The sequence below is a fragment of the Peromyscus maniculatus genome, chromosome 11 (genome assembly GCF_049852395.1).
Source record: "Peromyscus maniculatus bairdii isolate BWxNUB_F1_BW_parent chromosome 11, HU_Pman_BW_mat_3.1, whole genome shotgun sequence".
Lineage (NCBI taxonomy): Eukaryota > Metazoa > Chordata > Mammalia > Rodentia > Cricetidae > Peromyscus > Peromyscus maniculatus.
In genome coordinates, this window is record NC_134862.1 from 14,722,893 (window position 1) to 14,867,071 (window position 144,179).

The following is a 144,179-nucleotide window of genomic DNA, read 5'->3' on the forward strand; positions in this document are numbered from 1 at the left end:
TATCCATTTATTTTATCATACTTTCAGTGCCTGAGATTTTACTTCTCTCATATCTTATGTTGGTGAATTTTCCCTCTGTAGTTCCTGACCAAATTCTTAATATTTTCATTTCCAGATTTCCCTTTGTTTATGTTTTCTTGAGTGATTCTATTTCCAAATTCAGGTCTCGAACAGTTTTATTTGTTTCCTTTTACTCTTTGCTTGTTTTTTTCTTTTATTTTTTTTAAAGGGGTTTATTCATTTCCTCCTGTTTTTACTTGTTTGCTTGTGTTTCTCTGGTTTTCTTTAAGGGTTTTATTAATTTTCTCTTTAAGGACTTATATCATCTTCATATAGTTGTTTTTAAGGTCTTTTTCTTGTGCTTCAGCTATGTTGGAATGTTCAGGAGATGCTGTGGCAGGATAGTTGGGCTCAAGTGGAGACATATTGCCTTAACTGTTATGATTGTATTTTCATACTGGCATCTAGGCATCTGGAATTGGGGTGATTGATTATAAGTCTAAGTGCTGATTCCTGGATTTGTCTCTATTGAGTATGTGTTTTGTTCCTTAGTTTCTTTTTTCTCCCTGGTTATTTAGAGAGTGTGATGGCTCTGTGTTACATGTTTTCCTGGATGGCAGCTAGTGTGTTCACAGGGAATGCCTGCTGGGTTGGAAGGATGGATACTGGGATGAATTTGGAGAAGAAAGTTTGAAAGAGGAAATATTTGTGATACCTTAAGGATGAGGTCACAGAGATAAAGGAGACCACACAGGTTACCTGTCACATAGATGGGGATGAACCTGTGGGGTGGGGAGTAGATCTCAGGATTTCTAGGAGAGGTGTGGGTCTGCCTAAAGCCCATTTGTTGCATTGCCTGATAGCAGAGGTCCTTTGGTTAGCAGGGGCTTCCTGCTGGGGTTGGCATCAGGGACAATGTAGCAAGTGCAACAGGGAAGATTCAAAGTGAAAGAAGAACTGTCAGATGGAAGTGGGGGTGGGGGCTGGAAAGATAGCCAAGGGTGTTCTGCTACAGTGCTGGGGTAAAACTGGGGCGTTGGAACTGAGGGAACAGAGAGAAGAGAAGGTCTGCAGGCAGCCTATCTGGTTTCCTGGCAGACATGACCTTTGGATAGCAGAGAGTTGGTTATTTTAAACCCACCTTCCTTGTGAGGTGTAGCAGAGAAAGGAAAAGAACTGGTCAGCTTGAGGTCAATGCAGGTAGTTCTGTGAGGAAGGACAGGATCAAAGCAAAATACTTCCCTGCAATGAAGATGGACCAGTTTTTCCTTCTCTGCTACATATTACAACTACCCACCTTTGTCTTCCAAATCCAAAGAATGAAATTTACAGACCACAGTTTTAGAAAGAAATTGATTACAGATGCAGAGGCAGGAGCTTGGGAAAAAGCAAAAACTTACCAAGCCTCAGATGTTGACTTTGCAAAGGGCTATGGCAGAACTGGGGTGAGCTGTGGGAGGGGGATGAGCTCCTTAGTCATGTTGGCCAGTGAGTCCAGGTGTGTCCTCTCACTATCAGTCACAGTCACCTGAACCTTCAGCAGAGGAGCTCCTTTAGGACACAACAAAGAAACAAGGATCAGAGCCCTCCCCTGGCCCTTCTGTCCTCCGGGGAGTCCCTGTCCTACTTGACTTGTCTCTGTCTCCTGCTATTATCACAAAGGGATGCTTTCTTTCTTCTGTTTAGAAAACAAAATAGGATGTGTGTCCATGTGCACATGCATGTTCATATGTGTGTGTACATGTGTGCATCCACAACACACATGTAGAGGTGCCAGGAGAATCTTGGTGCTTGCACTTTCCTTCTACCTCATTTGAGGTGGGTCTATAGTTCACTACTGTGTATAACAGACTAGCAGGCTGCAAGCCTCTGGGGATTCTCCTGTCCATGTCTCTCTTCATAATGTAGAGCCACTGGATTATAGATGCTGGTCACCATGCCTGGCTTTTTTAAATTTTTTTTAAAACAAATATTATTTATGATATTTCATGTGGGCAGGTGTTTTGCCTGCATGTATATACACCATGTCCATGCACTCAGTACTTGTGGAGACCAGGAGAGGGTGGGCATTAAATCTCTTAGAAATGGACTTAGTGATAGTTGAGAACTGCCATGTGGGTGCTGAGAATTCAACCTGAGTCCTCTGGAAGAGCAACCAGTGCTTTGAACCTCTGAGCCATCTCTCCAGTCCCTATACCATGAATTCTATGGATTCAAGTTCAGGTTCTCAGGCTTGCACAGCAAGCATTTTGCCCACTGAGCCATCTCCCCAGCTCTTTCTTTCTCCCTTTTCGTCTGCACTGTCCTCTGTCTATTCTCTGGCCCTGATGTACTTGACATGTACTTGTTCATTTGTTTGTTTGTGGTGCATACCTCTCTTTATGTCAGGTGGGTCCTGGGAACAGAGCTCAATTTCTCAGGCTGACTGGCAAGCTCTCTTACCTACTGAACTGTCTGGGAGGCTCCAAATGTTCTTTTATGTTCAGCCAAGGTCATACTTTGCCACTTTGGAAAGCTGTCAATGCAAAATCAGTGAAAATTCCCCAGCCCCTCCACACGGCAGTTCCATTTTTGTCATTCTAGAATCATTGTGGTACTCGCTAATCCAACAGTAACTCCTCTAGGATACCACTCTCAAGTCCACATTAAATTTCTGAAACATCTCTATCTCTACACTAGTAAATATGACAAGTTTTCTCAGTGTAATTATTAGAGAAATAAAAGACACTATCTGCTTTGGTGATTTCTATGAAGGAAAGTATTTCTAGTTGTTAGTTACATATTCTCAAAGGTAATCAGTTTTTTTTTCCTTTTGTCTACTTCATGGTAATGCTCTGTTTACTAATGTTTGCCTTACCCCTATCCCACCATTCTCTAGCAAACTACTATAAATCACAGCTTTAGTCAAAAAGCCTCATCAGGAGCCTAGAAAAATGGTTCAGTGTGTAAGAATGCTTGGTAGGCAAGAACAAGGTTCTAAATTCATATCTCAACACCAATGGAAAAATCTGAATATAGGCCTTATGCAAAACTAGAACCTCGGGCCATGGAGACCAGAGGATTGATTGGGTTTACTGTCTACCAGCCTAGCTTCAGGTGCAGAGAAAGACCTTGTCTCAAAATAGACAAGATACTGGATATTCTCTGGTCTCTAAGCATGTAAAATGTTACTTTACCTCCATACATGAGAGAGAGAGAGAGAGAGAGAGAGAGAGAGAGAGAGAGAGATTCTTACAAAAATAAGTAAATAAATAAATAAATGAATAGATACCTAACCAGGTAAAGAACTAACTTCTTACATCAGTAAGAAAGAATGGTAAGTGTGATACCTCAGTAAAATCCCCCACTCTATCCCCTACAGACAAAGAGAGGTTTAAACCAGGATTCCTAAGTGTAGATAAGAACTTAGACCCCTTTTCCCCAGGTGGCTGTATCTGCTACAGTGACTTTGGAAAACAGTCAGGATATTCAACCAAAAGACTAAAAAGGGAGGCGGGTTAAAATAAATTATATGGTCTGTGCCTTTAAGAACTAGCCTCACAAAGAAAGGGGAGGCTCCTTCCAACCTCCCTGCTGTGAGTGAGAGGTTTGGAAGAGCCCCCCTGGAGACTTGTAAACTTAGAAAACACCTTACTTTTGCATTCTGTACCTAAAAGTCTCCAGTGGCGGCTTTGGGGACTGTGATCTAGGCCAGGCCAGTTTCAAGTCCCCAGAAATGATGGCGCCAGCCCCAGGAACAAAAGAACAGAGTCAGGATGTCTGATGGTAACCAATTAACCACGAGATGCCCCCCTCCAGAGATAACAAGACCTGACCCCAGGAGAGAAGTTGTAAAACTCCTGACAGGGCAAACAGATAAGATAAAATAAGATAAAGTCCAGGCTCGGGAAAAACTTGACCAATCAAGGATAGACCCATACTAACCCCCTCCCCTCTAAGAAATTTTATGGGTTTTGCCTATAAAAACTAACTTCCCCAAGAAAGAGGCACTCCTCCCTGCCTCACTGTATTGGGTGTAGGAATGAGTCCCTGTCTAGACTTGTATCTGCAGAATAAATCTTGCTGTTGCATTCTGGACATCCAAAGGTCTACGGTGGACTCTTTGGGGGGTCACAATCTGGGCATAACAGTAAGGAGGCAAGAAAGAAACTCTGTTACTGGTTCTATCATTCTGAAGAATTCTTCAGTACATGATCAGTAGCATTTAATTGTCATTATCTGGAAGAATTCTTTCATTTAAATATCTCCCTTATTTAAAATAAACACATCAATGCTCACATTCTTGCCCAGGACATTTTTATCATAAACTGCTGGTTGTCAATGGCAACCATCATATTTAATTGTTCATCCTGACATGCTCCAGCACTCTATTAAACACAGATTACTCTAGATTGAATAAATGAATAGCAAAGAAGCCAGCCAGGGTTTGTGAACTCAGTGGTGGAAAATCATGCCTGACACCATCCTATTGGGAAAATATAGGAAGGGGCATTGCAGGTCAAGAGCCTGTTACAGCGTCAGGTCATCTGTTCTTTCATAAACCTTCAAGAAGTAAGTGTAATTGTGGATTACAGCTGAGAGAAGAGAGGATAAAGGACAAATTTCTTGATTTGATGCTATGTGGTTACTTTTCTGTATTTCAACGTTGCAATTTAGGACAAGAATGAAATACGTCTTGTTCTTAGGTGAATTTTTAAAAGATACCAACCCATTTTATCTTATTCAGTGATTTTTTTAAGCTCAATTACCCTTTCACGTCAGTGTTATTTGTGTCAGAGATGGTACCAGAGCATGGCTGTGCTAGAAATAGAACTAAAACACCCTAAGAAGAACATAATGCCCTTTCCATTCATGTACAGTTTAATAAAGATATCTTTCCTGAAAATTCTAGACAGAACTAACTATTGTGATCAGTGTCAATCATTGGTAGGTGGTAGTATGACTAGTTTTCTTTTAAGTGTGAAAGATGAAAATTTTGAATCATTTAATTAGAGATGCCACTTAGCTCGGGGTGTCCTTTGGCAGAGTAAGAAGCAGTTTCTACTAATGTGGTATAGATATATGTTCTAACATTAAGTTAAGCACTAATTGAAAAGTCATCATACAAATTGTTACTAGTGTTTTGCAACAAATATCAACATTGACAACATATTATTAATAGAAAATTCATTGCCTTTGGCACATGTCTTAAATATATTCTCCTTAAATAATAAGCATTTAAAAACTGCCTTCATTTATTATAGAATGTCATAGTCAATGACACTCTCTTATCAGTTTTATAATATTATTTCATGTGCTATTGCATTTTGTAGATGTGATGGTGAAATTTAATTGTCCACTTGACCAAATCTATACTCACCTGGAAAGTAAGTCTTCATAAAGAATTGTCTAGAAAAAATTAGTTTGTGGACATGTCTATGGATAATAGTACTGATTGTCTGATTTCATATGGAAAGACCTACCTAAAAGTGAGTGGCATCAAGTCCTGCTTCAATGTTTTAGACTGTATAAGACCAGAAAAAGCAAGTTGAGCACCAGGCATGAATATATTCACTTCTCTGTACTCTTATCTATGAATGAGATATATAACCCATGATTTCAAACTCCTGCCTCTGTGAACTCTGACCTGTAATTCTAAGCTAAAATAAACCCTTTCTCCCTTATATTGCTTTTTGTCAGAACATTTGATCACAGCAACAGAAACAAAGCTAGAGAATAGGTCTATTACACTGCAATGGTTTGATAAACATGACTGTGTCTCTAGGCTTGGGGAAAACAGAAAATGGATGTCTTAAAATTTTGAGAGAGATTTCCAATGCCCTTCAGAAATATTGTAACAATATATGTGATCTAGTTATAGACAAGGACATTTTTTTTCTTATGAGGAACTTGTGATATTTCTGCTACCTTTCTAAGGAATAGCACTATGATAGTTGTCCTCTCCTTCATATTGCCAGCCTGTCCTGACTCTTCTCACCCTGTTTCTATTAAAGATGTCATTTTAATAAACATTAAACATTTAGCTCTAAGTCATCCCTTCTAGTTTTATATGTAGAACATGAGATGTACATACTTAGTCCCCTGTTATTAGACATTTGAAAGTGTTTCTAAATTTACACATTATACCATGTTATCATAAACATCAATGTATTTAACTATGTATGTACAAAAACATTCTTTAGAATTCATATCTAGAAGTGAAAAATTTGAGCTGCAGTATATGTGAAGATACTATATCTCATTCTTGTCTTCTATCTTTATATTTCTCATTCCTGGCCCTACATAAAAACACTCACTTAAACATAATTGATTTTGTTGATGTGCTTTCTTGGCACCATTTGATTATTTGAAGTGTATAATCTACAAACTGCATGGAATATAAGAACAGAACTATTTTAGAAATAAAGAAAACAAAACTGAAGTAAAGAAAAACACATTTCTTTAATCACAGCAAGTAATTTTAACATACAATATTGGAATTCAAATGCCTAGATTACTTTTGAGTATATTTTTTTCTTATTTTGACAATGCTAGGTCTCACCTCAGGAATTTATGCATATCAAGTAGGTATCCTACTACCAAACTATACCCCCCAATAGCCTAACTGAACCCACAGATGCAATAAAAAGGTGAATCTAGAAGAAAGCTGTTTGAGAATATGGCATGTGTCTGTCTATGTTTTCTTGTGTGTAAATCTCACAAGGATCTCAGTCTCCCTCCCCATTCACTCCCTGGTATCAGTGATATGCATCAAAAAAATTCAGATTAGACACAGAATTTAGTAAACTGTTGGATTCATCCTCAATAAATGGAGTAGCCAATAGTCAGAGAAAACATTTTGTGATGAACCCTCTCAACAGAAGAGAAGAAAATGGCCAAAAAGACTGTTGTCATAAAAGACTGTCGGGGACAAGGACAGAATCTCTAGTTAGTGGAAAAATACAGACCCCCAATAAGACAGGGAGCTAGATCAGCTTACAGTCAGGTTGCCTAGCAACAGGACATTGAGTCAGAGCCCTTGACCCTCTCACCCTGTAAACATCCTATACAAACATCCTGTTAGCTTCCCCACCTTATGCAGATGGCAGCTTCTTTCTCCCCCCACCCTGTGGAACTATATAAACCTTTGTGGAAGAGAAATAAAGTGGCACCTTGATTAGAATCTAGACTTGGTGTCTTTTCCTTTGTATCTCCTGTCCCTACATTCCCTCCTTAGGGTGGTCGAGAACCCATTGTAGCCCTGCAGGTGGGGGGCAACTGGCCACCAACGTGGATGAAACCAACTCTTAAGGTTCAGAACGTAGTCTCCCGGAGGAAGACCAAGGCCTTGGTGAAGTTGTTGGATCCCCCTGAAATGGCCCGGTTCAGGACACGATCCCGGAGGAGAGCAGAGACGACACAGGTAAGAAAGTGACGAGCCATGGGACAGGCAACATTGTCACAGGATTATTCATTTCTAGCCTAAATGAGCCCCTCAAGATACAAGGAACTAGGGTAAAGAAAAAAGACCTTAAAGCCTTTTTTTTTTTTATTAATGACATTCTTAGGGTCTATAGACATTCCCCTGACATGCAAGAGGTTATTAATATAGTAAAAAAAATCTTCAAAGAAGCCTTTCACTCCCCCTCTACCTGCCCTAAGATCCCCCGAGCACTTTCTCAAGCACCTTCAGTCTGTCCCTAGGATCACGACCTGCGCTCTATCGAAGAGGGGACGCTCATGACTTTTAAACATAGGAATCCTCAGGAGTTTGCCCCTGCCCATCTTTATCCCTCTCTTAAAAATTTTGCCTCTAACTTCCCTCTAGACCCTGCCAAGGAGGCATTCCTAGAGGGCTGGTCTGAAGGTAGTGAGTTATCTCAATTGATTGATCACAACCAGTTGCAGATTTCTTTGTTCCTTCTCCACTCCCACTACTACACTTAAACAGCCGTCCTCAAAAACTTGGATGCTAAAGAAACTTCTGGGCAACTTCCCATATGATACAAATGCAGCACAGACAGGATTCCCTCCCAGCTGAGAGACTGTTCGGGCCGGACAAAAACAAAAGTACCTTCATTAAACACTTGGCCTTTGAAAACGCAAACCCTGCCTGCCAGGAACTAGGGCTTGGGGTAGATACTGGAGCTTTTGGGGTTTGTCGAGGCAACCATGAGTCCCCTGGGTGGCTATAGGGGACGGGGACATTTTGTCTCTGGATGGGCAGTCGCCTGGTGTGCAGGACTGGGTCTCTGAGATCCTGTTTCTGCTCCAACAGAGTAAGGCCGGTCTGGAGGGGGTGATGATAGAGGATCTCAAAGTGTAGGACACGTTGGCAATGGTTTGTCTTTATGGGGGACGGAGCTGGCCTTGGAGGTGGTTCCTGGGACTGGGGTGCTGATGGGACCGGATGCTTGCTGTTGTAGAGGGTGGGGTCTTAGTGGCACTGGGGGGGGAGGGGAGCTTGTGGGGCCTTGGAGGGGGGAGGGGAGAGCCTTTCCACCTTGGCTCCTGCCAGCTCCTTCATTCATGGGGGGAAAAAGTCACAGGAGCCGGCAGGGGGAGGGGGAGTGGGGGGGCGGGCAACAGCCTTCTGATTCTCATGATGTGAGGTAGGAGAACATTCAACATTAACACCATTGCTGATCATCACAGAAAGACTAAATCCTGTTAAGGGTGCCATAAAAGAGATACACTCTGCTCCCAGATGGTTGCCAGGGAAGGCCTGGTTAAAGCTGTAAATATACCTGATCTGCCCAGGAGAGATAGTCCCTCTCCTCAGGAATCTTTTTCTGTTTTAAATGCTGTCCCTCCAGCAAGCAATCCAGGCTATTGTCCTCATTCACAGCACCCCCCACCAGCCCTTTAGCTCTGTTATCACTCTGCTCAGAGTTCCTGTGGGGGGACAGCGGGGAACTTTACAGCAAACTGTGTTTGAGACCTTTCACACAGTATACAAGTCCCATAGTCAATCACATTCTGGGCTGAGCAGGGACACTGCTTGTCACAAATCCAGTCTGACAGCAGGGGTCATGTTTCCAAGGGCAGTGCTGAATTTTTCAATCCAAAGTGTCAGAAAGGCTTGTTGGACTTGCTGGCCTTGGTGTCACAGGGGGTCATATCCATGTTGGGCCAGCTTGACACATCCTGTGGCTGGCAGGTAGCCCAGCAAACAGGGTAGCACCAGAGATGCCACTCAGGGCATTTAGGTCCCTTCCACCCAGACTAACCTATTATTTCTCAGATCAATTCCTAAATCTTTAGGAAGAGAAGCCTTGCTGAGATGACTGCCTTGACGGGAGCCTGTTACTGCCATCACCTTAGCAGTCAGTCCTTCTGGGGGTTGGAGCAGCGAAAACAGGCACAGAAATTGCCTCTCTGGTCCTGTTCAACCAACATTACTCTGAGCTTAACTGTCCATAGATGAGGATATTGCCCAATTTAAACAGGGAATTTCTGCCCTCGAGTCATCCCTTTCCTCCCTAGCTGAGATAGTTTTACAGAATACGAGAGGCCTGGATCTCCTCTTTTTACAACAGGGTGGCCTTTGCACTGTGCTCAAAGAGAAATGTTGCTTCTTTACAGACCACATCGGGGTAGTCAGAGATAGTATAGTAAAGGTTAAAAAAGGACTTAAAAAGAGAGAGAGAGAGAGAGAAAAAGGAAAACAAGAGCTTGGGTGGTTCTAGAATTAGTTTTGCAAACTCCCCTTGGCTAATGACCTTTCTTACCTCCCTCCTAGGACCTGTTTGTAGGCCTGCTCCTGGTCCTTGCCTTGGGGCACTTTCCTGGCTCACTCGTTCATCCAAAGCCAAATAACAGACCTGCCAGCCAGGCAGATCCAGGTTCATTACCACTGCTTTGATATGCAGGACTCCAGGATTGAAATTTCCCCTGAGGAGAGATGCCCCACACAGACCCCTTCACTCAGGAGGCTGCACCTGTGTGTGGGAAAAGGGCTCACTCAAGGCATGATTGGAGTGCAGCTGGGACTGCACAGGCTGGGGACCATGGTACCCCAAAATCCTGAGAGCCTGGATTATATGCCCTGTTGCATAGCGGTTGTGCAGTAGCAGCCTTGCGCTTACCCATTTCCGCTCCCTAAAAAAAACTGCACGGTCCATTGATTCCTGCACTATGGGGATGCCTGTGGTGCTTGAGTCTGGAGAGATATTCCCTCTCGGACCTTTGCACAACCTTTAGAGGGATAGGGCCTCTGTAATCCTTCATGCAAAGCCTCCTTCAGAGCCCTCCTTTTAGACCATTCGAACCTGGTTTATGTTGGCCCTTACATTTATTACTAAGAAGGGGGAGATGTCAGGGACAAGGACAGAATCTCTAGTTAGTGGAAAAATACAGATCCCTGATAAGACAGGGAACTAGATCAGCTTACAGTCAGGTTGCCTAGCAATAGGACATTGAGTCAGAGCCCTTGACCCTCTCACCCTGTAAACATCCTATACAAACATCCTGTTAGCTTGCCCCACCTTATGCAGATGACAGCTTCTTGCTCCCCCCACCCTGTGGAACTATATAAACCTTTGTGGAAGAGAAATAAAGTGGCACCGTGATCAGAATCTAGACTTGGTGTCTTTTCCTTTGTATCTCCTGTCCCTACATTCCCTCCTTAGGGTGGTCGAGATCCCGTTGTAGCCCTGCAGGCAGGGCAAAAGACAATCTCACACACTAATAGCATACAAAATGGTGAGAGAGACAATTGTCTTGAAAGAGACCTAAAAGGATTAGAGTGGACAAGGACTGACGGAACCACATGCTGATGGATCCTGTAAGAAGGCTTTACACTATACTCCCTAGACCAAACGGCTTTCCTTGAGGCATGCTTTTATAAGTGGTAGACAGGCACATGAAGATGGTCTCTAAAAGAAGGGGCTATGATATGCTCTTCCTCTATACCATAATTTTTATACTTTTGCTAGGTAAAAATCTTATAAAATTTATATAATTATATATTACTTACACCTTTTGGGTAATTTTGGATATTATTTAGATCCCACTCTTTTGGCCAGTTATCAAATTACTATAGTTTGAATTCTTCATTTTATAAACTGCTAATTCTGAGGGGAATGGTCTATCCTCATTGACCTCTGAAATTGCTAATATCTATTTACTTAATATTCTTCCTTTTATAGTTGAGACTCTAAAATCATTTAACAGATGGGCATTTGATCAGTCTGAATATTTCCAGTCATGCTGACTTAGAACCCTCAAAAGATGATCAGGGGGATCCGAATATATGGAGTTAGATATTTTCAGGTGGCATCTGAAGATGGACTGACTACAAGTGGTTATAAAATTGACACAAAAGTTCAAGTGTGCAAGGTCCAAATGCTTCTTGTCATGGTGTTTTATCATTGCAATAGAGAAATAAATAATACATAGGGATAATAACTTAGACTCTGATCTGTTCATCCTTCAGTCTTTAGGATAGTAAGCTTCCTAGGGCTTTGGCTTGCCAAAGGGAGAACAAAGATTCTAAAGAGAATTCCCAATATTTGGGCAATTTATCTTTCAGTGTAAAGAGAGAGAAGAAACTGCATAAAGTTGTCCTCTGGCTTACATATGTGTGCCATGGCATGTGTAAACCCACACAAACACATCACCCCCCCCCACACACACACACACTAATAATTATAATGATAAAATAAGTTTTCATTTATAAAAAACATTAGAAATTTTGTTAGGTTTCTTGTTAATAGTTTTCAGATGTTGGTCATATCTTCCCCAATGTCTTACTTAAGTTTTCTGAGAATAGTGTTCACAAAAATATAGTTCTTTCACTTTACATTATTTGTGAAAGAAGCAAATAAAGTCAGCCTCTTGGGCTGTTAACCTCTTTCTTTTTAAGTGTTGGGGGATCAAGAATTTGTCTCTCTTTTAAAGGATACATCCAAGAAGTAAATCAATAAGAACTGAAGGAGAGTTATACTTCTGAAAACACAGACTACAAAGAGCACATGGAGAAGTCATCTCTTCTACTTGAGCCTTAACAAAAGCAACAGTGAACGATCAAAGTATTCCCCTTTTACTAAGGACTCCAATAAAAGAGTACAGAATGCTTTTCCTGGCCTCACAGTGACCTTGTGTTATGTGAACATTTTCTGGGAGAGAACGATACAAACAAATGTCTATTCCATGAGATAGGGCACCAAGGATGACTAAAGCACAATTTCATCAAAGTTCAACTGGGTAAGTCAGTGAGTTTTTCAATGGACAACATTCCACTGTTTCACAGATGGAGTCCATCAGTTAAAGTGCCATACTTTATATGCCTTACCACCTTCCAAGACCACAAGACCATATACCCATTGGGCATATGTGCATATGCTCACCAGCTGTATGAATGACTGCTTCAAACCTCTCCTTTTATAAAAGAATGTGAACAGTTAATAATTTCAACATTGAAAGTCTCTTGCAAATAGTCCGAGTTATTCTGATGAAGATGGCAGTGGTCACTGTGCTCAGAAGACAGCACCCCATAAAACACCTTGGCTAGAAAAACACAGGTTCCACAAGAGAGTGGTCCTTGCTAGTATGGGTCACATCCTACAACTAAAGCTTAGGAATCATGTAGCATGTCTATCCAATTCCAGAGTTCTTGGGAAATGAGGGCCAAGTTCCTAAGTTTCCTGATAATCAGGTTTGGAATATGTTCATTCACACTTTCTGTTTCTTTGATTAAAACCATGACCAAAAGCAACTTGTGAGGGAAAGATTATTTTTTTTTGGTTTTATTATTATTATTATTATTATTATTATTTTACAACACCATTCAGTTCAACATAATAGCCACAGAATCCCCTATTCTCCCCCTCTCGCCCACCCCTCCCCCCAGCCTACCCCCCATTCCCACCTCCTCCAGATCAAGGTCTCCCCCGAGGACCGGGGTTGACCTGGTAGACTCAGTCCAGGCAGGTCCATTCCCCCCTCCCAGACCGAGCCAAGTGTCCCTGCATAAGTCCCAGGATTCAAACAGCCAACTCATGCAACGAGCCCAGGACCTGGCACCAATGCACAGCTGCCCCCCAAATAGATCAAGCCAAATGACTGTCTCACCCGTTCAGGTGGCCTGATCCAGTTGGGGGCCCCTCAGCCTTTGGTTCATAGATCCTGTGCTTCCATTCATTTGGTTATTTGTCCCGGTGCTTTATCCAACCTTGGCTTCAACAATTCTCGCTCATATAAACCCTCTTCTTACTCACTAATTAGACTCCCAGTGCTCCACCAGGGGCCCAGCCGTGGATGTCTGCCTTCAGATTCCTCAGTCCTTGGATGGGGTTTATGGCACCACTGTCTGGGTGTCTGGCCATCCCATCACCAGAGTAGGTCAGTTCCTGCCGTCTCGCGACCATTGCCAGCAGTCTTTTGAGGGGGTATCTTTGTGGATCTCCGTGGGCCTCCCTAGCTCTCTGCTTCCTCCCCTTCTCACCTTCTCATGTGGTCTTCATTTACCATAGTCTCCTATTCCTTGTTCTCCCTCTCTTTTCTTGATCCAGCTAGGATCTCCCACTCTTTCCCTCGACTGTCGCCCTTCATTGTTCCCACTCATGACCAGGCTATTCATGTAGATCTCGTCCATTTCTCCGTGTCTTTTTTTGGGGTCCCATTTTCCAGGTAGCCTCACTGGTGATGTGAGTAGCAGTCTAGTCATCCTTGTTCCACATCTAGCATCTTCCTATGAGTGAGTACATACCATATTTGTCTTTCTGAGTCTGGGTTACCTCACTCAGGATGATTTTTTCTAGATCCATCCATTTGCCTGCAAACCGTGTGATGTCGTTGTTTTTCTCTGCTGAGTAGTATTCCATTGTGTATATGTGCCACAATTTATTTATCCATTCTTCAGTTGAAGGGCATCTAGGTTTTTTCCAGGTTTTGGCTATTACAAACAATGCTGATATGAACATAGCTGAGCAAGTGCTCTTGTGGTATGATTGAGCATTTCTTGGGTATATGCCCAGGAGTGGTATAGCTGGATCTTGGGGGAGATTGATTCCCAATTTTCTAAGAAAGCGCCATATTGATTTCCAAAGTGGTTGTACAAGCTTGCATTCCCACCAGCAGTGGAGGAGAGTTCCCCTAGTTCCACATCCTCTCCAGCATAAAGTGTCTTCAGTGTTTTTGATCTTAGCCACTCTGACAGGCGTAAGGTGGTATCTCAGAGTTGTCTTGATTTGCATTTCCCTGATGATTAGGGAAGTTGAGCAATTCCTTAAATGTCTTTCAGCCATTTGGGATTCCTCTGTTGAGAATTCTCTGTTTAGTTCTAAAGCCCATTTCTCAATTGGACTGTTGGTCCTTTTGATGTGTAATTTCTTGAGTTCCTTATATATTCTGGATATCAGTCCTCTGTCAGATGTGGGGTTGGTGAAGATCTTTTCCCATTCTGTAGGCTGTCGCTTTGCCTTGTTGACCGTATCCTTTGCTCTACAAAAGCTTCTCAGTTTCAAGAGGTCCCATTGATTGATTGTTTGTCTCAGTGTCTGCGCTACTGGTGTTATATTTAGGAAGTGATCTCCTATGCCAAGGCGTTCAAGACTATTTCCTACTTTTTCTTCTAGCAGGTTCAGAGTAGCTGGATTTATGTTGAGGTCTTTGATCCACTTGGACTTAAGTTTTGTGCACGGTGACAGATATGGATCTATTTGCAGCCTTCTACACGCTGATATCCAGTTATGCCAGCACCATTTGTTGAAGATGCTTTCTTTTTTCCATTGTACACTTTTGGCTTCTTTGTCAAAAATTATATGTCCATAGGTGTGTGGGTTAATGTCAGGGTCTTCAATTCGATTCCATTGGTCCACATGTCGGTTTTTATGCCAATACCAGGCTGTTTTTATTACTGTAGCTCTATAGTAGAGCTTGAAGTCGGGGATTGTGATGCCTCCAGAAGTTGTTTTATTGTACAGGTTTCTTTTACCTATCCTGGGTTTTTTGTTTTTCCATATGAAGTTGAGTATTGTTCTTTCCAGATCTGTGAAGAATTGTGTTGGTATTTTGATGGGGATTGCATTGAATCTGTAAATTGCTTTTGGTAAGATTGCCATTTTTACTATGTTAACCCTGCCTATCCATGAGCATGGGAGATCTTTCCATTTTCTGAGATCTTCTTCAATTTCTTTTTTCAGGGACTTAAAGTTCTTGTCATATAGGTCCTTCACTTGCTTGGTTAGTGTTACCCCAAGGTATTTTATGTCATTTTTGGCTATTGTAAAGGGTGATGTATCTCTAATTGCCTTCTCAGCTTCTTTGTCCATTGTATATAGGAGGGCTACTGATTTTTTTGAGTTGATCTTGTATCCTGCTATGTTGCTGAAGGTGTTTATAAGCTTTATCAATTCCTGGGTGGAATCTTTGGGGTCACTCAAGTATACTATCATGTCGTCTGCAAATAGGGAAAGCTTGACTTCTTCCTTTCCAATTTGAATCCCCTTAATCTCCTTATGTTGTCTTATTGCTCTGGCTAGAACTTCAAGTACTATATTGAATAAGTATGGGGAGAGTGGACAGCCTTGTCTCGTTCCTGATTTTAGTGGAATTGCTTTGAGTTTCTCTCCATTTAATTTGATGTTGGCTGTTGGTTTGCTATATATTGCCTTTATTATGTTTAGGTATGTTCCCTGTATTCCTGATCGCTCCAAGACTTTTATCATGAAGGGGTGTTGGATTTTGTCAAATGCCTTTTCTGCATCTAGTGAGATGATCATGTGGTTTTTTTCTTTGAGTTTGTTTATATGGTGTATTACATTGATGGACTTTCGTATGTTGAACCACCCTTGCATCCCTGGGATGAAGCCTACTTGATCATGGTGGATAATTGTTCTGATGTGTTCTTGGAGTCTGTTTGCCAGTATTTTATTGAGTATTTTTGCATCAATGTTCATGAGGGAGATCGGTCTGTAGTTCTCTTTCTTTGTTGCATCCTTGTTTGGTTTAGGAATCAGGGTAATTGTAGCCTCATAGAAGGAGTTTGGTAATGTTCCTTCTGTTTCTATTATGTGGAACAATTTAGAGAGTATTGGTATTAACTCTTCTTTGAAGATCTGGTAGAATTCTGCGCTGAAACCATCTGGTCCTGGGCTTTTTTTGGTTGGGAGACCTTTAATGACTGTTTCTATTTCCTTAGGGGTTATTGGACTATTTAAATAGTTTATCTGGTCTTGATTAAACTTAGGTATGTGGTATCTATCCAGAAAAATGTCCATTTCTTTTAGGTTTTCCAGTTTTGTGGAGTAGAGGTTTTTGAAATATGACCTTATAATTCTCTGGATTTCCTCAATGTCTGTTGTTATGTCCCCCATTTCATTTCTGATTTTGTTGATTTGTATTCTCTCTCTCTGTCTTTTGGTTAGTTTGGATAAGGGCTTGTCTATCTTGTTGATTTTCTCAAAGAACCAACTCTTTGTTTCATTAATTTTTTGTATTATTCTCTTAGTTTCTAATTTATTAATTTCACCTCTCACTTTGATAATTTCCTGGCATCTATTCTTCCTGGGAGACTTTGCTTCTTCTTGTTCTAGAGCTTTCAGATGTGCTGTTAATTCACTAGTGTGCAATTTCTCCAACTTCTTTATGTGGGCATTTAGTGCTATGAATTTCCCTCTTAACACTGCTTTCATAGTGTACCATAAGTTTGGGTATGTGGTGTCTTCATTTTCATTGATCTCTAGGAAGTCTTTAATTTCTTTCTTTATTTCTTCCTTAACCCATTGGTGATTCAGTTGAGCATTATTCAGTTTCCATGAGGTAGTAGGTTTTCTGTAGTTTTTGATGTTGAAATCTAGCTTTAAACCATGGTGATCTGATAGAACACAGGAGGTTATTCTGATTGTTTTGTATCTGTTGAGATTTGCTTTGTGGCCAAGTATGTGGTCGATTTTAGAGAAAGTTCCATGGGGTGCTGAGAAGAAAGTATATTCTTTCTTGTTAGGATGGAATGTTCTGTAGATATCTATTAGGTCCAATTGGGTCATGACATCGGTTAAGTCCTTTATTTCTCTGTTAAGTTTTGATTTGGGAGATCTGTCCAGTGGTGAAAGTGGGGTGTTGAGATCTCCCACTATTAATGTGTGGGGTTTTATATGTGGTTTAAGCTTTAGTAATGTTTCTTTTACATATGTGGGTGCCCTTGTGTTTGGGGCATATATGTTCAGAATTGAAACTTCATCTTGGTCGATCTTTCCTGTGACGAGGATGTAATGTCCTTCTTGATCTCTTTTGATTGATTTTAGTTTGAAGTCTATTTTGTTGGATATCAGGATGGCTACCCCTGCTTGTTTCTTAAGACCATTTGATTGAAAAGTCTTTTCCCAGCCTTTTATTCTTAGGTAGTGTCTGTCTTTGAATTTGAGATGTGTTTCTTGTATGCAGCAGAAAGATGGGTCCTGCTTTCGTATCCATTCTGTAAGTCTATGTCTTTTTATAGGTGAATTAAGTCCGTTGATATTAAGGGATATTAATGACCAGCGATTCTTCATCCCTGTTATTTTTGGTGGTAGTGTGTGTGTACTTCTCTTCTTTGGGGTTTACTGTTGTGGCTTTATCTATTGCCTGTGTTTTCAAGTGTGTATCTGACTTCCCTCGGTTGGAATTTTCCTTCTAGTGCTTTCTGTAGGGCTGGGTTTGTGGATAGGTATTGTTTAAATCTGGCTTTGTCTTCGAATGTCTTGTTCCTTCCGTCTATGATGATTGAAAGTTTTGCTGGGTATATTAGTCTGGGCTGACATCCATGGTCTCTTAGTGTCTGCATTACATCTGTCCAGGTCCTTCTGGCTTTCAAAGTCTCCATTGAGAAATCAGATGTTATTCTGATGGGTTTACCTTTATAGGTCACTTGGCCTTTTTCCTTGGCTGCTCTTAATATTCTTTCTTTATTCTGTACATTTAGTTGTTTAATTATTATGTGTCGAGGGGACTTTTTTTGGGGGTCTAGTCTGTTTGGTGTTCTATAGGCTTCTTGTATCTTCATAGGCATTTCCTTCTTTAAGTTGGGAAAGTTTTCTTCTATAATTTTGTTGAATATATTTTCTGTGCCTTTGAGTTGGTATTCTTCACCTTCTTCTATCCCTATAATTCGTAGGTTTGGTCTTTTTATGGTGTCCCAGATTTCTTGGACATTTTGGTTCATGACTTTGTTGGCTTTAGTGTTTCCTTCGACTGATGGAACTATTTCTTCCACTGTATCTTCAATGCCAGAAATACTCTCTTCCATCTCTTGCATTCTGTTGGTTATACTTGCATCCGAAGTTCCTGATCTTTTACTCAGGTTTTCTATTTCCAGCATTCCCTCTGTTTGTGTCTTTTTTATTTTTTCAATTTCCCTTTTCAGTTCTTGGACTGTTTCCTTTGTTTGTTTCATTGCTTTTTCATGATTTTCTTTCAGTGCTTTATTGTTTTCTTCTGGGACTTTAATGTTTTCTTCCAGGACTTTATTGTTTTCTTGGAGGGCTTTATTGTTTTCTTCTAATTTGTTTGCCCTTTCCTCTAGTTGTTTACAGCGTTCTTCCAATTTTCTTGTCTTTTCCTCTACACAAGCCTCTACCTTCTTCATGAAGTTACTCATAAGGCTACTTTCTTCTGCTTCTTCCAATTTTTGGTGTTGAGGTCTAGATGTTGGAGGCGAGCTAGGTTCTGGTGATGCTGTATTGCTCTTCATTTTGCTGTATGTACTTCTGCTTTGATGTCTGCCCATCTCCTTGTGGTTCCTTCTTGGTCTTATCAGTGGACTTGTTTCACAAAGAGCTGACAGACTCAGGAATACTCTCTCTCTTGTCCAAAAGGGAGTTCTCTTGTCCAACTCTTTGGTCCAGAAGGGAAGTCAGGGGCAAGCTCTGGTCCAGAATGGCAGTCAGGGACAGGCTGGGAGCTGGGGGCCGGTCTCTAAGTCTCAGGAAGTGGCTGGGGTCTTGGGCAGATGGGCGTGGGGGCAGGGCGCGGAGACTGCAGGGGCTGCCGGGGGCTTGGAAATGGGGATCCCTCCCGGTGGGGCTAGAAGGGGAGCTGCCCGGTGGCCAGAACCCGGCGCCAAGCTGGGCAGGTCCTCCCGGGGTGGCTGGTGCCTAGGGATGGGGTCCGGGTTGGACCCGGGTACTCACCTCTGGTCCAGAAGGGAAGTCGTCGGGGGCAGGCTGGGAGCTGGGGCTGGTCTCTAAGTCTCAGGAAGTGGCTGGGGTCTTGGGCAGATGGGCGTGGGGGCAGGGCGCGGAGACTGCAGGGGCTGCGGGGGGCTTGGAAATGGGGATCCCTCCCGGTGGGGCTAGAAGGGGAGCTGCCCGGTGGCCAGAACCTGGTGCCAAGTTGGGCAGGCCTCTCAGGAGTGGCTGGTGGCCAGGGATGGGGTCCGGGCTAGACCCAGGCACTCACCTCTGGTAGGGAAAGATTATTTTTTTCTGATTGTTTAGCTTATACTTCCAGGTCATACATAATCACTGAAGAAAATCAGAATAGGAGCTCAAGCTAGAACTTATGTAGAGACCACAAGAGAATGTTCATTACTGACTTGATTCCTCTGACTATGTCAAGTAGCTTTCACATAGAGTCCAGAACCACATGCCTAAGAATGGTTTCTCTCACATTGGGTTAGACCCTCCCACATCAAACATCAATCAAGACAATTTCCTGAAGACATGTATTCAGGCTAATCTGCTGGAACAAATTCTTCAATTTAGGTTTCCTCTTCCCAGAAGACTCTAGTTTATTTCAAGTTGACAAAAAAAAAAAAAAAAAAAAAAAAAAAAAAAAAAAAAAACAAAAAAAAAAAAAAAAAAAAACTAAGCAACCCAACACCCAACAGCCCTATTTGATTCCACAGTTGCCTTGGCTGGCAGGAGCCAACCTGTTTCTATCTTTGGCACATGGGAGAAGAATGATTACCCTTCTCAGATGCAGCATGTGTTTTCTCCCTGTAAGGATATAGAGAGACCTGGAAAGACTGAGCTATTTGTCTTAGTCACAATATATTAGAAGCTAACAGACACAGGGAAATCTCTTAAGTCACTTTAGGAAAAAGGTACATTATGCAAAATAAGTTCCTGCCAAATAGAGATAACCATGATTCAAGGGCTGAAATTGCCTCCTTGATCTTATATTAGAAGTGCAGTTACATTATCACAAAGCAATGGCATACCCAGAATGCAATACATGAGCAGAGACACCTATTTTAAATAAAGGTTCTTGAGTTATGTTGGCATGGTTGTAGAAAGAAACCAAAGTACATGTGCTGTGAATGTTGGTGACCTATAGTAAAAAAGGAAAGAACAGATCCCAAAGTCAGCTGTAGAAATGCATACACCAAGGAAATTGCAAGTACAATGATCTGGATATTCAATGGTTACAGCCCAATAGATAAGAGTCCACTCCTTGCCACAACAAAGGTGGAGAAAATCCAACCACAATCAGGTAGGAGCCCAAAACGATGCTAATTGAATCTCCTTCCAGACTCCCATCAGTTTTCAAGTCCTGTGATATCCTTTAAAATAACTCAGATGAGACACAAAGCAAAACAAAGAACAATGGGCGGATTTCATTATAGAATAAAGTACAGGTCTCTCAAATTTAAGGATGGACAATGGCCAAAAGGACCATTGTATAGGAAACTTAAGGGGTGAAATGGACAATGACCAAAGGGATCATTGTGTAGGGCATACTCCCAACGGTGAAAGCAGACAATGGTCAAAGACATGACTGTCATAAGATGCCCTGTTAAGGGTGAAAAATGGTTAGTGGCCAAAGGAACCATTCATTGTGTGTTGCGGAGTTCTGAGAGATGAAAGCAGACTGTGAACAAAGGTCCATTGTCATAAAACTTTCTTTCCAGGGATGAGAGTGGAGAATTCCAAAGGCACAATCATATCAACCAACATTTAATTTTTTTCCAATCAACATTTTAAATAGGCTTTATACTATTTTTAAACATCTAGAAGGCCTTTCTTGGGAAATGTTTTTTCCATCCAGGTGATTGACAGGCCCATTTGGACTGACTCTCAGAGCAGAGGACAATTATATGTTTTTATTCATTGCCAGAATCCTATAAAGTGTATTTAATTATATAATAACCTTCTAGGCACTTAAGAATGCCATGTCTCCATCCAGAAAAAGTGATAGGATGCAGTCTGTCCTTTTGTTTTTCTTCATAATCAAAGTCCTGTTGTTTCAGGTTTTAGTTTTGTGAGCTGTTTATTCTGTGGGAGGTGTTCATCTGCAGTGACCTCTAAACCTGCTAATACTTAAGTAGACACCAAGCATAAATACTGTGTTGCCCAGTACATAAACAAGTCAGCTTCAGATGCACTACATATGTATGTACATGTATTTAAATACACATAAACACACACAAACAAAACAACACACATAATAACAAAATTATTTACAAACTGTCTACCAGGTGCATCTACTTTTGACATTGTAACACAACATTGTCACTGGCAAAGTTCATTCTCCAGAATCCTGAAATCAATTTTTTTAATTGCAAATATATTTCATAACATTTTAAATAAGTTTATGTTATGTATTTTGCTACTTTTATAGCTATCCTTGGCCATGGGATGGACATAGCAGTGAGGTTATTGTAATTATTGTATTTAATAGTACACTCCTGGAGGCTTAGTTTTGAAGGAAGTCTCTAGTCAGAAATAATTTGAAGGATGCAGATGCAAATTCTTTCTTTCAAATTATTTCCTTTGCATACTTCCATAGTATCTGATATTGGGACTAGTAGTCATTGACATTCATTTGTTTTCACATGTTGAACTCTCCAAAAAGCCTACCTTTGAAATGTTATGGAACCAGTATACAGGATTTTTATAAGGCATCTATACCCACTTCTGAATAGGTGATGATGTGTATAACATGCCCTGAAGTTGAAATGTTCCAACAGGTAGTAAAGCAGCGTGGGAAGTAGGGCATGAGGCAAGGTCTAGAAGGATACAGCAAGGGAATATGAGGTTATAGAGAGGGACAGTGTACCTGGAAATGAAGGCAGGAAAATGTCATTGGTCACCTAGAATTACTCTTCTTTTGGACCCAGTATGGGGCACAAAGTGTGTCTACAGTCTGTGTTATCCACTAGTAGTACACACAGGGATTTTCAAGACTAATTAGACAGATCCCTTCCCTAGGAGGTCACTGCTATGGAAACAAGATGAATGACTGATTATATTTCCAGTAGAGTTACCTTGAACCTGGATTCCTTTGGACTCATGTGGAAAATGAAAAAAGAACAGCAGCCTCTTTCAAACTGAGTTCAAGTGCATTTTAGATCTCTGCAGTACTCAACAGTTGGGGATTTCCCAGCAGTACATCCAGAACATGCCATCCTCAGCAGTCATATACACTTACTGGATGTACACATTGGGTATTGTGTTAGAGTTTCTATTGTTGTGAAGAGACACCATGACCATGGCAACTTTTATCATGAAAATATTCAATTGAGAGGGGGTTCCTCACAGTTTCAGAGGTTCAGTCCATTATCATCATGGCAGGGAACATGGAAGCATGCAGGCAGATGTGGTTCTAGAGAAGTAGCTGACTGTCCTACAACAGAAAATAGTTTTAGACACTGATTCATATCTTGGGTATTGTAAACCTTAAAGTCCATCCCCACAGTGCCACACTTTCTCCAACAAAGCCACACCTCCTAATAATACCACTCCCTTTGGGGGGCGTTGTTTTTTTCAAAGCACCAAAGGTATTATTAGTGTTTCCTCATCTGTGAAAATAACAACCAAGAGATGTATTCTCCTTTTTGCATTCTCTACCTCAGAACCCTAGGAACTGAGTTTGAAGATATCAGAGAGAGGATGGAAAAACTATGTAACTATGACTTGAGAGCTCAAAAGGGTGCCTATAAAGGATATAAGATCTGTCAACACATATGGCATAGGATACTTAACTTGATTCTATTATTCTAGAGTAGACACATATATCCAGATATCATATTTCCCCTCATAAAATACAAACATCATCAATTGCAATTTTTCATCTCAAAAACATTCCACAAAAAGAAGACTTTTAGCAATTTAGGAAAAGAAAGTCTCTAAAAGTTTGCTTGAAATAGTTTGACATCCCTGAGCTCTATATAATAAGTATTATTTTATGAGAAAATAGAATTATTTTAATTTTAAATTTATTTCATGAATTTCAAAATTTATAAAATTATATTTTATTTTAAGTTTTCATTGCTCATTTCAATGATGTCCAAGAATCTAAGATCCATTAAACTTAGCATTTGAATTCTGCTCTTATCTTCTTATCCTCTGGAAGCTGTGAGCAGTCTCAAGACTGAATTTATGTCTTGATGTTTTCAATTAGCGTCTTCAGTGTGGATTTCTCAGCTTCATTATAATCTTAACAGCTATTCCATGTGTCCACTTACATGTCTAGCAGGCATCTTTCCACATCTATTAGCAAACTCTGAGAGCAAACCCTGGCATGAATTCTACATATGTCTATTTAAACCCAGGTATACAATAGATGGCCACTCAGAGCTTCAGAGATCATTATATATGTCCCCCTGATAACTGGTTGCAACATGAGCTCTCATTTTTATAATCAGTCTTGTGTTTTACAGTTAAACATTAGTTACCAATGGTGCCCTATGGCTGGTTATTAAAAGAATTGATGTTTTATTTGACACCTGGTGCCTCAAAGCTGTTTACTACTGAATTGTGGCCACAGTGTTACTTCCAAAAAGTACTGGCCTTAGCTTAATCTCCAAATCCTTGTAGGCAGATGTCCATGGGCATGAGACTGCTTGCTCACAGAGATTTGCCAACTGGAATGATGTAGGAAATCTGGAGAAAAAAGGCCCCATGATATGAATGGCTCACCCATCTTCACATTTTTTCCTATTCTACAAACACAAATGTAAAACTAATGAAATGTCCACTTTGTCTTTGTGAACTTATTCTTGGATAGTAGGGTAGAAAGGGTTGGTATGTTGAAGGTCTCTGTTTAGCAAAAACTTCCAGTGTTAAATTGCTCAGCAATTAAGAGCACATGCTGTTCTTACAGAAGACCAAAGTGAGGTCCTAGCACCCATAATGGGTGGCTCACAACAGCCTGTAATTCCAGCTTCAGAATTCAAATCCCAATGCACCCTTCTTGTCTTTGTCATTACCCAAAAGCATGAATGTATACCAGTGGACATTAATATAAATAAATAAATAAATACTTTAGAAATTATAAATATGAAAAATGTAGGTCTCATTTTTGAATTTTTTGTTTGAAATGAAAACCATAGGAAAATTATTTAATGAAAAATAATAAACACCACACAAATGAGTAAATTTTACAACAAAAGAGAAAGATTTTAATAGGATATAGATTTATCAAAACTCATCAAAATTTGACATGTCACCAGGTCTTAGAAAAGAACTTGAGGCTAGACCCCTAGATAATAATCCACTATAGTAGCACAATATGTAGACATTTGGCACATCCCCCCTACGCCCTGGTCTAGTCTTCAGAGTCTTGGTATATATCTCAGGGGTTCCTCGAACTTACAACTGTCTTGCCTCAGGCTGCCCTGTTCTAGAACCACAGGTCCACAGCACCATGCTGGACAGACTTGATTTGACTGTGCTTTACATGTTGGCTTTGCTGTACTCTTACCTTGTTCTCATTTCTTCTGGCTCAGGAGGTTGAGATGCATATTTTACTGCCAATAATTCTTTCCAATAACAGACTGAGTGGCATTTAGTCACCCTGCCTAATTCCTAGGAAGCTCAATGTGTTCCATTAAAATGCATATGTTATAACCATGCAATGTTCTCAGCCCAGTCCTAGTAAGGCAATGAGGCTTGTTACACAGATACCTTAAAAATTATTTAAATGCTATGTGAATTACAAATGTACTGGAGTTGTTAGAACAAGAGTCTGGATGAAGCCAGAATTAACCACCTAAGCTCAGTCATCTGACTTAAACAAGCCAATTAAACAAACAAGTAATAACCAAAAACAGAAAGCAAGGAGACTTATTCAATGTGACCATATTAGGAAGAGGAAAAATAGTGATGTTCAGTGAGCCCCTACTGGTCAGCATGGTCTGGTACTAAGAAGCTTAGATTTAAATAGAAGGCAAAGGTTATCCTTAGCTAAGCAGTCCTGACCAAGGTGTTGTCCTGACCATTATTGACCTGTTATTATTACAGCCATGGTTTCTCCTTCAGGATCTGATAATGTACCTTAAATTATTTTTTGGGTGATGAGCTCTTCCTCTGGCTGGCATGAGGCCTCACTGTTCTTTCTTCCAACATGAGATTCCTGGGGGAGGGGTTCCAGTTTCTTGGGATCTGTTATTTCATTAATCTAATAACCAAAAGGAGAAGCTTAACAGTCTCTTTAGAACACTTCCATTTCTGCCACCAGGGTGGTGTTCCCCAGTCTTCATTATACTGCAGTCTTGAACAAGAATATGGGTATAACTGAGACAAATACTTAAATAGATACAAAGAAGAGTCCAAGTTAGAATGGTTTCTCATGATGTTAAGTAGCCATGCATAAGAACCATTTCTCCATTACCTATTGGCTTCAGTTATTTCTCAATAGGCTGCCATACCTGACTCCATTTTCTACTGTTCACTTTGAAATGAACTGCTCAACCTTGTAATCTTCCTTCAGCTTCCCAACTCTGGCATCTAAGGAGTATACTATGTTCAGTGTGACAATGCTCCCTCTTGTTTGGGGACATTATTCCCTGAGAACACTATTGATTAACAATCCAGTGATTGTTTTTTTAATTATCCCTTAATACTGGAATGATCTCTGTCTCAGTGGGTCTGAACTGATCCCACATTAAGGTGTGTATGTGACAAATGTCTAGGAGTTATTGCCAATAATATCTCTCAAAGACAATTTAAAGCAACTAAGATGTACAGAAAGTGTCTCTTAGATCATCTTTATTCAGATTCCATCTTGTAGTTTACTTCTATTTGTCCCATGGATGGTGTCCTAGTGTCTGAAAACTATTTTGGAGTTCTGTTGTTAGGGATTATAATTTTTTTAAGAATATTCATAAACAGCAGTTAGTTACAAAGCTTTACAAAATACAGCCACCAAGAGAAAATATTTTTTTGAATGTTAGCAACACTTAAGCTTTACAAAAAAAAAAAATACAATCAACAGGGACAAACATTTATAGAAAAACTAGTTTGGAAACTATGTCTTTGTTTACAGATGTGCATGGAATACACTGTGTTAAGACATATCAAATATCTTTACTCATGTAAATAGTCATGATTCAGTTAGGAAAACACTAACACAAACCTGGGAAAAGTTAGCAACCACTGACAATTCTGGTTTGGAGGACACCAGCTTGGGAAAGTGTCTTCCTAAACCTTGCATTCTTGAAAGCTTATACAATGCCAGAGGCTGAATGCATATTAAAGAGATCAATAATTACCATTGTTACACAAATATATATAAAGATGTCTTTTATATATGAATTTGCTAATTATATTTAAAAATTAATAATCTAATTTTTAATAAAACCTTAAAGAATTAGGCTCGGTAAGATAATAACATAAAGCATTGAAAAAAACCAAAGTTTTGGACTTCTTGCAAATTTAGGGACTTGTGCTACTGCCCACAAGGAATTCTTTCACATATTCATTGTCTATTTCCTTATCTTCATTAGAGAAATGTCTTTTTAAGTCTTTGCATATGGTAAAATCCGGTTATTGTTCTTGTACAGTGTTGAATTGTGGGCTGGGGAGGTGGCTTAGTCAGAAAAGTGATTGTGCACAAGCATGAGGATATGGGCCGAGCTCTTCAGCACCACTGAGAAGTCAGATGTGGGGGGGGGCAGGTGGCTGCAACTCCAGCATTAGCAGGAGAGGGCAGCAGGACGGCAGACCCAAATGCTCGCTGGTCTCCAGCTCCAAGTCTAGTGAGAGACTCTGTCTCAAAAAATAAGGTGGAAAGAGCCAGAGGAAGATACCTAACATTGACCACTGTTCTTATCACACACACACACACACACACACACACACACACACACACACACACACACACACTCACACACACACACATACACACACATTCACACACAAATGCATACACATGTGCACATACAAACATACAGCACAGACACTTACATACATGCTCACATTCACAAAAAATGATAAGTTGTAGGGACCCCATAAACATTTTTGAGATTTGTTCCCTTAATTGTTTGCCTTTTCACTCTGCAGACTGCTTCCTCTGCTCTGGAGAGGTTAGCTGATGTTTAAGGCCACTCTACTTGTTTGGTTGTGCCCTACACATTGTGTCTGAGGTGCTGCCCTCATCATTGTATCAGCCATGGTAATGGACAGACTCTTGGCGTTTTCCTTCTCCATTATCCACTGGAGCCCTGCAGTTTCAAGTGTTACATTTATGTCTGTTTTATTTCTAATTATGATATGAGATGTGTTAACTACCCTTCTTTTACATGTAAATATAGTTTTCCTGTCATTGCTTATTTATTTATATGATAACAACAACTTTTATTTTTATTTGGGTATGGAGATAAAATACAGAAACTAAAAGGCAAAGATTTAAAAAGTAATTCATTAGACCATTCATTAAAAGTCAAATGCGAGCCGGATGGCGGCGGCACATGCCTTTAATCCCAGCACTCAGGAGGCAGAGCCAGGCGGATCTCTGTGAGTTCGAGGCCAGCCTGGGCTACCAAGTGAGTCCCAGGAAAGGCACAAAGCTACACAGAGAAACCCTGTCTCAAAAAACCAAAAAAAAAAAAAAAAAAAAAAGTCAAATGCATGTTAAGAGTTCTCATCTACAAAAATAATTTTAATTTACATGTCTAATGTAACAATAATATTTTACACAGCAGGGCTGGCCAGATGGCTCAGTGGGTAAAGATACTTGCTGTCAAGCCCAGTGACCTGAGTTTGATGCCTGGACCCCACATGTTGTAAGAAGAGAACATACTCAAGCAAGTTGTCCTCCTATTCCACATGTGTGCCTTAGAAGGCATTCATCCCCATACACAACACACAATAAAATAAATAAATCTAATACGAATTATTTTACAAACCAGGCATTGCAGTATGTGAGTATATGTATGTATTTTTGTATGTGTGTGTAGATATGCTTACCTTAGTGGGCCTGTGTGTAGGCAAGAGGTCAAAGTTGGGTGTCTTCTTTTATTGGTCTCAGTCTATATTTTTTGAGACCGTTGTCTCAGTGAATGTAGTGCTTACCAGTTTATTCTAGACAGGGGATCAGCAAGCACTGTGGATCTGCTTATCTTTATCTGCCTCAGCACTTGGGTTACAGGAATACACTGCATGCTGAACTTTCACATGATTGCTGGGGACCTAAACACAGGTCTTCATGTTTGCAAAGGAAGTGCTATGTCCACTGAGCCAACTATAACTCACAGACATTTGACATTTTAAGCTATTTATAAAAATCTTAAATGCACTATGGACAAATAAATATCAGTGTCACTTCAATTCACTTATTCAAGGCTTTCACTAAAGCCCCATCACACACCTAAAATTACTTGCAGCTTTTTAAATTAATATAGTTTAGTTGAAATAGAGTTACATCACTTCCCCCTCCTTCAATCCCTCCAGTCTCTCCCAAGTTTCTGCAATCTCAAGTTGATAGCCTCATTTTTAATATTATTATTATCAATAGTATTTCTAAACAAATGAAATAAAATTGAAGTTGAAATGATACATCTTACAGAGCAATCTGAAAACAAAAAATAAGGCAAGGAGTTACATTAATATAATAAATTATAAGTATCAATTGTTACTTTTTGTTGTAGTCATTCTATTAAAAATTATTCATTTCAAAAATAAAGATGAAAATCATTCAGTGCTACTGGAAACTCCTTATTTTGTGTGTGTGTGTGTGTGTGTGTGTGTGTGTGTGTGTGTGTGTGTGGTGGGAGTGTTCATATCTATGCACTCATGCAGAGACCAGGTATCCTGCTCTATTACTTTCTCACTTGACATAGGATTTGTCACTGAACTTGGAACTGTGCTGGCTGCCATCAGATGTTAGGATCCTCCTGTATTCTCCCTCCATAGTGCTGAGATTATATGATTTTTGTCTAGATTTTGAGTGGGTGTTGGGGATTTGAACTTAGGTCCTTTTGCTTGTGCAGCAAGCTCTCTGAACCCACCCAGCCTTCACAATCTTAATAGTACTCCTGAAAGGCAAAGCATGATTTTTTATTGAAATGATTATGACCATATGCTGAAGGTACAATCTTTTTTTTTTTTTTTTTTTTTTTTTGGTTTTTTCGAGACAGGGTTTCTCTGTGTAGCTTTGCGCCTTTCCTGGAGCTCACTTGGTAGCCCAGGCTGGCCTCGAACTCACAAAGATCCGCCTGGCTCTGCCTCCCGAGTGCTGGGATTAAAGGCGTGCGCCACCACGCCCGGCTCTGAAGGTACAATCTTGCCAAGTTTTTTTTTTAATCTGTCACCTTTATAAAAGTTAATCATGTGGATTTTTTACTGTGTTCTTTACCTTAGTCTGCCATTCTAAGTGACTGCTGGAAAGATGGAAGTTATGAGTACTGGCTGATTTTTCAGAGAACTTGGGTTCAGTTCCCAACACCTACTTGGTATCTCACTGCTCTCTATAATTGCAGTTGTAGGGGATCTGGCTCTCTGTTTTGACTTCCATATATACCAAGCAAGCACATGGTGTACTTGCATACATAGAGGCACTCACACATACACATATATGTTTTTTATAAACTTCAATGACTGTCATTATGTCAGTAACATACAGTTTGACTACCTGCCTTTGCAGTAAGTTTTGAATTTAGTGTGGGAGGTCTACCCATTTCTCTGTGGGAGGACTGCTCCCATTTTTGCTCTAGGGTACTCTTGAGGAGGGAGGAATGAGAAATATTTAGATAGAAAGATATAGAGGAGAGAAACAGATGGAAAAACAGGTTAGTCTCTGGAGGGCCTGGATCAATATCTACTGGCCCCTCTGTCTCTTTAAAAGAGCTTTTTATAGGAATGCCAAGGGGAGGAACAAAAGACCCCCCCCAGCACAGCTAAATGTAGATACTTCCAATGATCTGGTAACTACACATGTGGTCAAGCAATCTTCTAATGAAGCCATGCTGGGTAAAGCTATAAACTGTGCCTATAATAGGTCATCCTTATTGATTAATTTTAAATACAAACATTCAGAAAGCTATCAAGAAGAAATTTGCCCATCTTTGGCTGACAGCCTCTGGCAAGAGGGAGTACAGAGCCTAACTCAACTCTGACTCAGGTCTCTACTAAAAGCTTGCCAATAGTTGGAATATCCAGAGCAATCTGTAGGCTGTCATACCTCCCAGGAAAGGAGTAAAGGATAATAAGGATGGAATATCCTATCGAAGTGGGTCTAAGATGACTACAGAAATCTTAGCTGCACAAAGCCCTTTTCTAAATCAAAACTCCCTCCTAACAGATATTCCTCACAAAGGCAAGGCTTTCTACATGATTATATTCATTAAGAAATTGAGTAGAATAAAATCAGAATTAACCCTCATTAGTTTAAAAATAAGAGCAATTAAGTTTTTCATTGTCGATACCCAAAGTACCTAAGAGGATAATAATTAGTATCAATAAAATTTTTAAGAGACTGTTTTGATTCCCAGGAAAATCCACTTGTTTTAAAACACGTCAGAGTATCCACTCAAGTAAACAAACACCCATGATAATTTTAAAGACATTTTTATCTCTTTAAGTAGCTCATATATACATGTGTTCCTACCAGAGTAGTAAACTTTCTATACAAACTAACTCGATTGTGGGAGGCCTACCAATTTTTGAAGAGAAACAGAGGAGGATGGAAACTTCTAGGAAGAAGACCAAAAAGTTCCCCTAATTATGACGTCTAGAGGCCAATAAGACCATAAAAATTATATTTTAGGCTATCATAAAAAGTGTTCAAATGCATCTGAAGTTAAAGGGGACAAAAGCTTTGGGATAATTCTAATGTAATTGATTTGGTTTATAAATCATGTTATTTTAAAATTTAATGTTACCTAATTTATCCAGACTATAAAAATAATGATGGAGTAATAAAAACAATTCTAATATGAACATTACTGCATATTTACAACTAACATGAATATCACTATACATATTTATACTTTTTACAAACTTATTTTCAGAAGGAAACTCTAAAGAACTATTTTACTAACTTTAATGGTGCTCTAGAAGGGGTTTCTTAACAGAACTATTATCATAATACATATTTACACTTTTTACAAACTTACATTCAAAAGCAAATTTTATAGGACTACTTTACAAACTTTAGCAAACATCTAAAATAGATCTCTTAACTGAACTATTTACATTATCTTCCATCAAGACAGAGAGTTTGCAAATCATGAGTAATTATCATACTGAAATGCTATAGACTCTCAAAAAAAAAAAAAACCTTCCTGTGCAATTATTAGGCCTCTGGAGCAGTCATTGGAGCTGACATTCCTCTGTTCCACACTTCTCACAGAACTCAGACAGCCAACAAGCTTCTGAGGGTACAATGTCTTCCTTCCTAATTTTTTTGAAGCTGCATCTTAGGATTAACATGAGCTCTTTTAACGATGACAATGTTTCTGTCTTGCATTTCAAGCACAACCCAAGTTGTTTATTTGCCCATAAGTTTTTTCCACACCCAAAGCAATTTTCTGGTGTTTGGACAATTTCCCCTGCTTTCTAAAGGGTTTCAAAGTGGCTGGTTGACAATTTTAATTGTCTCTTGACAGGTAGGTTTTGTTCACCTGCTTCTCATTCCCGGGAGATAAGCTAAGCTTTCAAACAGCACTTGGGAAAAAGCAGCATTTTTAGGTGAAAAGACATACTTTTGGGGCAGTGCAAAAATTTTCCCTTGGGCATTTTTGCTGTTATATCTGAGCTTCCCTCTGTGCCTGCTTATACCACCATGCTGTTAAGAACTATGTTTCCCAAGCTGCCTTTTGGTTCCAGGAGAAAACTCAGCTACAGTTAATGATGGCTGCGCACTCCTGGTTCCATTTACATGGTCTGTGTCCATACTGAAATCAAAACCAAGCTTTTTTGCCATGGGAGGTTTCTGTTCTCCCTGAACTAGCATTGACATGTGTATTTACTTCACTTGACATTGTCCTTGTAGCAGGCTGCACCTGCCTGCATATGCTTATTGATTGGCACTTGGCTCCCCCCTTACTAGATCAATGAAAGTACTTGAAATAAAAGCTTTTTCAGAAAAATTACTTCCCTGATAAGTCTTTGTCTTGCTTGTCATTTTCCCCAAGATGCAGAGTCCCTGATGCTACTGCCATGGCTCAGGACCTTCACTAAGAGTACAATGCTCTTCTCTTGCTTCCAGGCCCAACAAAGCATCCCATAACAGCTGTGCCTCCTCTGTACCTCTGTGAATGCTCTGCCCCTAGCTACTTTTTTAATACCGGCTTGAAGGGGAAACAAGACTAGCAAAGATGGTTTTCAATGTTCCAAGAGGTGTTTATTTTAGGGCAATTACAGTTGACTTCTCTATTCTGATAGATGTTCTTCCCAGGTCAATCCAATTTTGCCCTTACAGAAAGAAAAGATCTGAGAAGGAAAGACCTGAAAAGCTTTCTGATTTTGAAAGAGAGATTACTAGGTTTTTCCCAAGACTTCTATTCCCTAACCTTGGCTTTTGCCAAGAAGAAACTGACTCTGATGGTACGATGTTATCAGCAAGCATTTTATCCAGCAACAATAGAGAGGAAGGTTTTGTTTCTTCCTTGTCTGCCTCAGGGAAAATTCTTCCCTGACACTCAGGGCTTAAATGTAAGATATCCAAAGGACAAAAGCTTCCACGGGAATCTTTTTCTGCCCATTTTCCCCATAGTATTTTTTCATGAGTCTGATTCTTCGCCAGGAGTCTGCATTCATAGTCCCAAGAACACAGCTCCTCTGTTTTGCTGCTTTTCTATCTTACCCTGAGTTTTTTCTACACTATATTCCTAAATTCTACCTTATCCTAATTTTTTTCCTTTACTATACTCCTATCTTATAGCTTTTCCTAGTTTTTACAGATAAAGATTAAGAGAAAGAGAAAAGAAAGAGACCAAGATAGGGAGACATATTTACTGCAGCCTCACTTTTCACTTTGGCATTCCTTTCAGCCACTTTACTTTCACTCCAGAAAATAAAATACCACTGCCTTAATTTTACTACAAAACCAGACATACTGAACTTCTACCTATGGGACTCTCCACCCCCCATTTAACCAAGTCCCTGTCCCTGTTAAGGTGCCATCTGTGGGAGGCCTACCCATTTCTCTGCAGAAGATCCACTCCCACCTTTTCCCCAGGTTACTCTTTAGGAGGGAGGAGTGAGAAATATTTAGATAGATAGAGGGGAGAAAAACAGATATACAGGACAGTATTTCACTGGATCAGTATCCACTGGCCCCTCCTGTGTCTTCTATAGGAACACCAAGGGAGGAGCAAAAGACATAGCCCTAGCATAACTAAGTGCAGACTCTTCCAATCACCTGGTAACCACACATGTGGTCAAATCATCTTCTAATGCAGCCCTGCTGGGTAAAGCAAGCTCAGATCTCACTAGGAAACCTCTGTGAGCCTCCACAATTTATAAAGTAGGAGACATACAACTTGGATTGTGTTTCCTCAGATTAACGAGGCTATCTGTAGTTTTTGTTGTTGCATTTCATTTTAGAATTCATATTTTTTATTATAATCTGTAAAATTTACCAATGGTATATTAACAGAGTGACATGCAGTAAAGATAGCAATCTTAGAGTACAGACAAAGCTTAGCACTGTACCCTGTTAGTTAACATGATCATGTCTTTTCATTTGCATGTGCCTTGTTTTCTTCCTTTCATCAGTATTTTATAACTTTGTTTTCACAACTTTCAGCTTTTTTTTTTAAGACAGAGTCCTACTTTGTTCCTTAGCCTAGCATTAAACTCACTGTGTAGCCCAGGGTGGCTTTGAACTCACTGTCTTTCTCCTGTCTCAGCCTTCTAAGAGCTAGGATTTTACATGTACACTACCATTCCCAGCTTACTGTTTTTTTGTTTGTTTCTTAAACAATAACTTGTCTTAATTGGTTTTATTTCACATGTGCAAGTATACAATGAAACATGATCATAGCTACCTTATTTCCTCCTTCTCACAAGTCCTCTCAACATGGTCTTTTCCAAAAATCATGTTCTCTCTCTTTTTTTCCTTCTTGATACTTGGCCCAACCATAGCCTAATTTCTTGTGTAGATAGTTCTACAGTATCTAGATTACAGATATGACATTTGTTTTTATTGATTTTATATCTTGAAAAATCACCAAATTATTTTATTTATTGGGCAGCATCTTTGAGCTCTTAGCATTTCCTGTCCATAAGATCCATGACATTTACAAACAAGGGAAGTTCTACTATTTCTACTTGGATACATTTTTTCTCTCCCTAATTGCTCTGGGTAGGACTTCTACCGCTTGGTTGAATAGAAGTAGCAAGAATGGGATTTAGAGGACAAGCTTCCTGCTTTCACCATTGAGTATGGTGTTACACTAGCCATGTCACTGTGTTTTGCTCCCTTCCTTCTAGTATCAGGCTGATAAAAATTACTCCAAAGAAGTATATTGCACTATGTCAAAAACTTTTAACTTAATTACATTTTTCATTGTACCTATTGAGAGTACCGTGTAAACTGTATACATTCTATTAATATGGTGTGTTATGTATTACATTAGTTAATTTCAAAACTTGTGTATCATCTTTGTGGCCCAGTGATAAACACCCCAGTAGTATATATGCTATTGTGGTTGTGCTATTAGATTTGCTTGTTCAAATTTTGTTCAGTATTTTTACATCTCCATTCATCAGACTCATTTTTAGTTGTCAAATCTTTTTATTTTAATTTGTAATTTTAAATAATAGTTTTTATTTAGTCTTTGCCTATATATACTGTTTCTTGATCATATCCACTGCCTACTTCTCCTAATTCCTATCTAGCCTCCCCTGTACATATCTACTTTCTATTTGTGCATGGAAGTGGAACCATGCACTAGAAACATGTGCCACCTATTATGAGTCATATCCCCAAATAAAAGTGTCTCTCCCTCGCAGAGGACCCACCAACTGTCAAAAGCTACTCAGCTCATGATGGTTTGAGATGCTTCTCTTCCATCCCTCCTCAAATTTTAAGTAGTTTGAATCGATATATTTCTCACCTTTTTTTAGCCTACCGTGCTTAGGTTATGTTGAAACTGAGTTCAGGGCATTTGATTAAATGTGACAAGTAACTTTTCTCATGTTCCTTTCATAATTGTGGTGGTTTGAATAGGAATGGTCCCCATAGGCTCATACATTTGAATGTTTGATTATTAGGAAGTGACATTACTTTAAGAGTTCTGTATTTAGAGACTTGGACATAGAAAGGGGTTATGGAATCTCATCACAGCTAAGGAAAGTCATAGGAGAGACTTGTATCAGGGGTGTTAATGCATGGAGGTTCAGAGAATTTTTCACATGAAGCTGTGAATGTGAACCCTGGATTGTTTTGGAGATGGACCTCAAGATGCCAGAACCACAAGATACCTGACAAGAAAAGCTTTAGACTGAGTGGAGAATTAGCCCAAGAGAGAAGTATGTTGTAATCAACAAAGCTGAAAAGAGTTGGAGATATGAAGATCCCTTTTACATCTGACATGGAGCTAGAGTTTAGAGTTTGCCCAGCTGGTTTACAGTCTTACTTTGGTTCAGTATTTCCTCACTATGTTCTATTTCCTCCCTTTTAGAATGATAATATATATCTTGTGACTTTGTATGTTGGAAGTACGTGATTTGCTTTTGCTTTTGATTTTTATAGCAGATTATAATTCAAAGGTTGCCATGAGTCTCCAAAGAGACTTTGAACTTGTAAGTAGTGTTGAGACTGTGATAGACTATGGGGACTTTTGAAGTTGGACTGAATGCATTTTGAATTATGATATGGCTATAAGCCCATGGGGGTCAGGGAGTAGAATGTGATTTGAATGGGAATGTCCCCAATAGGCTCATATGTTTGAATGCTAGGTCATTATGGAGTGGTGTTAACTGGAATGGGATTAGAAGGCATGGACTTATTGGAAGAAGTGTGTAACTGGGGGTGGGGTTTGGGGATTCAAATGCTCAAGCCAGTACTAGTGCTCTCTCTTCCTGCTACCTGAGGATCTGGGTGTAGAACTCATATATTTTTTTAAAAGTATTTTTTAAAAATTTTTTCCTTTTATTTTATTTTACAATATCATTCAGTTCTATATATCAGCCACAGGTTCCCCTGTTCTCCCCCCTCCCACCACTTCCCCTTCCCCCCAGCCTACCCCTATTCCCACCTCCTCCAGGGCAAAGCCTCCCCCAAGAACTTAGATCAACCTGGTAGACTCAGTCCAGGCAGGTGCAGTCCCTTCCTCCCAGACTGAGCCAAGCGTCTCTGCATAAGCCCCAGGTTTCAAACAGCCAACACATGCAATGAGCACAGGACTCAGTCCCACTGCCTAGATGCCTCCCAAACAGATCAAGCCAATCAACTGTCTCACCTATTCAGAGGGCATGATCTAGCTGGGGGCCGCTCAGCCTTTGATTCATAGTTCATGTGTTTCCATTTGTTTGGCTATTTTTTTTCAGTAATTGAGTAAAATTTATTTATTTACCAAAATTTATTATAAGCCACAGTCGTCCTAGGGATCTCCATGATATATATATATATATATATATATATATATATATATATATATATATATAACCTCCATGGTTCTATGGGTTGTGATCTGATTGTTCTTTATTTTATATCTAGAAACCACTTATGAGTGAGTACATACCATGACTGTCTTTCTTGGTTTGGGTTACATCACTCAGGATGATTTTTTCTAGTTCCAGCCATTTGCCTGCAAATTTCATGCTTTCATTGTTTTTCTCTGCTGAGGAGTACTCCATTGTGTATATGTACCACATTTTTTTCATCCATTCTTCTGTTGATTGGCATCTAGGTTGTTTCCAGGTTCTGGCTATTACAAATAGTGCTGCTATGAACATAGCTGAGCATGTATCTTTATGGTATGAATCAGCATTTTTTGGGTATATGCCCAAGACTGTGATGGCTGGGTCTTGAGGTAGTTCGATTCCTAATTTTCTGAGAAACCACCATACAGATTTCCACAGTGGTTGTACAAGCTTACATTCCCACCAACAGTGGGGGAGTGATCCCTTTGTTCCACATCCTCTCCAACATTGACTGTCATTGGTGTTTTTGATCATAGCCATTCTGACAGGTGTAAGGTGGTATCTCAGAGTCCTTTTGATTTGCATTTCTCTGATGATTAAGGATGTTGAGCATTTCTTTAAATGTCTTTCAACCATTTGTGATTCCTATTTTGTGAATTCTCTGTTTAGCTCTTTAGCCCATTTTTAATTGGACTGTTTATTATTTTGATGTCTAGTTTCTTTATAAACTGTGTAGATCAGTCCTCTGTCAGATGTGGGGTTGGTGAAGATATTTTCCCATTCTGTTGGCTGTCTTTTTGTCTTATTGACTGTGTCTTTTGCCCTGCAAAAGCTTCTCAGTTTTGAGAGATCCTATTTATTAATTGTTGTGCTCAGGGTCTGTGCTGTTGGTATTTTATTTAGGAAATCATCTCCGGTGCCAATGCATTCAAGAGTGCTTCCTACTTTCTTTTCTATTAAGTTAAGTATAACTGGATTCATGTTCAGGTCTTTGATCCAGTTGGACTTGAGTTTTGTGCATGGTGACAGATATGGATCTATTTGTAATCTTTTACATATTGACATCCAGTTATGCCAGCACCATTTGTTGAAGATACTTTCTTTTTTCCATTGTATAGTTTTGGCTTCTTTGTCAACAGTCAAGTGTTCATATGTGTGTGGATTAATGTCAGCATCTTCAATTCGATTCCATTGGTCCGTATGTTGGTTTTTATACCAGTACCAAGCTGTTTTTTTTATTACTATAGCTCTATAGTAGAGTTTGAGGTCAGGGATGGTGATGCCTACAAAGGTTGCTTTATCGTATAGGATTCTTTTAGCTATCCTGGGTCTTTTGTTTTTCCATATGAAGTTGAGTATTTTTCTTTCCAAGTCTGTGAAGAATTGTGTTGGGATTTTGATGGGGATTGCATTGAATCTGTAGATTGCTTTTGGTAAGATTGCTATTTTTGCTATGTTAATCCTACCTATCCATGAGCATGGGAGATTCTTCCATTTTCTGATATCTTTTTCAATTTCTTTCTTTACATATTTAAAGTTCTTATCAAAAAGGTCTTTCACTTGTTTAGTTAGTGTTATCCCAAGGTATTTTATATTATTTGTGGCTATTGTAAAGGGTGATGTTTCTCTGACTTCTTTCTCAGTCCTTTTATCATTTGTGTATAGGAGGGCTACTGATTTTTTTGAGTTGATCTTGTATCCTGCCACTTTCCTGAAGGAGTTTATCAGCTGTAGGAGTTCCCTGGTAGAGTTTTTTGGGTCACTTATGTATACTATTATATCATCTGCAAATAGTGAAAGTTTGACTTTTTCCTTTCCAATTTGTATCCCTTTGATCTCCTTTTGTTGTCTTATTGCTCTAGCTAGAACTTCTAGTACTATATTGAATAAATATGGGGAGAGTGGACAGCCTTGTCTTGTTCCTGAATTTAGTGGTATCATTTTGAGTTTCTCTCCTTTTAATTTGATGTTTGCTGTTGGCTTGCGATAAATTGCCTTTATTATGTTTAGAAATGTTCTTTGTATTCCTGATCTTTCTAAGACCTTTATCATGAAGGGGTGTTGGATTTTGTCAAAGGCTTTTTCAGCATCTAATGAGATGATCATGTGGTTTTTTCTTTCAGTATGTTTATATGGTGTATTACATTGACTGATTTTCGTATGTTGAACCATCCTTGCATCCCTGGGATGAATCCTACTTGGTCGTGATGGATAATTGTTTTGATGTATTCTTGGATTCGGTTTGCCAATATTTTGTTGAGAATTTTTGCATCAGTGTTCATGAGGGAGATTGATCTGTAGTTCTCTGTGTTGCATCTTTGTGTGGTTTGGGTATCAGGGTAATTGTAGCCTCATAAAAAGAGTTTGTTAGTGTTCCTTCTGTTTCTATTGTATGGAACACTTTGAAGAGTATTGGTATTAGTTCTTCTTTGAAAGTCTGGTAGAATTCTGCACTGAAACCATGTGGTCGTGGGCTTTTTCTGGTTGGGAGACTTTTGATTACTGTTTTTATTTCTTTAGGGGTTATTGGTTTATCTATTTAAATGGTTTATCTGGTCTTGATTTAATTTTGGTATGTGGTATTCATCCAGAAAATTATCCATTTCTTCCTGGTTTTCCATTTTTGTGGAGTACAGGTGTTTGAAGTATGATCTGATGATTCTCTGGATTTCCTCATTGTCTGTTGTTATGTCTCCCTTTTCATTTCTGATTTTGTTAATTTGGGTGCTCTCTCTTTGTCTTTTGGTTAATTTGGCTAGGGGTTTGCCTATCTTGCTGATTTTTTTTCAAAGAACCAACTCTTTGTTTCATTGATTTTTTTGTATTGTTCTCTTGTTTTTTATTTTGTTGATTTCAGCCCTTGATTTCATTATTTCTTGGCGTCTATTTCTCCTGGGTGAGTTTGTTTCTTTTTGTTCTAGAGCTTTCAGTTGTGCTGTTAATTCATTGGTATGGGATTGCTCCATCTTCTTTATGTGTGCATTTAGAGCTATGAATTTTCCTCTTAGCACTGCTTTCATAGTGTCCTATAAGTTTGGGTATGTTGTATTTTCATTTTCATTGAATTCTAGGAAATCTTTAATTTCTGTCTTTATTTCTTCCTTGACCCATTGATGTTTCAGGTGGGCATTATTCAGTTTCCATGAGTTTGTGGGTTTTCTATAATTTTTGCTGTTGTTGAGGTCTAACTTTAAGGCATGGTGGTCTAAAAAGATACAGGAGGTTATTCCAATTTTTTTGTATCTGTTGAGATTTGTTTTGTGGCCAAGCATGTGGCCATTTTTTGAGAAGGTTCCATGGGGTGCTGAGAAGAAGTTATATTCTTTTGTGTTAGGATGGAATGTTCTGTAGATATCTATTAGGTCCATTTGAGTCATAACATCTGTTAGGTCCTTTATTTCTTTGTTAAGTTTGAGTCTTGCAGATCTTTCTTTTGGTGAGAGTGGTGTGTTAAAATCTCCCACTACTAATGTGCGGGGTTTGATGTGCGTTTTAAACTTTAGTAGTGTTTCTTTAATAAATGTGCGTGCTTTTGTATTTGGAGTATAAATATTTAGAATCGAGACTTCATCTTGGTGGATTTTTCCTGTGATAAATTTGTAATGTCCATCCTGATCTCTTTTGATTGATTTTTTTAGTTTTAAGTCTATTTTATTAGATATTAGGATAGCTACACCAGCTTGTTTCTTAGGTCCATTTGCTTGGAAAGTCTTTTCCCAGCCCTTTCCTCAGAGGTAGTGTCTGTCTTTGAAGTTAAGGTGTGTTTCTTGTATGCAGCAGATGGATGGGTCCTGTTTTCTAATCCATTCTGTTAGCCTGTGTCTTTTTATAGGTGAGTTGAGACCATTGATATTGATGGATATTAATGACCAGTGATTGTTAATTCCTGTTATTTTTGTGGTTGTGTTGTGTTGTCCTTCTTTGGTGTATGTTGGTGTGGGATTATCTATTGCTTGATTTTTCATGGATGTGTTTAGCTTCTTTGGGTTGAATTTTCCCTTCTAGTGCTTTCTGTAGGGTTTGGTTTGTGGACAGGTATTGATTAAATCTGGTTTTATCCTGAAATATTTTGTTTACTCTGCCTATGGTGATTGAGAGTTTTGCTGGGTATAATAGTTGGTATCTGTGGTCTCTTTGTGTCTGCATAAGATTTGTCCATGATCTTCTAGCTTTCATAGTCTCTATTGAGAAGTCTGGTGTTATTCTGTTGGGTTTACCTTTATATGTTACTTGGTCTTTTTCCTTTGTGGCTCTTAATATTTTTTCTTTGTTCTGTGTGTTTAGTTTTGCTCTTTTCTTGCAAGTGGACCTCACCTATAGAGGTTGGAGGAAAGCTCTCCTGCATACCATTCCTTGGCATTGGGATAATATGGTGGTGATGGAGGGATCACAGGGTAAGGTATAAGTAAATTTTTCTTATACCATTATCATAGTTGTGAGGACCAGAGCCTGAGCATGGGCAGACCTAATAAACCAGGCTCTGTGACCAAGTCTCCACAGGTCAATTTAACAAACAATAGTGAAGGGCAGAGAAAGGAGATTTACTCAATATGCCCACATTAGGAAAACAAAGATGTCTGCTAAACTCCTAAGTTTATCTTTAGTGCCCTGGCATGAGGTTTGGGTTGAAGAAGAAGGCAAGCATTATGAATCACTAAGCAGTCCAGGTCAAGGTGTGGTCCCTCCCTGTATCATTGTCTCAGCTCCTGTTCCTCTTGCAAGGCCACTTATAATTTGTCAGAACCTTGGTTGGCAGCAGGCCTCATACTTAACCTTCTCTTCATGTGAAAGTGTGGGGAAATTTCAGTTCTCAGAGCCTGTTGTCTTGGTAGTCTGACAGCTAAAGAGAGGGGCACAAGGGTCTCTTTCCAATAACTGCAACTGGATAGGTGGCTCCGGGGTTAACACATTTGCACTGGGTTTGGTTCTCCAGAACACTCCTAAGAGCCAGACACGGCTGCACACACATCTAAGGTCCCAGTGTTCCCACGGGAAAATGGGAGGCAGAGAAGGGAGAATGCCCAGAAGCTCACAGGCCAAAGAGCTTCAAAGTATACAGTGAAGAACAAAAGACTCCACTTCAACCAAATGACACCCAAGGCTGTCCTCTAACCTCCATGGCTCCGCTATGACATGTGCTTATCTATACTCACACAGGAACATGCATACAAGCACACACACACACACACACACACACACACACACACACACACACACACACTTAAAAACACATAGAACGTCTATATTCCTTCCAGGATGGTTTGAGTACTGTGCATATATTCTCCCCAGAACACCAAAGACACTGAAAAAAAATCATTCTTTCTTTTTCTTTCTGTCCATCTTTCCTCAGCCATCCATTATATATCCTGGATTGACATGTTCTTCAGCAGTAAGAGATCATTCAGAAGTATTTCTGTCCATTTCTGTAAGCCTTTGGGAGCCTACATATTACCCCATTTGTTGATGGCTGCCTTTTGAATGTAGGCCTTAATTGCCAATGACAGCACAAATGGAAAAATTCCTTTCCACATATTATTACAGTAACTGTGATTACTACCAGCAGGAAAGGTAACTCCTTTGTTCACTTCAGACCAGCAGCCATCTGTTTTCCTCTTTCACAGCCATCATATAATGTGTACTTTCTGATGACCACATATTGAGGGATATATACCGTAACTTCCTCCTACATAGACATCCAGTAGGGCCTCCTTCAATCATTTTATACTTTTAAAAATAGTCCCATCCTTTCTTCAAGCTCTTGTTTTCTGTTTCAGAAAGAGTGATTGGTCTTCTTCATGGGGAGAAAAATAACATCCAAAGTACAGAAAAAAGCTGGGTTCCCAGTATTGAGGGAGGCCAAGGGAGGCATTGAAATCAGATGCATAACTTTGCTGTGCCTTGTGAACAGCTCTGGTTAGAGTCCATTTCTCAATGTTTTCTATATACTTCCCCCTGGAAATAAGAGAAAGGCTTTCTCTGTGTAGCTTTGTGCCTTTCCACTTTGGAGACAAGGCTGGCCTCGAATTCACAGAGATCCGCCTGCCTCTGCCTCCCGAGTGCTGGGATTAAAGGTGTGTGCCACCACCGCCCGGCTGGGAAATAAGTATCTTACAGAGGAATGCAGAAACAATAAAATCCAGGGAACAACTCCATTTTCAAATATTAATTTTGTGTCTCTATGTGTTCATGTACATGTGAGTGTGGGTAGCTGTGGAGGCCAGAAGAGAACCTCGTAGAGGATTTGAGTTTGGGTCTCAGCATCCTGATCAGGCAGCTTACAGCTACCTATAATTCCAACTCCTGTTGATCTGAAACTCTCTCCTGGCCTCTGTGAGTACTTGTACATAAGTGTGTACCATACAAATTAAGAATCTATGAAAGAGACACTTGTGCTTCTCCCTTCAGCTATAGGACAGTTGAGCAAATGTACCCCCAAGGAATTGGGGTTCCTCTAAGAGTCTCATGAGGTGGTACCAGAAGGAACAGGAACTTGTCTCTGGAAACTTTTGCAGGAGAGATAAGAGCCCTGGTGATGATGGGAGGGACCACACCGTGACCAGGACTGCTTAGCTATCCATACCTCTTGCCTTCCTTTTTAACCAGAACAGCATGCCATTGCTCTGAATGGGCTTGGATCTGTTTGCACCTCTTCTCAATGTGCCAATATTGAATGAATCCCTTCTTATGCTGCTCTTCACTATTCAGGCTCCTGTTGGCTTTTGGGGAACAGGAGGCCAAGCCTAGCTTGTCAAGACGGCCAGAAGCAGACCGTGATCTTCAACACTTCCAGCAACACTAGCAGTTTTTCAGAATCGCACACCTAAAACTACACCACAACAAAATCATAGGAACACTGTGCCCAGCTGAAGGTCCTGAAGGTGAGGGAGAGGAGATAAGTTTGTCTGACAGGACTTGGATCTTTGAATTATCCATCAGGCAGGTCTTCTATGCATTCCAGTCACACAGCCTCTGTGTTAATTCTTTGCTCTTCATTTCTGGTCTTGTGGCTTTAGATTATTTAGTTCAACAAGTGCTGCCCACCGATGAATGGGTGCAGGGTCATGCACTCCATATGAGAAACCTACCAGGGGATATCCCCGAAAAGAAGGCTCTTCCTCCCTGAGCAGCCATCACCTGTCTGCAGTTCTTCAGCAAGGTTGAGACCTCTGTAGTCTTTTCCTCATCTGTGCTGGAATTTTTAACTAGCTCATTCTTGTGCAGGTAACTATAGCTGCTATGAGATGATGTGTGTAACAGCTATGCCCTGTCCAGAAGACAGCATTTTATGACTCCTCCCCATCCTCCACCTCACATTCTTTCTGACCCTCTTCGGCAATGTTCTCTGAGCCTTGGGGAGCAGGTGTGGGTGTGTGTGGATGTGACAGCTGTGGTTGAGCACTCACCATCACTTGTTCTTAGCATTGTGAACAACTGAGTCTGTACTTTTTGATAACTTCTCTTTCTCTTCTTTCCACAAGTGTCTCAGTTTGTCTCTGAGAGCAAATTCACTTTACTTCAGTTTACCTTCTGCAATAAATTTCTTAAAAATCATTTTCAGGGGTAGCAAATGCTTTTGATTTTTGTGGATAAGGCTTTTTTTGTTTGTGCTCACTAAAAGAAAGATGATCTGGTTGCTAAGATTCTCCTGCTGCTGAAGGCTGTGGACTGTAACAAATGACAAATAATCCCTTCCTGTCCCATTCTAATATTTAGAATAAGGATCTGCTAAATGGTACACACAGAAATTGTATAATTTGCCATTTTTTTTCAGTTGTGTGCAGAAACCCATGTTAACTGGCATGGTTTTTCTAATTTGTCCCACATGTTTTAGCAGCTTTGTGGCCTGATGCCTTAAGCATGTGCCCACACGAGAAGTCCACTACTCTCTTCGAGCCACTCTGACCTTTTGCTCGAGCAAAAGATGACCACATCTGTTCATGTACACACAGTGCTTACAGGAGCAAAAGTGAGGTTGAAGCACTGCAGAGATTTTAGACCAACTAAGGGGAACAGTCTTTGCCTTGAGCCTTGCTGCAGTACACAAAGACATAACTTCTGGTTTTGTTTCCTAGTGCTGAGTTTATGTGACTTTGGTCTGGAGGTAATTCATTGGATTTCATCAGAGTTTGGCTGCCTGGTTTGGAGTCCCAGAACTTCCTAAGTCATCAGTATGGAACAATGCTCAAGTTTGTGAGTGCAGAGAAACTTGATTAGAATAATACAGTCTTGGGAATCATACATATGTCTTAGAATAGAAACTGAGCATACTGAAGTCTCAGTCTTCCCTTCAGTGAAATGGGTTAGGTCTTTTGCATGAGTATTTAACTAGAGAACAAATTAAATTGCTTTGCAGAGCATAAGATATGGGGCATTCTTCAAAATGGTTTATGTAATTATATTTTTTATCAGTTTTATTGTTGTATGTATAGCATCTTAATATTGTCCTTCCTAGAAATCCTCAAAATTTCTCCTCTTTGTAGCTTCACCTAGAAACTGGCCCTCTTGAGATCCCTTAGGACTCAACCTGGTTTATACATGTGTCTTGCCAATCTCTACCTTCATGTTTACATGACATTGTCTGTAAGGATCCATATTTAAGTTTCCTTCTTATAAAGGTGTAAGTCACTTTGGAATAGGGCGACTCTTTACTCTAGTCTTAAGTATGACATCGGCAACACCTATGTGGTTGAGACAGAGACATTTGACCTCATACAGGTATTCTCCATTCATTTTGCACACATAAAATATATCATATTTAAATGTATATAAACATGTCTTGTATTATACAAACTACAAATATTATGTATATTTATATGTAATATGTATGTGCATACATGCTTATCCTTGCTAACACTTGGTTTACTAGTCTAATTTCCTTAAGAGGGATGCTTCCACCTTATTTATAATATTCCTACTTTTATGGTTTGCAGTAGTAGATCTTGCACACACTATCAACAAGGTCAGTTTTATGATGTATACTCAAAATTCCATACAAGCTAAGAGGGAAGATAATGTATGTGGATAGATATGAGCTGCTATAAAGATAGTGGAGAAAATGGTAGATATCGAACACCTGTGTAGTTTAGACAATTACATCTAAGATACCAAGATTACTTTGGTATCTGTGGCTGACATCATGAGCCCCTGTCCAGGCAGTATCCACAAGTTATCAGAGAGGGTGACATCCTTCGAATTCCCTATGCCTTCTGCTGAACACTAAGCCCATGCCAGCACAGACTTCCTAATTTGGATAAGACTAGAGGTTGATTCTAACTGCAGTGTAGTGAGGTCATTTGGAAACAGCCCCTGGGTAGTATATAGTTGATGGCATGCCTGGAAAAGGCTGGCTGTGACCCACCTAACAGTTATCTGTAGACTATGCTGCCCTCTGACAAGGTAAATGGAAGTGTCAATTTACTGTGTTTCTTCACCTTCATTCAAGATTCAGGAAATATGTTGTAGGAATTATTAAATCTCTATTTTCAGAGTATTTATGCTACAGGTGTTTCCTACTTGTAATTCTGTAGTCAACCTATTTGTTCATGTGCTATGACATTGTGTGTGTGTGTGTGTGTGTGTGTGTGTGTGTGTGTGTGTGTGTGTGTGTTTATCCATCAAAAGAGCCATGCAGGGAAGTGCTGTCTGCTCCCAGCTTATAGAGCAAGAAAGTAAATGTCAGCCAAATCGAAGCACCATATGAATATAGGGGAATATAGTCATATGAATGTGGGGGAAAGAAGATAAATTCATAACTAAAGGGGAGGGAGATGGCTCAGTTGGTAAAGTGCTAGTGTCACAGTTATGAGGACCTGAGCTCTCTAGGATGCACACAAAAGCCAGGCACAGTGGCATATGTTTGCTATCCTAGTGCAGAAGAGGCAGAGCCAGGAGGCTTGCTGGCCAGCTCGTCTAGACAAATTGGTTAGTTCCAGGATCAGTGGGACACCCTATCTCATAAAAAATAAGGTGCAGCATGCTTAAGAAAACACACAGTGTCAATTTCTGACCTCTGTGCTCAGTCTCTTTCTGTTTCTCTCTGTCTCTGTCTGTCTCTTCCTCCTACCCACACACACATACATACACACAAGAACATGTTAATTTACAAATGTGCCTACACACAAACTCTTGTATACACACTCATTAAATTACTTCAGAATTTCAAAAAATACTCAGCTTCATGCTACTTATTTTCTATTAAATATACTCCAATAATCTTCCTTCTGTAAAATTCTATTTATTCCTTTATGCAGCAGAAGTACAGGACAAATCCCTGTTGAATTAGAAACATTGTGGTAATAGACCCAAGTCTCAATCTTTGTGGCACTGGCATAGATTTAGCATCAAAAAGGACTAAATGAAGTAACTATACTATTAAAAATCTACTGATTAATGTGGTTGATGATTAAAGTTCATACAGCTAAGTCTAAAGAGTTTCTGGATTCTCATTGATGACTTCACATATCTTCAGCAGCAAGAAGAGAACTGCTGTGTTTGGTCCCAGGACTTTGTAAGTCACTGTAGATATCATGAGATCATTTTAGAGTGGGAGAGGTGGCCTAACAGTCATGAGTGTGTACTGCTTTGTGGAGGATGTTAGTGGTCCCAGCACCCATATGAGTAGCCCACAACTGCATGTAACTCCAGCTCAAGAAGACCGCAAGGTTTCTTCCAGCTTCTATGAGTACCTGCACTCACATGCACACATCTACACACAGACATACACATTTACACATACTTAAAAATAAAGTTTTGAAAACAGATCATTTTAACTTCAGCATTTAATGGTGAACAGGACATTGCTAAGAATTTAGGTTGGATGGTTGTGTAGGCCTACACTAGGGAGGCAGAGAGAGGTGAATCTCTGATTTTGAGGCCACTCTGGTCTACAGAGTGAGTTCCAGGACAGTCAAAGCTACACAGAGAAACCCTGTCTCAAAAAATCAAAAACCAAATATAATCCAACTAAGCAAACAAAGATAATTCAGAAAAGAACATCTTACTGCAAATAAATGTAGGTTAAGATATGATGCTGTAGTTTTGACTTTTCTAGGACTGAGAGGAAGCCTGTACATTTGAGTTTGTTGAGCAAGTTGGAGATGAACAGGGATTGACCTGGAGTATTGGGAGAAGAGTTAGGCATTGCCAGTGACTGGGGATTTATTCCTGGGATATTGATGAATGGCTGGGCAGTATTCAAAGGTATAGATTATTTGAGAGTGTCCCAATAGACTGAAGATGTGAAGAGGAAAAGTCTAGCTCGATTGTACTTACATGCCTGAAGGGGATGATGGTTACATATGTAGGTGTATGAACTTGTGAAGGCCAGGTGCTGACATCAGATGTCTCATCATTCTCTTCCCTATTTTTTGAGACAGGGTCTCTCCCTGAACATGGAGCTCACTGATTTGGCTAAGCTAGCTAGTAAGCAGGTCTGACTACCTTTTCTCTGCCTTCTCCACACCAAGAATACAATAGCACCCCAATTTGCCCAGCAACTATTTTTTTAACATAGTCATGGAGGATCTGATATCTGATCCTCATCTGTGCAGTGCATAAACTTTGCCAACTGAGCCATTGGCTCCAGGGCTTTGGGTTTAGCCAATGGCTTCTACAGGGAAGACTGAAGAGGACTTTCCTTTTTTTTTTAGGACTTTCCTTTTCACAGTCACCTATAGAATCTAATTATTAGCTCATTCCCTTCCAGGATTTAAATTGGTTGACAGATTCTATAAATCTTCTGACAATGATTTTGTCTAAATTTTCATGTAAATGATGTCATGCCCCTGAGATAGATAAGAGGAAATATTCCATAGTCCCAGAATGCCTGGCTCAGGCCATCACATCATTATGATGAATCTTCCATTCTCACATCTTGTAGGATGGAGTACTTTTGGCTACTGCTAAGTTTGAATATGGGTAGCAATCTCTAGGGACATCCTAAAGACTCTGTCCTTCAAGAGATGCTTGCTGCTGGGTGTGCTCTTTATCCTTAGAAGGTGTGACCTCACAGGCAGTTCTTAGCTGAGTGAAGGTGTGCCCTTGTGAGTTCCATATGTATTCTCCCTCTACTTCCTGTGGTGAGTGGTTTGTTCTGAAACCACAAGAAACCCTGAGTGCCATTCATTCCTGCACCAGAGGACACAGCAATGGGGCCACCTAATTTTAAACCAAAATCTCTAGAGCCATAAGCTAAATAAAACTTTTTACTTCATAAATTGTCTAGGGTATTTCTTTATAGTGTCATGAAGGCTCATAATGTAGCCAACTAGGGAAAGTAAAATATTTGGTGAGATTAGAATAAATTCTGAGGCATAAAATTTGGAGCTGTTCCACAAAAATATGAGAGTGAGGGAATTAAGAGATGGTGAGATAGGCACAAACATCCACATGTGTGGCTGTGAAGGCAGACAAGGAAAGAATAACCTGATTAGGAAGTATGTTAGTGGTGTTGAATTCTATAGTACAGCAATGATGAGCAGGAGAATGAATTTTGGGTGCTTGCATTCTTGGGAGCTCGGTATTAAAAAAAAAAAAGTATGGGTTAGGAAATTACAACTCCCTTTCCCAGCTTTCAAGTGAAGTCATCATTCCTGGATTGTTCCATGTGTCCACAATCGCAGATGAAATTCTGAACACGGATGTCCTTTCACACTGAGATGATCCATATTCTAAACTAGTGGTTTTCAACCTTCCTAAGGCTATGACCCTTTAATACAGTTCCTCAAATTGTGGTGACTTCTAACCATAAAATTATTTCACTGCTACTTCATAATTATAATTTTGCTACAGTTGTGAACAACAATGTAAATATCTAATATGTGACCCTTGTGGGAGTCACTACCCACAGGTTGAGAACTAGTGTTTTAGATAGTTGAAAGGACAGCTAATGAAATCCTGTTGTAACAGAAGCATTGTAATAATTGGGGCTGGGAAGATTTAATACCATTGTAGCTAGAGTTTTTCCTGCCTTGCCCACAGTCAGGACAAATCTCTCTCATCTGTCAGTCCCACAGCCGCTCAGACCCAACCAAGTAAACACAGACTTATATTGCTTACAAACTGTATGGCCGTGGCAGGCTTCTTGCTAACTGTTCTTATAGCTTAAATTAATCCATTTCCATAAATCTATACCTTGCCATGTGGCTCGTGGCTTACCGGCATCTTCACATGTGGCTTGTCATGTTGGCGGCTGGCAGTGTCTCTTTTTGCCTTTCTCTTCTTTCTTTTTTCCTCTCTGTTAGTCCCGCCTATACTTCCTGCCTAGCCACTGGCCAATCAGTGTTTTATTTATTGACCAATCAGAGCAACAGATTTGACAAACAGACCGTCCCACAGCACTTCCCCTTTTCTTCTTCTTCTTTTTTTTTTTTTTTTAAAAAAAGGAAGGTTTTAACTTTTACACATCTCTAAAGCCAGCTTGGTATATTTGGGTATTTGGGTGTAGCTTTTCTTACTACTTCCTGCTGGAGGGGGGCACTGTATCTTATGGGGACACAAAGAAAATTTTAGGATTATGGAGTAGTCCATAAGGGTGTATCATCTGAGCCAGTTGCCTTGAAACAGTTCTGGATGTTGGATCATCTGGGCCTTGGTGTCATCAGAGACCTTTCTGGTGGTCTTGGTTGGTCAAACCTGTTGTATCTTAATCTGGAACAAATCCATAGCCTCTGGCTTTCTGTGGGAACAAAATCAGAGCCTCTTTTCCAAAGCAACATATCCTTACATCCAAATTTTGAAGTCAAGGTACCTTTAAAATATCCATATTGGTTTAACTCAACAGCTTTTATGATCAAATGTTTTTTGTCAGTTACGAATATCAAAGAGAACATAATCTAGATTCTCTGTGTGGTAGCCATCTTTACGTGGCTTATTTTTTCATTACCTTGAGCCTATTGCTTTAAACTGCAGCCTTCAAAGCCTGAAACAGTGGTGTGGCCCACTTCAGCTTCCCAATACAGCGGTGGTACATTTTCTGCCAGCTTTAGGAGCAATCAACTCTCAGAAATAGTGGGTCTATGCTTTTATCAAAGCAGCATGTAGCCCAGAAACCTCTTTTTTTGTTGTTGTTGTTTTTTTGTTTTGTACTAGCAAAGGCTAAATCCACCACGCAGCTTAATGTGCCACTTGCAGAGGCCTCATTCCTACCATACTGTAGGTCGAGCAAACACACCAGGAACCCGCCATAGTAGCTTAAACATGCAGGCTGCCGCTAGCTTGAAAGAGACAACTATGAACTGTTTTTAGCTCCGTTTTAGAATCTTTTTACTCAGGTTTTAGGTGGAAACTCTTGCCCCATTTTGGGCACCAGATACTGGCGAAATTATAATGGACACTCCACATAGTTAAAAGGAAGATTTATTTAGTGGGTAACTTACAAAAAAGGGAAAGGTAGGTTGTGGGGTCTGAGAAAGGTATATCGAAGTCCAGCAGTGTTCTCTGGAGCTCTGCTCGGTCAACCTCCACTGTCTAGGGTCCAGGAACAGAGAGAGCATGCTGGCCCATCCAGATCTCAGGTCCCCCGGCACCTCCCTTGGCCCCGCCTTGTAGGCGTGACAGTTAGGAAGCCTCAATGGGGGTTGGAATTTCCAGATCAAAGCTGGAATGGCTAACCACTACATACTGTTACTCAGATGAAGGAAATAATATCTTAATGAAAATAATGTGGTATGGGTTTTAATTGATAGACATATTTTCCTCATTCTCTGCATCTGTACAAGCTGAAGAGTTAATACTGACCTTTGCCCACAGTGAGGCAGGATGTATCCTTTGTTCTGGAAGACCAGGATATGGAGCTTCCTACAGTTTGGCATGCGCACAGGAGCTCAGAAGTGTGAACTGATATGCCCAATACCTTCATTTTCCTATGGATTTGATTCTTTCCAGGACTGCCAACAATGATCAGAATAAACTTGGTTGGCTTGAGGCCAAAAGTGTGTGTATCCATAGTTTTTAAGGCTACATGTCTAAAGTAGAGGAGTTAGCAGGGCCACTCTTCTGAATCCTCTAGGAGAGAGGCCCTCCTGCTTTGCCATCCGTAGGTAGCTCCTGAATATCAGGGGCTTGTGGCAGCATGATCATAAGCTAGGACTCCATTCTCATGAGCTTCATTTCTGTGTTTGCCCTCATTTATCTTTATATAGCACAGCATTTCCTGAAAAGGATTCTGAATGGATGCATGTAAGTCATGCATATGAGAAATGGTTGCATGCATAAGAAGAAAGACAAATAGGAAGATTGATTTTATTTCCCCCAAATCCCGAATGACTTCATCTTAAGATATTTAATTACTTAGTTTGCAGTTGCTAAAATACATTTGGTTTGAAACAATATCTCAATGTTGTCTAACATATTATATGCTAATTTTGAAATTAAAATAAATAATAATAAATGGATATGCCAATAAAACAAAACTAAAAACTTTATTTATGAAATCAAGATTTCAACTGGTCTCAAATTTATTTTTTAAATTTAATTCAAACAACAACAACAAAAGAGACAAATTGCATTCATGGTCTATAGAGATGTTTCAGCAGTTAAGAGCTCTGGATACTTTTCCTGAGGACCCATGTTCAATTTCCAGTATTCACATTGCAGACCTTCCAATGCAAGGGATCTGGTGTACATACATACATATATGCAAGGTAAAACATTCAAATGCATAAAGTGATAAAATGAGATTTTAAAAATTGTTAAATTTTAAAGAAATTATTTACATTTGCAAAGATTTTATTTCTAAATAAAGTTGCATCCTATGCCCTCTCTTCACATGCATCCACATTCACTGTACCCAAAAAAATTAGATGAAAATTCTTAATCAGTAAATTCATCACAACTGAATAACTGCCATGTAGAAAACTTGGTACTTTGTAGTTGACCAGCATATGCTTTTTTGATATTAGTATAATTTTCTTCACCATATAGTTATCTTACTACCACTAATACTAATACTATTAATACTAATATAAAATTATCTTTATCAGTAATGAGGTAAACATGTACATCTTCTTAAATATATGTAAAACCCTAATTTTGTTGCGAACATTGTTCATGCAAATAAGTTGCAATATGCACACAGCGATAATTGTTATCTTTTCTAGAAGGCTGTGTGTGATAAATGATACCTAGAGGCATAAGAATTGTGCAATAGGTCCTGTGGAGGAAGGGGGAGTTAGTTCTGGAAGAATTTGACTGGCAGCTCTCCAGGAGTCTGTGTGAAGGTTCCTGAGCTGGACTAAACTAATAACAAAGTAAGGGAAGATGCAGCACTGGGATGGAACTAATTGGCTCCACAGTTAGGGCTCTTTGCTACCATACTGTTCTGCCCTTCAAATTAAAACTTGTCCTGGGAAATGAGTTTAGCCTTTGTGGAGAACACAGGTTCAATAAGATGACAGCTTTGTGAGATTAGTCATATCACAAATAAGAGAATTCTACCTTCCTAGACCAAGTAGCCACTTCCAGAAAGCATGACTGACAATCTGCACTCAAGAGACACAGCTTGTTTGTTGACCCACTAATTCCTTATTTGAGAACTGAACTGTGGAAATCATATTTGATTTTTCAAAGAGTTTTATTAAAGAAATTTCATCTATTGTGAAACTGTTTTTATCATTAAAAATGGAAAAGAATAGAATGCTTAATATCAACATGTGCAAAATATGCTTTGATATCTCCTTCAAATACTATGCATTCATAATTTATGATTTACAATAATGTAATAAAATGGAAATAAATGATTTTAATCACTAATAACGTGCATCTTAGGTTGGATTTCATCAGAAACAGACTATGAAGAAGGATTTGTACAATTTGCTACATAAAAATTTATAATGAGGCTGGGGAGATGAATAAGCACACTCACTGTACAGCAATGAAGACAGTCTTCACAGTCTGCAGAGTATGGGGAGAAAACATTGGGATCAGAGACTATTAATACACTTTTATAAGACTTTAACTGGAGCACGACCTTCCTTGTTTCGGGAATAGTCCAGCATTTATAGAAACATATTTTGTAAATAATCATTGTAATAACAATTGTTGCTATGATCAAGGTAAATTATACAACAAGCATTCCCAGAGAACTATAACTGTCTGCCCACTGTGGTACTGGTTGGAGTTAGTGGATCCACAAACATAGTCAGGCAACCTGGTTTCAAAAAAAGAGCTTTTAACCACTAAGTTGAGCTATATAATCCTATTTTAAAGTGGGAAATGAGAAATTTTCAAATTACAGAAATAAAGAGAAGCCATGAGGGGCTATAAGGTCAATGGATGGTACTTATAAAGTGAAACAGCAAAAGGAATGGAGTATGCCACAAATACATGCTGGTGTTATTGAGTTTTACTGATTTCTTTCTTCTGTTTCCATTTTATGGATAGATGTAAATATTATGTGTTTGCATGAAAATATAATTTTGAATATTTATGTCAAAATATATATTCTTGAGCATGAATATACATATGTGGGTATATGTCTATGTTTGGATGTATGCATGTAGATGGGGCTGACAATATGGCTCAAAAGTTAAGGGGCCTCATTATTCTTCCAGAGAATCAGAGTTGAGTTCACAACACCTATATCAGGTGACTAACAATCTCCTGTAACTCCAGCGCCAGAGGATCTGATGCCTTCTCTGGATTCCAGGGGTACCTGAACATGTATGTTCATTCACACAGTTACACAAATAAAGAGAAATATTTTTAGAAGAATATGTATGAAGAGTATTTAATGAGATAATGACAAATTGTATATATATGAAATATACAAATTGTATATATATGAGATGCTATGACACAGAAATATAAGTATATATAATATGTACATGCACCGATAATATGATTCGTGTAAATTAAAGTACTTAGCATCTCTGTTACATTAAGTATTATTGAGATGAAGGATAGACATAAAAATAACTCCCCAAAACCTACATACTGGGGCTAGGAAGTTGGCTTACTAAAGCAAGCATGTCCTCTTTTGTTCCACAGTAATCACATTCTTTAAAAAGCTTGGAGTGGCCATGGGACTGGAAGAATGGAAACAGGCAGATTCCTGAAGCTTTCTGGCCAGCCAACATGCCTATTTGACAAGTTGCAGGCAAGTGATAGATCCTCTCTCAAAAACAAGGTAAACAGATAGCATCTAAACAATGACAGCTGAGGCTGACCTCTGGCATCTACAAGCATGTGTATACACACCTACACTTGTATGTGTATCTGCACAGACATGAATATACACACATGCATGACTATAGATCTGCGAACTTGAAAGCAGATCCTGTGTTTTCAGTTGGGAAACTGTTCTGTTGATGAGACTTGTCAATTGCTGGAAAGAGAGAAGAGAAGCAACCTCTGAACTCTACACATGCTGTGTTCTCTTCTCTGAGGACAACTGTGTTTTCAGGAGAGACTGATTGTGGTTCACTAGGGGTCGTTAACACCCTGTCTAACATCAAAAAGCACGTCCTCCCACTCTGCCTGCAGCATCCATCGATTCCGAACAACCATGGGTGGTCTCGGGCTGCTCCCGGCCCCTGCTCAGCTCTGAGGCCCACCAAGCCTCACTTTGTCTCCATTGGCCCCATTGAAGGAACTCCTCTAGGCAGAACTTTTTCGAAAAGATGAAACTAGGATCAAAGTTCTGGAGCCAGTAAAGTCGAGCGACCCCCCCCCCCCAGGTACATGTTTTCCTTTTTATTCTCTGAGCTCATGCAGCTTTTATTTTTCCAATTTTCTTTTTGTGAAACTCTCTGTTTCACCAATGTTTCCAAATTTAATTTTGACCTTCTGGCAAGATTTTAATTTCACATGCCCCAGTAGATTTTCTTTGTCCAACAACTTATTCTATACATTTATTATTCCTTTTAGAAAACAGCATTATTGTGGTACCAGGTCCTGGGCTTGTTGCATGAGTCAGCTGTTTGAAACCTGGGACTTATGCAGGGACGCTTGGCTCAATCTGGGAGGAGGGGACAGGACCTGCCTGGACTGAGTCTATTAGGTCGATCCCAGTCCTCCGGAGAGACCTTGATCTGGAGGTGGTGGGAATGGGGGGTGGGCTGGGGGGAAGGGGAGGGGGGCAGGAAGGGAGAGAACAAGGGAATCTGTGGCTATTATGTAGAACTGAATAGTATTGTAAAATAAATAAATAAATAAATAAATAAATAAATAAATAAATAAATAAAAGAAAACAGCATTATCTTGCCAACGTCAGTATTTACTTCATGCTTAATTACACTGACATTGGTCACCAAGGCGAGAGTCTGGACAGGAATTCCAGCAGTCCCTGTAGAGCTGTGGCTTTGGACTGACCCTGTGATTATTACTGGGTCGCTGCAGATGGACGCTTACACAGTATGCAGTTTTGCCTTCTTTGTATACTTGGTGTATCATTGATGCCATCTGAATCTCATTTCCATGTGTTCATACAATGATGTAACAGCAACTTTGAAAGTATTGTGAAAATAAATGAAGGACAATTTTGCTAAGGTCAATACAATGTACACTCTAGTATATTTACTAGATAGTGACCATTAGTCATCATGAGGGTGTCTACTTATATTGTGTAGAAATACAACATTAATACATATTCATTAACATGCATGATCTTTATCAATAAGGAAGTTCCAGAAAGGAGCCAGGCATTGTAGCACACATCTATGATTCAAGCACAGAGGAGGTTGGGAATGGAAGATTTCTAGGAGGTTGAGGCCACCTTAGGTTGCATAGAATAACAACGGGAAATGGCTTTTCCAGAGGACTAACTTTGGTTCCTTGAATGCCTGTCATGTTTTTCACAACAACCTCTAACGCCATCTCCAGATAGATGATCTAATGACCTCTTCTGGTCTCCACAGATACCCAAAACAACAAGCATGCATCACACACACACACACACACACACACACACACACACACACACACACACACGCAGAGAGAGAGAGAGAGAGAGAGAGAGAGAGAGAGAGAGAGAGAGAGAGAGAGAGAGAGAGAGAGAGAGAGGCACATACACCTACCTATGTCTGCAGGCACAGGTGAATATAATTTTTAATGAGACCCAATTCTTCCCCCCAAAAAGAAAAACTGGTTTATACCCTTGGATTGGTGCTGTCTTTAGCCTTGACCACAGAAGCTTCTCTCTACAGTAAGTAGTGATTGATGGCTGGTTAAGGTGCTGAGAACAAGTGATGTTGAGTGCTCATTCTTAAACGTGACACTTATATCACCCTCTCCAAGACTCAGGCAACACTGTGAATGAGGAGACAATGAATATAAAAGCCAGATGATGAAGAGGAAGTCTGTAAAATCTGTTTTCTGGGTATTATGTGGCTGTGGCATTCATGAACTTAGCAGCAGAGATTTCCTGGCTAGCATCTGCAGAAGACTGAGCCCCTAAATATTCAGCTATAGGTGGGGAGAAGTCTCATGGGGTCCTGCTCTACCCAGGAAAGCTAATGGTGGCAGAGGGCTGCTGGAGGAGAAGTCATTGTCACTGATGATGTAGCCTCTGGTGAGTTATTCATGTTTCAGCTGATGGTGCTATACCATCTCCACTGGAGTGGTCCTGGTCACATCTGCTGGGTCACAAAAAAAAAAAAAAAAAAAAAACAAAAAGTCATGAATATGGCATGGGGAGGGAGAGACATGGGGGATGAGAGAGGAATGTTACCAGAATGGATTCTATGAATGTATGGGATTGTCAAAGAATAAATTAACTATATAATTCAAAAAAGAAGGAAGAGATGAAGAGCAAGGGTAAGATAAGAGAGAGACAGAGAAACAAGAGAAAAGAAAGAGATAAGTTCTCAAATGGAAGAAGAGATGATGTTTCTCACCTGCAGCATAAACCACAGACCCTCCTTTGATGGACATCACTGTGCCATGGAGGCCCAAGCCAATTCTGTCATTACTAACCACTTGCATGCATGATCTTGGGTGTTGAACTCCAGTCCTACACTTCTTCAAGATGCTCTAGCCGCATGCCAAACTCTTTTCCACACAGCCAACTATATTTTCTTCCCACAGCTAGGACATCTCTTAATCCCTCTGTGAACATTTAATGTCTTTCTACTTTCCCACTCCTATACTCACAGGCTTGAGGTTGCTTCTTACTATATTACCATACCTGTAATCCCTGGTCATTCTGTTATACAGTATCTCCATTATATTTCTCTGTCATATTCATTTGCATCTGAAAAATTTCACCATTTATCTCTTGACTTACTTTTCTTTATTCCATCTGGTGCTAAATTTCTGCCACAGCAGTCATATTGCTTGTTTATTGTTTGTTTTGATTTGTTTTTTCCTGCTATATTGCAGTTTCTAGTAGGTAGTCATGGACTAGTAGTGTTCACTTAGTGTTGAATGCATGAGAATTTTGTTGAATGAATAGATGAAACCACTCTCATTTAAATAAGGAAAAAACTTCTCTCCTATATAAGTTACATAAAAGGTGGGTTCCATATGTAATAATTTTGGGTTGATCTGGAATTTAGAGAAGAAATGACTAGATAAGAAAAGGAAGAAGAGATCATGGTAATTGGGAATCACTATACAAGTCAAGACACAGAGGGGGTGGCACTAAGGATCAGGGTCATTGCACCTGACTGTGTAATGGAAGGACAATCCAAATGAGTCCTAACCTTCCTTTGGAACTTTCTCTTTCACCAGCTGTGTGTTCTAATACTTGGGCCAAGAGTCACCATTGAATGTTTCCTTTCTTTTTAATATGCCTGGTAAATCAAGAAATCCACTACTATGCCTTAATGGACTTTGAAAATGAACACTCCTCACAAATGCTGAGGAGTCACCGTCACTCTGAGATGATGACTGATGCTTTGTCCCAGGTCTTCTGCTCCTGCCCTGGCTGTAATCTACTCTCCACTTGCAGCAGGACTTAGCTTCCATTTATTACACTCACTATATTCATCTCCTCTTCCCCATGAAATCAGAGTGTGGACCAGGCCCACTAGTATGGTTAGCCTGGCTCCCACTTCCATCCCAACCTCTCTCTGTCTCACTCAGCTTCTCCACACTGATGGTACCCTATTGCAGACATGTGGGAGACACAAAAGTTATCTCTTTCCTCAGCTTGGAACTTATTTTGTTCCCTCTGAAACCTGCTTAGAGATCTTCACCTCTGATGTCTGATTTACTTGCAACTTGTCAAGGACACAAGATTGAATTCTATTGCTCATCTGACTTTGGTTCTAAAACACCTTCCTCTGTTGAACATATTTTCTTTGTTGAGCTTACAAAGAGTCTTTACGATGATATGTATTGAACTTATTTATCAATGTCACTATTGATTGATAGCTTTCTGTGCCTAGAATGTCTTTTCCACGAGACAGAGTCCACAGTTTTCTTACTAGCTGAGGTAGGACAATTGCCTACAATGTTCCCTGATAGAGGGTCCCTCAAAGGTTTGTTTAATAGACAAAGGAATGAGAAATGGCATTAGTTATCTTTTGCCCATAATTTGGAGGGACAAGTACAAAAAGTAAGAGACTGAGCCAGAAAGGTACTCTGAGGAACTGGAGAGAAACTCAGTGGTAAATAAAGTGCTTGATATGTAAGCATAAGGAACAGAGCTTGATTCCCAGAACTGGCATGAAAAAGCTGGATGCAACTGCATAATCCCAGGACCAAGGAAGCAGAGATCAGCAGAAGCCTGAAGCCTGATGGCCACTCAGTGTAGGTGAATCAGCAAGCTCTAGGTAAACATGAAAGACCCTATCTCAGTAAATCAAAGTGAACCTTCTGAAGGGAAGGACATCTTACCTTGACTGAGACCTTCAACCTATTGCTGCCTGGTCTCACTTTTTCCCATCATTTATATGGCTAGTGGTACTCCTTGTTTACCTATTACCAGGTTACAAACAGATTCATCTTGTTTCACATGTTCTCTTGGTTCTTGTCTTTTGTGAGGAAAGAATTCAATCAAAACACAAAGAAAATTCCATCAGATCATAGAGAGCAAAGCAAACATTCCTAAGAGAGATTGCAATGAGTTGTGTAGGACCCACCCAGCATCCTGACATCATCTTACATAAAGTTCCCTTTAAGAGAAAACTCTTCCTCTCCGCTCTTTCTCTCTATCCCCATGAGATGCTCACCCTCCTCTCTCTCTCCCTTATGCCATCCCTCCCTCCCTTCCTCCTTCTCTCCCCTTTATCATTCCTTCCCTTCCTTTCTCTCTTCCCTGCAATAAATTTTCTATGTGGATGGCATGTCTGCATGTTGTAAGTAACTTCCCACCATTCCATGATGCAGCCTGCCACGTCTGCATGGCAGATTGCATCTACTTCCTAATGTCTTAGTTTCATTTCCTATTACTGTGATGAAATGTTCTGACAAAAGGAACTTAAAGGAGAAAGGTTTATTTTAGCACACAGTCCCAGCTATCATGACATGATGCTGGGGAGTCAAGACAGCAGAAACTTAAAATGTCCATATCATACCAGTAATCAGGAAATGTAGGAGAGTGAATGCATTTTTGATGCTCAGCACATTTTCTCAGTTTTATAAATTCCAAAATCCCCTCTCCAAAGAATGACACTACCCACAGTAAATGGGTCTTCTTACTCCTATTGACATAATCAAAGTTATTCTCCACAGGTAAGCCTAGAGCCCTGCCTCCCAGGTGATTATACATTTCATCAGGGTGACAGTTGATACTATCAAAGGCAAGAGATAGAGGGCATCTTTGCAATTTGAAATAAAACAACATGCCAGAAATCAATTATAAGCAGTTGCATGAGGATTGGTGATGCTAGACTGTGGAACTGAGAAATTCCCATGATGCACATATCTTCTGAAAGGCCCAAACAGATGCCATAATAGGCTGTTTAGTCTTCTCTCAGAGATCAGGCCTCTATTTCAGTTTCCTGAGACTTGAGCAAGCAGTTTCTAGGAGGGTTATGAACACAAGACATGTCCTTACAGTAGCTCCCTTTCTGTACATACTTGTACTCTGACTGCTCAAGGTTCAGCCAATTGTTTACTCTCTGGGATCCCTCACCAACTTAGAGCTACGTGCATGAGTCAAGGACAGAGCCTGAGCCATTGAGTCAGCCCCCACAGTCAGTATGTGCTAAGCCAGCCAGCCTCCATGGAAGGTCAAGGACAAAGCCTGGGACTTGTCCAGGACTGCCCAAAAATGGATAACTATAACCCCCAACTAACCCTAGTAAATGAAAAGTTACTAACATGATTGTCACTCACATAAAGCAGTCCTGATAAATAACATCTGCAGGCTTCAAATGTCCTTCTGATAATGGTTGCTGAAAATTCCTCTGGACCCCAATCAGTAAATCCAAAGGTTACACACCCTTACCCAATCATATCATGCAAAGTCTTGTACCACTCTGCTTGTGGTTTTCTTTTAAAAAGCCCTCATTCTGAGAGCTTAGTGCCATCCTCCTCCATCTGATGTGTTGGAGTGTCGGACATGAATCAAGCCCAGGCTTGTAATCAATAAACCCCTGTAAGTTTTGCATCAGATATTGGCTGTGTGGTGGTCTTGCTTGGGGGTCCCGCAATGTGGGCACAACACGTCAAGGTACCTGCAAGCCCCTGGCCTCACTGGGGAGGAAACGGCATAGCTGCTCTTAGAGTTCCGTCACCATCAGGGAATGAACACATTCTCCATGGTGAAAGCTGAGCTGTCCAAGCTCCTCTCCCTTAAATTCTTGTGAAACATGTGACTGATCCTGTGAGAAAGCCTCACAAGCATGAGAACTTGATCAACAACACCCACAAATTAGCCAGGCTTGGTGGTATGTGCCTATAATCTTAGTGCTGGGGAGGCAGAGACAGGAATATCTTTGGGCTTGCTGGCCAATTACTTGAGAACATAGCTTAAATGGTAAACTCCAGATTCAGTGAGAGATCCTGTCTCTGAGAAATGGTTAGTGGTTAACATTTGCTTCTCTTGCAGAGGACATGGGTTTTGTTCTGAGCACCCACATGGTACATCTACTGCCTTCTTATGGCTTCCTTAAACAGGCATACACTTGGTGCACATACATCCATTCAGGCAAAATACTCATACACATAAAAAAACTTTTTAAAAATGTGAGGAGTAATAATTAAAAATACCAGTATCAACATATATGCATGTACAGGAACATGTGCCTGTGTGCACACAACTGCACGTGAGCATACACACACAAGAATTAGAGGAACTTAGACAAATGGGGAATGGGGAAAGCAAGAACAGGCCCTTTAAAGAGAGGGCTGCTTCACTAATCCTGTTTAGTTGTCTAGGTTTCCCAGTAGCATGATTTATTTTATGCTGTGTGAGTCTTAAGTTCATTTAGAGAGCTGCTGGTTACCACCCAGGTAGGCATGCTGCTACTGCATCCTTAGCATTAGAGTAACTTTTGGTTCATTGTAGTTCATAAGCATCATAGCTGAGTAGGATGGTTGCTGTGGGATGGTCTGTATGTCAAATCTGTCGCTCTGATTGGTCAACAAATAAAACACTGATTGGCCAGTGGCCAGGCAGGAGGAAGTATAGGCAGGACAAAGAGGAGAAGAATTGTGGGAAGTGGAAGGCTGAGGAGAGAAACTGCCAGCCACCACGATGAGAAGCTGCATGTGAAGACACCGGTAAGCCACAAGCCACGTGGCAGAGTATAGATTTGTAGAAATGGACTAATTTAAGCTATAAGAACAGTTAGCAAGAAGCCTGCCATGGCCATACAGTTTGTATGCAATATAAGTCTCTGTGCTTACTTGGTTGGGTCTGAGCGGCTGTGGGACTGGTGGGTAACAGAGATTTGTTCTAACTGTGGGCAAGGCAGGAAAACTCTAGCTACAGATGGTTGGTTTCTTCCCTGCTTGGAAAGCTTGCATGAAGCCTTCTGGTACCATGAAAGCTAGTATTCAGGAAGGAGGTTTTCAGGTCAGTTTCAGCACAGGGGCTTCCAGGTCTTGTGTCTGAAGTGCATAATGTCTTCAGCAATAAGGACATACTCACCTTCCACTTCTCGGAAGCAAGCAACAACAATGGCAATAGCCTGTAATATTTTGGGAGTCATTATAACCAACAACTCAAAAGAGGGCTTCTATTGTTTGGTGTTGAGTTTTTTGTTAGATGATCTTGGCTTTTGGAAGAAAGCATTGTCAGCCCAGATGCAATACTTTCATTTAAACTAGTTCTGTATATTTATACACAGACTCATGTATTGTAGTTTGGCTTTTTTGTTTATTTCTGGTAGATAATTAACACTATATTCCCTTGTTAGTTTTTGAAACATCTTAACTGTTATTTTACCCTCCAGTCTCCTTCTTCTGCATTTATCTCCCAGCCCCATTCCTGATTAGAGTCCCCCTCCCTGAGTTTTTCTCATATTTCTTATCAGACACTTGTACCTTACTCTACCTCTCTCTGCCACTCCTCTACTCCAGCAATGGTCCTCTGTTAGTTTGCTTGTAGCTGTAGTTACTCCAGGATATGTTCTCACATCTGAAGGTTTGGAGTTAGGAGCCTCAGATGAGAGAAATGGAAGGATCTTCATCTTCCTGGGTCTGGGTTACCTCACACAATATGGTCTTTTCTAGTTCTATCCATTTCCCTTTAAATTTTATACTTTATTTTTCTTTAGTATTCCAAGTATATGTAACATATTTTTATTATCCATTTCATAGCATTTAGGTTGTTTGCATTTACTAGTGTGATGGGGCAAGAGAGTACAGAGGTTCCTCCATCTCATATTCTTCTGGGGCCTTTTCACATTTGACTAGAATTTGACCTCCTTGATGGAGAATTCCATGGAAAATTATCCAATCTATTCCAGGAACCAGATGTCAAGTTGTCTCTACTTACTCATTTTGGCTTCTGTTAAAAATGCCTGCTTGCATAAACCTCATCCTGCAGCTACTGAGCAAGATAACAGGATGTGTTTTTTGCCTTTAAAATGTCCCTTGCTCCAAACACTCAGGGCTACACTTGGGCACAAATAAACAAGTGTAGTCCCAGCCAGATGGGATGAAGACTTTCAATTGGTTTTAGACTCTGTCTGAATGGTCTTCTTTGGTGAGCTCCTCATAAGACCAACTATTGCAAATAGAGCAGCAATGAACAAGTCTGAGCAAGTATCTCTGGAGTAAAATGTCAAGTCCTTCAGCATATGCCAAGAAGTAGTATAGGTTAGATAGTAGAATTATTTTTAGCTTTTTGAGAATTCACCACACTGATTTCCAGAGTGGATAAATCTACACCAGTTGGCAATCCTACCAAAAATGGATCAGGGTTTATTCCCTTTCCCCATACCCACTCCAGCATTTATTGGCCATTGTTCTCTTGATCTTTGACATTCTGACTGGGAAGAGATGAAATTGCAAAAATTTTTAATTTGCATTTCTCTAATTTGTAGAGACCTCAACCTTTTTTTTCATATATTTCTTAGTCTTTTTTTGAGAGTCCTCTGTTCATATCCCAGGCCCATATTTTGAATGGGTCATTTACTTTCTTTCTTTTTTGTCTTTATATATTCTAAATATTAATCCTCTGTCAGATGTGTAGCTGGTCAAGATTCTCTCCCATTCTGTGGATTTTCTATTCACTTGATTCTTTCTTTAACTATGGAAAAACTTTTTAGTTTTATGAAGTCCTACTTTTCATTTATTAGACTTAATCTTTGGACATGTGGATTCCTATTCAGAAAGGCTTTTTCTTCACCTATGACATTTAGGGTATGTGTAGGTTTTCTACTAGTTTCAGTGTTACAGATTTCACATTTAGGTCATTGATTGGTGTAGAATGTAATTTTTGTACAAGGCAATAGATATCAGTCTAATTTCATGCTTCTGCATGTGGGCATCCTGTTTCCCTAGCAGCATTTGTTGAAAATCTTTCTTTTCCCCAACATTGCTTTTGGTATCTTTGCCAAATATTAAATGGCTGAAGTCATGTGGACTCTTGCTAGGTCTTCAGTTTTGTCCCATTGGTCTGCATGTGGCTTTTATGCTGGTGTCTTATTGTTTTTAATACTATGGTTCTGTAACGTAGCTAAGATTTGGAATGGTAATCCAGCCAATATTGTTCTCTTTGCTCAGGGTTGTTTATGATAAGTCCCAGAAACTCCATTTATCCAAAAATGAGCTCAAGCTAGACTATAGAAGAATTCCTAGAGGTTAGATTTTTAAAAAAGGCAGCATTTTATGGGAATTTCTTGTTTTGTTCAGCAAAAGGAATCACTTCCTTTGCCTCTGGCAAATGAGAGTTGGCTCTCCATTGACATATACTTTGGCAGACATCAGCATATCAAAGTCCAATCTAGCCTCCAAGGTTCCTCAGTCTCTACTCATAAGTACCTGTTATACATTTCAAACTACTCCAGCCTTTTGGCCTTTCCCTCCCCCTATCTACTCATCCTCCTTATAATCCATGTAATTTCCTGACACTGTGTTCTCTCATCTCTCTCACAGATTGTCTTGGCTGAGTGAAAAAAAAAGTAATAAGAGGATGTAACTGCAAAGAGGTATGGTTAAAGAGAAGGTTTAATGTAGGTATGAGGGAGAGTATAGTCAGAGGCATCTGGAAGTGTCCAGATTGAACCAGGCCAGCAGACTGAACAGAAACATGAGAGGAGAGAGAGGAAGGGGGAGTGAGAGATGAAGAGAAAGAAAGAGAGGAGGGGGGCTAAGAGGTTAGGAGCTAACCAGGAGATCAAAAGAGAAAGAGATGCAAGAGCCAAGAGAACATGTAGCTAAAACGACTGAGTTATACAGGGGTCAGAGAACCTGGGGGAAGGAAATGAAGCTCTGGGGCTGGAGAGGTTTAAGGTAGGGAGTGGATATGATAGCCAAGATGACTGTGTAACAGGTAGGGATGGAGGGAATCTAGAGGCTAGCATAGACCTTGACATGCTAATAAGTACCACAGGCATAAGTTCATGGAAAAGTCGTATGTCCCTTTTGCCAGAGATAAGGAGAATGATTCCTTTTAACAAGTAGGAACAATCTTCTTCAGTCTCTGCAGGAATGCTGGCTCTTGTCTAAATGCCAGGCTGGGAAAAAGGAATTTCTTGAGACCTGATACTGGCAGTATCCAGTCTCTTTCTCTCTGCTCTAGACTCTTCCAGGTGCTTCTGAGTATTCTCCTTTCTTATTCACAATAATAAATCGTTCTCTTCATAGAGTGGATTTCAGCAGTTTCATTATTGAGTCCCTTTGAAAACAGCTTTGGCTATACAGTGTCTTTTGTGGTTCCTTATGAATTTTACAGTAGTCTTTTCTTCTTCTGTGAAGAAAGAAGTCAAGGATCTTGGAGGTGAATTTACAACTAACAGTTTAGTAAACCAGTACAATCTCTAAGGACATTCTAAATATTTGTCCTTATTCCCTCAGAAAGTTTAGTCTTCACCCCTCATCAAGGGAACTTGTCTTTGCAATACATGAAGACCATTACAGAAAACCACAACCAGTAAAAATGCAGTTGTGTAGCACAGTCTCAAAAGAGAAACCTGTAGTACAAGTCCTAAACCTAAGGCTAGGGATCATTGCGGAATAGGGAATGGAAAGATTGTAAGAGCCAGAGGAAAAGGAGTTTACTATGAGATTATGTCTCCCAGGAATGCCAACATCAGAAGCTACAGCCACAAAGTCTAACCAACATGAGTATCAAAATACGAGCTGAACAAGGACAATAATAGACATGCTAATGCTACTGTGGCCAAGAAAAGTCCACCTAGGGAGGATGTCATGGCAGAACCAGTAGGGATAAGGGAAGGATGGTCAGAAGAGATGAGGCCATGGGAGCCCTATAAGATGTTCAACCCAGAATCCCTTAGGAGAATCCTAGCTCTTGGGTCCCTCAGATCCTATAGGAATCAGTGTGTGTTTTAGTAAAGTCCACCACTCTTACTCTCTGTGTGTCTGTTGCTATCCTTTCTCCTCATCTTAATCATCTACCTCTCCTGGTTATACAATTTTGTGTTTGTTTCATTGAACAAACTTAGAGGTTCCTTAGATAACCCTGTACTCTAAGACCCCTGCAACATACACACATGCACAAAACACACACAATCACAAACCTGAACTCACCATAGATATTATCTTAATAAACACATCAGCCAAGGGGATATGTTAGGAAGAATGAAGAAAGTAATGTAACATTTCTCAAGAGTTGAAGAGATGTTGCCCACAAATAGTTGAGAAAGAAGGTAGGAGTCACTACCATTTTTTTTTTTTACCAGACTGCCATACAGTATTTCATATAAACCGTGTTAATTACCCTTAAAAGAATTGAAGATATTTATGCTTGAGCAATTGTCTAGAATCCAGTAATATTTCATACTTGACTTTATTGCTTATTCTCTTGTTGTGACTGGGCCTCTTGTAGCCCTGACTGACCTCATACTCATTATTTAGCAGACAATGGCTTGAACTTCTGGTCCTCCTGCCTCCACCTCTCCAGTTCTGGGACAATAGGTATGCACTAACCACTCAATTTATCCAGTGTTGGGGATATATTCCAGGTACTCCTTCATGCTAGAAAATACTCTACCAGCCTAGCTACTCTGCTAGTCTATACACTGTTGGTACAAATTTAATTCTAAAAATATTAAGTTGCATTTATTTTTCACTATGGTATTTATCCTTTGAGGGTTTCAATTATGCTATTTACCACATATAAGTACCAAATCCTGAACCTAGGGCTCCTATGTTTTCCTCTATAGCTTCATGCCAGTACCTTGGCTCCTGGGACTCACAATCAATCCCTGAGGTATTGTTACAATGATCTATATAAACAGTTTAAATGTAGCTTTGTCTATTAGGTGATATTCTAGTATAATTAGTTTCTGTTTTGTGAGAAAGAAAAGAAAGAAAGAAAGAAAGAAAGAAAGAAAGAAAGAAAGAAAGAAAGAAAGAAAGGAAGGAAGAAAGAAAGAAAGAAAGAGAGACAGAGAGAGGAAGGAAGGAAGGAGGAAAGAAAGAAAGAAAGAAAGGAAGGAAGGAAGGAAGGAAGGAAGGAAGGAAGGAAGGAAGGAAGGAAGGAAAAAAGTTGAGAAAAAAGCAACTTATAAGAAAAAGGGTTTATTTTATTTGGTTTACAATTCCAGGTCACAGTCTACCATTGCAGAGAAATTAAGGCAGAATTGAAGTAATCACATCTCATCCTGTTGGGTCTGGGAGTCACATAAATATTGAGGACAAGGCCACCAAAGTCAGATGAGCAGAGGCAACTTTATTCCATCACCACAGGATACCAGAACTTCTAACTAGTTAGGGTTACAGGCAGGTCAGGTTCTTACACCATGACACTGAACCAAGGGTAAGTCCTTTTTAAAGCAAAAGTCACCAGTCAGAGGTCAGGGGTGATATAAGAAAGAATTTTTACAATTTGAGGTTAAGTGTGTTGGTACATTCCAGAAATTTACAATGTGATAACATTTTACAACTAGTAGTACAATTTGTAATAATAAGGTATTTGCACAAAGCTTAACCGGGGTTTTGTAAAAGCTTGTTTACACAAGTCTGTGGTTATCTGAGCATAGCTCTTGACACAGCTGGGGTCTTATCTTCGTTTTTAAGCAACTGTTCTTCTCATACCCTCAGAGAATATGGGACAATAGTCACTCAACAGAAGAGGGGTAGGTGACTAATGTTTTTGAATTATTGTGGACTCCACAATCCATACAAAATGCATATATATTCATTTTTCAGCCAGCACTAGATACTACTATATAGTCCAGGCCCCAAACTAAGAACTATGTCTTTCACTTTAGGCTGGATATGCCCTCATCAGTTAAAGTAATCAAGACAATCCCCCATAGACATGTTTACAGCCTAAAGTGAACTAGATAATACCTCACTGAGAATTTTACCAGGTTGTGTCAGGTTAACAATTGAAGCTAAACATTACAAGGAACTAGCTAAGGAGGGCCAGAGACCAACTAGCCATCTGTTCTGTCTTTTTCCACGCACTATTTTTGTTGTTAAAAAGGTAACAGTGGTTGAATATTTGCCAATGAATATGGAAACAGAGAGAGTTTCTTTTTCCAAGTCTTGTCTTACTCATTAAACCATTTTTTGGTTTCCCACACAAATGTCCTTCAGGGATGGCTGCAGGGAAAGCTGTGACACTCTCCTCTGTTCCAGAACTTCTAGCTTGTCCTCCCCCTCACTGTGGATGACGTCTCATCCACTTCTGCTGCTTATGAAATCTCCCTCCTGAAGCTCGACATGGTTCTGGGCCTGAAAACTTGCCCCCAGTTTGCAATTCAAAGGCAGAGTTACTGTGCTTATGACCTCCTTTGTGTTACAAGTGCAGGAGGATTTTATCACAAGGGTCCACATTGAGGCAGGGGCATGTTCTGAAGTCAACAGAGAATGATTTGTGGTACATAAAATTAAATAAGCTTCTCTTCGCCGTTAACTTTAATATTATTTAGCTACCTCTTCATTATCAAGTCACTATACTTTTTTTAAAACATTCTGTAAAGATACTTCATAGGGTTGCAGAGATGGTTCAGTAAGTACTTGCTGCACAAGCCTGAAGTCTTGAGTGGGAATCCTTAGAAGTTCCTTGGTTGTGACCTTGCACATGCCTCAAAAGCTCAGCTTTTTGAGGGGCAGAGATAGGCAAAGACAGGGATTTTCTGGGGTGTGTTGGTTCCTAGTATAGCTCCAGATACAGTGAGAGAATAGAACCAAATCCAATAGAATCAAACTACTGGCATCTTCCTCTGTCATGCACACACAGACACACAGACACACAGACACACACACACAGACACACACACACACACACAGAAAGAGAGAGAGAGAGAGAGAGAGAGAGAGAGAGAGAGAGATGCAAACATACCATACCTGTACACATATACAAACAAAATAACCCTTAAAAACATTTGATTGAGTGCTGTTTTCTAGGTGCAATTTAAGGAAACATTGAGTAGTTTCTAGTGTTGTCAAAATTGACCAAGGAAGGTCAATTAGAACAAAAAAACTTAAGCCCCAGGGTCAAGATGATTTTAGATAGTTAAATAGTAGACTGTCCATGTCTGAGCAACAAGAACCTGTCAATAAAGATATACCATAAGTAAAAGATAATTGATACTAAGAAAAAATGCTGATTAGACCTGATAAGTGCAATGAAATTATGAGGGTCTTGTAGGTCCAGGTCAACAGGTTAAAGCAGTTTAATGCAAGCTGAGTGAGCCAATGTTTGATTCCTTAGAATCCACATGAGAAACAACAGATCTCGTACACATCTGCAGCCCAGCACTCCTACCATGAGATGATGAGGGGCAGATGTTAATCTCATCAAGATAAGACCACTATCACAGTTTAAAGCCAAATTTTAAGCAAGCTTTAATTAAATACTGGCCACAGTGGATGAGCTCTGGCCAGGTCCATATCCAGGTTCCCAGGAAATGGCCCACAATCAAATATGGCAAGGGCTTAAGAAGGAAAACCCACAATGCATTGCATTTCCCATCAGGTCGAGTCAGTGGCAAGCACACATCCTAACATATTGCCTGCCTGTGTACTTCCTGCTCACATGTGATCAAGCACACCTGGGGCAGATGGGTCAAACAAAGTTGTTTAGGGGCATGAAAAACTTGTGACTTTTTTTTTTATCTCCCATAAACAATAGCCTCCAGCATTTCAGGAACTATCTGTTATTGGACAAGGGGCTTGCAGATCTGAGGCATTTTTGTTTCATGGATCTCTATGACATAGTAGTTAAAACTGAAAGTGTAACTTTGGCTCTCACACAGAGGTGGAAGAATCACCCGGAAGAGTGGCTAGCTCATCCCTGCCTCAACAAGGTGGAAGGACAGAGCTAACTCCTCAAAGTTGTTCTCTGACCTACACACATGTACTATGTGGCATGTGTGTGTTCCATCTCCCAGGCTGTGCCTGTTCCTCTCCATAGACACACATGGTTTCCCATCTCAAGCCACCAGAAGGAAGACAACTACCCTCTGCACTTGAGGATGCTAGAGTCTGCAACCTCCAGAGTGTCGAAAGAATGGATTTGTATGTGCTGAGTGACTATGTCTGTGGCCACCTGTCATGAAAATAATAAATTAATTCAGAGGCTGATGACAACTGTCCCAGGTGCAGTTCATCTATGATACAGTGAGGCTGAGCTCAGTGACAGCAGTTGTAGGGATTATTGTGAAACGTGCTTGAGGATGCAGGAGATGAGCTGAAGATGCTCCTGGTGTGCGCCATCTGCCCCGAAGACTTCAGAAACAGAAGCAGGAGCGAGGGGAACTCATTCCTTAGAGTAAATACCAGTGTGCTGTCGCGGGCCTGGAGGTAAAATTGCACATTACTGCATGACAGTACTACTTCTCTTCCCTTCTCCTTGAACATTTGTCGCATGGGACATAAAACTGAAAAACTGGAAACTAAGTAGGAACATAACCAGCCTGGCAGCAAACAGTAATTTCTCTCAATTGTCAATTCTCAGCTGTGGCAAAGGGAACTTGAATCTGGAACACAGGAAGTCCTGGTGTAAGAGAATGACCATTTTTCTAAAGAACTTAACATCTTTTCCTATAAATAAAATTTTGCCAGGAATATGATTAGTGAAAAATACAACATATCCATTAAAAATTTTGAAACTCTTGCTTATGCCCTCAAGTATAACATCCTTACTTTACCTTCCACATCCAGGGGGTTGAGGGAGATTGTCTCAGATTCCTTTCTCCATAGGAGGTGATGATCTTTTAGATCTATAGTGGCTATCTCCTGGGCTTTTTTTTTTGTCTATAATGGATATACCCTAGTTTTGTTATGTTTTATTAGCATATATATATTCAAGACAAGGTTTCTTTGCGTAGCCCTGGCTGTCCTGGAACTCACTCTGTAGGCCAGGCTGTTGACCTCAAACTCAGAGATCCCCCTGCCTCTGTCTCCTGAGGCAAATCTCTGTGAGTTCAAGGCCAGCCTGGGCTACAGAGTGAGTTCCAGGAAAGGTGCAAAGCTACACAGAGAAACCCTGTCTCAAAAAAACAAAAAGAAAAACAAAACAAAATAAAACAAAAAGAAAAAAGAAAGAAAGCAGGCTAAACAGACCAAGTGGAACAAGCCAGTAAGAAGCAGTCTTCCTTGGCCTCTGCATCAGCTCCTGTTTCCAGGTTCCTGTCCTGCTTGAGCTCCTGTCCTTCAGTGATGGATTACAATGTAGAAGTATAAGCCAAACAAACCCTTTCCTCCCCAACTGACTTTTCATCATGGTGTTTCATCATAGTGGTAATAATCCTGGACAGCCACATCAGATCTGATAAAAAGTATTCCAACACCCTCCCTCCTCCACCTCTTTCTGCCCTTGTATCACAGATTTAAATTCAGTGAGGACATATGAGAACCTTAGGATGTCCTACCTTTTATAGTGCCGCATTTTACAACAGAAAAATGGTGTTTTGTGGTGTCTCTGTTTCAAAGACCACAATATTCAAATGGTATTGGGAGACAAATACATCACATCCTTCAGAACAGTTCATGAAGTTGTAGATTCAGCTACAGGTAATGTGTGTTACAGAGACCTAGGTTAGCAGGTCAGACCCTTTGTATCAGTCTTGTATTGTTCTAAACACACACACAGACACAGACACACATACTCATACATGTGTGAGCATGTGCACATCATCCCTCCCCCTTTTTGGGTTTCAAGAAGGGAGGTGCACAAACTCCCAGGACATACTGTATTATATGGTGTCCCCCTTACTTGTCCAGCCATTGTCCCAAGTCCAGTTAGATTACTCAGTTGGTACACTGCTGCTTCATCTTTTAAAAGGTGACAGCGAGAGCTGATAAGGGCTCAGTTGGAAGGGTGCCTGCTGTTCAAACATGAGGACAAAGTTTAATTCCCAACACAACATGAGATTTGGGCATTGTACTGAATACCATTAACCTCAGTGCTGGAAACATAGAAACAAGATGGTCTCTAGGGCTTCCTGGCCATGCAGTCTAGTCAAATCTGCAAACTGCAGATTCAGGAGAGAGAGACCATGTCTTCAAAAATAAGATGTAAATTGATTGAAGAAACATATGACTTCAGTCTCGGGCCTCCACATATGTACATATGCAAATGTGCTTAAACACATGTACATATGTGCACATAAATACCATCACACACACAAACATAAAAGATGCAGGTCTAGGACAATGAGCAGTTTAGCCTTTATTATTTTTCATTGAAAAAAATATGTGATTTTATAGGGTTCTGAATGAGTCCAGCTAGCCCTGACCTTTTATTATGTATGTCTTTTGATTTGTATGTGTTCCAAGTTCTTCAAATGCAGATCCCTACAGGGAAATCCAAAGACTCATGTTATCTGATCTGAGAGAAGAATGTGAGGTGATCACCACTGCCTCTGGGAAACTTGCCTTGCTTCCTTTCTTGATTCTCCTGTCCCTGGGGCAGCTGGAAAAAGACTCACAAGAATACAGATGTATTTCAGTTCCACTCTGGTTATACTAATAAGCCTCACTTGAATGCACTATAATCTTGAAGACACTTATCATGGTAGAGGAATATTGTGTAGAGTCCACAATAATTCAAAAACATTACCTACCTACCCCCCTTCTGTGTGTAGAGTTTAAGTCTTTGGTCCTTCACCTTTGGCAGCAAGCTTGCATGCTGTGTGTAAGCCTGTGTTCCTGCTTCTGTGTGGCCTGTCTGTGTGAGACCCATATGCAGCCACCTGTGCCTGGGTACAAGTAACTGCTGTCTAGCAACCTTGGCTGCTGAATAGCATATCTTCTCCACCTGAAACTCTTCAAAGTCTTGTCAAACTCCAGGTCCCCAATGACTCAACTGCTTTCCTGTCTTGGACCTCACACAACTTTTCTTTTTCCCTCAAAACAAAGGTACTTTGGAAAGATTATTTAACTCTTTTTCTTTAGAGGAAGAGGAAACTTGTGAGATTTATACTATTACCCCAATGTGATTCCTGGTCTTAATTGTCAACTTAATTGAATCTAGACTCACCTGGAAGATGGGCCTCTGTGTAGCTGAAGTCTTCTCTCTTCTTCCTGGCAGGTCATTCATTATAAACTGAATATATGAGCCCCACCAGTAAGCATGGATCACTGAATAAATACTGATTTAAATATTATTTGAAGAAGATAAACATGTCCACATACATTTACATACTGTCATGAAAATTGCCTTATGTTACTCAGTATTACATATAAAAAACAAAAATTGTAAAAGGAAATGTTAATTTTTAAAGAATAAGACTTTTGCAGAAGTAGCATCTGCCCAAATCTTTGGGTAATTTCACTCAGTCAGATAGACATAAAGTCACAACAATATCAAAATCAATACCTGAGTGTTTTAAAACAAGTATGCTGTCATATCATCCTATGTGCTGTCATATTGTCATATGTGGTACGAATGTTTATCTCAATGCATTCAGACTCTAATGGGATGACATGTGTAAGGCACAATCAGGCATAGGGTATATAGTCAACAAATTGACAATTAGCCATAATTCAGTGATGTCTTTAAGATGCTTTTTTCAAGACAATTTTGTTGATATGGTAAAATTTTATCGCTTGCTTTTATTCCTTTCTACTAACTTGTATCATTTCATATTTTATATAGACATCTTTTTATGACTGCTTAAAATCCCACATAGTGTATTTACCACAAATTGCTTATGTTTCCTGTAATGTCTTATATATGTACACTTCTATTTTGTTTTTTGAGACTTTGCTCCAGGCTGGTCTCCAACTTGCTACATAAACAAGGATAAACTTGAACTTCCAATCATCTTGCCTTCACATCCCCAGCCCAGCAACTATAGGCTTGAGCCACCATTCCTGGCTTAATGCTGGGCTGGGAATCTAACACAGGGATTCATGTATGTTAGCAAGCATTCTGCCAACTGAAACACATCCCCCAGCACCACTTTCACTGTTATGAGCTGCGTCATGAATTTTGAATTAGAATCTTTGTTGATTTGTCTTTTTTTTTGTTTTGTTTTTGTTTTTGTTTTTGTTTTTCGAGACAGGGTTTCTCTGTGTAGCTTTGCGCCTTTCCTGGAGCTCACTTGGTAGCCTAGGCTGGCCTCGAACTCACAGAGATCCGCCTGGCTCTGCCTCCCAAGTGCTGGGATTAAAGGCGTGCGCCACCAACGCCCGGCAATTTGTCTTTTTATGAGTATTCTTTGAACAACATTTATAATTTCCTAAATGTACATATTTTGTTTTTTGGTTTTTTTTCTGTGTATGTGTGTGTATGAATTTTAACTTCAGATTAAAAGGCTCAATTTAAGAATTCATTGTATTAGCGTCTATCTCTCTAGAATCAGAATTCATTTTCAGGATTTCCCAAGATAAAAGACAAGGCAACTAATTTCTTGATGTCTTAGTTATTTTTCAATTGCTATGATAAAATAACCCAACAAAGGCACCTCAAGAGAGAAAGGGTTTATCTTACAGTTCAAGATAAATGACAGAGAAATCACAATGGAAAGAGCTTGAAGCAGCTGGTTACTCTGTAGTCACACTCAGGAAGCACAGAGTGAGAAATGTCTGCCTCTACTCAGTTCCTTCTCTCCTTGTACAACCCAGCATCGCAGTCAGGAAGTGGTACCAGGAAGATTGGAAGGGTCTTTCTACCTCAATTAACCTAATCAATATAATCGGCACAGGCATGCCCAGAGGTGATGGGGGAATGTCACTGTGAATATGTGTTGCTCTGATTGGTTGAAAAATAAAGCCATTTGGCCTAGGGCAAGGCAGCTTAGAGGCAGGCGGGAAATTCAAAGAGGGAGAAAGGAAGAAGGTGAGAGAGATGCCAGCCAGTCACCCAAGGAACAACATGTAATGGGACACAGGCAAAGCCACAGAACATGTGGCAATATATAGATTAATAGTTATGGGCTAATTTAAGATATAAAAGCTAGCTAGCAAAAGGCTTGAGCCATGGCCAAGCAGTTATAATTAATATAAGCTTCTGAGTGATTATTTTATAAGTGGCTGTGGGGTCCATGAGCCATGGTGGGCATGTACAGCATCATAGGTGGAATAGGCTGGGAGGTACACGGAGCAGCTGGCTCGGCAGGCAGACATCCAGTCAAATCACTCTGTGAATATTGTAGTAAGGGGTAGCCACTCGAGGCATGGGGGAAGCAGAGAGAAGAGCTGTCGGTATAGGCTTAGATGTTGTGGCAAGCATTTCTTCTCTCTTTCTATCCCTTTCCTTTCCTTTACTTCTATTCTCCTGCCTCTCCTTGCCAGCAGAGGCAGAGGAAATAACAGTCATGGATGGAATGAAGGCAAAAGATAGGTTGGTGTTACATTGTTTCTGGCAGTACTTATTGTGGGACTCTGTAGAAGATGACTTTAGGCCAGCAATTATAGTCAACAAAATGGGCATAACAAACAATTGGAGAGTTACTCTTGAGGCCACTTCACTGTTTCTGGCCAGGAACAGAATTTTTATCCACAGATCAGTTCCCACATGTTCTCTGAAAAGATCTATGGAGCAAGCATTACCAACTACTGATCCATCTCTCCAGGTATCACAACCCACAGGCACACACATGCATTAACAAATACACACACACATACATACATACACACATACATACACACACACACACACACAACTAAAAATAGTCAGACTGTGGCTGTTGTTTCCTGAGGGACCAGCCCTTATATGGAAGCACCAGGCGAGCCTGAACAAAAGTATATGCCACCCTACTGTACAGACAGACTCACAAACAAGACAAACAGAAAGAAGAAAGTCCAGGTCCCAGCATTTACCTGCTGAAGGGACCGAATTTACACAACGTAGAGGGGCCTACTCACCGAAATATACCGCTCAAGGGGGCTTCTCAACCAGCGCTGCACATGAGTAAATGGAGACAAACAGACCCTATTCAAGTACCAAATTTCCCGGCTTTCGGCACCAGATGTAGCAGGGTCCTTGCTGTTGTTCCCTTTGGAGGCTGGGGTCAAGTAGGTGCAGAGTCAAACCACACAGACTCCAGGAGAATGTCGAAACAACAAGCTCAGTTTATTTAGGAAGAGGCAAGCCTTATATAACCTCCACGCCACCCTTGGGAGAGGTCTGATGAATATGCATCTGCTGGTGTGACATAGCTGCCTCTCATTGGTCCAGGTCATCTCCAGATCATGTTTCAGCTGCTGTTGCTAAGACCATCAGGCTGACCCAGGCTGGTTCTCAGAAAGTATCTTTTTTACTTGTTTGGGCCTTCTGGCCCTCATCCCACAGACCTGGACTGAATAAGAAGGAGAAAGTGAGCAGAACACAGTGTTGATCACTCTCCTTCCTGACCATGGATGCCATGTCACCAGATACCTCAAGTTCCATCTGCTGTGCCATCCCCACAATGAAGGATTGGACCCTGTGAGCCTAAACAGATCCTTCCTTTACTTGTTTTCGCCATAACAATGAAAAAAGTAGCTAATATGGTCTCCCTCTACCTCTTGGTCTTTCTGTCTTCTCTTCCTGCACATCTACACGAGTTTCTCAAGTTTTGATGTATTTTTGTGCTACCAAACCTGTTGTAACACTGTTTTTGTTAGTGCTCCTCAATTTATCATAAGCTAGGGTTACCTGTGAAGAGGAATCTCAATTGAGAAAAATGCCTCCATCAGATTGGCCTGTAGGCATGTCTATGTAGAGCATTTCTTTCATTAATAATTGATGTGGTAGGCCCCAGTATAGTATGGGCAGCATTATCCCTGAGCAGATGGTCCAGAATGGCCTAAAAATCAGCTGCGTGAGTCATAATAAGCAAGCCAGTAAGTAGCATTCTCTGTTTCAGTTCCTGCCTCTAGGATCCTACTTTGAGTTCCTTCCACTTACTTGCCTCCATGATGGACTGTACAGTGTGAGGTGAAACAGACCCTTTATTCCCCAGGCTGCTTTTAGTCACAGTATTTTAGCACAGCAGAAGAATGCAAACTAGGACAAACACATTTTTTATACCTAACACAGTGAATAACACAGCTTAGCCAGTCTACCTCAAACATGCTCAGACAGAACTGCTAAAACTGAAGATGTGAAGGCTCACATGGACTTCTTTTCAAATCACTGTAAAGTCCGGTAGTGTATTTGTTCACTGGAATCATAGTTAACTGATGTGCTCACCGTGTGTGTGTGTGTGTGTGTGTGTGTGTGTGTGTGTGTGTGTTGGTTTTGGTTCCCTAGAGAATCTTGATTATTATAAATTTTGCTTCATATAGTGGTTGCACACAAGCAAAATCTTAAGAACAAGCATTTAAATTTAATTGACTCTGATCTTTCTGGAACCAATCCTCTGTTCTAGTTAGCTTTAGAAACTTTGCTGATGCTTTCATAGTAATAAAAAGAATATGCATAGTCTCCTGTGTTTGACCTTTGTATCATGAACACCATTGTGAAATGGACAGTAGAGGACTCCGTAAGAAAAGGACTGTCACCAAATAGAAAGGACGTATACCATAAAGGCTCAAGTAGGCCAGTAAGGCAGAAGATGTCACATGAAGAAGCATATCTACTGCCCATAGTCCCCCAAACATCCTCACAGCTTTTTTATCTCCTAGGTCATTTCCTAAAAATCAAGTGACAGAGAAAGTGAAAATTCAACCATCTTTTCCAGGTATTTCTGTATGATTTGTAAGCTCCATTGGGCATCAGGTAGAGGTAGGAATTCAGGTTTTTGGGATGTACCTTAAAAGCAAGAAGAAGGGGATGCTTTGTAATAGGGAGGATTTCATGTAGTGCATGAAGATGCTTCTTTTGATTAGGCTGTGAAGCACCAAGCATGTAAACATCCTGGCAGCAATGTAGATATCTTTTTTTTTTTTTTTTGGTTTTTCAAGACAGGGTTTCTCTGTGTAGCTTTGCACCTTTTCCTGGAACTCACTTGGTAGCCCAGGCTAGCCTCGAACTCACAGAGATCCGCCTGGCTCTGCTTCCTGAGTGCTGGTGCTGGAATTAAAGGCATGCACTACCACCGCTGGGCAAATTTGTTTTTGTTTTTGTTTTTTTTTTGTTTGTTTGTTTTTTGATTTTTTGGAGACAGGGTTTCTCTGTGTAGTGTTGTGCCTTTCCTGGAACTCGCTTTGAAGACCAGGCTGGCCTTGAACTCACAGAGATCTGCCTGACTCTGCCTCCCAAATGCTGGGATTAAATGCATGCGCCACCACTGCCCACAGATATTCTTGATAGACACCTGAGCTCCTCCTTCTGCTGTTGGACTACTGACTTCAGGTTCCCCAAGAAAATAGAATTTATCCAAGCATCTCACTCTGAGAGAAAGAAAAGGATCAAGCTTGGTGCCAAGCAGACCAAGAGTTCATTTCCTATGCAGAGGTTTCATATAGTTTAGCAAGTTGTTAGACCACCTGCAAGAGGGACTAGGGCCCAGACAGTGATGAATCAATGATGAGCAGGGCCACACATTGACCAGAACTGCTAAGCTATGCATTGCTTTTCCCTGTATTTAAAACTAAACGTCATGTTAGGGTTCCAAGGATGGACTTGGAGCATACATAGACTTATTTATTTCTTTTACCAGTGTGGCCACATTGACTACTTTTTACTCTTACTTGTCTATTGTTGAGGATGGGTGGTTGAGCTTATGGTAGACCTGTCAGGTCTTAGCCTTTGGCCATTGCTATAGGAGCCCGCCAGAGTTGACCACTCAGACACAGTTTGTAGCTAATTGAGACTTTATTTCAGCCAGTTGAGAACTAAACTCAGGTATTTGGGACTTAAGTGTAGTCTGAGCATTTAGAGCAAGAGGCTTTTAAAGGCAAAAAACCACATCCTGGTATATCACTCTGGAACTGCAGGAGGAGGTTTGCACAAGCAGGCAGTTTAACAAACACAAAGATAAGTTAGCTGGGGCATCTTGGCCTCAGGTCCTAGAATAGAGTCAGGTAAATTTCCACAGGATTCTCCATCAAGGAGATAAAATTCTAGTTAAACCTGAAATGGCCTCAGCAAGACTCTAAGTTGGAGGAACCTCTGCACTGCCTTGCCCTGTCACACCACGACAATACAAGTAACAGGGATGTGGTTCTGTGTCAATCCATGGACTGTAGCCAACATTTGGTCAGGAAATTGGAAGGAACATGACTGTAAACTTAATGCTAGTAGGTCTGTGGAGGAGGTAGGTAGATGGGGCTCTTTGAATGAAGGAAACACTAAAATATTTGCATATTGTGTAGATATTGACCAAAGGGTGATCTTGGAAGAGGAAGCAATTTAATAGAAGTGGATATTATTAGATTACGATTCCTACTGTCTTATAGTCCAGCTGTCTATGTGGACCTGTTGTCTTTAGTTTCCCCTAGATCTTAAAAGGGGTGACCTCTCCTACCCAAGAGTCAACCTGACCAAAGATGTGCAGTACAGGCTACTTAATAACCACACTTGCTGCTTTGTGGTATAGGGACCCCTTCTCCCTTGGAAACCTTTAAGAATGAACCTTAGCTTTATCTGATGGGGTGAAAGGCTGGCTCCTCAGAACCTTGATGTTCAGACAGCAGAGTTAATGCTTCTCAGAAAACTCCTGCTGAAGGAGACTAATCTGAGCACCTTTATCCAACCCCCTCTCCTTTGCTCCTGAAAGCTAACAGAAAAGCAGATCTGTACAGTGGGGATAGTCAGTCCTTTCTCCGCCACTGCTGCCATCGCCTAGTAAGTTCCTAAGCAGTGTGGCGCTGTAGGCACTGATGGGGGTTACACGTGGACTTAGTAACACACTTTCACTCGGTGTTTCCATTGCTTTTCTTTACGCAGTAAGAAACTCATGACAAAAGCAAGTTAATGGAGAACTTATTTGGGCTCACAGCTCAAATGAGAGACTAGGGTCAGGCCAATCTCGTGATTAGAGAGAGAGACCACACTGGCTAAGAAAGATGGTGAATCTCCAAGATGGATGTTTCTTTACTAAGATGTCTGACTTGATCCTTACACACACACACACACACACACACACACACACACACACACACACACACACACTCACCGTCCTGAGGTGAAAGCCTGGAAGCTTAACTTAGACTAGGAGGGCTTTTTCTCCTGTCAGTTGGGCCCTCCTGCTGATAGAGCATTCAGACAAGTTTCATGCCAGATCAGGACATAAAACAAAGTGGTGGCACAATCAGTCACTTTATCCTATCTGTGTTCAAAGGTACTGATACAAAATTAGGAGCTGCTGACCCCTACAAAATCTTTAAAAGCACTAGCCCTTGAGAGGAGACTGGATTTCAGGCACCCAAGTCCCTGCTATGATCAGCATAGGCTCTCTCTTCTCTTTCTCTCTCTATATGTGTGTCTTTATCTTTGTCTCTCTGACTCTCTCTCTCTCTTTCTCTGTGTGTATGTGTTTGTGTGTGTATGTGTGTGCGTGTGCGTGTGCGTGTGCGTGTGCGTGTGCGTGTGTGTGTGTGTGTGTGTTTCTTCTCCCATAATAAAAGCCTTTCTTCACTGGATGATTTTGTCTGCTGTGTCTGAGACTTTCCCTGTGGCTATCTGTTGTCTTCAAGACTTTTCTCTACCTTTTAATTCTTTAACTGGCAGAGAAAACTAACCTGATCAAGAACACACAAGGATAAAGTCCATCATGGTATGGCAGGCGTGGTGGCAGGTGCATGAGGCACATCACATCTGCAGGCAGGAAGTAGCTTTCTCCTTTCTATTCAGTCTGGGATCACAGCCACTCAAGGTGAGTCTTTCCACCTTAAGTTACACAATCTAGATGCTTCATCACAGACATGCTCAGAAGCTTGTCTTCTAAGTGATTGTAGAGCCAGCCAACTGAGGAACAATATCAAACACACACTTACTTAGGCTAACTGGCCAGAGATACTGCTGAGTATAAAATTCTACCATGAGCAAAAAAGACTTATTCTGAAATATGGAACCAGTCTCCAGAGGTATCAACCAGCTACTCAGTAGCTGACCAATGGCCATGGGACACTTCCATAATGGAAGGGAAGCATTTTTGGAAGGGTTTTGATGGGTTAATTGGTTTACCTACACATTTCCTTTCTCTGCTTACAATGTATGTTCACACCTGGTAGCTGTCATTACTAACTTCATTTCTAAACAAGGAAAAGAAAGATGAAATGAGATTTTCCCCAACCTGGACACCAACACAAGTGATATTTCTCTTTCTTTTCAGCATCCTAGTATCTCTTGCTAATGTGATTTTGTACACAGAATGATATTCTTTATCTATTGAGGTTTAAGTTATATTTAGAATAATTTGTGATTTATCTCTCATCCTTGTTTTTTTTTTTTAATTTTGAACCGTTGCTAAAGAGATTCTATAAGCATGCTATAAGGATTTTGGAAATAAACTACTTCAAAAAGAAATTGTAATTTTATAGCAGAAGCATGAAATCTGTACACTAACAGAGATAATCAAAATTGTTGTTTGCTTTTATAATGCTGTAAGTCTGGGCCTGGGCATGTTTGACACTTGAAAGAGTGCTTGCTTAGTATGCACAAAGCCTTGTGTCAAATTCCCAGCACTGTATGAACTGTCCATTCTGGAATCCCAGCACTTGAGAGGTAGGGTCAGAATGACCAGAAATTCAAGGTCATCCCCAGATATATAAGTGGTTTCTAGGCCAACCTGAGATATATGAGACAGTATCTCAAAAAAGAAAGTGTGCTGTAAAACTTTATATCTTTTGAAGTCCAGTTTGGTGTGATTATGACCTCTAGTACCATTTTCAATATAGATGTTTTCTCAGGAGGCAATTCATCTCTGTAGAACTTATACAGAGTTTTTATCACATCTTCCCTCTAACCATTCAATAAGGACTCTGATACTTTTGATTGTGGGACTGAAACTCAGGTGGGAAATCTCAAAGAAGGATTGTATCCATTTACTTGACCTATAAACATGTGTGTGAGGATTTTCTTAGCTGGGTTATTTGATGTGAGAAGACCCATCCTGAATGTGGGCCCCAGCATTTCATGGGCTGGGCCCTGGAATGAATGGAAAGGAGAAATCAAGCAGAGAACAGGTATGCAGCCTCAATTCATTGCTCTCTGCTATTGACAGTGCTGGTGGGTGACCAGTTGTCCTAAGCTCTTCCACATTGAATTCCCTACAGTGATGGACACTAACCTGAGAGACAGACAAGCCCTATCTCCATAAGTTCCTTCTTGTCAGAGTATTTTCATCCCCTGAGCAGGAAAATGGGTAAAGAGTAGAAGGAAGCTCTTCTTTTCTGCATATTAATGCATAACAAAGGTCTGAGACATTTTTATCATTTCCATACACTAACAACATAACACAGGTCTGGGACATTTGTGTTGTTTCTACACTAAATACATGACAAAGGTCTGGAACATTTTTGTTTTACCACAGGAATGAGTTTTCTCACTGAATCTCACTGGGATTTCGGGTATGAAGTCATGTCTTCAAATGTCTTCATCTCCCATTGCTTATCTAATTTTTATAATTCTCACCTATGTGGAGTATTTGCCTATAACTGCACCACCAGGGCAAATAACTGTGGTGATAATGGAAGCTAGTGTCTGCTTCCTATTTTTTAGTAGGAAGATTTTAATGCCTTTTCATTAAAGCCTGAGGAAGGCTTTTAAGTTTGGCATACTAAGTATATTTATACAACTCTTGTGCATGTGGATAAGGAGGGGACAGGAATGTCACCTCATGGGGTGCTGTGAGGATTAAAAGACATAATATATGGAAAGCACTCAGAACAGTGCCTGGCTCCTAGTAAATTCTTTGCAATGATGGATTTATAGGTTCCAATGGAGGAGGTATCCAGCTGTTCATTCCTCTTCAAAATTGCAGCCGTAAATGGTTGAGTTATAGACATAAAGCACTTGGAATGAAGCTTGGCATATAATGAGCTCAATATATGTAGGCTGTTAATATGCAGCAATATTGCAGAATTTCTTTCACAAAAAATGCTAATATTTATACAAAGCTTTTGCTGAACTTTCAAAATTGGTATATAAACATTGTATGTATTTGTAAAGTAATGTTAGATTTCAATGCATATATGTAGTGTGTTTTCTTTAAATGTATATTGCTTTAATTTATGTACATAATTGTGTGTTATAGTATGAGTGTGTGTGTTTTGTGTTTCTGTGAGTGTGTGTGTGTGTGTGTGTGTGTGTCTGTGTGTGCACTACTTGTATTTAGGTACATGTGGAGGCCAGAAGAGGTACCTTTGGAGTGGCTTTTGTGAACCACCCAATGTGGATAGTGAGAACCGCACATGGGTTCTCTGAAAGAGTAGCAAATGCTGTTAACCACTAAGCACCCATGTGTGTTCTTTAAATTGGATCATATAAACCCATGTCCTCGAGCCTTTGTCATTTTTAAATGATCAAAGCATTTAAAAATCTCCTTCTAGCTTTTGGAAATATACAGAACATTATCTCTATCTACCACCACCCTACTGTGTGATGGAACATTGGAGCCTACCTCTTTTGTCTAACTATGCTCCTTATCATTAATGTCAACTTGTCTGTCAGCTGCTAGACTCTTAGATTATTTCTAATTCTTGCTATTGCACATGGTGCTTAACAAAAGTTTTGCTGAGCGTTTGAAGATAATTTTCATGTCTGATCTACCACCATACACTGATATAGCATATTTGCTAGTATTACTTCACTTACTTGCATGGAATCAATTTTGTACTGAAATTAAGTGACATGCTGATTTCAACCATTTTTGTTAGGCATTTTAAAAGTCAGTATTGCAATAGATATTGATATTAACTTTTCTTTTGATGACTTAACTGAATTTGGGTAAAATGTTTTGCAAACTTCACAAAACTTAATATAATCTCTTCCTAAAGAGGAACATCATAAAAGAAAACAACACATTGATGAGTTTCTTAAGAATTTAATCAATCTAAATATTCATAAAGATTGCTGAAAATGTCCCTTCAAATGCCTTTGTGTTTTGTTTTGTTTTATGGTTTTTGACTTGTTTTCCTAACTCTTTCTTTAGTACATTTGGACAGCCTTCTGCACAGCCTCATTGTTTCTAATCACTTTAATTATTGTAACTGAAATGCTTCAGCATTCTGTCTTTAGCTCCTGACTCTTCTCAAATTCCCTTTAACACTAGCACATTCCATATGGTTTGTGGTTCTTCCAGGGGACCAGAGTTCAGTTCCTAGCACAAACGTGGTGGCTCACAGTTTTCTGGAGTTCTAATCCAGGGGGAATCTGATATATTGTTTGATCTTCTGAAGGCACCTGCATGAAATGAATGCATTGCACATATATGCATATGGGCTCACACACACATACACAATCAAGTAAATTAACTTAAAAAACTGTTTCTCCTCCTCCTCCTCCTCCTTCTCCTACTCCATCCTTTTCTTCTTCTTCTCCTCCTTCTTTTTCTCCTTTTTTCCTCCTCCTCCTTCTGCTTCTTCTTCTTCCCAGTGCTGAGAATCAAACTCAGCACCTAGGGCTGGTACTCTATGGCAGAGCAGAACCTCTATCCTACCTTTTTCTTGAGGCAGGGTTTCACCATACAGCTCAGGCTCTTAGAAGTTGCCTTCACTAAACAGCTTTTCTCATTACTTACATAACTAAAAGCTGGATGAGAGCCCCACAGCCCCTGCCTTCATTTTGTATCACCTTTCCTTCATCACAGAGATAAATCATTGTCTTTAATCCTTCCTCCGTGTCACCTTGGACTCTGGTATAGCAGAATCAGAAGACAGACAATTCCTCATGCATGAGAAAGAACACTTGGAGCAGAAGTAACCATCTTCTGAGAAAACAGGGGATCTTAGCACATACAGAGGCCCACTCATTGATCAAGATGCTTAATTGTGCAAACCTTTCACCCACTGCCCGAGTCCCGTCTCTGTTTGTGCCTAAAGCCCATGTCAGTATACAGATTGACTTCTAGAGGTCATTAGGACCCTTAATTCTTTCCTCTTCAGAATGTAGCTACATTGAATATATCACCTTTCTCTGTATTTGTTTCTTTAATTAGCATACTGGGATAGGTGCCTGCTAGGGCTGCTGGAAGCAGAATTTTTCCCTAATACCTCTGGTTATAACTGGCCTTGAATTTGCTGTTATTTTCATTATATTTATTTTGCTTTGATAAAACACTATGATCAAAAGCAACATAAATGTAACTAAAACAATAGTTTAGGAAGAAGGAAGGGGGCTTTAATTGTTATTTATGTGTTCACTTACTTATTGATTGATTTATTGTTCTAGAGGGAAAGGTCCACAATGGCAGCAGGTAGACGGAGCAGAAAGTTGAGAGCTCATATCTCAACTGCACACAAGGAGCAAAGGGAGCAGACAAGAGCTCAGATTGAAGCCCCCTGCTGTGCATTTCCTGTAGCGAGTCTCTACTTCCATAATCTCCCCCAATAATGCCACTGACTGGTGACTCGATGATCGAATACTCGAGCCTATGGAGCTATGTCTCACTCAGACCACTACAATCTGTAGCACAGGCTGGTCCTCTGCTTACAGTCTTCCTGTCTCAGCCTCACTAAGTGCTGGGGTTGCATGTATTCACCTCCATACCTGGACTTCTCTTCTTTATCATCTCCAACTTTTTACATGGTTATAGTTTAGGGTTTTTTTTTTCAATTTATGCATTTTCAATAATGTAATTAATTTTTATTTCCTTCAAATACATTTTTTTTTGGTCTGGACTCTAAGCTATCAACTGCTTCAAATGTCCTCTCCTTTATGTAGCTCCTGAGACTTAAGTTCCTTTAGATTTTATACTATACAAGGGATTGAGGTCTTTAAAAAACCTTAGACATTCATTATTATCATTTATCAAGGAGATGGTTTAGTTGAAGGTTTGGTAACTTCATTAGGATGTGGTTCAGGGTGAGCAGCAACCACATGTCAGTTCTCTCCCAGGATTCCCAGTGCTCTTCGGTATCTGAAATCCAGTTTGCTTTTCCATGTGAGAAAACACCAGATTGCACGGATTCCTGTGTTTCTTTCCTCCTCTAAGAAGCAATGAGGTTTTGTTGAGAGCAACAACTGCAAAAATCTGTCTTCTGCAGCTGCTGTTAGCATTGTGGTTTGGAATAATAATCTCATTTTAGTCCTTTGTAACTGTTTTTCCTTTGCCTAATCCAGCACCACCAATAACATTCTCTGTAATATTTATTTGCGTTTACACTGTTTAAGAGATTATCTCCATTTTTGTGTTGGTTTTATTATCCTTTTCTAAAAAGTTTCAGGGTGTTTTTTTTGGACATTTTTCTTTTATTTCTGAGATTATTGTTTAATTACATTATTTTTGAATCCATTTCCTCCCTCCAAACCCCTACTTGCTACTTTTAAATTAATTTTTGTTACATGCATAGACATATGGATATATATTTTTATTTCTAAATATAATCTGCTCAGTTTTCTTATCTTTTAAAAAATTATTTTGGTTTTGCTACTCATATTTAAATCCTTCTTATTAAGAATTTACTTGTGATTGTGACTGTGACTGTGTGTGTGTCAGGAGGGCTGTAAGGACAAGTGCTTACAGAGACCAGAAAAATGTGTCATGTCCCCTGAAGTTGCAGGTTGTTGTAAGTCAATTAACAAGGGTGCCGAGAACTGAACACAGGTCCTCTGCAAGGTCCTCTCTTCATATCTGGGGACCTCTGCAGCCCCACACCCTTCTCCATTTCACAGTTAACTGGGATTTATCAGATTTGAGTACTTTCCTTTGAAGGCTTTTCTTCATTACTGTTTATTTTTCTCTCTCCTTTTATCTTATGACAATTAAGACAGTTTATAATTATTCGGTCACAGCATTTTTGTCCTTTTCTCACATACTCCTCATTTTGAATGCAGTAAAATGATCTATCCAGTCATGATTATATCCACCAAAATACCAGCACTTGAGGGAGAGACGCAGGAGGATCGGGTGTTTGAGGATAACCTGTGCTATGTAAATGTGTCTCTAAAATAAAATAGAGTAAAACAAAACACAGACCAACAAGACAATGTAGCTCATTTGGTTGAGGGGTATTTTGTATACACAAAACCCTGTGTTCCATCTACAGCACCACAGGAATGTAAAGTGGATAACTGCCCTACATACCCTTAAGACCTGAGATGAACATATGTCTCTCTTCACTCCCTTATGGGCTTGGATCATGTGGACTGACTTAGGTAGGTGGAGCAACAGAGGACAGTACCCCAGCCTTCCAGGACCCTGCAATATTTCTCCTGTCCTGTTTAGGGATTTTCTTTCCTAATAAATTCCTTTATCCTTTAAGCGGACTCCTGTGGATTTCACATTATAGGAATGGGACATGGTGGCACAAGATTGTAATCCCATGACTTACAAGGTGAGAACAGAGGTATCAAAGAGTTCAGGGTTATCTTTGTCTACACAGAGCCAAAAGCAGCTTTGATACATAAGACACTACCTCAAAACAAAAACAACAAATGGACAAAAATTAGAAAAATAGTCAAGTAAAAATTTCAAATATCTAAAATACAAAACAAACCCAAAAGATATTCTACATTACATTTCCTTGATGTACATTTAAAAGAAAGGCATGTGACTCAGTCAGGTCTAACTGTTTCCTGGATAACAACATATCACGGATGTTCCTGGTGCGAAATAGGTTCATCAAGGCTTTTAACCCATCTCCATTTCTTAAAGTCAATTTTTATCTACTTCTGTCTGGTTTACTGACAATGTAGCATATGCCCATTGACACTGGGGCATGGGATCACTAACAATGCACTTGGGTTCACTAACACTGGTCATGGGTGCTGTGGGATGGTCTGTATGTCAAACTACTCTGATTGGTCAATAAATAAAACACTGATTGGCCAGTGGCTAGGCAGGAAGTATAGGCGGGACTAACAGAGAGGAGAAATAAAAGAACAGGAAGGCAGGAGTCACTGCCTGCAGCTGCCACCAGGACAAGAAGCATGTGAAAATGCCGGTAAGCCACAAGCCACATGGCAAGGTATAGATTTATAGAAATGGACTAATTTAAACTATAAGAACAGTTAGCAAGAAGCCTGCCACGGTCATACAGTTTGTATCCAACATAAGTCTCTGTGTTTACTTGTTTGGGTCTGAGCACCTGTGGGACTGGCCAGTGACACAGATTTGTCCTGACTGTGGGCTAGGCAGGAAAACTCTAGTTACACATGGGCTCACTGATACCGAGGAAGGGGTTCACTGACATTGGGGAAGGGGTTCACTGACAGTGTAGCATGGGTTCACTGACAATGTGGTATTCCTTCATGACTTTGGACCATCTAAGCACCAGGCTGCCCTCTTGCTTAGTCTTCCTCTGCATTTTTAGCCCCATGTTTTCTAGTCACATGAAAAAGTGACTTACCTCCATTCTTTCCTTCTCCTGTACTGATTTTGAAGCCTGTCTCTGAGGAGGTGTGGAAGGCAGCCTTAGTCCTTCCAGTTATCCTACAGGTGGAGCTGCACTCCAAACACCAAGGATCCCTGTGGAAAGTTCTTCTAAGTTCACAGAAATCTGGAGCTAATGAGAAAACACTTAATTGCTTTTGGGGGGAATTTGCCTTGTATACTGTAATTCATAGTACATTTATTTTTATAGAAGTGAAAAGAAAAGTAGATACTAAGGGAGTAAGGTAACAAGAGATAAATGGATAATGACTGCCATGATGCAGAGGCAGGGTTAGTGTGTATGAGTCTGAAGCCAGCTATGGAATCTATGTATTGAGCTCCAGGCAAGCCAAGGGCTGCATAGTGATAACCTGTCTCCAGAAAGTGTGTATTTAAGAAGAGCACTGAATGGTGAGAATAAGACATCTATATGAAGATCTTGGAAGAGCAAGGCAGAAACAGGACACAGCCAGTACAAACTTCCAACACCCGAAAGTGAGAGGATGGGATGGTGAAGAGGTAGACCAAGCCCAGTCTTATGAAAATAATTATTTAAAAAATTCATACAATATATTCCTGCCACACTTCCTCTTCTTTTGTGGAATATTCCTTTATACTGTGTGAAGAGATGTCACTGTGATTGGTTTAATAAAAAACCAAGTGGCCAATACTTAGGCAGGATTTTTAGGCACAGAGGATGATAAGAAGAAGAAGGGCAGAGAAGCAGCCAGATGCAGAAAGAGTCAGACACACAAAATGGGATAGAGATAAAAGCTGTATGGTAGAACATAAATTAATAAAAATATGGGTTAATGTATGCAGCAGGCCACAAGACTATATTATGGAGATTCAACTGTATATAATAAGCTATAGCTTGATCGGTTAAGAAGTCCTTCAAGAGGAAGTCATTTATCAAGGAATATTTGGTGATATTTAGCTTTTAATATATACCAGCTGTCTTCTGCTATGAAATTCTTGTGTGCTCATATACTACTAGACCATATGGCAAACAGTTTAGCTTCTCAGACCTACTGCTGATCCACAAGGTAACTAAAACCCCTACAGAACCTAGGAGACAGACAGACTGTAGATGCTTCATGTGCAAATGAAGCTCAGACCATCCCTTGTCCAAAGTAATGGACAAAAGAGCATGGTGTACATAGATTCTTTTCCCAAAATAATTCTCACCATTTGTAGCTTCTCTTCTGGTCCCCAGGGAAGAATGTTATTAAGGCTAGTCCTTAATAATACTCAAGAAGTTTAAGTTATAAGAGCTAGTTAGAAACAAACGTAAGCTATCAGCTGAACTTTCATAATTGATAAGAAGTCTCCATGTGGTTATTTGGAAACTGGTAGGTGGGACAGAAAAATCTGCCTGCACCCTCCCCCAAATCCTCCCAGATCCTCTCCATTCCCCACGTACCCAAATCTAAGAACCCCTATCCTTATGTATGTACTTGTGTTTATAATTCTCATGCCACTCAGGAAAAATCTCAAACTGGCTAAGTAACTGAGGATGACCTTGAATTTCTGATATTCCTTCTTCCATCTACATAGTGGAGCTACAGAGATGGTTTTCTGCTGTGCTGGCATTTGAACCCAGGGCTTTGTTTATTTGAGGCAAAGAGCGGTACCAACTGAGTGGGTTATATCACCAGCCTCCTGAAGTCCAGTTTTAAAGGTCAAGGTTAAGATCTTAGGTTTCAAGTGAACTACATGGGATATTTAAATAGAAGCAAAATTTCTATAATGAGTACTCTGGACTCTTATCCATCATTTGAATGTGATTCATGTTTGTATGTGTATATAAGTGTTTGCAGATGCATGTGCACACATATGCAAGTGCACTTGTAAGTCTAAAGTTGACATCCTGTCATCCTAAGCATTGACTTTATTGTTTGAGACAGCTCTTATATTGAACCTAGAACTCAGTAGTTTGACTAGACTAGCTGGCCTGCAAGCTTGAAGGATCTTCCTGTCTTTTCTCCTAGCACTGGAATTTGAGATGCATGTTTCCATGGCCAGCTCTTTATGAGTTCTGGGGACCAAACTTGTGTGCTCATGCTTGCACAGAAAGCATTGTCTCTGAACAGTCAGGTGAAATTTTAAGGACATGCTGTTGCATAAAGCTATCATCAACCCTCTTGATTTACCAGGTAACTAAGAAAATGTTTTGCCTGTGTACAGTTTTGTGGATTTGAGTGACATCTGAAAACATGGCTAACTTTGATATCACATCTTGCTCCATACAGAGGATTTGAATAGGAAGCGGGTGTCTAACAGTAATATTTGTGAAGATCTAAGTGTGCCATCCCTTAAGACAGTCTGGGTGTATTGTCAAAAGGTCATGCTTTAGCCCCAAGGAGTGATTCGCAGAGGCAGGGTCTTCAGAACCCCTCTGGTTTGAATTTTATAACTGATTTGAAACAGGTATAAATTGCTTCTATTGTGCAATAGAACAAATAGACATTAAAAATGTATGGAATTTGGGGGGTTAGGGAAACGGTTCAGTAGGTAAAGTGCTTGCTGCACAGGCTTGAGGAAACATTCACTTTCTAGTATTCATGTTTTTTAATGGGTGCAGCAGAGTGTGTATGTAATCTCAGTGCTTCCAAAGCAGACTAGAGGATTCCTGGAGCTCACTGGATGGCTAGCAGTGCCAAATGGTCAGACCCTGGCTTAGAGAAAGACCCTGTCTCAAAAACTCTGGGTCTCCAAACTACACAACACACACACACACACACACACACACACACACACACACACACTCACACAAACACTATCAAGCACACCACACACACACCTTCATATACAGTCACATACACACACACTCAAAGTCACAACAGTCACACACATAGACACATACACACACAGTTACACGACATACTCATACATATACACTCTCTCTCACACACATACATACACACATGTTTATGAAACTTTCACAGATTTCATAAATAGTAAATAGCAGAGCTACCAAATAAGTACAGGCATATTCATTGACAAACCTGTGTCCTCCAGCTATACCCACTACCTATGAACCTGCAAGGCTTACAGAAGAGAGGTTTGGGGCAGGAAGTACCCTTTTGGCCCTTGCAAATCACTTCTCATTTATAGTTCTCTCCCCACCTATGTGTAGTCTTTTCGCTTGAAACCATTATTTACCTAAATCCTAGAGCTGGCTTTTGCTGCACAGCCCTGCAGCTTACTCAGACAGTCAAAACTGGCGACTGCTGGACACCTGAGCTCCTTTGCTTTTGCCAGGAGACAACAGAGAGCAAATGGCTTATAGCAGCCTCAGACCCCTGATGAGTTGAAGGCCCCTAAAAGAGATTGCAAAGAGGTGATTCCTCGGTGTTCAAGGGGAAGAAGACGGACAAGCCTGTTCCACTCTTTGATAACCATACTCTGAGAAGTGAATTGAGAAATCCGAAAGAAAAGTCATTTCCTATAGCGTGCTTCCAAGAATTTTTATCTTCTTTTCCCATGAGTGTTTGTGGATTGCACTCCAGTCCAGCTCATTTTTTGAAATTGGAGTTGCTTCTTTCAATTGTACTGAGGAGATTTAATGTAAAATAAAACTTGATACTTTTTTCACAAAGATGGAAGACAGGCAAGCTATTGCTGACTGCCTTAGCTAGGGTTTCTATTGCTATAAAGAGATTCCATGACCATAGCAACTCTTAAAAGGAGAACATTTAATTGGTGGAGTTTACAGTTCAGAGGTTTAGTCCACTATCCTCATAGTGACATGTAGGCAGACATGGTGCTCTAGCTGAGAGTCCTACATCTTGATCTACAGCAATAGGAAGTGAACTGACACACTTGGCAGTATCCTGAGCATAGGAAACCTCAAAGCCTACCTGCATGGTGACATACTTCCTCCAACAAGGCCACACCTACTCCACAAGGCCATACCTCCTCATAGTGCCATTCCCCATGAGCTTATGGGGGCCAATTTCATTCAAACCACAACACTGATCATGTGTATGTTACTAACCTTGTTCATGTTTGTTTTACTTTTGGTAAGTTGGAGCTGGTGATAAAGGGGCTTCAGATCTCTAAATGTGATATTTTCCTTCCTGCCAGACAGTGAATGCATTCAGTAGTTTTTGAGAAGAAAAAATTAATATTATTCATTTCATCATACAGTGTCTGCCAGAATGAGCCTGAGAGGGGCAAAGATATTCTTGGATCACTTCTGTCTTTACATGGGTGATCAGGTTATTCAAACAATTGGTCCAAGAAATTGGAATTCCTCCAGGAATCTCATGCTAGTCAAAGAGAAGGCCCAGAGGCTACACAAGCCAGAAGGGAGGCTTTTCTTCTAGAAAGAAATTTATAATTGCTAGAGTATTTGAGACCACACCTTGAGAGTAGACTGTGTATAAATGTACAGCTCTAGCCCTCTGCTTAAACCTTAAACTTATTTCACAAACCTGGAATATGGACTTGGAGGTCACTGAATTTCTCCATCCTCTTTCCTAATGTAGCTTTAGTGTCTCTCAATTTGACTATTAACTATTGAAACAGTGAACCTCAAAGAAATGGGAATTTCCCAAGAAATCTCTTCCTGGGAGAAGGAAAAGGCACAAGCAGGAGGTGTCATGTACAGGGAAACACCATTCCCCCAGATTCTGGCATCCTTCTCCTCTACCAAAGGAGCCATTTCCTTATCAATGTCAGAAGGGACAAATGGCTGTCTGTGGTACCTCTTAGCACATCAAGTACATGCTGGCCTCTTGGCTCACCCAGAATCATATTGTCTAACTCATCTCACCACTTCCTTTACACATAGAATAATAGTTCTCAACCTTCTTAATGCTGTAACTGCAACAGTTCTTCATATTGTGGTGATTTCCAACCATAAAATTATTTCTTTGTCATGATCCCCAACCATAAAATTATTTCTTTGTCATGTCATAACTGCAATTTCTTACTGTTATGACTCATAATGTAAATACCTGATATGCGACCCCTTTGGGGTTGTGATATGCACTTTGAGAACCACTGCCCTAGACACTCTCCCACACCCCCTCAGCTTCTTATGCTTCATCTCTCTCTTTGTCTTCCTCTCTCTTGGCCTTCTCTTTTGGTAGTCTCTTTCTTTCTCCCTTGCTCTCCTCATCTCTCTCCTCTCATGGCCAAGTCCAGTCTGCTGGCTATTAGACTACTAATTTCTATCCCTGCTCTTGCTATTCCTGATTCCTCTGGCTATACTCTCCCTCATATCTACAATAAAAACCTTCCCCCTTTAACCATACCTTGGAGTAGTCATGTGGTCAGTTTATATAAGAAGGGTAACTTATGTCTTGGAAAGAGATTTGACACAATTCTAACAACTTGTCAGACTAACTTACAGGAGGGAACTGATGTGCTAATAATGACATGTCAACAGCAGGTGGAACCACACATTGGCCACCACTGCTTAGATGTGCACATTCTTGGACCTCTATTTAAACTTAAACTTTAGTCTCACTTCAGGACCTCAAGACTTAGGGGTATGACTGGATATCCTTTTCCTCTTCCAAAATGTCCATTAATAAATTTCCTTTTTCTGCTTTCCATTATCAATTTTTCTCTTTTAATTGTCTTATGGAGGATTGGTAGCTGGACCTTGCTTGTTGGGAAACAGACTATGACCTGAAGTCTAATAATAGTGACAGGTACAGTGATTCATGGGATAAACAGAATGCTGGGGCTTTCCCCACTTCAGCATTCAGACACAAATGTGCAACCAAATAAAATATAAAATAAAATAAAGAAAGAAAGACAGGAAGGGAGGGAGGGAGGGAGGGAGGGAGGGAGGGAGGAAGGAAGGAAGGAAGGAAAGAAGGAAGGAAGGAAAGGAGGAAAGAAAGGTAAGAAAGAAAAACTACTCCTCTAGGCACTGGGCAGAGCCTCAAATACGTTGAGATTTTAGGAGTGTGCTAATATTTTTCATCATTCATCAATTTCATTAGGAAAGAGCTTTAAATAAGTATCTTGATCACATAGCATAGGAGAAACTTGAAAACAAGGCGTGGGAATTCATATGGTGTTTCCAAGGCCCTTCACAGGCTTCTGAGACAGACCTGGATTGATGTTTCTACTACAATGTGTTCCTTCTAGGTAGCTCAGATCTGACTGCTTAGGATGCTGAGGGGCAGGGAGTGGAGCCTTCAGGCCTAGATGTGTTGCCAAAACCCCTGGTAATCTCCATTACATGATGTTTGGACCTGTTTTTTCTTCTTGGGTAATCTGGCTTTTTCAGTGACCTAGTTGTAAGAATTGTGGTGTGGGATGTCTTTTACCAATGTGCTATGGAATGACTTTCTTTCCTAGTTCCTGCCTTATTTTCTGAGATGGCTACATTGTCCTTCCTCACCCCCATATGGCCCTCATGGAGAGTGAGCTCTAGGCCAACTGCTCTTCTCCTTCAGTGAGATTTGTGCTCTTCCCTGCCATCTGCAAAACCATATTCGGGCTCTGAACAAACCCCTTTCTCTCTGCCATGGCAACTGTAGCCAATATCCGTATTGCTTAGATTTTGCAAATTATAGCTCACTGAGTGAGAAAATAGATGACACATGAATTGTAGAAGGAGTAAAGTTATATTAAATGTTAGTTTACAATATTAAGCAAATAAGCAAAACAAAACATAATTTCTACAAAAAATAAAACAGCAGAAACAAAAGAAGAAACATACACACACTTGCAGAGTGTGAGAAAGATCTAGAAAGAGCCCGGAAGGCATCAAATACTTTTTTTATCCCCTCCCAAATGTGTATATTCATGTTCATATGTAAGTGCTGACATGCATATTCTACATCAAATACTGGGAGGTTAAATGATAACCTTTCTCCCTGTAGTAACAGTTGCTTTGTTGTTAATAAACCATCTATTCAAGGATGGAAATGTTCTTTTATTGTTAACAACTTTGTCACTTTGACTAGACCCCTCCCCTTATTTTAGGTTGATTTAAAAGAAGTTATTAGTTCTCTGAGAATTTCATATGATGTGTTTTGACCATATTCCTTTCCTGAAACCTTTCCAGATACAACCACCCCATTCCTTACACATCCAATTTTGTGTCCTTTATTTTATTATAACTTTGTGTCCTTTATTTTATTACAACTCTGTGTCCTTTATTTTATCATATAATATTCTTGGTTATGTGGCCTTTTACTGGAATGTGGTTGATTACCAGATACTACATCCAGAGAAAATGGACTCGTACTCTCTCAGCAACTAGCATTTGCCAATTGCTCTTTTATGTCCAACTCCCCTCTCCATGCTGGGAACTGGTCTGTCTTGGTCCACGGGTCCTATGCCTGCTGACACTTCTGTTGTGAGTTCATATGTGGAGCTGCCTTGCTGTGTCAATGTGACAATGTTTCCTTGTAGTCATCCACCACCTCTGGCTCTTCCTCTGTTTCCACCCTCTCTTCTATAATGACCCCTGGACTTTCAGAGGAGGGGAACAGCAGGATGGCTCAGCAGGTAGAGACTTTTGCTATCAAACCTGACAGTCCGAGTTTAATCTCCAGAATGCACATGGTGAAGAAACGGAACTGACTCACCAGTTTTTCCTCTGACTTCCACATGTGCACTGTGACACGTGCATGTCACAGGTTTTCATAATCAGTAAATAAATGTAAAAAAAAAAAGGGTTTCAAAAGTTTCTTTTTTTCATGGCACAAAGTGTCTTAATTTGGAGAGACAGCTTATAGGGAAGATTTGGCAAAGTTCCTAGACTGTAATTCCTTCCTAATCAATGATTATTATGGCCTCATCTTAAGTGAGAACATTACACAATATTTCATTAGTGAAAGAAAACAAATATTTTACATGCAAATCTGGACAGATTCACTACAGTTTTTCTAAATGGACACTCAAATCCTTAATAAGACAGAAGTGAGTGCCAGGAAAGGCGCAAAACTACACAGAGAAACCCTGTCTCGAAAAATCAAAAAAAAAAAAAAAAAAAAAAGAACCTCTCTAAAGAAGATAAATGTAAGGAAAACAAGAGCTGTGGCTAAACTGTTAAAGAATTTGAGTGAGACAGGAAGCAAATGGGATGATGTGTACAGAGGCAAGCCCTGACAGTGCTTCTTCCTACCCACAATGATGCTAAGATATGACTTTCTATGATTACAACTGATTCCGTTTTAAGATTTGGTTTTTGTGTTTATTTATTTACTTATCCCTTTATTTTATTTTTTTTTTGAGACAGGATTTCTCTATGTAACATCTCTGGCTGTCCTAGAACTCACAGACTGACCTTGAACTCACAGAGATCCACCTGCCTCTGCCTCCTGGGTGCTGTGAACTGGCATCCTTTGCAAGAGCAGTAAGAATTCGTAACTGCAGAGCTGTCCCTATGTCCTATAACTGATTTATATTGTATCACTGATGTATAACAGTTCCCTACTTAAAATATTCAATGTTTTATTCTCAGACTCTGATGAATAAGTGAAACACTTTAGGAACCAAAGGAGAAGAGTGAAGGGATAGAAGAAACAAGGGTGGAAACCCTCTAGTCAGGTCTGCTCTGCAAACTACTGCTGCTGCAGAACAAGGTCCCCTGAAAACATCCACCATCATTACCAGCTTATGTGATATCAAGAAACCATCATGCGACATCCTCATAGAAGGAAAACATGGAGCTGGAGAGATGGTTCAGAGGTTAAGAGATCTTATGCTCATGCAGAGAACTAGAGTTCAGTTCCATGCCTGTACCTCCAGGTCCAGGAGATCTGACATCTTCTACCTTCTGCTAACACAAAACTTGTGTGACATTTACTCACACATACACATGAGCATATGCATATGCAAACATAGATGTGTGGACACACACACACACACACACACACCAAATAAAGGAGAGGTTAAGGAGGATCACTAGACTCTAACTAATATTAGGTTCAGATTCATTTCCCAGCCAGCTGTATACAATTCTGTGCACATTCTTGGGATTTTTGAGAAGTGCTACACTATATGGGTCTTGGGAGGTTAACTGAAGAGGGCTCCATCTGTGCAGTAACGGAAGAGTAAAGGTTTTCCAGTGGGGCTGCTTTGGGCTTCACCCATGCTCTTGCTGGTAACCCATCTCCTGTTAGACCTGTAAGCTCACTGGTTCCCCAGAGTGAGTCTATCTTAAGACTTTGTGAGGAGGGCCGATATTGATGATGTCTCCCTAGGGAAGAATATTCACATTAGTTACTCTGAAAATTTTCTTTACTTTTTATTTGTCATAAAGTGTTTAAGTACCTCATTTTGTACAAATGTCTATAATATTCTGCTTTACTTCTAGATTTTTCCACTCTGTTGGTTTGATTGTCACTCATTTTCTGAGTACTGCATCTTACAAGTATCCAGTCTTTGTAGCACAGTTAACAACTCCTAAGACTGTACCCCTCATTGGCTCCTCACTGCCAGCGTTATTATAGCGGAATTGCTCATTTTTATGTGGGTTTTAGCATAGTAGCTTATTTGATTCAGAATTAAACTTTGGGTTATCATTGCATAACGATGGTTAATAAGTAACTTAGCAACTGCTGCGTCATCATGGGACCACGTCATTCTGTTACAGCATCTCCTGTTTCCAGTCCTGTCAAATGTTCTCTTAAGTTCATAGGAATTTTAGTTTTACAATTTCTTCATACAGTTATTTTCAGCAAATAAATTGCCATATTCATTCCTAAGCTTGCTTTTCCCCTTTTTCACATAATTAATGTCATTTTTCCATTATTCTTTTTTTAATCAATATACATTTTTAATCATGTGAATACGTGTGTGCCTGTATGTGCGTTGATGCACATGAGTACAGTACTTGGATAAGCCATAAGAAGGCATCTTAATCCCTGGGGCTGGAGTTGTTGGAAGTTGTCAGTCACCTGATGTGGGTGCTGGAAACTGATGGGTCCTCTGTCAGGTTACCTGGAGAGCACAACCACTGAGTATCTCTCCAGCACCTATCTTTTCTCATTATTTTCATTTTGGGTTCCCATTGTATTCACTGTAGTGATTTTTTAAATTAAAGTTACCTTTTTTATTTTTTTAAAATGTGAATTTATTATATTCAAATCTATTTAAGAATGAATAGAAGTGTCTTTATGTCTAATTTAGCATTCCAGATTATTCTCACTCTCCATATTCGATTCCATTCTAGTTAAGTAAATTTCATTTCTCCAAGGCCCTCATATTTTGTCAAACCACAATTCATTCAACATTTATTTTTTAGGTAAGGTGAAGTGATAGTGATGTGCTTTTTTTCAAAGGGCCATTGGGTTGATCTCCATACACCTCTGTGGATAAGTCATTGAGCGTAAAGTGCAACTGAAGACAGGTGATAAATTTTATGACAGATGATCACATTCCTTCATACAGGACTTAATTATGATCATGGATCATATATTTGATTGAAAGCTGATTTTTATGAATTTGACTGCCAAGTTTGGTAGTGAGGATACTTTTAAATTTATTCTCTTTATATAGAATTGCATTGAAATATGTGTTCTTTCTTGTTTTTATTGCTTATTTATTTTGTTTGCAAGTCTCCTTATGGCATTTTTATAATACTTAATTTTGGTTGACCCTCACCTAACTCCTCCTCTTCCCATCTCTCTGCCCTCTTTTCCCACCATCTAGCCCCTCGGTATTTCCCTTTTACATTTATATAAAATTTATTTCCTTCTCTCTCTCTCTCTCTCTCTCTCTCTCTCTCTCTCTCTCTCTCTCTCTCTCTCTCTATGTATGTATGTATGTGTGTATGTATGTTGATATGAGTTCAGATACAGACATGTGTTAGGATCCAAGTACAGTCTTGGATGTTGGTCCTCACTTTCCACGTACTGGCCAATAGGCTTTTGGGAATTCTCTTAATTCTGCCTGCCATCTTACCATGAGATATCTGTGATTACATATTCTTACTGCTAGGTCTGGCTTTACATGGTTTTCGGGGATTTGAACTAAAGTTCTCATGCTTGTACCCACAAACATTGTACCCACTGAGCATCTCCCCAGTCCCAAATTTACTTTTAACATGCATAAAACCACAAACAATACACAATAGTGGCTTACATGATTTCCAATGCATGTATTTATTGATCAGCATTTAGAGAATATTAAGATGTATATATTTCCTAAAACATCTATCATTTCTGTATGTTAAAAATGCTTCCTTCCATCCTTTGTAAATGTACAACTTATTTTTTTTAACATATCATTACTGTTTTGGATGATAGCGCACCAGAACTTTCTCCTTTTGTCTAACTGTAAATTAGAACTCATTGAACAAACTTTTCCTATCTCCTTACCCCACATCTTCCCCACCTTTGCTAACTACCATTCCTGTTTCTATTTATGACATCAATGTTTTCAGATCCCACAGGTAAGTGAGACTATGTGGTATTTGTCTTTCTGAGTCTGAGTTATTTGCCTTATCATAATGGTCTCAGTAGTCATCCATGTCACCATGGATGACATGGTTAAATTCATTTTATACATTACATTCTGAATGGAGGCCACATTTCATCTATTCATTGGTTGGTTGGATAAATAGAATTTTTTTTACCTGTGCACTGTTATGAATAATGTTACAATAGACATTGATGTCTCTTCAACATACTGACTTCATTTCTCTGAATTTTTGAATATTTTTATTTGTTTTGTGTATGTGTGTGTATGCCACAGTGTACGTGTAGATAGAAAGGCAATTTACAGAAGTCAGTTCCCTTCTGCCATGACTGAAGTCAGGTTGAACTCAGGCTTGGTGTCAAATCCTTTGCTTGCTGAGCTATCTCAACAGCCTGGCCTATTTTCTTTAATGTTTTTATTGGTATTTATTACTTACACATAGTAATAAGTTTCATTATGACATTTCTAAGGATATGTAATATATTTTGATTAAAGTCAACCCCATGGTGTCTGTTTTATTTACATGTGTGATGTAAGATGTACTTTAGACACACAAGAAAGCCCTCTTTGAACAGCAGAGGAAGGATGGTAAAGAAGCAGGCTGGGAAATTTCTCCATACATCTGTTTGATTCTAAGGTAAGTTTCAGGTTGACTGAAACTAGGAGGCCATAATGTAATGAGAACAAAATGCCACTTGGCCATGAAATATATAAAGGAAGCATGACCAAGTTCCATGGCATTAACCAAGCATTCTGCATGAGACTGAGCCAAGGGGGTCACCTACTAATGGAGTGAGAAGAAGGTAGTGGATTTTGTCTTGTATATTCTTGCAGAAAGAGGAGAGGAGGGAATTATAATGAAGAGACACTCAAGATGGCTGGATAAATTAAGAATGCTGTGTGTGGGTGATGCATCTCCATTGTCAGAGTACCTGCCATAGCATATGCTAAGCCCCATGTTTGGTTTCTAGTTCTGCATTGATGAAAGATATCATTCTGTATGCTGTGAATAGGTGTTGCTCTGATTGGTTGATAAATAAAGCTGTTTGGCCAATGGTGAGGCAGAATAAGGTTAGGTGGGACATTGTAACTAGAGAGAGAGGAAGGAGAAAGACAGAGAGCAGAGGAGATGCTGCTAGCCAGCACCAGGAGAAGCAAGATGTGGAAATACCAGTAAGACACAAGCCATGTGGCAAAATATAGATTTATAGAAATGGATTAATTTAAGATGTAAGAGCTAGCTAGCAAAAAGCCTGCCATGGCCATAGTTTAAAAATAATATAAGCCTCTGTGTGTTTACTCAGGTCTGAGCACTTACAGGACCTTGAGGGACATAGGAATTTTATAAGTGGCCGTGGGACCTTGGTGCTGGGTGACTACACTGAATACACTGTGTGGTGTTAAACACACATTCTTCCTGCCTCCACCTCCCAACTGCTGGCATTGCAGGCATGTATCCCCACACTAGGCAAGCACTCTCCCACATGACTACATCCCGAGCCCTGGACTCAGCTCTATATTGAGCCCATGGTTCCTTTATTAGAGAGTCACCCAGCAGCACACACAGCCTTTCTCATTCTCTCTACTGTGCTCTAACACCCAGACACATGATCACTCTGACAGTTATTTAACCAAGTTGTCAGCCGCAGATGATAGCTCTTGGTTAAGTAAAGACTGTTGTATGAGTTGTAGTCACAGCCTTCCTTTACTAAGATTTATGACATAAGAAAGGGGGAAATGAGAAAACAGAGCAACAACTCCCTGTGTGTGACAGATGTGGAATCTGTCTGAAGAGAAAACAGTGCGTGGTGAATGAAAACTGGCACTAAGGCTTGGCAAATTGCCACTAATAGCTTTTTTTTTTTTTTTTTTTTTTTTTTTTTTTTTTTTTTTTTTTGGTTTTTCGAGACAGGGTTTCTCTGCGTAGCTTTGCACCTTTCCTGGAGCTCACTTGGTAGCCCAGGCTGGCCTCGAACTCACAGGGATCCGCCTGGCTCTGCCTCCCAAGTGCTAGGATTAAAGGCGTGCGCCACCACCGCCCGGCTTCCCAGTGATTGAATCCAACAATCCTGGAATTGTCTATGGAAGAGAAGCAGAAGCTTAGGTAGAGAAATTGAAGCCTCAACTTGGGTATTTTGTGAAGCGACCCTTTTACAAACACTGTTATAATTTGTATGTGTTGGATCTAGAAAAATATCCTAGATGGTATTTCATAGGAAAAGTGTATTTTTAGTCAGACTTTCTTTTTCTACCACCAGCTACAAATAAGGACATGAAGAGTTATTATTGATTATGAAAACTCAGCCTATAGCTTAGGCTTATTCCTAAGTAGTTCTTACAAATTAATCCATTTATATTAATCTACATTTTGCCTCATAGCTTCTTACCTTTCTTTCATTCTGTATATCTGATCCCTACATGTCTTGGTGTCTCTCTGTGCCTCAGTTCTCTTCTCCTACTTCCTCTCTCTGTGCCCAGAAGTCCTGTCTATACCTCCTGCATAAGTATTGGCCATTCAGCTTTTTATTACACCAATCACAGCAATATATTTCCACCCAGTGTATACAAATATCCGACAACATGTGTTGTTGTTTGTCTGTTTCAAATTATATGGCAAAAAGCCATCTGACCATAACTTGATATAATTGCTTTTAAAATGCAACCCAAATATACATTTTTGAGTTTACCATCTAGGGCTGGGGTGATAGCTCAGTTGTTTAAGTGTTTGCTTAGCACACATTAAGAACTCAGTTTGATCCCCAGAATCTGTGAGGAGAAGCCAGGTATGGTATGTGGCATGCTTATAATCCAGGTGCTGAGACAGCAGAGACAAGGTGATGCTTTTTTTTTTTTTTGTTTTTGTTTTTTTGAGACAGAGTTTCTCTGTGTAGCTTTGCGCCTTTCCTGGAACTCACTCTGTAGCCCAGGCTGGCCTCTACTCACAGAGGTCTGCCTGGCTCTGCTTCTCGAGTGCTGGGATTAAAGGCATGCGCCACTATCGGCCAGCGTGACCTGTCTTAAAACACAAGATGTACAACATCCTGGTCAACAACTGACATATAAACGCATACAACACACCAACATATGTGCATGGGCACCTATCCACATGCATGCACATACAAAAACACACAAGAAAATAAAAAGCTACCACATATGTGCAACTTAGAGTCTCTACCTCAGAATAGACTGTGCTTTGTTTCTGTTTTATAAAATCCATTCAATATACAATAGAAACAACTACCTACTTAGCAAAATTTACCCAATATCTTCTTTTCCACTGTGCTGTTTGTCCTTGGAAATAATGGTTATGACTGATGGTTTCTATTATTATGTGACAGACTACTACATTTTTGCCTAATATGTAAGAGTGACAATAGTTTATGGTTATTTTTCTCTTTTTATATATGGTGCATGTGCGGTGAATATTTGTGCATGTGTTTTCTTGCCCATGCAAGCATATGTGAGAGCCAGAGACTGACATCAGCACTTCTTTTCTCGGTAACTTGTCTGCCACATTTTCTGAGATAGTCTCTAAATGCACCCGAAGATCACTAGTTTGGCCAGGCTGGTTGCCAAGCAAGCCCCAGGGCTGGTACTCTCTATCTCACCAGAACTGTGGTTACAGCTACACAGCATCTAGCTTGGTTTTCTTGGAGATCCAGGGATTGAACTCAAATCTTTATGCTTGCACAGCAAGTGCTTTGCCCCTGAGCCTCTCCTCAGCCTTGTGTGGGATTTGTCTTGCTTTTCATTAGTGTGTTGTTATTCTTAGTGTACGTGAACACTCAGTTACCTCTGAGTCTGCTGTATCAATGAAACTTAATGGTTCCCTACACCACAAGGGCCTGGTTGTGTTTTGATGAGCAGTTCTTGCTTCCTCTCTTTGCCTTCCCTTCACCACTATTTCTTCATCTTTTGCTCTAAACAAATTCTTTGCACGATCACAGCCCCCTCCACATCAGCAGCAGCTTATGCTGAGATTGCCTGTTCAGCACCTAGATCTTTGGTCCTTTCTTCAGTACCAAGTGGAGCTTCCATCACTGAAGTAGAATTCAGATTGATGTCTACTCATTTGCTAACCCAAGGAAATCAATCTGAAAGTGGAGTTGCACTTTAATTGCTAATATTAAGTGATTTTCAAAATTTCCAGTGCATACCTAATTAGAGTAAATGTTTTTCTTATGAAGAATTAATCAAAACATTCTGAACATGTTTATTATAATGAAAACCCACTATATAGCTAACTACAGTGGCAGGGCAGCACACAGAACGACTCTCTTGAACATGCCCTGCAGATGTTTTGTTTCTTAAGAACTGTGAAAGATTTCCTGCAGACACTTGTGGGGCAATTCCTGGTGGGACCTATTACACAACAGACCCAGTTCTGCTGGAAGTTCAATGTGCCTTCCCTGTGCCAGAGACTACTCATGGTCCCTCCCAAATCTTTCCCTACCACTAATGAGGGGTACATCATTAAAAACAATTGCAGTGTTTTTTTTTTTGTTAAAGTGTTTTCCAGGTTTAAGATTGCTTTATAGTCTATAATTTGCATTATAAACATTATAATTTTTTTTTACTTATAAATTCTCAAAAAAAGATTTTAACTAGGGTCAAAAAAGTGGTTGACTTAAAGCTGAAGTCCCAAGTTTGATTCCCAGAATCCTCATAAAAAACACCAGGTATTATGGTGTATGCTTCTATTTCAGCACTGAGGAGGAATTCTTGTCTAGTTTGGCTGAATCAACCAGTTCCAGGTTTTAATAGACACTGTTTTAAAAACAAAACAACCAAGAACACCTGTGAATAATATCTGAGGTAGACACTCTAGGTTTCCCTCGGTCATTCACATGTACATGTACACACTTGCACATGTACCCACACACTCCCGTACCCTCAAACATGAGTAAATGAATAGTATGGTCTGTGAGAGACAATGCCTAAAAAGAGTAGTAAGGCGGAGATCAACTGATAGTGACAGCTGACGTACACCTCTGACCTCCACACAGAAGTGCACGTGCATATGTCTCACAACACAGCACACACTTTACCCTGAAGGTACAATTAGGTAAGAAAGAAACTACTCACACACAGGAGTCAGTTGGGCAGAAGTCAAGAAGTGGGCCTGTCTGTGCTGCAGGGGCACAAGTAAAGAGTGAAATAGTGTGGCAGATGAAGGTTGGAATTAAAATAAAGACAAGCAGCAGCTAAACTAATAGAGTGAAGTGGAGCTTGAACAAAAGCATGCTTGTATGTTTTGTTGTGTTATTTTATAAGTGCCCAGTCATGCAATCTAACCATGTACAAGTAAGCTTTCCAGGTGCCTGCCATGTTAGGGACACATGTGTATAACCTATGGTGATATGAGAGAGGAAGTGAAATGGGTGGAGGTAACATAGGGACAGCAGCACAGTCATTGCCCCCTCTTCAATTCTGTTGTTCAGCTCCCTTCAGGGAGTCTGACTCATGAGTGCTCACACCTATTGATCTTTTGACCATCCTCTCCTTTTTCTTGTACCCTCAGCATCCATTCAGATTCAACCTTCTTCCACTGCAACACCATGATGGGCCCAAGTCCCTAGCCCCTAACCATGCACATACACACAGTAGTACTCTGAATGCTCTTGAGTATCACCTGACTCAGATTGTCCAAGAGTTAACAGCTAGCAGGTGCAAGATCCAGTGTTTGACTTTGTTATGGTTACCTTGGCCAACTTGGCATAACCTAGAATCGATCACCTCAGAAGAAGGTGTCAATCAGGGATTGTCGACATTGGGTTGCCCTATGGACATGTCTATCGTGATTATCATAATTAATTGATATGGGAAGACCCAGCATATTCTCAAGGTTACCATTCCGTATGTGGAGAATCTGAAACTGAATGGGTGGGGAATGAAGCTGAGCACAGGCAAGCAAGCATGCATACATACCCTCTCTGTGCTCTGGGCTGTGGATGTGTTTTACAGCGTTTGTTTTGCTTTCGCTACGATCATGGACAGTGACCTGGAATTTTACACTGAAATCAGCCCTGTTTCTATGTAAGTTGCTTCTTGTCAGAATATTTTATCAGAGCAAAAAAAGAAAGAAACTAGAAAAGAAATATAGAAGGCCAGCCATGATTTGGAGTCTTGAACGATCCATCCATATTCCTCTTGGGGGCACCCTCTGTTGTATGGTGGGCCACTGACTTATTTTTGTGAATTTTTGTATTCCTTTCAACTCCCAGAACTGTCTATGGCTCCTTTTAAACTGCCTTCACCATCCTTCAACCTTGAATTGGGGTATTAAGAGTACTGTTCTTGAGTTTTTCATATTTTAAAGGTATACTTTAAACACCTTAAGATCTCAGCAGAGACATTTTAAAGTAACACCAACCAGAATTTATAACACAATGATTGACCCTATATTCAACCTATAAAAAAGAATTCTAAATTATTTCATATTCTTATTTTACTTTATTTTTAATATTTCCATATGATGAATATTTTATAGCCACTGCAATGATAAGATTTAATAATTTTTTTTTGGTATTTTGGAATAGGGTTTCTCTATATAGCTCTGGCTATCCTGAAACTCATTCTGTCAACAAGGCTAGCCCCAATTCAGAGATCTGCCTACCTCAGCTTTCATAATGCCAGGATTAAAGTCATGCATCACCATGAACCAGCCACATTTTGTTAATTAAAAAATTATACTATATATTTGGATTATGATTTTTAGCCCCACATCTTTTTCCATTGCCTACCCACCTCCCTATCTATTCAACTTTATGTTCTTTCTCTCCCTTTTAAAAATAAATGAAAAGATAAACAAGAAGCTGGGAGGTAGTGGCACATGCCTTTCATCCCAGGATTTGGGAGGCAGAGGCAAGTGGATCTTTGTGAGACTGAGACCACCTGGTCTATAGATAAAGTTCCAGGACAGCTGGAGCTACATAGAGAAACCCTATCAAAAAAAAAACAAAAAAAAAAAAACCAGACAAACAAACAAGCAATAAATAAATCAATAAGGAACAAAACCAAAAATACAAGAATCACATGCAGACACACAAACACACCAAAATAAACAAAAATAAAAATGAACAACTCAAAGACCAATAAGACAAAAAATTGTCAAAAAAAAAAAAAAAGAAAAAGGCAAAATGGAAAAAATGTCCACTGGAATACAACTGAATGGAATCCTCATTGGTCTTATAATAAAAACCCAAAGCCAGATATTGGGGTAAATGCTGAAAGATTGGAGGAAACAAACCACAGCCACTTCTCACCTCATCAACTCCTCAGCTGAAAGGGGAAGATTCTGTCTCCATGAATCCTCAGACCGAATGCCCCTGAGTCCTCAGCTGAAAGGACACTGAATTCCTGTCTCGTCCTGCCTTATATTCCTTTCTCTGCCCAGCCACATCACTTCCTGTCTCAACCTTCCCAATGCTTAGATTAAAGGTGGGTGACTCTCAAGTGCTGAAATTAAAGGTGTGTGCCACCAACACCTGGCTCTGTTTCTCTTTTAGACTAGAATAATCTCATGTAGTCCAGGGTGATCTTGAACTCACAGAGATCCAGATGGATCTCTGCCTTCCGAGTGCTAGGATTAGGGTGTGCCACCTCTGGCTGGCATCTATGTTTAATCTAGTGGCTGGCTCTGTCCTTTGATCTTCAGGCAAATTTTATTTGTTGGAGGCCAAACAAAATATCACCAGAGTTCATTTTGTGTTGGCCAACTACTCCTGGGCACAGGGCCTGTCCTGAAGTGTGGTTGATATACCCAATAACACTGCACTAGGGAAAACTGATACTTCCCTTGCTAGAGGGTAGCAATTACAGATAGCTGCTTGGTTAGGATCCTGAGTCCACTTCCTTCTCTCTGTGCTAGTGTCCATTTGGCTTAACCCGTGACGGGTTTTGTGCCTGTTGCCACAGTCTCTGTGAGTGTGTATCAGTCCTTTTGTATCTGTTTCCTTGGAGTCATTCATCACCTGTAGCTGGTATAATCTTTCCTCCATTTCTTCTACAGAAATCCCTGAGTGGAGGGCTTTGATGAAGACATTCATTTTAGAACTGAGTACTCTAAAGTCTCTCACTATGTGCTCTTTGTTCAGGTGTGGATCCTTGTGTTAATTCCCATTAAGCCACAAGAAGAAGCTTCTTGATGTGTATTGAAAAAGGTACCAATCTGTGAATATAACTGTGTATCACTAGCAATCATTTTATAGCTATGCCCCATTTAGTGGAATAATAGTATTAGATTTTCCCCTGGGCTCGTGACCTATCTAGTCGTAGGTTCTTGACCACTTATGCCATGTCCAAGAATGGCTCCCATCTCATAGAGTGGGACTCTAATCGAATTAAAAAGATGTCCCATAACACTTGTGCCACTATTATTATTGCACAGTGTGTCCTTGCAGGTGGGTAATTGTTACAGGTCAGAGGTTTTACTTGGATGATATTGGTGATCACATTTCTTCTCCAGTAGCGTGCAGAGTACCTTCCAGTTCCATGAACACTAGTCAGTAGGAGTGAAGCTTCTGATTAGGCACCACCTCAACTTTTCCCTGCTTGATGACATAAGTGTTTTCTTCAGCTATATGACTTTGCCATAGACTTGTGGAGAACTTATCTATTGCCTGTGATGTTTAAGGGTTTCCATGGTGCCCTGTTGATCAATGACTCAACAAGATATATCCCATTCTTAGAACTGGAGATTTTACTTGGTGGCACAAGATGTCTAGTTGGGTCATGGTTTCTCCTGTTATTTGGTGATGATAGTTAGATTCCTTTCCTATATGTGTATATTTTAGGATGCTTCTACAGTGTAGGTTTCTGAAGGTTTTCTCAAATGGCCCTTAGTGTTAGCTGTCCCTGCCCATATTCCCTCCTTTACCATTCTTTTCCATTCTCTTCCATATTTTACACTCCCATTCTAATTTCTTGTCTCTCCATAACAATGTGTTCTATTTCCTCTTCCTTGGGAGAGCCTCTCCTTCCTCTCAGTTCCTATTAGGCACCCAATCTCTGTGGGTTTTTTGGATTGTAGCACACATATCTAAAGTTAAAAGCTAATATCCACCACAGGAGAAAAATACAATATTTGTTTTCTTAGTTATGGATAATGTCACTCAGGATGATCTTTTCTAATTCCACACATTTACCTATGAAATTCCTAATTTCATTTTTCTTAACAGCTGAAATATTCCATTGCGTAAATGTACCACATTTTCATCATCTATTCATCTGTTGATGTACATCTAGACAGTTTTCAGTTTCTGGCTATTGTAAATAGAAGAACAGTGAACTTGCATGAACAAGTATCTCTATAATAGAATGTAGAGTACTTTGGGTATAAACCTGAGTGATAGATATAGTATGATATTGAGGTAGATCTATTCCCAGCTTCCTGAGGAAACTACATTGATTTCTATAACTATATGTGTACTTCCACACAAGGTTTCCCCTTTCTGCAAAGTATGTATTTAAGAATGTCATCCTTTTCTTGAACTTGATTTGATTGAAAAATTGTAGACTAAATAATTTGACTGATTTTTAATTAATTTCTTTTACTACAGTGTGTGTGTGTGTCTGTGTGTGTTTGAGTGTGCCTGTGTACATTATTCAGGGACCAAGAAAGGCTTTGAATTTCCTCAGTTTCCTCCAAATTATTTTTGGGGATCCTGTACTGTATCATGGTATTTGCTTTTTACTTGGCTTCCATGAAGACCTATAGTGAGTTTCCTATAAAGAGCCAACTTTTAAAGTCTTCCTACTATTCTCACAGATAAAAACTTAAAGTAGAGTATTAAGGAAGGCTGATCTTTCTCTTGTATTGTGATTATTATTTAATTTGTCATTTAAAGATACATTTACTAACAACATCCACATTTTTGGCAAATAATCATAACTTTTACCTGAAATTTGTGCTCCTGCTTGGTCCTTGAAGTGCTTTCTAGAATGCAATGATATCAGACCCTTTATTTCTTGTTTTAATCAATACAAGCACTGTCCACTCAGAATACTCATGAACTTTTTCATTGAAGTGAATTGCTAACTCAGATACTTAAAAATATTTTTTAGTAGACCCCAATAGGAATAGAAAGAAGCAGAGTGCTAGAGAGGTCCCCAGAAATCCACAAAGATACTTCCCCTATAGTCTACTGGCAATGGTCCAGAGAGTGCCTGAGCTGACCTTCTCTGTTGATTGGATGGCTGAACACCCTAACTGTCATGATAGAACTCTCATCCAGTGACTGATGGAAACAGATGTAAAAATCCACGGCTAAGTCCCAGGTGCAACTCCAGGAATCCAATCAGTGTGAGAGAGGAAGGATTATATGAACAAAAGATATCGAGACCATGATTGGAAAAACCATATGGAAAAATAGCCAAACTAGTGGAAATACATGAACTGTGAACCAATAGCTGAGGAGCCCCCATGGAACTGTACCAACCCATGGTACAACTGGATAAGTGAGACAGTTGATTAGCTTGAACTGTTAGGGGGCCCCCAGGCAGTGGAACAGGGATGTGTCCTTGGTGCATGAGCTGGCTTTTTGGAACCTAGGGCCTATGCTGAGACACTTTGCTCAGCCTTGGTGTAGGTAGGAGGTGACTGAACCTGTCCCAATTGAATCTACCAGACTGGGCTGACTCCCCAGGGGAGACCCTGCCATGGAGGAGGTGGGAATGGGGGCTGGCTTGGGGGCAGGGCTGGGGGTGGGAGGAGGGAGGACAGGAGAATCCATGGCCGACATGTAAAATTAAGTTAATTATCAAATAAAAATTTATTTAAAAAAGCAAAACAATATTTTTTATTTATTCTTTGATTTTTCTGTACATGCATAAAATAAATCTTGTTCATGTGTATGCCCTTCACCCCCTTTTCAACTCTCTCCAATCTCACTGAATCCCTCTTCTTCCCAAGTAGTGTCCCTCCTACTTTTTGCATTTTTTTGTGACCCACCTCATCTAATTAGGCTTGATTGCCTAAATTTGGGTCAGGGGTTATTTACTGGGGCATTGGAAACTAATCAAAGGCTATGTAACAGGAAAACAAAACAATAGTCTCTCTCCCAGCAACAAGAATCTATCAATCCCAGGCTGACTTTGAATTCATGTTCCTCCTGCCTCAGACTCTTGACTACTGGAGTTATAGAGTACACAACATTATGCCTAGCTCTCAAAGGAACTTTCTTAATGCTTTGACAGCACCTGCTGTCAAAATCCAGCCCCTGGTTGATGTAGTAATTGGAATTCAATTGGACTAATGCTGCAATAAATGAAAGAGCAAGAGTTCCACATGTAGATTTTTGGAAGCAAATGAAGAACTCTTCCCATTATCGTGTTCTAAACAGATGCAGATAAACGATATTATAATACTATCTAATAGGACTACATAACCCTAGCTCAACAAAATTCTGATGTCAGACTGAAGTGATGCATCTGTTCTTAAAGTTCTTGCCTTGCAAGCTTGAAGTCCTGAGTTTAACTCCTAGAGCTTACATTTAAAAAGGCATTATGCAGTCTAAGCAGGTTATATTAATATATTTAGTATATTTATATACTTAGGAAACACATACACACAACAACAACAACAAAGGAGGGTATGGATTTGAGTGAAAGCAAGATGGGAATGCCTGAGAAGGGGTGGATTGAGGAAAGTGAACAGACCAAATGATATAATTATATCATAATTTCAAAGAAAAGGGTTAAAATATTAAAAAGATTACAGTGGTTATTGAACTTTCTGCTGCTTCTTCTTATTTAACACAATAATAAAATACTGTTCAAGTTGTTTTTTTTTTTTTTTGCATTGTTTTGTAAAGCCAGAGAGAGTGGTGAACACTCATGTGTATTCTCAGTGCACACTTGTAATCTCAGCCCTTGGGAGGCAGAGACAGGTAGGTCACTCAGGCTCCCTGGCCAGCTAGATTAGCCTGATTGGTGAACTCTGAGCCGGTGAAAGAACTTTTTTTGGATAAAGAAAGAAAAAGGAAAGAAAGGAAGGAAAGAAAGAAGGAAGAAAGGAAAGAATAAAAGGAGTATGTGTAGTGCCTGAAGAATGACTCCTGGGTGTGGTGGTATTGTGTTCACCAAAATATTGTGTACCTTAATAAATTTATCTGGGGTCAGAGAACAGACAGCCACTAGATACAAAGGCTAGAAAATGGTGGCACTCACACCTTTAATCCTAGCATTCCAGAGATAGAAATCCCTCTGGATCTCTGTGAGTTCAAGGCCACATTGGAAACAGCCAAGCATGGTGACACGCCTTTAATCCCAGAATGCCAGCCTTTAATCCCAGGGAGTGGTGGTAGAAAGTAGAAAGATATATAAGGCGTGAGGACCAGAAACTAGAGGCTTTTGGCTGCTTAAGATTTTGGCTGGTTAGGCTTTTGGCTAGTAAGCATGTGGCTGGTTAAGCTTTCAGGCTTTGGAGCAACACAGTTCAGCTGAGATTCATTCTGGATGAGGACTCAGAGGCCTCCAGTCTGAGGAAACAGGACCAGCTGAGGAACTGGTGAGGTGAGATAGCTATGGTTTGTTCTGTCTCTCTGATCTACCGGCATGGACCCCAATAACTCGCCTCAGGTTTGATTTCATTAATAAGAACTTTTAAGATTCCTGCTACACCTGGGGATGTTTTTTTGGCATCCACATGCACATACATGCATTTGCATCTTCACAGACACACACATACATGCACACACATGGGGAAGTGGTCGACAAAACTCTGATATCTTTAATTCTGTTACACGGTATAGTGTGTGCTGACCAGGAGGCCAATCAGGGCCCTCCCCTCAGGCCTTAGTTGCCTTCACTGCTGTACTAAACTATAGGTCTTTCCCATCTCTAATGCATTTTTTCATTCTGTATTCAGATTTCAAATGAGACTTTCTTCAGCAAGCGTGTCACTAAAATTATATTTTAGTTGCTTTATGATCTTGCTCTTTTCGTTTAGAAGTAAGAGTCTGTGAATCAATTTTTTTTCTATCTGGTATTGGAAATTTATGGCACTTGGAAGATTCAAATTCAAGTCATATTTACTTTTCTTTTCTTTTCCCAAGAGGACTCATACATGTGCCTTCTTCCAGTTCTGCTCTGTGACTCAGTGGAAACAGCTGGCTCTGAGCTGCTCTATAGAAACTGTGAGGAGCACAAGGACTGGCCTGTGTAGATGAGATTGTCTTCAGAGGTTTTCACATGCAGATTTCACACTATTTTCCTAATTGTGTTATGATGTCATCAAGTGCCATCACCCTTGTCCCATGGGAGAAAATCAATGATCTGGAGCCACTCTGTAAAAGATACAGGTGCCCTGAATATAATCCATCAATGTTTGCTGCCTTCTGTATTGGCTATTTTCTCAGTTCTGTGATAGAATACCCCGATTGATGATAGATGTGGGCAGCATCACCCCTAGGCAGGTAGGCTTGGGCTATAAAAGAAAGCTAGCTAAATGTAAGCCTGGGAGCAAGCCAGGAAACAGCAACCCTCAATAGTGTTTGTATCAGTTCCTGTTCTGGCTCCCACCCTGACTTCCCTCAGTAATGGATTATAACCTAGAAGTGTCACCAAATAAACCTCTTCTTTCCAAAGTTACATTTGATTGTGATGTTTGTCAGAGCAACAGAAAAGAAACCAGAACAAGGAGAAAGAGTCAATTTTGGCTCAGTTCTGAAGTACAGTCCATCATGGTGGGGAAGTCATGGCAGCAGGAATGTGAGGCACCTGCTCACACATTCCATCCATGGGAAGTGGGGAGCAATGAATGCTGTTGCACCCCTCATTTTCTCCTTCTTATTTAATGTAGACCACATGTAATAGGACAGACCCATAGGGTCGAGAAAAGTGGCTCAAACCAGTTGCTGAGGCATGCACCATCATGAACTTCCTTAGCAGCCAACTTGGAGTCTGCATGAGGGTCTAGCAAAAGTCACTGTCCAGAGTTCTTCATTGGAGTCTTCTTGAGGGCCTAGCAACAGGCACTCTCAGAGCTCCTGATAGTGACCAGTCAATAAGGGTGAACACTCAATGTCACCAGATCACTGTCAGAGCTTCTCATCATGCCCAACCAATAAGGGATGACCATGCAATATCACCAATTTGGGACACAGCCTGGGTGCTGGGAGGAGGGTACATAAGGCTTTACTGAATAAACAAGTCTGCTGTTTGCCTTCACCTGACTCTTGGGGCTGTGTGGTTGACTCTGCACCTTTTCACCCCTTACCCCTGAGGAAGCCATCAGGACCCAGAAATAGTTATCTTCCCATTTTAATTAACCTAGTCTTGTTAATCCCTCTCAGGCATATTCAGAGGCTAACCTAGTCTATATATCAACATTCCTCTGGATGCATTTATAAGGGATTTTCTATATTAGGTTAATTGAAATAGAAAGAGCTAAATATGAGCATCACCATGTCATAGGTCATGGTCCTAAATGAATAAAAAGGAGGTGAGCTGAGCATCAGCACTCATCTCTCTCTGATTCCTGACTCTGCATACAATATGACCAGCTGTATCACACTCCTACTACCATGACTTCACCATCCTAATAAACCCTCTAATCCATGAACTGGAATCAACCCTTCCATTCTGTAGTTTCTGTTTGTCTGGTATCTGTCTGCAGAAACTAGAAAAGTGACTAATACACCTTCTCATGGGTATTCCGTATGCTTTGTTATTTTCTTGCTAGCTGGTAATATGTCTCACACTAATGTGTAGGTTCTCCACATCAAGGAAGTCTCTAGTTCTTCACAGACACAAAAGGTGTGCTCTACCACTTGTGTAAACTCTTGCAGTTTCTTCCTGGAGTTGAAGGGGTTAGGACTGTAAGGCTGCCACCTCACCCTGGATGGCAGTCCCAAGCCATGCATGACAATGCACTTCAGAGGGAGTAGGGTCCCTAGTTTCCTCCTGTAGTTGGATCACTTATTTTAAAGGTTTGTGAAACCCAGAGATTCACTTCCTCATAATGGATATTGCAAGAACCAATTGGAAAAGGATTGTAAGCTAACCATGAGGTTGTGGCAGTTGACCTACACTCACTCCTGATGAACAGTCTCTCTCTATGTTCATCAACCTAGAAATTTGACTATATGCTGTTTAAGACTCTAATGGATGCTTTTTGGCAGATAAGTAAATGATTGATCAAGCCATTGGCCTATAGTGAATGAGTCAATCTCCATCTCTCATCCCTTCATAGGAAGTAGGAGTGTAGAATTGCAAGTTTGAACTCTATAAAGCTCAAGTCTCTCCTTGTAACCATCCTTCAGCCTTTGAAGATCAGCTTGTTAGCATCAGTTCAAGTAAAAGTGAAAAGAGCTAAGTAGCAAAATAGAATATTCTCACCCTTATTAGTCAGGAACATCTAATGAGTTTAGGAGTCCTATATCATGAGCTGTGGGGCAAAGACCAAGTATGTATCTCTTATACATTTGCCAACACTTAGTCACAGATGGAAATGAGACTCACACATGTACAGAAGGAAAGCCTAGGTTCACTGCCTAGATAAGCCACTAACTCCAGGAAAGCTGAAAATAAGTACAGAGCCCATAGATGAGAAGAGCAATTAAGATTTAACTAGAGAAAACATAACTGCAGTTATTAATTGAACCTCTTTCCTCACCTATAAGATAAGATAAAGCCTACCTGGGTATAGGTATACAGGAAAATTACCAAACACTGCCAGTAGATTATCACATATTGATAGCTCCTTTTCTTTAGCAATTTGAGGCAGATAACCATAAGGAGGTTTTTAGCAATGTGGAATTCCACCTTGGCTTGTACTGTGCACACACACCTTCCAAACAATGCACCAAAAAAGCCTAGGATACTCCCACGCATACACCTCCATACACATCCATATGCATCCATGTATCCTTGATTTAAATAATGGAAAATAAAGTTACTCCTCCTAGAAACTTCTAGATAATGCCTAGTTTCTACTCAAACACATCTGGGAACTACAGGCAATGGGATGATCTGCCCTAGACTGGTTTGGGGAAAGTGTGGAATAAGTCAAACTATATGATCAAAGTAAACTTTTAGAATCACCTATTTACCATCCTATGCCTGTGCATAACTGGGTTTTCATGTGATTAAAATCAGACACATTATGAGAAGGGACATATAAAGTAAGCAGAAGATGGCATAATTCGAGCCTGCCAATCAAGATACAGAACCACTCAAGCTAAACCCCTAGTAATCAAACCCCATAAATAATAAAGGAGCCCCTCATTCATGTGGCCTCTGTCCATCTTGGCAAAGACTCATTTCTAATCTGTTCTAATCTGTTCGTTTCATTCTTGAATAAGAGATCACAAGCCCTATAACCTAACCCGTGGTAACAGTTGTGGCTCTCACAGTGTCAGGATTCTGAGTAATTCTTCCATCACATCACGAAATCCCTGTGTCTGGTGAAGGAAAATTTCTCTTTAGGAAGTATTAGTTTCAGAGCATAAAAAAGCAAGTGAGATAATGAATATGTATCTGTTTTAAACATTTCTCCTGAGGAGTTGGTAATATCTCTCCTGCTCTATTCCATTGGTGAAAACAAGTTACATACCCTGAGGCTGTGTAAAGGGACAGAGAAGAATAATTGTTGCACGGACAGACACATGCGGTATTTAGTATTAGTAATATTCCTCAAACTACCAGGTTTCTAAAAGACTGTCAGAAATTGATTACAAACTTCAGTTTCTCACTTATTCATTTGTTCATTTATTTATCTATCATTAAGCAGGTGCTCTTTGAAAACTTGGTGTCCTATATCATGTATTACATGTTACAGATGGTAAAGAGAGGAAGCAATTGTGATGCAAATGTAACTAGAAGATGTTTGATAGCAAGGGAAGTTTCTCTATCTCCCATTCCACTCTGCCTCTCTCTCTCTCTCTCTCTCTCTCTCTCTCTCTCTCTCTCTCTCTCTCTCTCTCTCTCTCTCTCTGTGTGTGTGTGTGTGTGTTGTGAAGGTGGATGTGGAGTCAAAACTACACATAACTATACATACAGGTAATGAATAGTCATGCTTTGGATTTCTAAGAACCAGGCACATGGAAAGTTGGCACTGCATGTCCAGGGACTGCAAACTTCACAAGTTGAGGTCTACTCTCCTCATTTCTCTGTCTGAACTCTATGACTGTCCTTTGAAGAAAATAGCAAAGGACTCAATATATGGACTTGGAGAGAGGGCAGAAATGGTAAGTATCCTGCTGTGGAACTAAAACCTTCTGTAGAAAAGCAGGTCTAAAGTGGTGACAGGGATGTACTCCTGTACTCCTGTCATAGACTGTTGTAGAACGCTGTCCTCCTCATCAGAACAACTGTGACTACCCACAAAAGACCCTGGACATTGGGCCTGTTGATGTTGCCTTAGACAAGGGATAGAGAAGGTCATTAAACTCTTGACTGAGACTCCATACAGGTCCTGTTGTCCACCCCTCCAAGGTGTGTATAGCACTGCACCATCTGCATGTGATCTTGGCTGGTTCTAGAGCCTATGGAAGGTAGAAGACCACTGAAGGGGGGATGCTGTCTATATGGCTATGGGGAAGTCATCATTCAGGCTGTGGCAAGACTTCCCAATGGCTGTATAGGAGACACTATACTCTTATAAATAGCCCATCTCCCATGTTGCTATAAGTAACCCCAATAAATTATTGGTTCAAGAGGGCAGATTTGGGTGGGACCACTACTTTCATCTATTGTTGACTGCCAATGTGGGTTGAATAGATAGATGTTCATTTATATTTCCCCAGGAAAAGCTCATACAACACAGATCATCAGTCAACTTGTCCAACAAAAAGAGGCAGGTATGTCAGACACCAATCGATAATGTGTCTTTTTCCAATTCCAGAGACCCAGAGGAAATGCCATGTGGGGACAAGGCCCCTAAGGGATGTGGGGTTCTTGTCTGAGAAGAGGCACCACAGGCTCATTGGGCTGACGTCATACAAAGCATGTTTAAGGAGAAAGAAAACTGGAAAGTGTAAGGTTTACCAGGCATTGCTAGTGCTGTTCAAGACTTGTGTTCATGCATTTTCCTAATTAATTTAACATCATTATATGATTTTTGACCTAGGTTGCATGTGAGAAATGGAATGCCATGGGAAGAGGTGTCTATTACCTTATATGCCCTACACACAGTGGTTGGCCAAATTTTAAATTTTCCATCATATTGGAAGAAGGCATGATGCAGGGCTTGGGAAATAGCTCAGCTGGTAGAGTGCTCACCTAGGATGGGGAAGGCCCAGGATTTAACATTGTCAGAAATGGTGGGTGTCCTGCATGTTAGAGTAATAAATGATAATGGTTCTTGTTGATGGGGATTTTCTTACATCTTATCCTTCATGTCAATAAAGTTTAAAAGCTATTTATTATTCTAATCCCACCAGCTTTAGCTTGTCTCTGTTTTCCATGGAGATTTTCCTTCATTCCCTTCCTCCCTCTCTTTCTCCCTCCTTGCCTTTTTTCCTTTCTTGCTTAGGGTATGTGTGTGTGTGTGTGTGTGTGTGTGTGTGTGTGTGTGTGTGTGTGTGTGTGTGTGTGTGTGTGTTGTATGGTGTTTCTGTGGGCATGAGCACATGTGTATACCTGTAGAGGCCCAAGGGTGGCATGGACTGTCTCCATAACCACTCTCCATCTCATTTTTACAGACAGTTCTCTCACTGAACCCGGAGCTTACTCATTCAGCTACAGTGTCTTGTGAGTGAGCTCTGGGGATCTGCCTGTGTCTGTATCCTCCAGTGCTGAGAGCACAGGTTTGAGCCAATGTCTATGTAAACTGGAGGAGCTCATTCCCGAAAACAAGCATTACCTGACTGAGCTTTCTCTTTAGCTCAGTCTATCATAAATTAACCTGTAGTAAATACTTTGATGTGATAATTTTATTCTGTGCCTTTGTACTTTTAATATTTATTTCTATTTCTAGCAGTCTGAAGGGTGTGTGTGTGATGTGTGTGTGTGTGTGTGTGCACATGCATGCACACAAATGCATATGTTTGTATGACTGTAGTTTCCCATAGAGAAGGCATCGTAGCATCATATTCCCTAGAGCTGTAGTAACAAACAGTTGTGAGCCATCTAATGTGTATGCTGGGAACTGAACTCAGGTCCTCTGCAAAAGCACCATGTTCTCTTAACCATTGATTCTGTGCCTTTAAGGAATAACAAGGAAGCAATGAATGATGAATTCTATAATATTGTGAATTTTTGATACTGTCTTAAATTTACAGAGCTGCTGACATAAGTAGTTGCAAAAACAACTTTAAAATATAAAAACAAAACACCATCAATTGTCTTGCTATTGACTCACTCTATAATTGTAATGCATACTCTATAAATTTGCTATTTACTTTTTACTATTTCTCAGGCAATTACATTTTACTGCAAATTTGGAGGATTTACTTGATATAATCATTGAGTACAAGTGTAGTGCTAAGTATTTAAATGAGGACGTTATCTAATGAGGCTAATTTTTCTTGTCCTGTTGCAACTAGATTATTTTTAATATGTAAAACTTATTAAAACATATTCAATTATACTGGGAAATTTAAATCAAGCAAGCTTTCACACATAATATCACCTCCCAATATGGTTGACATTTACAAGATGGTAAGTAACATTTTGTGTGCTTATTACTTAAGCAGTTTTGATTTTGTCAATACAAGATAAATTAGATAAGATCAGGCAAACTATGTTTAGGTATTTGGATTAATCAGGTGCTCCGTCTTGTCTGCAATATTGATAGGAATGTTTAGCAACTGTACCAAGTAGACTGAGTGGCAAAAATGAATACAGATTTTGCTATAAATTGCAAATAAGTACAAAATTAATCTGGTTGACTTAATCAGAACTACAGAATACCATTAGCATTTCAAATCATTTCATTTTGATTTTCAGAGTTCATTGGCAATGTAAAATAGCAATGTCATAAATCATTTTGAAAAATAGCAAAAACTTAAAAAATTTACCTATTTATTTATCTTTTGAGTGTGTATATACATGTCAAGATGTGTGTGGAGGTCAGAGGATAACTTGAGGGAGTCTGTTCTCTCCTTTCACCATGTGGGTGCTTGGGGATTGAACTGGGGCCATTAGGCTAGATTGTCTGTGCTTTTAATGACCCTGGCTTATATTTAGGCTTATGTTTATTTCATATACTACTCATGTAGTTAAAAATAATAATTCATCCATCACAAGGATGACTTGATATCTGGATTTAAATGTTGGCTGATGAGAAGAGAATTAATGTCATTAACTTTCTTTCTGTAAACTTTATTTGTTTACTTTTATTTATTTATTTATTTTTATTTTTTTATTTTTTGGTTTTTTTTCGAGACAGGGTTTCTCTGTGTAGCTTTGCGCCTTTCCTGGAACTCACTTTGGAGACCAGGCTGGCCTCGGACTCACAGAGATCCGCCTGGCTCTGCCTACCAAGTGCTGCGATTAAAGGCGTGTGCTGCTGCTGCTGCTGCTGCTGCTGCTGCCACCACCACCCGGCTATTTGTTTACTTTTAGATAGAAACTCATGTCTACTATACAGGCCTAGAACTTACTATGTAGCACAGGGTAACCTTGAACTTCTGATGCATCTGCTTCTACCCGCCAACTGCTAGTACTACAAGTGTATACTACTACCATGCTAGTTTATGTGTCACTGGAGGTGGATCCCAGGGCTTCCAGAATACTTGACAAGGGCTTTAATTAACTGAGTTATATTCCCAGACCAACTTAATATCACTTGATATACCTTACCAAATTTTTACCTCATCATCCTGTAGGCAGAATTTTCCTGTCCCACCAGCCTGCTCCCAAATTACCACACAAATATTTGATACTAATGACAAGTATTCAGCAGATAGCTCAGGCTTATTATTAACTAGTTCTTAAAACTTAAATTAACCTATTTCTATTAATATTTGTGCTGCCCCAAGGCTTGTGGCATTTTCCTCTCCAGCATGCCTTGTTTACTTTCCATCTGGCTGGTAACTTTCTCTTTCTGACTCCGCCCTCCTTTTTCCCACCCTCCTCTGGTCTGGTTGTGCCACCTATACTTCCTGTCTAGCTACTGGTCAGTCAGCTTTTTATTAAACTGATCCAAGTGACAAATCTTCACAGTGTACAAAAGGATTATTCCACAGTATCATTCTCCCTCCCAGGTAAACATTATTCTACCATCAACTTCTTTTTTTAATTTTTTTATTTTTATTTTATTTTAAAATTTAATTTAACTTTACATATCAGCCACGGATTCCCTTGTTCTTCCCCCTTCCCCCCTGCCCTGCCTTCCTCCCAGCCCACCCCCCATTCCCGTCTCCTCCAGGGCAAAGACTCCCCTGGGGATTGAGTTCAACCTGTCTACCATCAACTTCTATTATGTCAGTTTTTTAGATTCTACATGTGAGTGAGCTTATGCAATACACTTTCAAATATTTCAAATATTTCAAACAGCAGTTAGCTGAATTTATGGATGGAAAATGTCACAAAGGCCAAGCGTATTTTGAGTTAGGTGTTTCAACAATTAGTATCTGCAGCTACAGAATATGACTTTAAAAAAAAAGCTCACCAAGCCCCAGCATTGAGTATTTGTCTTTACATTTTTCATTTCCCTCCAGCTAGTTCCCTCTTCTAATTTCTTTCTGTAAATGGATTACTCCCACACACACTACAAACACAATATATAATACTTGGATCATATTGTTCTCTCTTATCCTCTTCCCTGTGGTACCCTAACAGAGAACAGAACAAATCACTAGATTAAACATAGGTGTCAGGCAGTGGTGGCACACACCTTTAATCCTAGCACTCAGGAGGCAGAGATCCATCTGGATCTCTGAGTTCAAAGCCACCCTGGATTACATGAGATTGAATCAGTCTAGGAGAGAAACAGAACCAAGCAGTGGTGCAACGCACTTTTAATCTCAATACTTGGGAGTCACACACCTTTAATCTTAGCACGTAAAATCTCATGCCTTTGTTTGGGAAGCACAGATGCCTTTAATCCCAGCACTAAGAAGGAAGTGATATGGTTGGGTGGAGAAAGGGTATATAAGGCATTAGGAGAAAGGAACTAAAGGCTCTTCAGCTAAGGAGCCCTTTCAGCTGGAGGCCTTTAGGCTAGAGAGTTTTTCACGCTGAGGAGTCCTAGAACTAAGAGGTGGCAGTGGCTTGTTCCTTTCTCTCTCTGATCTTTCAACATTTACCCCTATATCTGGCTTCTGAGTTTTTATTAAAAGATTATTTAGATTTTTTGTTATACTTCCCCTTCACTCAACTGAGCTCCTTTTTTGTTTCCAGCAACCCACTCTAAATGTCAGACCCTTTTTGCTTATTTGTAGCCCATTTAATTTAATTGGTGTTTCTCATGAGCATGAGTAGAGAGGGTCATTTACCTGAGGAAAACAACTTGTCTATGGCTACATAAGTAAGAACATCCTGTATCACTAACTACTTATTACAATGTGGGGATTAGTGAGGCTCCTTTACAGATCCCTCCTCCCCCATGATGGAATGCTGATGGGGCCACTCTTTCACTCTTGTAGGGTCTTCTGCACATAACAACAGTTGTGGGTTTATTGTTACCCCTTGCCTTGTAAATAAACTTTGTAAATAAGCATGGCTTGTATAAACATTCAATTCAAATTTCTCCAATTTCCTTAATTATTTTTCTAATTAGGTCACGATTATTATTCAGCTGATTTAGATTTGATCATTTTTTCCTAATGTATTTGTAGGAAGAGACAACTTTAATCAGTTCTTCTCATTTCTAACTTCCAGATTTTTCAAAGAACATATTTGCTTTTGGAATAAAAACTACATCCAGTTTTTACCATCATTTACTTGAAGAGTGGCTTAGCTAAATCAAGTGAGAAAAAAATCAGTCCAGCATATATTGCACATGGATTGAGATGGAGAATGCTATTCTCTTCCGAGACCTCTGAGGAAAAAATCTGGGAGACCTTTAGAAAGACCAGTTTTTAATCTCTGTATCTTTAGGACCACGTATGGCATAGGGTATGTGGTGGGTACTTGATACAATCATAGAGCAAGATTTACTGACTATTATGTAAGAAGTTCTGTCCTGAGAAATGGGACAATTTTGAGAAAAAAGACATGTTTGTCTCAGCCTTGGAATTGCTTTGATGGAGAGATATCTCAAGATACACAAAGAAGCACAGACATGGGAACTGGTGAAATGGCTCAGTAGTTAACAGCATTTATGGCTCTTGCAGAGGGCACGAGTTTGATTCCTAGGACAAGTTCCAGGGGGTTGAACATCCTCTTTTGGCCTCCAGCAGCACTAGGTATGCACGAGGAAACACACATGTAAAATAAAAATAATTACTTTTAAATTTAAAAAAGAAACAAAAATGTCGTATTTCTGATGGTAATGTTACAGAAATCATGAAACATGGACAGTTATGCCTCTACTTCATAGAGACCAGCAGAGAATGAATGGTCTTACATTTTAAGTTACATTTCATTATTTTTGTGGGGGACCGGAGGGCATATCTCAGGTGTGTGTGGGATTTGAAAGCACCAGACCGTAATTCTTAAGTGAGATTTGGCCAGAGGGCAGCAAAGCATGGTGAGGAGAGAAGAGTCAATAGAGAGAGCATAGCAATGGCCCGGCTCTCTGCTGGCCTGTGTTCAGGAAGAAAGAGATCACTGAAGAAAGCTATGTGAATGGAGCCAGAACACAGAAGACCTCACAGCCTACAGGAAGGTAGAGTGTTGAATGTGCCTTTTACAGACTTGCTAGCCCCATCAAAATTCTAATGCCATTGCTCATAGGAATAGAAGTAGGCAAACTTAAAATTCATATGGAAGCCTCTAAGCTCAGAGTCTGATGCCTTTGGCGGCTGACACCGAATCCCAGGAGATCTGTACTTTTCCTTTCTCACTTCCTGTCCAAGCAGACATGATTACAGAGAAGATATGGTATAGGAATTCCTAAGAGTTATGATGCTCAAGCTGTTTCTACAACAAAGGTATCAGCACCTCTTTACACACAGCTGATATTTCCCACTCTTAGTGACTTAATGTCAAACCATAAGAATGGCTGGAGTAGAACAGTTCAACAACTAAGAGCACTTGCTGCTTTTCCAGAGCACCAGAGTCTAGTTCCCAGCATCCATAGCAGATGGCTCATAATCTCCTATAGCTCTAGCTCCAGGAGATGCAATGCTTTCTTTGGATCTCCATGATGAGCTACATGCATGTACACACACACACACACACACACACACACACACACACACACACACACACATAAACATTATTTAAAATAAAATAAATCACTTTTGTGAGGTGCTTACACCTCCCAGTGACATTAAATAGAACAATGGCTCAAACTACAGGACCAAGGCAGTTTCTAAGTGATTAATCTTTTTATAACTGTTGGGACAGAACAGAGTTTTACTGTAGTCAGTTCTGTACTTAGCTGCTGGGAGTTGGTCTATGGTGATATTTTGAGGAAAGAGGCAGAATGAGGTGCAGGAGCAGTGATATTACAACCCAGAGAAGGAGGAAATTAACTCTGTAGGGAGTCAACATGGTGCTGGATCAATGTGGCCACCATATAGATGTGAGCTGCCAGGGCAACTTTTCATATTCTTCAGGCAATAGAGTAGGTCTTTTTTCTTGACAACGGATATGATACACAATTTTGGCAGGTGCCCAATTCAATTAAACAATTTTTATGGTACCCTATGACATATCCAGCATATTTTATGGTTCCCCATTACATCATCCATGTGTCTTTTCCAACAAAAAGATTTATATGAACTAAACTGGCTTCAACTTTGTCTATTTCATGCAGTAGCAGATTGACTCTTGTAAAAATGACCAGTTCTGTCTGCCAAACCCCATACCAAATTCCCAAGCCAAGGTTTGTTGGAAAACATTTTTTACATTGGTCTTTATTTGCTCTGAAGTAGAAAGCAAGAACTTATAAATTTCTCACTTTTCTCTGCCTCTGCTACCATATCTATAGGTTTCCACCACAACCCTTACAGTTATTGGGATACCAAGAGTGAAGTGGTGGCCCTGTGTTCAGCCATAGATACTTACTAGCTGAGTTCAGTGTGGCATTTATTGTAGTTGAGGTCCTGTACTAAACCAACTAGAAGTCACTTGGGAGCTGGGGAGATGGCTCAGTTGGTAATGTGTTCTACCTTGTAATTTGGAGGGTCTGTGTTTATCCCCAGAATTTATGTAAAAAGCCAGTTATTATAAGACACACCTATAATTCTACCAATGATGAAAGGAGGCAGAAATAGAAAGATCCCTGGATGCTGATGGCCAGGTATCCTAGGCTTCAGCATGATGAAGTCCTAAGCTATTGAAAGATGCTGTCACAGACAAATAGTGAAAGATGCAAGAGAAATGATACCAAAGGTTGTTCTCTAACCTCTCCCATGTACTGTACTATAGACAGACAGACAGACAGACAGACAGACACACACACACACACACACACACACACACACACATACACACCTACCTCTGCTTTCCATTGTCACCCCTGTGACCAAGCCAACACAGTGCACTAAGACTACAACACAATGTCCATTATGACCAAGCATATAAAGGACACAAACATGCTCACCTGAGGCCACTTGCCCTGGATGGGGAGAATAAACTACAGGCAGTGGTATGCCATTATGATAAGCAAATATATGGTGGGGTATGGGGGAGAGGCAGAATGGTTTGGGTTCTGTAGAGAGAGGCAAATCTGAAGTGATGAAAGTGGTGAGGAATGGGCTGATATGGATGGCCTGCTTGCCACCTGGGGCCATGGTAGCATCTGGGCCTGGACTGCTGCCAACGGCCATGTCTGCATCTGTGTCCCTATGGCAGCTATGGTCTGTGTTGATGTCCATAGCTCCTGTTAGCACTGAAGGGAATGAGGATGCCCGGGTTCTCAGCCACCATCCATGGCCATGTTAGGGTCTGGGGAATGAGCTACTGCCAAGGCCATGCCAATCAGAGTGGCCTGCACTGGAACCCATGGCCATGGTGTCATCTGTCCAGCACTGCTATAACACAAATTGCTGAATGGTCTTCTTAATAAAAAAAAAAATCTCAAGGCAGATATTGGGGTAAAAACCTGAGAGATTAGAGAAGTAGGAAAAGCCACAGACAACCTCACCTCATCGACACCTCAGTCTCCAAAGAGACCTACTTCCTGTATACCCACACCTATATGCCTTTCTGTTCTGCCATCTCATTTTCTCTCTCTGCCCAGCTATATCACTTCCTGTCTGTCTGTATAACCCTCCAGACCTCTATGGTTAGTGCTGGGATTAAAAGCAGGTGTCACCATGCCTGCCTCTGTCCTCCAATGTGGCCTTGAACTCACAGAGATCCAGATGGATCTCTGCCTCCTAAATGCTAGGATTAAAAGTATGTACTACCATTGCCTGACTTCTATGTTTAATATAGTGTCTGGCTTTTTTTCTTTGATCTTCAGATAAACTTTATTAGGGTGTACAATATTGAGGGACACAATACATCAGCACATTTCCCTTTTTTGTCTAAAATAAAAAAATGAAAAATTATAACTAATATAAGAAAAACTATATACAATAAGTATAATAACCATATACAATATATACAAGCAATAAATACATCAGCAATGTCTAGTCCATTTGCATTTGACAAACTCAGAGAAAATATTTCATTATCTATCCTATTTCTGTGAATCCAAAGGATTGTATCTAATTTACCTTCTATCTAATTTGCATAGCCAAAATTATCTTTGATGTCTTTCAAACTTATACACCTTCCACCTATTTAATGAGTTTTTTTCTGAATTTCTTAACAAGGAAAACTGTAACTAGAACTATCTAATCTTCAACTTCCTCAGAGACCTGAGAAGAAAATAATATAAACTGAGTAAGGAGGAAGAGCAAACCAGCAACTTCCAAAAAACTTGAGAAATGACAGAAACAGCTGCCTGCTTGGACAGTCACCCGAGGTTTCCCTGCAACATTAGGGCATCATCTCCGGCCTACAGGCTTAGCATATCTGACAGACTCATCTGCAAAGCAGGATTTTCTAGAGAGCCTTCCTATCTTGTCTTGGTAACTCCCCGACATCTACCCCACCTATGACCTATTGGAGCTCATGAAGGGACTGGTCCTAGCCACTTGATCTTAACGCCTTGGGGCAATAGCAGGATATCCTAGAGGAGTTTCAGTGAATGTACAGTGTTGACGGTGTACCAGAAGCTAGAAGCTTTGAACCTGACCGACAATACATTACACAATGGACAATTGCGAGGAAAGCTGTCTGGACCAAAGAGTGTCCTGCATGATACACAGCAGCTCCTAAGGCCACTAAAATGAATGAGGAGATGATGAAGAGGCAGGAAAGAGCTGAGGGGTGACATGGCTTTATTGTTTATTTGTTGCTTCTGTTTTGTTTTTAGTTTGTTTCTTAATATTCTTATTTGTGTCTTTTATTTCTATTAGTTCTTTTTAAGTTTTCCTTTGGGTGGAAGCCACAAAGGTGAAGGGCAGATACAGAGGGACTGGAAAATGAGTGGGATTAAGGCACATGATGTGAAATTCCCAAAGAATGAATAAAAAATTATGTTAAAAACAAATAAACAAATAAAGACTACAGTACATTAATTCAAGGATAAACTGTCATCTTTTCTTAACTTTCTAAATGCATAGACAGTGGAATGATTTTAAAATTCCCAGCCAGGGCATTTTATTCCTTTGCTCTAACCTCCGCTGTTGCATTCTATGCCACAGAAAAAACACAGCACCTTTGCTATCCACGGTACCACACTCCCTGACACTGATCTCACCTTCTCCTCCCCTATTGTGGGGCTCATCCACTCACTGTACCTCAGAGGCCTCCCTGCCACTCATCTAATCCCTTCCCATCAGGCAAGCTTTGTTCTCTCTTCCCTCTGACTGAATTACTTTTTCCTGTATTGTCCACACAGATTACCTTTTCATTTTCTTCCATTTTCATTCCAGTAATGCTTTCTCATGGGGATGGCCCTGCTCATCAGTCTACAGGGGCAGCGACACTTCAGGGCAGCCAACTTACAAAAGAGAGATAAAGACACTTACCTCAGAATTTAGTTGTTACTTCATCCATCAGTTTGAGTATTATTATTCTAAATAATACTTACACTAGCATTTCAGACCACAATGAATAAGAAAATAGTCTTTCACTAGAAGTCTCTCTTGTACAAATGCCCAGGAAGGATGTCTTACATTAAAACCATGGATAAGGCATCTCAGAATGTGTTATTATGAACAAATTAGGAGACATAAAAATGTGGAGAGAACAGAATGACATTCCCCGATTCTGTTCTCCAGTGCCATGTCCCTCCTTTCTGCCCCTCTTTCTTTCATGATAGTTGACTCATCCTTGGACCATCCTGGAATTATTATGGAAGAGTCAAAATTAAATGTTCAGAGATAGGGAAGATGGGTCAAAGACAAAAAATGAGAGAAAATATGTAAAAGTGGCTCTAGCAATGGAATAGGCTTGAGGGCTAGAAGCCGTGTGTGAAGTGGAAATAACAATGTTAATATTATCAGGAGGGACACCTAACACCAAGTTTTATGACATGAGTTTGATCCCCAAGGTTCACATGATAGGAGAACCGGCTCCTTCTAGTTGTCTTCTGACTTCCACACATCTGCTGTGCTACACACACACACACACACACACACACACACACACACACACACACAAATAATGTAAAATAAAAATACTAAAACAAAGAGTTGCCAGAGAAAGTCAGGCAGCCTTTCTCCACCTGAAAGTCATGTACATTATGCAGCTCACAGAGCATGCTCAGGCCAGCTTCCAGAGAATAACTGGATGTCTTTCCTCATTTGGGCTTCCTGTAATGAGTAAAATATGTATAAGAAGGGTAACAATGTACAAATGTGGGAGAAGCAGGTTTGTGCTCTGTAAATGTCCATGAAGGATCCATTGCCTCCTGGCCCACTGCCTTGGTCTGTTTTGCTCAGCTCACCAGCCACTGACCTTCTTAGAAGTGCTGGCCTTTTCTTAGGAAGCTGTATCTTGACTGAGTTGACCTTGTTCAGGTAACAAGAGCTGCTGTGTGGTCAGGAGTGCAATGGCCATATCGCATCCACAAGACAGCATTTCACAGTTCTCCTTCCAAACCTCTGACTTTTAAATGCTTTCTACCATCTCTTCACTGATGTTCAGTCAGCCTTGGCTTATAAAAAAAATAGAGACATGAACAAGGGGGTGATGTGCTGAGAAAATACTGGGGAGTTGGAGGGAGGAATAGATTTGATATGATCATATTTTCATTTTCATATATAAAATTTTCACAGAATAAATAATAATAATAATAACAACAACAACAACTCCCCTGGCCCCTCTGTACATTGTCACACTTTCTCAGAAGCCCCTCTCTTGCTTCTGCTCTGCGGCATCATTGGGGAGCTTGCTTCCTTGGACACTAACTAAAAAGGCTTGATTTTCCTCCCCTTTACCCTCTCTTTCCTCCAGGTGGCTGACAAGATTTTGAGCTTACCTGTGCTGTAGTTTTTCTCTCAAACTCTATTGAAATGGTCCTTGACTCAGTTTTTAACTTTGTTTATTACAAGACCAAGCAGCCATGGAAGGGATCCTCAAATTCCCCAGCAAGAGTACCAAGGGCTTTGCTGGCTGGTTTGTTTTGTTAACACAATGTGACAGAGGCTTCACTTTGGAGGCTGAGAGAGCCTGATCAGTCTGCTGTGACCACACAGTGAGTGCAGGCTAGAACTCCAGAATGTTCCCATCTGCCCAAGTCCAGAGCCAGAGTTCTAAACACATGGCTGCCCCATTGAAAGAAAGGAACAGAAGTGAAATGTGCATGGCAGTTGACACGTGGTTTCTGTGTCCTCATCATCTGAGTGTTGCCATTTGTTGAGATCAGGCTGCCAAATTTCCAATGTGCTGTATTTTCATTGGTGAGACAATCTTTCAAAACATGGACTGATTCTCAGTCTTTTAAGTACAGCCATTTTGTAGAGCAAAATACTAAATGAGACAGGATGGAAAGGAAGGGAGATTTGGGAACAAGAGGTGAGAAAGGAGCCCAAGTCCCCAGAGTGTTGTGGAAACTCCTCACCAGCTGACAGTTCCAGCAGATAAAAGCCTGCCAGGTGACTCAGGAGCCACGCTGTGCTCTCATTAAAATTCCTTAGCAACTTTTTGAAGAAAATGATTTTAAAAAAATCACACTCTTACTTATATTTAAATACAACAGGGGCCCCTCCCTGTTGTATTTAATCCATGCATGAGTTCAGGAGTCTTCCTTTGCAAATGCCTTTGTTACTTACTACTCTCTTAAAATGTATATTCAAATGTACTTTTATGCAATCTTCAATGAGTCATTTCCTAAAAGATTAAAGAGATTTCTCAGGTAAGTGACAAGTGACACGATAGAGCCCTGTCTCAACTGAATAACTTTGAACTGCAATGTAAGCTTATTGTTCTTATTTCTCTGCACCCACCGTGGCCCTGTGAAAGTATCTGTTATGCTCAGTCCAAATCGAGATCAGACTTTTGTTTGAAGATCATCAGCTTCAGAATGCGCCACATCTCTCAATATTCTCCTTATGATCATGAGTTTGACAGTTGTTCACCCTGAAAGAAACTTTTCTATCAAATACTATGAAACTTACATGTATGGCAAGGAATTTAAATATTTTTACCTCCCCAACCTGTGAGACTTTCATGCAAGTGTTTTAATTAATTCCTCACCCAGTGAAACCTTAGTTTTTCACAAAGGCCCTGCTGCATTCTCAGATTACAGTGGCTGGGGACTCTTCCTCCTCCATTGCCTCTGTGCCTATTCTTTGAAGCCTAGCCAATCCCAAAAGACTGTGATGTTGGACTCCCACCAATGGGAAAAGGACTCAGCCACCATTTGCCTTAGAATAAAATCCAAGAGTATTTCTTGTCCTCCTTGCTAGTTCTTCTGCCCTGGTGAGCAACACCCCTTCTCCATCAACAAGTTCACCTTGTTCAGATACTTCAGTTGAGAGTGGTGGGTCTCTTTCTTTGTGATCTCAATCATATTTCTAACAACCCCTTTGCATTTGCCCATGAGATCTTTTTAGGTTTCTATTTCAGTGTCCATCTTCATTTTTAATTTTGGCTAACTTACTGTATATCCCTCTAGAATATTATCTGAGATCCTCTTCCAGGGTCCAGTGGTGTTCATTCCCATGTTTCTCTAGCAGCATGCCATTTGTTGGAAACCTATTTTGTGCCATGTCTGGAATCAGCACTTCACATTTGTCATTTTTATCACCAATTTGCACATATTTCCCATTTTGCCCATGAAAAAAATGACTAAGAGCTCAAGCAATTTCCCTATGATCATTGCTCATTTACCAAACTGTATTGTCACAAGTGATCTTCATTTTCAACTTGATTGTATTTGCATTCATTCACGTAAGAGAGAGATGAAGCATGCCTCTGGACATCTGTGAGTGTCTACAGAGGATTAACTGAACAGGTAAGCGTGTGTCATGACTGTGAGCAGAGTGATTCCCACGGGCTGGAAGAATGTGCAAAGATGACTCAGTAGGTAGGAGAGCATATTGCTCTTCTAGGAGACTCGAGCTCAGTTTCCAGTGTCCATGTGACAGAATTTACAATAGTCTGTAGCTTTAGCTCCAGGAGACGCAGTGCCCTTTTCTGGACTCTGTGGGCACTGAAGTAGACATACTCCTACTCAGGCTCATACATATATACACACATAAAAGGTAAGCAACATCTTTTTTATAAGGTGGGAGAGGCAAGGAGAAAGCCAGGTGAATAATAAACTCCCTCCTTTTCGCCCTGTCACAATAAGGTCCCTCTGACACCATGAGTCAATATAAATGCCTTCTGACATATATTGCTTCTGATAGGCATTCTGTCACAGCAACAAGAAGGTAACAAAAGCAAATATCAACTGCACAGCTGTATTCTCTATGGGTCGGACAGAGCCAAGATTTAGAAAGTTGATCTTTCTTCTCCTGTATAGTTTACTTCCAGCTGATACAGGTGATATCCCAGGCACTTGCTTTGATTCTTGTTGAACATCTATGCAGGCCCTCAAACCCTGTTGCCAAGACTCTTTGCTCCATCATATACTCACCTCCAAACACATTTCTTTTTCAATGTAACCAATCCCCATGCTGGTTAGTTCTCAGTTTGACACAAACATAGACAGACTTGGGAAGTGGGGCTCCATTAGAGCAGCCTATGGCCATTTCTGCAAGGCATTTTCTTAATTGCTGTTTGATTTATGAGGGCTCAGATCACTGTGGTTTTCCATCCCCTGGCAGAAAGAACTGGACTATATAAGAAAGGTAGCTGAAGAAAGAGTGAGCAGTGTTCCTCCATGGTCTGTGTTTCAGTTCCTTCCTCCAGGTTTCTGCCTTCAGCTCCTGCTCTGTCTCCCCTTAGTGATAGAGGTTAACTTGGAAATAAACTCTTTCCTTCCAAGCTGCTTTTGGTCAGTGTTTTCTCATAGCAACAGAGATGCAAATGAGGACAGACCTCAACTTTAGACATAAATGGGGGTGGGGATAAAATTGTCTCAGCAGGGATTAACATGTGAGCTAACCTGATTATTGACAGAGTTATCACAATTTCTGAGAAGGAAAAGAAGAATTCAAATGTGATTTTATTTATGTGGTGCCTATCAGCCTGTTTGTCATCAAATATGTTTTCCTTTGTACATTTTTATTCAAAATTCTTCCATCTCTACTTAGTATTAGTCATCATAAAGTTTATATATCCGTAAAGATCTTTTATTTTCTGAGCCTGTGAGATGGCTCAGTAGGTAAAGGCACTGGCCATTATTCCTAACAGCCAGAGTTTAACCCCCCAAGAATCGCATGGTAGAAGGAAGAAATTAAATCCCACAATTGTCCTCTAACTGTGTCATGTACCCCTACACACAAATAAATAAATAAATTTTAATTTTTTAAAAAGAGGACTATCTTCCAATTGTATTTTCATTTCCCATAAAATTTCTGATGACTTAATATCCCAGTCTCTGTTCTAATTTTGCATATACCTAATTGCTTTGGGAAATACTAATGAGAGGTTTGCATTCCTTTGTCCATATGCAAAAATGAGAACTAATTTTAGTGTTGTGGCTATTTTAGATTAGCATAAGCAGGAGAATGCAAATAGTAAAGCTTCTAGCCCTTTCCAAAAGGAAATGTTCAAGGTTGTTCCAAATGAACTCAGTACCCACTACATCCTATCTTAAATTCTCACTCACACAATGCATTTCACTCCTCATTATCAATAGGACTTTTTGTTATAAAAAAAAAAGTTATATAAAGCCTCTGTCAAGAAAATGCTCAATAATCTCCAAAACCCTGCTCTTTAATTATCTTATTGAATGAACCAAAAGAAAGATGACTTTTAATGAGCTGCCAATAAGATGAACAAATGATCAAGAATTGTATTTCAAAAAGGTTCTCCTCAGCTGGGTTTTCCCCCACCTTCCACAAAGGATGTGTGGATTGAAGTTCTCTTCCTGGGCTTCACCTAGTACCCACAGCCAATTATCAGTGCAGACAATCAGCATGTCTGTAATGAAACTAAGTTTCAGAGCTAAAATGATTGACAAGTATAACCAGTGCACAGTCACAAGAGAGGAAGTCATGCCCTTCCTATGTCTCATTGGGCCCATCTGTCCATACAGCATGGTGGCTGAACATTGATTCAGCACCATACTAACAAGAGAACTCCCAGTATGTGGACTGATCCAGGCCCCAGAAAAGCCACATCTTTGGCTTTGGTTACCTGGATGGTTTTACTTCTGCCTGATGTCCCTGGGACCCACATGTTGGAGGAAAGAATTAACTTCCATAAAGTCAGAATCTCAACGTTTAAATGAGCAATTAGCTTTGATAACAAATGAGCAAGTGGGAAAATAATTGTAAGGTTCTAGATATGTCTTAAAATCCCTTGTTGGGGAGCCAAATATTGCTTATGTATTTAGGCAGGAAGTAGATTGAAGTGGGACAGTGACAAGACTCCCTCAAATGGACCATACTGAATAGTGAGTGCCAGATGGGCCAGCTGAGGGCCCCAGAAACAGAATATAAGGAAAACTAGATAACAGTCAACTCTCACCAAGTCTAGTCAAACTGTCTCCAGAGGCTCCTTTTTTTCCTGGGAGCATGCACAGAGTACTGTTATCCTTCACACGAGTGAAATCTTTCATCTTAGAGATGTTTAAACGTGTATGAAACCCTAAATTCCTGCATTTCATGCATCTGCTTATAACAGGCTGAATTCTGTGTACAAATGGCATTCCAAGATGTGCATGTCCCCTCAAAAAGACTATTTTATGACATTTTTATTATTATTATTATTTTACATTGGGAGAGAGGTTGTGCACATGCTGCTTCCCTTGTGTCGAGGTCAGAGGACATTTTGAAACTTTTGGGACTCAGTTCTTTCCTTCTACCATGCGAGTCCTGGAAATCAAATTCAGTTCTTCATGCTGGGCAGCAAGTGTCTGTACTCGCTGAGTCCTCTTGCCGGCCCACATGCCTCTTTCCTGGAAGTGACCACCCTGGGGAGTTGCAAGAAAGGGTCAAAGGAGGAGAAGAGGGATATACTCCACACAGCCTCTAGGAGTGGGGCTGTCGCTTCTCCACTCACTCTGATCTTTTCTTATTGAGACTGTTTTTATTCCTTGATTCTATCTGCTTCAGCATCAAAACCCCTGCTGGGTCCCAGCCAGAGGAAACAGGAGACTTCCTCATAAAACATCCCAAATGAACTATCTAAGCGACCTCAAAAACTTTAACATTTTCATCAAAACAGTACAATTTTCCAACCTATGTTTATCCAACAAATGTGCCATGGGTTCACTGATTCCTCCAGGCTTGAGGAGTCTCTGAGAAGAACTCTTTAAACTAAGCAACAGGAAATTAACAGGCAGGGTTCAGACCACCGTTGTCTCACAGGAGATAAATCTAAAGACTGTAGGGTGCTTGGCTATGCACTGCTTCTCATTATTTCTCCAGCAGTTTGCAGATAAGACACCTTCCTGGCTATTAGCATCTTCTACCCTTGAAAATGACAGGCTGGAGTTCATCCTACCCATATGGAAACAGACTGCCTCTTGACTCCGCTACTTGAACGGCAGCCAGTATAACCCTGGGTTTCTGGTTGAAATTCCAATGCAGAGGCGAAGCTATCAACTGAAAGGCAAAACTCTTATCATCGATCTTATTGGTGCTAATCAGCGGAAAGGATTAACAAAATATCAAAACTATATGTGTCAGTACATCTAACTGTTGCCTCACCAAGTTAGGAAAGCTTATTTATTAGGAATTTGAAACATAAAAGCAATTATTATTAAATCTTAGTGAATCTGCCCTGCATATGTGTGCTTGTATTTGTCAAGGTTCTCTAGAGTAAAATAACTTATAGAATAAATCTCTCCACATATACATAATGCCATATATAAATGATATATGTGATTTATAGGAATGACTTACAGGCTGCAGTCCAGCTAATCCAACAAAGGCTGGCTTGTGAATGAAAAGTCCATGAATTCAGTAGCTGTTCAGTCCACAAGGTTGGATGTCTCAGCCGGTCTTCAGTATATGCTGGAATCCCAAAGTAGGCTCTAACGCCAGTGAAGGAATGGGAGAGCTACCAAGGACAGGACAAGCAGGACAAGAGCAAAAGCTTCCTTCTTCCATGTCCTTTTATAGACTTCCAGCAGAAGGTGTGGCCCAAATTAGAAGCATATCTTTCTGTCTCAAGATCCAAATCAAAGGTGTTTGTCTTCCTACATCAAATGTCAGGATTAGAAGTGGACTCACTCACTTCAAACCAAGAAAAATCTCTCACAGATGTCTCTCCATTTCTGGATTGTAGTTCAGATGCAGTCAAATTAACAACCAAGAAAGGCATCACAGTGCTTATGCAACAGGTAGGACCATCACAAATGAAGTCAGTTTTAATGATAAGGAAAACCAATTTTTCTTCTTTCTAAAATTAGAAGAGACGATAGCATAGTTTTCCTTTACATGCAACTTTCTGTCTTAGATTCTATGGATGGCAGAATATGATCCTGACAGAGTAAGTACCTCACTGGAACAGACAATCCTGTGGAAATCATGCCAGCACAAGTCTCTCCACTGAGGAGGATGACAGTGTTTTTCAGTGGAGGATGAGCTTCTGCAGCAAAGGGAAAGACTATCAAGAAGGGACAGTGGAAATACAGCTGCAGCTTATTACTAAGTGCAGATCGCCCTGAAATACAGGCTTACACTTGGTTTGAGTAGCAAGTCAAACCAGAAAGAACTAAAAAGGAGCAGTGGGACCATCCCCCTGTCAGAACCAGCTCTGGGGTGTGTGGAACAGAATTGTTGCAGGATAAAAAAGAGGAATGGTTGTTGCTGGAGAGCTTCTCTCCAGGTTCCACCAAACCCTGCAATCCCACAATCCATGTATAAAATAATCACTCAGACGCTTATATTACTTACAAACTGTATGGCCGTGGCAGGCTTCTTGCTGACTGTTCTTATATTTTAAATCAACCCATTTCTATAAATCTATACCTTGCCACGTGGCTGGTGACTTACCGGTGTCTTTACATGCTGCTTGTCCTGGTGGTGGCTGCAGTGTCTCTGCCTCCTTCTTCCTGTTTCCCCAATTCTCCTCTCTCCTTGTCCCGTCTATACTTCCTGTCTGGTCACTGGCCATCAGTGTTTTATTTATATAGAGCAATATCCACAGCACTTCCCCTTTTCTTCTTTTTTTAAAAAAGAAGGTTTTAACTTTAACATAGCAAAATTACATATAACAAAACAATTATCAAACAAGAATTACAGTTACAATATTAAAGAAGATGTCCTATCTATCTTATATTTGTGAGTTTAAGTTTTTATATCTAACTTATCTTTTATCATAACTGAGGAAATTACAACTATCTAGTCTTTAACCACATCAAAGACCTAAGAAGGAACATAATGGTACCTGAGAAATGGTAGATGGATGTAAGCAACTTTCGGGAATCTTGCAAGAGTAGACCAAGACAGCTGGAAGCCTGGACAGTCAACAAATGTTTCTCAGCATTGTTGGTGCATTCAAACTGGCTACAGGCCTAGAGTATCTGACAGACCATTTTCATAAGCAGGAATTCTGAAATACCATTTTACCCTGCCTTGACAAAGTACAGTGGTCGCTTTTCTTGTGCCCTGCTTGTCCAGAAAGGACAGAATTGCATTTGTACTGTCAGCCATCAAGGCAAGGGCAGTTCTTTGCCCAGTAGGCCATTTTGTGCCAAGAAGACAAACTTCCAAATGGAAATGTCTTAGAAGCCCAACATTCTCTCAGGATCATATTGATGCAGCCAGGAGCAATTGTGTCTCACGTCAACAGAATTCTACGTTATTTAAATGCCATATTCTCTAGGTCTATGAAGTGTTTGAAGACTACCTATCTATCTGAAATATATCTATGTATACCTAGAAGACTTAACTAACATGGCTACAAATATGATTATCATAGATGACTAATTATTAATCTATTTCTTAATTATTCATTACAATTATAAATGAGTTACATAAACATAATACCTCAAACAAGAATAGAAATATATATATACAGTATAAAAAATTAACTTCAAGTTTGTATCAATAAACTAAAATTTATACCAATGTAAAACATTTTAAACAAGTTGTTCTTTAAAAGTAGGTTCATTAATCTACCCTTTTATCTTATCATCTCTATATCCTATATATCTATATCATATCCCATTTTAATTTTTAGAAAGAAATCGCATTTATAATCAACCTGTTTTAAATAAAATTATTGGTTTTTCTCTGTCCCACACCAGAGGGCTCTTCTGATTTGGGACAGACAAATCTCAACCATTTTTTTTTTTTTAAATATGTCTGGGTTTAGAGGGGGAGTGAGCCAATTCCACCTCTAAAGCCAGCTTGGTATATTTAGGAATTTGGGCATAGAATCTCTTACTACTTCCTGCTGGAAGGGGGAGCTGTATCTTATGGGGACGCAAAGAAAATTTTAGGCCTATGGGGTAGTCCGTGAAGCTGTATTGTGTGAACCAGTTGCCTTGAAAGCGCTCTGGATGTTAGATCATCTGGGCCATGGTGTTATCGGAGATCTTTCAGGGGGTCTTGGCTGGTCAAACCTGATGTATCTTAATCTGGAACAAATCCATAGCCTCTGGCTTTCTGTGGAAACAAAAGCAGAACCTCTTTTTCAAAGTAATATATCCTTAAATCCAAATTTTGAAGTCAAGGTACCTTTAAAATTTACATTTTGGCATAACTGAACAGCTTTTACAATCAAATGTTTTTCTTTAGTTACGAATATCAAAGACAACATAATCCAGATTTTTTGTGTGATAGCCATCTTTATGTGGCTTATTACCTTTACTGTTTTTTTAAACACTTTATTTTTAGATACTATTGTTTATATAACGGTATATATATTTTTCTCTTTTAAGCCTACGTACATTTTTACATGCATTATAAACTGTTTCATCTGAATTAGTCTTATTGTGAACGTATTGCTTTAAACTGTAGCCTTCTAAGCCTGAAACAGCACTGTGGCTGCTGGCTCTGCCCGCTTCAGCTTTTCAACATGGCGGTGGTACGTTTTCTCCAGCTCTGGGAATCATCAAGTCTCAGAAATAGTAGGTCTACACTTTTATCAAAGCAGTGTGTAGCCCAGAAACCTCTTTTTTTTTTTTTTTTTAATACTAGTAAAGACTAAATCTACCACACAGCGTAATGTACCATTGGCAGAGGCCTCATTCTGGCCATACTGCCGGTCAAACGCACACGCCAGGAACCCGCCAGTGTTGAAATCCATGTTTTGCGGCTTCTAGCTGCCCATATGAGACAAGAAGCAGGAACCTGGTTTTGGCTCTCTTTAGAATTGGTTATTAAATATTTTCGGGTTTAAGGTGGAAACTCGAGCCGTTGGGCACCATTTGTTGCTGGAGAGCTTCTCTCCAGGTTCCACCAAGCCCTGCAGTCCCACAATCCATGTATAAAATAATCACTCAGACGCTTATATTACTTACAAACTGTATGGCCGTGGTAGGCTTCTTGCTGACTGTTCTTATATCTTAAATTAACCCATTTCTATAAATCTATACCTTGCCATGTGGCTGGTGTCTTACCAGCGTCTTTATATGCTGCTTGTCCTGGTGGTGGCTGTAGTGTCTCTCTTCCCTTCTTCCTGTTTCCCCAATTCTCCTCTCTCCTTGTCCCACCTATACTTCCTGTCTGGTCACTGGCCATCAGTGTTTTATTTATATAGAGCAATATCCACAGCACATGATCTTTATTAAACTTGCTTTGTGATGCTCATGTAGTGTTCTCTCCTTGTAATCTGTACCGTATTCTTCTGCATGTAACTGGCCATGGAAAACAACCATTAAGAAAACAGCTGTACCAAACATATATAGACATTTCCCCCTTGTTATTATTTCCTAAGCATTAGAAATTCAAAGACTGTTCTCCCATTAAGGACTCAGCAGGCCCCACACTGTCGACCTAAGATCAGATGAAATCCTGCTCACTCAGAGAGGTTTGGCCATACATAGCATTTCATTGCATCAGGAATTACAAGTAGTTCAGAGAGCCTCGCAGTGATGATGTATCTATCAGCATGTGAAAATGTATGTCATTTCATGTAAGGGACTTGTGTATCCCAGGCCAGTTGGTTCCAGGGCACAATTCAATGATGAAATGTCATGAAAGGTGGGGAGGAAAGCTCAAGGGTTCACGAAGAAACAGCTGGTGAAGAGTGGAGCCGGACAGCAGTATGTGGTGCTCAGTATTGACAAGGTATAGAAGCACCTTGGAAACAAGTGTCTGGACGTGTCTGTGAAGGAGTTTCTAGATTAAGTTCACCGAGGGAGGAAGATCCACCTTGAATGCGAGTGCTAGCACTTAAGGAATGGGGTCCGGAACTGCATAAAAAGGAAAGCAGAGCTGAGTAGGGGTGTTCCTTTCCCTCTGCTTCCTGATTGCAGGTCCAAGGTGGCCAGCTGCTTCCTTCTCCTGAGCCTGTGTCTTCCCTGCCATGGTGGACTGTACCTTCACACCGTGAGCCAAAGTAAACCCTCCTTCCTTAAGTTGTGTTTGCTGGGTGTTGTGTCACCACAGTGAGAAAGTCACTAATACACTTGGCAGGGCTAGAGATTCCTCAAGTTGTCTCCTAACTATACGGATCAGACCAAAGAGGGCGCTAACCAGAAAAAACCACATCGTTAAGTCTGAATACTTTAATTTGTTTAGACCATTTTTGAAGATGTTTTTAAATCAATGGATTAAGAATAAAACTAAGGGCTGAAGAGATGGCTCAGAGGTTAAGAGCACTGGCTGTTCTTCCAGAGGTCATGAGTTCAATTCCCAGCAACCACATGGTGGCTCACAACCATCTGTAATGGTCAGAAGAAGGCACTGAGATCTGGTGCCTTCTTCTGACCTGCAAGTATATATGCAGACAGAACATTGTATACATAATAAATAAATAAATCTTAAAAAAAGAATAAAACTAAATTCATTTATTCCAATTTATACCATCCTAATTAATAATAGATAAATAATTCTTAATTCATTAATAAATTAATGAGTATAAGCCAGAACTACTTGTCTTGTTGGGCTGCACTGGTGAAGGAACCTAGGGCCTTGGCAAACCAAGCACACACACACACACACACACACACACACACACCAAATACATATATATACACACCAAACATACACACATATACACAAACATGTACACCCACATAACAATGTTATGTATGTGTGTGTGTGTGTGTGTGTGTGTGTGTGTGTGTGTGTGATGTCTGAATGTATACATGTGTTATGTACGTACATGTGCATATAATACTGGAGTGTCTTCTTTTTCTCTACAACTTATTAGATTTTGAGGACAGGGTTTCTCACTGAATTCAGATCTCACTGATTGGTAGCTAGGCTGACAAACTTTGAGGTCCATGGAGCATTCTCACCCACTCCCCCCAAACATCAGGATTATAGACATGTAGCACCATGCCCAGGGATGTAGACATGTGCCTACCATGCCCAGCTTTTCTGTGCATGCTGGGGTCTAATTCAGGTCCTCATGCTCTAATAGACACTTTTGTGACTAAGGCATATCCTCAGATCACAGGGTGATTTTAAAAGCATGCATGCCAATAATATATTTCTTTGTATCTATGATGTGACAGTGTGAAGTAGTGGTTTGTAGTGTGACAGTGATGTCAGTTTATTGTTCTTTAATTTATCTTGTCTTCCCTTTAATTTTCTCTGTTCTGAGACTCTCAAAACTTGAAAGAATTATTCTTTTTTTAAGTGTATGAGTGGTCTGTTGATTTTATGCAAGAGAAGGCATCAGATCCCACTAAAGATGGCTGTGAGTCACCATGTGGTTGCTGAGAATTGAACTTAGGAACCTCTGGAAGAGCAACCAGTGCTCTTAACTGCTGAGCCATCTCTCTAGCTCTTCTTTTTTTTAATTAAGTTTTTTAAAATTTATTTTTCATACAGCCCACAGTTTCCCCTCCCTCCTCTCCTCCTGTTCCCTTCCCTCACCTCCCTTCTAATCCCCCCATCCACTCTTTTGTTTCCATTCAGAAAGGGGCATGCCTCCCATGGGAGTCAACAAAGCATGGCATATCAAGTTGAGGCAGGACCAAACTCCTACCCATGCATCAAGGTTGGGCTAAGTAACCCAGCATGAGGCATGAGTTCCCAAAAGCCAGCTCAAGCACCAGGGACATGTCCTGATCCCACTGCTAGAAGCCCCACAAACAGACCATGCTACATAACTGTCACACACATGAATAGGGCTTAGTCCTTTGCAGAATCCCTTGCTATTGGTTCAGAGTCAGGGAGCTTTCAATAGCTTAGGTCAGCTGTTTCTGTGGGTTTGCCTGTTATGACCTTGAGCCCCCTGGCTCATACAATCCTTCCTCTTTCTCTTCAATAGCATTCCGGGAGCTCAGTTCAGTGCTTGGCTGTGGAGAGAGAATTATTTTTTTGAAAACAGCCTCAGATACTTTCTCAAATCATCTATTCTGGAAAGTCCTAAGATCAAACAACAACAATGAACAGCATGAAACCTTGCTTTCTAGAGAAAATCATGTGTCTTCAAGCCTTTGTGAGAGCAGGCTATTGATAGCATTATCATCTTACTGCTCACTAAGACATCTCTAAGCAGATAGGAATCTATCTCATAGAAACTTTCTTAGATATCTGTGCTGGCTAGATTTATGTCAACTTGACACAAACTATAGTCATCTGAGAGGAGGAAACTTCAGTTGAGAAAATACCTACACAAGATTGGGCTATGGACCAGCCTGTAGAGCACTTTCTTAATTAGTAATTAATATGGGGGAGCCCGGGCCATTGTGCATGCCATCCCTGGGCTGGGAGTCCTGGGTTCTGTAAGAAAGCAGGCTGAGCAAACCATGGCAAGCCAGTAAGCAGCACCCCTCCATGGCCTCTGCATCAGCTCCTGCCTCCAGTTTCCTGCCCTGTTTGAGTTTCTATTCTAGCTTCATTCAGTGATGGAATACAATAAAGACATTTAAGACAAAAAAAACTTTTCCTCCCCAAATTGCCTTTTGGTCATAGTGTTCGTCACAGCAATAGAAAACTTGAGTAAGACAATATCCAACTCAAACAAGGAATCACCATGCCAAATTTAAAGCCCATCCATGAGTCAGAGTGTAGACAGAGGTGATTAAACCAGCAGTTAGGACCTATGGGTGTAACAAAAGTCATGAAAACTTCAGATGCTAAAAGAAGTCGGGACAAAGTAGGTGGAGGTTAAGAATAGAATGTGGATGGGGCTGGTGGACTATACTCTTATTCAACCCCAGAGTCGGGTGCTCAAAAGGAAGACTACTCTCTCTAATATTTTTTAATTATTGGAGACAGAGTCTCATGTAGCTCAAGCAGTCTTCAAACTCTCCATGTAACCCTAGACGACTTTGAACTTCTGATCGCCAAGCATCCATCTCCCAAGTGCTAGGATTACTGTCATATACTATCATGCCTAGCATATGTGATGTTGATGATTGAATTCAGGGCTATGTGTAAATTAAGAAAGCTCTCTACATAATGAACTACTTTGTAGCCCTTACCTCAGTCTTAAGAAATTGTGAAGGTTTTGAAAAATAGGTGATGAAATGATTGTTGACCCCTGAATAACATTTGATTCTCATACCCTTCTATGAATCTTTTTAAAGACTCTACCAAAGACACACTTCTATTTGATATTTAGGAACATATTGCCTGGCTCTGACTCTTCTCCCAATTCCTATCCTTCTAAATCATTTTTGAGAGCTAATTAGCCTGAGAGCCATTTTCAACCGCTACTTTGGAAGATAAGGTACATGCCTACATAGTGTGCACTTACTGCTGTGCACATCTGTGCTTGAGATCAATCTGCAGGGAGTTTGAAAATTAGCATCCTTTTAAAGGCAAACAGGGTTATAAGCAAAGCCAAGTGTTTAATTGGTCTTCCGTCTTGCTGATCCTGCCCAAGATGCAGTCAAAATGTTGGAGTACTGGAATAGGAAAGGTCCTTCCTGGTTTTGCTCAACTTGTTCATAAACACATACAAATAGAAAAATATAACAGGAAAAATATGTATACTAAAAAGAAAGTGTGGTTTGTTTTTAATATTTTAAATTCACATTTTTTTTTTTTCG